General features: G+C 41.6%; 8 protein-coding genes across 13 annotated transcripts; 1 reads left to right on the plus strand and 7 right to left on the minus strand.

Moving 5' to 3' along the window:
- Positions 1 to 2,988: 2,988 nt before the first annotated feature.
- Positions 2,989 to 50,993, minus strand: LOC142097307 (linker for activation of T-cells family member 1-like). 5 transcript variants are annotated; one of them, XM_075179030.1, is made up of 14 exons: positions 50,943 to 50,993; positions 24,010 to 24,112; positions 21,331 to 21,364; positions 20,815 to 20,867; positions 18,440 to 18,503; positions 18,101 to 18,156; positions 16,409 to 16,447; positions 12,662 to 12,764; positions 10,151 to 10,227; positions 7,568 to 7,618; positions 6,410 to 6,460; positions 5,483 to 5,545; positions 4,198 to 4,227; positions 2,989 to 3,222 (listed from the first exon to the last, which is right to left on the minus strand). In XM_075179030.1, exons 2-14 carry the CDS (start codon positions 24,101 to 24,103, stop codon positions 3,218 to 3,220), a joined length of 720 nt encoding a protein of 239 aa, XP_075035131.1. In that variant the 5' UTR covers positions 24,104 to 24,112; positions 50,943 to 50,993; the 3' UTR covers positions 2,989 to 3,217. The 5 variants fall into 5 exon arrangements, with proteins under 5 accessions (XP_075035131.1, XP_075035130.1, XP_075035132.1 ...); XM_075179029.1 differs by lacking the exon at positions 50,943 to 50,993 and adding an exon at positions 42,293 to 42,387; XM_075179031.1 differs by lacking the exon at positions 50,943 to 50,993 and adding an exon at positions 28,208 to 28,303.
- A 4,765-nt stretch (positions 50,994 to 55,758) lies between these two features.
- Positions 55,759 to 58,369, minus strand: LOC142098605 (E3 ubiquitin-protein ligase TRIM39-like). The gene has a single exon (XM_075181441.1). It carries the CDS (start codon positions 58,253 to 58,255, stop codon positions 56,711 to 56,713), a length of 1,545 nt encoding a protein of 514 aa, XP_075037542.1. The 5' UTR covers positions 58,256 to 58,369; the 3' UTR covers positions 55,759 to 56,710.
- A 7,293-nt stretch (positions 58,370 to 65,662) lies between these two features.
- Positions 65,663 to 67,385, minus strand: LOC142098606 (E3 ubiquitin/ISG15 ligase TRIM25-like). The gene is given in 2 exon segments (XM_075181442.1): positions 65,663 to 65,883; positions 65,886 to 67,385. Coding segments are annotated over 2 exon segments (1,518 nt in total). The 5' UTR covers positions 67,360 to 67,385; the 3' UTR covers positions 65,663 to 65,839.
- Positions 67,386 to 73,239: 5,854 nt separating this feature from the next.
- On the minus strand, positions 73,240 to 80,803 carry LOC142098607 (E3 ubiquitin/ISG15 ligase TRIM25-like). 2 transcript variants are annotated; one of them, XM_075181443.1, is made up of 3 exons: positions 80,747 to 80,797; positions 76,600 to 76,713; positions 73,240 to 75,232 (listed from the first exon to the last, which is right to left on the minus strand). In XM_075181443.1, exon 3 carries the CDS (start codon positions 75,228 to 75,230, stop codon positions 73,656 to 73,658), a length of 1,575 nt encoding a protein of 524 aa, XP_075037544.1. In that variant the 5' UTR covers positions 75,231 to 75,232; positions 76,600 to 76,713; positions 80,747 to 80,797; the 3' UTR covers positions 73,240 to 73,655. The 2 variants fall into 2 exon arrangements, with proteins under 2 accessions (XP_075037544.1, XP_075037545.1); XM_075181444.1 differs by lacking the exon at positions 76,600 to 76,713 and having other exon boundaries at positions 80,747 to 80,803.
- Positions 80,804 to 82,359: 1,556 nt separating this feature from the next.
- LOC142098442 (E3 ubiquitin/ISG15 ligase TRIM25-like) lies at positions 82,360 to 84,040 on the minus strand. The gene has a single exon (XM_075181289.1). The coding sequence runs from the start codon at positions 84,038 to 84,040 to the stop codon at positions 82,478 to 82,480; it is 1,563 nt and encodes a 520-aa protein (XP_075037390.1). The 3' UTR covers positions 82,360 to 82,477.
- A 5,321-nt stretch (positions 84,041 to 89,361) lies between these two features.
- LOC142098444 (E3 ubiquitin/ISG15 ligase TRIM25-like) lies at positions 89,362 to 90,954 on the minus strand. Its single transcript, XM_075181290.1, has one exon. The coding sequence runs from the start codon at positions 90,952 to 90,954 to the stop codon at positions 89,362 to 89,364; it is 1,593 nt and encodes a 530-aa protein (XP_075037391.1).
- A 4,150-nt stretch (positions 90,955 to 95,104) lies between these two features.
- SPNS1 (SPNS lysolipid transporter 1, lysophospholipid) lies at positions 95,105 to 109,666 on the minus strand. The gene is made up of 13 exons (XM_075179034.1): positions 109,529 to 109,666; positions 105,327 to 105,594; positions 104,036 to 104,101; positions 102,972 to 103,108; positions 102,713 to 102,864; positions 101,759 to 101,828; positions 101,517 to 101,659; positions 101,284 to 101,436; positions 101,010 to 101,199; positions 100,664 to 100,729; positions 100,000 to 100,098; positions 98,571 to 98,742; positions 95,105 to 97,913 (listed from the first exon to the last, which is right to left on the minus strand). The coding sequence occupies exons 2-13, from the start codon at positions 105,565 to 105,567 to the stop codon at positions 97,825 to 97,827; spliced, it is 1,578 nt and encodes a 525-aa protein (XP_075035135.1). The 5' UTR covers positions 105,568 to 105,594; positions 109,529 to 109,666; the 3' UTR covers positions 95,105 to 97,824.
- Positions 109,667 to 118,827: 9,161 nt separating this feature from the next.
- Positions 118,828 to 124,852, plus strand: LOC142098608 (arylamine N-acetyltransferase, pineal gland isozyme NAT-3-like). The gene is made up of 2 exons (XM_075181445.1): positions 118,828 to 118,872; positions 123,888 to 124,852. Exon 2 carries the CDS (start codon positions 123,903 to 123,905, stop codon positions 124,746 to 124,748), a length of 846 nt encoding a protein of 281 aa, XP_075037546.1. The 5' UTR covers positions 118,828 to 118,872; positions 123,888 to 123,902; the 3' UTR covers positions 124,749 to 124,852.
- Positions 124,853 to 131,582: the final 6,730 nt, after the last annotated feature.

Genomic DNA, 131,582 nt, shown 5'->3' on the forward strand with positions numbered 1-131,582 from the left:
AAGCTCATAAGAAATCTTGAGACAGCCATTTTGTTCACTGAACCAATGTTCATGAGAAATGTTGATGCAGCCATTTTGTTCACTGAACCAATGTTCATGTGAAATGTGGATGCAGCCATTTTGTGTACTGAGCCAATGCTCATGGGAAATGTTGAGGCAGACATAATGTGGATTGAGCAGTATTCACGAGAAATTTAAAAGCAACTATTTCGAGACAATACTCTTGAAAACTATTGATGCGTTCATTTTTGTGAACTGAATCCATATTATATATACGGTATGATTGATATGGAACTCAATGGAAGTCAATTACACAAAATGTAGACAACGTACAGCCTTTAATAGCCCACAATACAGTCATATGAATAAAATAAACACAAACAAAAATAAATATGCATTGAAGACAAAACTGCAATTTCAAGTAAGCAAATATTTGGGTGATACAATTAATTACAAACTGTTTTTAAATCTCCATTTATATTTCCATTATTATCTTTTAAATAGGACAAAAATGTTTTTTTAACTTTTTTTCATGGAGAATTTAGCCATAAATTAAACCGAACAATTGGGGGCGGGGCTTATCACTATGGTGATAAGTAGACCCTCACATGACCGGGCTTAATGAGTACACCTAGAATGGATAATAAAGATTAATGAGTGCTGTGGAAATCTCAGGTTTCTGTCAGCAACATACCAAGCCAAAACAATGAAATATCTACAAAATATGAATAGCAAATATAAAAAATATATAAAAATTACAGATTTTTTTTCTCAGGAAAGATAAATTGCATTAAGGTGTCACATTATATGTGACGATGGCAGCCTTAAAAGTTTATTGACTAACAACAATAGCTGTGACAATAGGGGACGTACGGATTATGTTTATTGCATGTGTCCCACGTCTTGAAGCTCATTTATATATAACATCCTATAACCCAACATTTATGCACCAAAATTAATTTTATTAATGCATTCATGCCCAAATCTGCAGTTTTACCGCACACAGAGATCGACAATGGATGCCAGGTGTATCTGGTGAAAGTTTGTGTAACTTCTCATTGTCGCTATCTTGCCAAGCTCTGACATTGCATCTAGATCAGTGATGGACAACCTGGCATAAATTCAGGGGGCGCGTGGAGCGGCCCTGGAACCTTCAAAAGGGCCACACGTTAGCCTTTATCTCAGTAATAAGTTAAAATAATACATTTAATCACAGAATGAGATACCCATCTATAATTACATTTCAGCATTTTAAATATGTAATACACGTTATAACAAACACATCTGACAATAAAGCAGGAAAGAGATGGGGCCACAGGGGAAGGAACAGGGGGGGCCCTTAAGTCAAGGCTCGGATGGACTGCCTGTTGCTCACCACTGAGTTATATCCTAGTGAACGCAACAGACACCCGTTAAACTACCCCCGAGTACCTAGCCCAACATACCGCACTCCTAGGGTTCCCATATCAAGCCTTCAATAGGGGAAGCTTATGATTTACACAGCTTCTGGGGCTGGCAGGTTTGGCCAGATGAAATTTAGAAGCAAAGTAATCATCTCACCGGGTGCCAAGCAGCCAGCCCCAGCACCTGTGTAAATTATATACACCCCCCTATTAAAGGGGTGAGTTGGCCCAGGGTATGTACTATCATGCTACAAGGGTTTAATAAATACAAGCCGATAAGGAAACGCCTGATAGCAACCAACCAGCTACTTGGGTTCATCAATCTGGCTAGTCCAATGAAAGCAGCATCCAGATTGGTTGCTGTGGGTAACAAATAGAGTTGTGCACCCACCCTTATTCACACTCCTTACAGCTTTGCACCAGGTAAGTATATCTCCCCTGAATCTATAATGCTCACACTGGGGGACAGTTCTGAAAGCCAGAGCTAAGGAAAAGTGTGATGTGATCTATAGCAACCAATCAGGTTTGTGCTGTCAAACATCGAGTACAGTTTTGACAATGAAAGCAAGCATTTGATTGGTTGTCACGAGAAACCGTTTTCTAAAGGGGCTGCTATTTTGTGGCCATTATCAGCCGTCCATTGCGATCGCTGATGTTTTCCTTCATGTTCAGCTACACAAACATGAAGACAAATTAGGATCGTGTTACCATGGAAAATAACCAAATTACTATGAATGACATTGTATTTTGATAGTTTACCGTGGTAAGAATCAGATTGTGGCCCCTATTTACGACAGGGAGTAAAGACCTTTGGCTGTCGAAAATGTTTTTTTTTGCAAAATGTAGGACTTCGCCCCTTGTTACTAAAGCCTCCCAGGACAGTTTTAGCTATTACTTGGGGTCTTGGTCGAAGTCATCCCTTTGTAAAGCATGGGGAAGTCTATTTACCATGGACAGTGATGGTTCAAGTACCACCGATATCCTCCTATTCCTATCCATACAGATCTCCCTATCGTAGAGTTCATTAGTATCGCTGGATGCAATTACTTAATACTAATGTATTTTCTTATTTATGACTCATCCATTATCACCTTGTTTCACCACCTAAACTTCGGTGTAAGTGAAAACATCATGAATAAAAGTATGAGATTAAAAAGACGGAGGATGAACCATTTTTATCGTCCCGACTAGCAAAATACTGGCCAGGACCCTAATTATACAGTAACCTACAGAAAGAGGCCGATACGATTAAGCACAAAATGATGCTAAAAAGCCTATTAAAATAACATAATATGTACAAGTAGTTTGTTGCGTTTTACATTTTGTTCGATTTATCCATATATGAAAGAATGTTTTTTGAAGCATCTATTTCAAGTTATGAATATGTTCATATCTTCATTTAACGCAAGGATTTGGCCATCTCCATGTTTTCTTCTTCAAAGTCCTCAGGACATCAGACTTGACCATAAGTCCATGACTTGATATGTTGATGGTCCTTCTCCCACGTGTCGTCATCTCACTTCTTTCGGGCTCACAGATTAAAGCTTCGGAGATGACCAAGAGCCGTTGAACATTACTGGAAGCCAAAGTAGGACACATGGGTTTTGACAATGTGGAACCAGCCAGTTTGGAAACTCTAAAGGTTCCTGGTAAGTCCAAAAGACGAGGCAAGATTTTTCCATGGATAGACTAGATCAATTATGTGCAAGCAATAGTCTAGACCCTCAATAAGATCTTTAGTTTTTGCTGCCATGATCAGGAAATAGGGGGGAACTCTTTCAATGTTAATCGAGGGTCTGTCCTTCTGTGGCGCCCTAATCTGAAATAAATCAATATATTAAACAAAATGAGATAGTTTAACAGATTTTAACTGTTTCACAGAACTCAAATGAATTTACCAAGCAAATAGTGAGTAGTTTGCACATTGAGGATTATTTAAAAAATGGAATTTGGGGTATTGTTTTATTCAATGTCTGCACCATTCATCATACTGTGGGCCATTCATAATTTTTTTTGTGGGTGCAAATGATGCTGCAAATATGCGCACATGCAAAATGCGTCAGTTCTAGTTATACTGGTGAAGAGATTGGAGGAAGGGAGGAGTTTTCTATTTGAATTTTTGAGGGTTTTGTTTTAAAAAAAAGTTTTAAAATTATTATTTTTATATTATTAAATCTAATGTAAAAAAAAATATTTTCTAAAACAAGGCTTCAGAGAGTCAAAAGAGACTCTAAATGATCCCCGCTCAGCACTATTAGACAAATGGTAATCTGTTCCTAATTTAAAAGTAATTCTAGCGTTCTAGCTGTTATCAGGCCCTGGTTTGAGGGAAGAACTGTTTATTGGGGCAGCCAATGCCAAAACACAAATATAGAGCAAAAAGATTCATATCACATAACCAAGGTACAGGGATGATAGCAGTGGACAGAGAATAAAAATGAGACTACGAAAGTTTCCATATATGTGCTACATAGGACATCAGAAAATGAGGTAGGGGGGTCATTCAATCACATCAGTTTTGAGCTAATTAATGAATATGAAGTGGAGGGAGGAGGGAGGGGAGGTGGAATTTGAAGCGGATCCACTTGGGTGTGACGGAATACGGGACCTACGACAAACTGAGTATGATTTAGGAAAAGGGGTTACACTGGGAGAATGGGCAATTTCAGATAGTGGGGAAGGGTTGGTTATGTAGGAATTTCAAGGGAGCCCAATTTTTTGTGAAAGGAGGCACAGGTCCCCCCCTCCTTCATTATATACACCCCATCCATTCAACTGATCACTACGAACCTACCATCATCAACATTTTCATAATCCGGCATGTCTGAAAAAGACGACACAGTACAGTGTTTAAAGAGCATGTATTATTTAAAACAGTAAAGCTCCCATGAAACGTCTACAGGTGTCAGCGTGATTCGTAATGAATACGAATTCAATCATCTGTGTTTTTACTATATTATAGGAGTAACGTCAGCAGTCATCTCGCTATAGCTGATAAAGAGGAATATTAAACATCATTATGTGCTGTATTTGCCATTGTCTGTCATGTAAAGGACAGGAAATGGCAAGTCTTACAATGGGTTTGTATCCCTACTTTTTCTAAATTCTAGAACTGGACAATTGTCTAACACATGGAACTGCGGGGCCATATTACCATGTTCTGGTGCAGGAAAATAGATTTACAGTAAATATGATATAACATTTCCCACTTTCCTGACTCTTTAGACGAAAATTGGCTTCATTAGCTGAATTGTCTTGTTGCCTACACAAGTTGGGCAATGCATGCTGGGAATTGTAATTTTAGCCGCAAAACCAAAGTTGTCTATATTTACATTACTAGCTTTGATCCCCCCATTCCTCCTACCATCGCCTTATTTTTCTCCTTGGGACATTTTTTGAATATATTATTTACTCTAAATATATGTGTTGATCAATAAAATACAAAAAAAGATCTATTCTCGGCACTGTTACACTAGGTGCTAAAAAGATGTATAGATGTATGTCCAATTGACCTGTAGCTGAATAGAACCTGTGGGTTCTCTGTAGATACAAAGCACAAAACACAAATATCAGCACTGGAACATTGGATATCACCTATTGAATACTGAATCCGCAATATTGATGTAAAGAATTACATTTATTGATGTATAAAACAAATAATACATATGTATCAAGCCAATTTTACGATTGGGAGCTTCTTGACAAAATTATCCCTTTCTAAATAAGTGTCGACACAAATAGACTCTTTTGTATTCAGTATTACGGATTTCAATCCCAAATCACTCACTGTGAGAGGATCCTTACATATTATTTTTTATTATTCATTTACAATCAATTATTGTATTTTATTTTATATTTTTTGTTTATTCTTTGTGGCATATGTTGTCAGTGCACTGATACATATGTATTATTTGTTTTATACATCAATAAATGTGATTCTTTACATCAATATCGCGGATTCAGTATTCAATAGGTGATATCCAATTTTCCAGCGCTGATATTTGTGTTATATGTGTTGATCACTCTGCACAAAATGGAGGCAATGTTTTACAGTCTTTTATACATCATAGAGAACCCACCATGATTACTGGGGCTGGAAGGTCTTTCTTCATCTTCCACGTTCACATACTCTTGACTCCCACCTGGGGAAAAGGTGAGGGATGGGGGTCACATTCTGTAGTCTCCGGAGCTTGTCCATTGCACCCCAACAATTCAGTTGATCTTTTTCATTCTAATTCTACCTGACATACATCAAAACCTCCTTCCCCCCTGTCCCATCCCTCAGCAATAGTCTTTCTACTGACTTCTATGTATAAACATTAGCTTGGTTCATGCTCAGTTGTACTCTGTAAATGGACTAGATGTTTGCACTAGATCTGTTGGACACCAGGTGTCATACTTTACTATTAATGCAACGCGTTTTGCTCCTTTCGGTTGCACTTCGGTTAAAACAAACAAAAGTGTCACTAGTAATAAAGACAGCCCCTAAGTTCACTTACTCTCATGATTAATTTAAGTCCTACATAATGCTAAACCGAGCACTAGTTTAGCAGAAAAATTGCTATGTTTTATTTTGATGACAGTAATGGTACTTAGGGGGTAGATGGTTGGACTTTTGATGTAACAGTAATAATTTTGCATGGTGCAACTCTTCATACTTTTTCACTCTCTGCAAACCGAGACGCACTTTGAGTTTGCAAAGGCATCTCTCGATTGAGGAGAGTACTTGCCCATATTTGTGGTCTGGGTGGACAATCTAGACGGTTGGGGATTTATGCTGGACATCCGTCCTTGCAAATGTGGTACGAGGAGTTGTATATCACAAATGGCCTTCAGTTAGCATATTGTCACTCTTAATATACCATAATCATACACTAAAAATATATTTCCTATACTGGACCCTCCTTACATTGTATCCCCCTGTCCAAGCTCTTCTAGCGCTTTAAATCTTCACTTTGCATTTATCACTAAGTGAGGACCCCATTAACACAAGGTAAAGAGCGTACCCTTTGAATCACTGGATCCCAAAACATTTACATAATTGTCATCGATTGTAACTGCAGGAAAACAAGAAACACGTGTTATTTAGAACTGCATATTTCTGAGTCAGATCTTAGATGGATATATTAGGCGCAAGCTCAACAGCTGCTAATTAGTGACGCAATCCCGCATTTGCATATCTCATGCAGGTACTGCCTATTCATGAATGACCCCTTGCCTTCATATCGAGGTGGACGAATTTCGGCAAAGTGAAACTGATTTCAATGCTATGAAAGGAATTGCATTTTTACGTAAATTATTGCTTTTTTTTTTGAAAACACACACACAAATATACTGGCTTATTTAGATAAAAAATATTCTCTCTCATTATGTGGTATATAAAATGGTTGGAAGCAGTGCTCTTGCCGCTGGTCACCCATTGATTTACAGGGTGAAACCCTATTGCCTGTTAAACATCCGTTTTCGCGAGCATTAGGACTTTACGTCCTTTAATAAATAGACATCTAAGATAATGAACTCTTTTATAACTGTTATACTACAGCCAAATCTGGTGACATTATTGTATTTCTTAAACCTTTATATCTTGTTAGATGGTGCGCTACTGCCATCTTCTGTCTTAAGTCGTAACTTATATTGTTTTGTTCAAAATTATCTGTTAAAATAAGGTGATCATGTGTTATAAAACAATTCAACAAATAGCTAGACAATTCTTTAGAATAGCTGTTTAGCACTTGGTCATTTATTCAATATTTTTCTCTGTCAAATTTTGTATATACTTTTTTTATAATTGTATATATTTGTTCCAACCTCTTTCTGAACACACACATATATTTCTTCGATTTTAGGAGAAATTGTTCTTAAACTTTATCAGAAACAGGACCTAGAAAACGCAGATGTTTTAGTTGTACTTTGAAGTGCTCACCCATGTATTTTGCCACATATACTAGTTTTATAGAGGTGGTTATATACTTTACTAGTTGTTGTAGAGTGAGCTGAATTGTCCATTAATTATCTGCTTACTCCCCTGGCATTTTCCTTGAGGCCCTTTTATAAACATCACTTTCCCCACACACTCATAATTGGTTTAATGATTTGTTGATAAATCTGCTGTTAGAGCTGGAAGCAATATAGAAAATCAAATAAACGGCTGGAATTTCTTTTACCCTTTGAGTTGCTTAAATTTTGCACATTTTCATAATTCTCATCAGTGGCAACTGAAGAAGACAGAATATATTCGTTATTTTGAAAGTCTGGACACTCAACTATAGGCATACTGTACCATACACATAGAGGAGTCACAGACATAGTGAACAAAGATGTATGTATTGTAGGAATCACAACACACAAATCAGGGGAGGATTGGGCATAGGCCTTACCTTAACAATGGTGGTCACAGGGGCGGATCTAGAAAAGTACTCTACCCAGGGCGATTTAGGCCCCGCCCCTTTGTAAAATCTTAGGCTGCCGACGGCTGCACACTATGTGCAGGTCCGTCCAGCCGTGACAGGCAGGGACAGTGTGCTGCCCGGCTGCTCTGATTGTGTTAAACACAATCAGAGCAGCCGGGCAGCACACTGTCCCTGCCTGTCACGGCTGGACGGACCTGCACATAGTGTGCAGCCGTCGGCAGCAAGTGTCTGCTAGGGGGGGCGATTGCCCCTATCGCCCCCCCCCCCGCTGGATCCGCCACTGGGTGGTCAGTGGACAGCAATAGCCAATCGCTAGTCTGCCTGTTGCTGTATAGGGTCCCAGAGTACTATGCGGCAGACAGGAGGTCTCACATCACTTCATGTCTGCCTGATGTGAGTAGCGACGCCGGGGAGAGCAGCTAAAGGTAAGTGGACAGGGGTGGGGGGGGCTGCTTATTCTAAACTATGGGTGGCTGCCTATTCTAAGTCATACAAAACTATAAGGAGGGAGAGAGTGTTGTATGCTGCTATAATGTGTGAGGGAGTGGGGACTCTTAATATATTGTCTGATATCAGGGAAGGGAGGGGGGCTGTCTTAATAGCATTTCGGTGGTAGGTAGGCTATTAATACAATAACGGAGTTTAGGTGGGGGCTTATTATTTTATGGGTGCTGTTTTATTTGTGGGATGATGCTGGGGCAATTTAATTTATTGGCGGGGTCTATTAAATTAAGATGGGGTGCCAGGGCCTTTAATTTAATGCTGGGTGGTTATGGGTGTTTAATTGAATTTGGGGCTGAGTTTGGGAAGGACGGCAATCTAATAAATGTGAATATTAATTATTTAATGCTGGAGATGGTTGTGGGAAATGGTTATATTAAACGTAAATGCTATTATTTTATTGCTAGGACTGTTTGGAGGGAGGGAGATAGGTTTATTTATTACATAGGAATACTATTACTTTTATGTCAAGACTGGTTGAAGGGAAATAGATCTATTTATCAAATGTGAGTGCTATTATTTTAATGTTGGGGCTGTAGGGAGGTCTAATTATTAAATGTGGGTGCTATTGATTTAATGCCCAGGATGGTTGGAGTTTTCTAAATTTCATTTACCCACTTTTTTGTTCCAAATAGGGCCTCCAACATTCCAGGAGCCAGGCAAGCAGCAACTGAGCTAAAGACATCAGCAGCCACAGGGAGTGAAAGTGACAAGAGCAGGTAGGAGAGAGCAGGACAGTCTGCCAACCATTCTGAATTGGGTTGGGCAGTCCTGAATCTGGGTGACTGTCTCACTTAGTCAGGGTTTGGTCCGACTACATGGACAGTTGGGAGGTATGTCCTACTTCACACTGTACTGCTCATGAAGGGGGAGCTGCGTGCACCTAACATTAGTGCACACAGTTTTGCCTGTGTATTTGTCTAAAATGTATCTAAAATGATACCCCCCTGACTTAAGTGCCCCAGACCCCCCAAGAGCCTTATTCCAGCTCTGGTGATACTTTAGTGGTTCTTGCATTGATTCCATTGCCTCCTTCTGCCTTACACTGGTCCCATTCTCAGATCACTTTGTAGAACATATGGCCAGCACCCAATGCACTGACAATTACCATTAATCCTGCCTCCTTTGTACTTTGTGTTTTCTTGCAGATACTTGCAAAATGTCACCTTTGTGGTGATCGCACTGGATAGCCATTTATTATAAGAATTATTTTTAATGCCTTTTTTTGAAACACACAGTGCACATATTTATATATTATATAGAGAGAGATTTGACTGGTAGTTTGCATCTCAGAATGTCAGGAAAAGATGTAACAGTGCGGTGAGGTGCTCATATGCTGCTCTGGCAGACTGATCAGATACAATGGTGCCAACATGTTTCATCATAGTTAAACTTATTAAACAAAGTCAGATATGTTTCCATGAAGGGAATACTGGAAGGATGTGTTAGTAGGTAACTAAACAAGTTGGAGCACAGAGGTAAAAACCAGTCACAAATCATCCAAAAGGATTCATGTATTTTTATAGCACAGGACTGGCAGCTTTTTCCCTGCATTGCTTTAGCGATGACCCACTGTGTCTTAAGTCATCACATCCAGGTTTTCCTAAATCCCGCCTACTTTTGTGTTGGCCCCACCTCCAGTTGACTGGGTCCCACCCACATGAGACCACTTTAAGAATTATTTCCAGGGCCACTTTAAGCTCCCAATCCGCCCCTGACACAAATAGAACAGATGCAACAAAATCCAGTTGTGATCTACACCATAAAGATGACAACACGCTGCAGAGACCACACTAGGAGACATGAGACAGACACACAGAGAGAGAGCGTACGTACGGGAACTGAGGCTCACTCGGTTGTCCTCAGGGGAACAGGAGACAATCACCACTGGCCCAGGATCTGGAAGTACCTCACTGTATGGATATAAGTAGTGAACATCAGTACAAACCAAAATACTTTATCAATGAGCAAGAACTCTGCTTGTACCAAATGCTATATATTATCTGCACGGGGAAGTTGTATAGATCTCTGGAGGGAATTGGACTGCAGGTATGGTTTGGTCTGAGAGTAAGTTTTATAAGGTTAATGTATGGGTGGGAACTGGTGTCATGGGCATTGGGGTTAATGTATGGGTAGATACTGGTGTCATGGGCATTGGGGTTAATGTATTGATAGATACTGGTAGCATGGGCATGGGGGTTAATATATGGATGAGAACTGGTATCATGGGCATTGGGGATAATGTATGTGTGAGAACTGCTATCATGGGCATTGGGGTTAATGTATGAATCAGAACAGGTATCATGGGCACTGGGGTTAATGTATGGATGCGAACTGGTATCATGGGCATTGGGGTTAATGTATGGATGAGAACTTGTATCATGGGCATTGGGGTTAATGTATGGAAGCGAACTGGTATCATGGGCATTGGGGTTAATGTATGGAAGCAAACTGGTATCATGTGCATTGGGGTTAATGTATGGATGCGAACTGGTATCATGGCCATTGGGGTTAATGTATGGATGAGAACTGGTATCATGGGTATTGGGGTTAATGTATGGAAGCGAACTGGTATCATGGGCATTGGGGTTAATGTATGGAAGCGAACTGGTATCATGGGCATTGGGGTTAATGTATGGATGCGAACTGGTATCATGGGCATTGGGGTTAATGTATGTATGAGAACTGGTATCATGGGTATTGGGGTTAATGTATGGAAGCGAACTGGTATCATGGGCATTGGGGTTAATGTATGGATGCGAACTGGTATCATGGGCATTGGGGTTAATGTATGGATGCGAACTGGTAGCATGGGCATTGGGGTTAATGTATGGATGAGAACTGGTATCATGGGCATTGGGGTTAATGTATGGATGAGAACAGGTATCATAGGCATTGGGGTTAATGTATGGGTGAGAACTGATATCATGGGTATTGGGGTTAATGTATGGATGAGAACTGGTATCATGGGCATTGGGGTTAATGTATGGATGAGAACTGGTATCATGGGCATTTGGGTTAATGTATGGATGAGAACAGGTATCATAGGCATTGGGGGTTAATGTATGGGTGAGAACTGGTATCATGGGCATTGGGGTTAATGTATGGATGAGAACAGGTATCATAGGCATTGGGGTTATTGTATGGGTGAGAACTGATATCATGGGCATTGGGGTTAATGAATGGGCAGGAACTGGTCAATGGGCATTGGGGTTAATGTATGGGTGGTTACTGGTGGCGTGGGCATTGGGGTTAATGTATTGGTGGGTGCTGTAGTCATGGGCATTGGGGTTACTGTATGGATGGATGCTGATGGCATAGATATTGGGGTTAATGTATGGGTGGGAACCTTATAAAAATGTATTAGATTTATGGTATCTATAATATAAAAGCCTAGTGGCGTGTGTTAGTCTGTGTGTGGAAAAAAAACAAACAAGCTGCAGCGCCACCTGCTGGGCGGAGTTATACACTGACCTACTAAATTCTTAGCATTATCTAATATCTATAATATAAATGTCTAGTGGCGTGTGTTAGTCTGTCTGTGTGTGTGTGGAAAAAATAAAACCAAGCTGCAGCGCCACCTACTGGGCGGAGTTATACACTGACCTACTAAATTCTTAGTGGGTGTGGAAAAAAAAATTCAGAAAGGGCTGAAATTTGGTATACTAAGATGTTTTTAATTTGTTAATTTAATTTGTTAATTGTTAAAAGTGTTTATAAAGATTTAAAAAAAATATATATATATTTCTTGAAGGAGAAGTGACAGTTGGGAGTGGTTGGTGGTTGCCGGGGGTGACAGTGGGGAGTGGTTGGTGGTTGAGGCCTGGGCTATGGCCCAAATGCATGACAAGAACCTTTTTAACACCTTAAGTAGCTTGATTTGACTAGAATGCATGAGTATCATGCACGGGTTAACTTGTATAAAAGTAATAGCCTAGCGGCGTGTGTTAGTGTGTGTGTGTGTGTGTGTGTGTGTGTGTGTGTGTGTGTGTAAAAAACTATTTTCTCAGAAAGGGCTCATCCAATTGACCTGAAATTTGGTATACTGACATTATTTCACCAAAAAATTAGAATATTGAAGTCAGTTAACTTCCATCATCCCCCCTTCCCCCCGTGTGAGGGGTAGTAAAGGCTAAATTTACGAGTTGAGGGGTCAATCTAATTTTCTTGAGGTAATTTTACCTCATGAACACACATTGAAAAGGGCACTTGCGTCGGGAAGTAACGCTCTTCCCCTGAGGAGGCCTGGGCTAGGCCCAAATGCATGACAAGAACCTTTTTAAGACCTTAAGTAGCTTGATTTGACTAGAATGCATGAGTATCATGCACGGGTTAACTTGTTCTTACATATAACCACATCCCGGGTTGTCATTGGAGTAATTTGCGTCTCCGCCTTCATCATCATATGGATCATCACTGTCATTTTCCTTAGTTTTATCATGTTGATACACTGGAATATAAATTAGAAAACATCAAATAAAATATGTATATGAAAAGATATAAAAACTCAGTAAAAAGGGGTATTTGCCCCTGGGTGGGCCTCTTTTCTACAAATGAAAAGCCCTATAGGAACTTCAACCCCTAGTTGTCCTAGGGAAAGACGATTTGTGTTCCATAATAGGAAACATCGTTATGGTGACTTACTTGACAAAGGTGATCTCATTGGTCTACAAAAAATATAAATAACAAGCTTCATACAACTTATGATTCAGGTAGCGTAACACATTACCTCACTGGTTATGAAAAATGATACATGGTCCACTGTTGTGATCACTGTCCTGCGCCCACTGAGATCTGTACTCACGGACATTGATGGCATTGGCTGGTTTTCCGACTTCAACCAAAAATAAGTTTGCCATATAGTTCTATACCTGACGCCACTGGCATGTTATGGATCTAGTTTTAAACCCTCGCTGCTTATGTGCCCAAAATATGGCAATGGCAATCTGGCAGGATTATTCTGGAGTTGTTTCTCTCTCTGAAGTGTTCTAGCATAGCACACACGTTTTATGATTACTCATCCCAGGATTACCAGATGTCATGGAGCAGTCCCTGTTTCTGGCACTCAAAGGGGGCTGGGCTTAACAATTTTTGGATGTTGAATTATCAAATATACTTTTTATTTTTTGGCTTGAAAGTTGGGAGCCCAATGATTGGTTTATTGCAGTAGTGGAACCAAAACACAAGTTTTAGTCTTTCCTAATGCTCTTCCTCCTCCATCTACAAGGGGGATTTGCTGGGCATGTACCAAAAACTCAAAAAGGGGGTAACTGACCAAATAAACCAAGGACACGTATGATCATACGTACATGCATTTTCTGGTTGGATGTGTCGGCGGTGGGGGCAACCGCACACCGTCTTAACATGTATCTATGGATGCTTCCAATAAGCCAGGTGGGTAGTTTAAACTCATGACCATATACAGTGGAATCGGCTGCAGGAGCCCAAGTCCTAGGGAGCATTCTATAGCTATCATCTTTATAGTGTATGCAACTGTACTCCTCACTGTCCATCATATGTGCAACGTTCTGATTGGTTTCCTTTATACTCTTGCATTCTGGGTTCCTCCACCTCTCACTCTTAACACTCTTTGGATTGTCACCTTCCCATACTTCTGTCTGGACCAGAATGTTCTCTAGATTGCCGCCTGCTCTGACCGCTCTCTACCACTCTCTAGATTGCTGCCTGCTCTGACCACTCTCTACCACTCTCTAGATTGCTGCCTGCTCTGACCACTCTCTACCACTCTCTAGATTGCTGCCTGCTCTGACCGCTCTCTACCACTTTCTAGATTGCTGCCTGCTCTGACCACTCTCTACCACTCTCTAGATTGCTGCCTGCTCTGACCGCTCTCTACCACTCTCTAGATTGCTGCCTGCTCTGACCGCTCTCTACCACTCTCTAGATTGCTGCCTGCACTGACCACTCTCTACCACTCTCTAGATTGCTGTCTGCTCTGACCGCTTTCTACCACTCTCTAGATTGCTGCCTGCTCTGATCTCAGCCTGAATGTTTTGAGCTCTGGACCTTCATCTGAGGATATCAGAATTATATATTCCAATGTTTGCACAGATTATGTTTTATCTCCTACCTTCTGGACAGTTTTCACTAAATTTATTGCCTGTGTCTCCCACTTTCCTGTGCCTGCAGCCCCCTACTACTACACACACAGGATGTGGGAGCAATCGAATACTGGTGAGCCCATTAAGCTGTAAGGAACATGGGGCTCCTATCTGCAGGGCCGGTGTATGAGTTTTTGGCACCCCAAGATCCCCCCACCATATTACACAAAGCTGTACAGAGACTGTTTAATCATTCACGTCTGTCCATGCCCCATTGGATCTTATTCTCCCTGGAAAACACAGGGAGAACATACAAACTCCACACAGATAGGGCCATGGCCCAAATAAAACTTATTAACTCAATGCTGTGAAGGCACAATGCTAACTACTGTGCCACCTTGCTGCCTTTGTAGACATTTATAGATTTCCACTCTGTAGAAGTCCATGGACACTCAAAGGCAGTGCTTGCTTGTCTCACTAGCATCTCATTTGCATGCTTCAGCCATAGGGTAATTGAAGAGCGACAAAGACGAAGGAGAACAACAGATAGACCTCGTCATTTTTTAAAATTAAACAATTATGTTGAATAAACTGCACTTACAAAGCTAGCAAATAAGCCAACAGATACTGAGGTATTGTTACCAAGGTGCGTTTTGGAGTTACCCCCTTCAACAGACAATATGGAAGACGTGACATATTATGCAAAATTTATACCAATTTCTCCTGAGTTATGTGACGTTGCACCCTAATTATTATGTTGAAGGAGGTAACTGCGAAACGCGTAGTAGGCACAAATATTGTGGTTAACCTGATCCGAAGTGTCTTGGTAGTAATACCTCAGTATCTGCTAGCTTACTTCCTTTCCTAGCGCTCTCTAATTACCCTATTACCGACATCACCGGGGTAGCACTGCATATCTAGGGCAGCACAGTGGCTCAGTGGTTAGCACTTCTGCCTCACAGCACTGGGGTCATGATTTTGATTTCCGACCATGGCCTTATCTGTGTGGAGTATGTTCGTTCTCCCTGTGTTTGTGTGGGTTTCCTTCGGGTGCTCCGGTTTCCTCCCACACTCCAAAAACATACTGGTAGGTTAATTGGCTGCTATCTAAATTGACCCTAGTCTCTGTGTGTCTGTCTGTGTATATTAGGGGATTTAGAGTGTAAGCTCCAATGGGGCAGGGATTGATGTGAGTGAGTTCTCTGTACAGCGCTGCAGAATTAGTGGCGCTATATAAATAACTGATGATGATGATATCTGTGAAAGGCACTATACCCCAGGAAATGCAGCTGGAGACTATATTCATAAGCCCCATTACTGACTTTTATCCTCACTTTGATTGAGAACACTAATTACATACATCAGTCATAGGCAAGGAGCAATCCATGAATAGAAGAAGTTGAGGTTTTGAAAAAAAACACAATAGCAACTGGTTATCTAAAGATTTTATTGTTGTCCTGTGATGATGTTTCCTAAAGTCTGATTGGTCAAATTAGTAGCTTGTATCTCTCATGTACAAGAATCTATCAGTCTTTTAATGCCCTCTGTGTTTGTAAGAGTTTAGCATTTACCCTGATATGTTTAGATGTACGTGTAGTACTTTTATATGTGTTTAATTTTTTAGCGAGTCATCTGTTACTTTAAGTTGACAATTAATAAGTAACAGCCTCTGGTACCACTTGTCGGAGATTTCCTGAGGGGGGGGGGGGGGTACATGTGCCACAGGATGAGACAGGTTCAGATTTGGCCAAACTGCAAATAATTCCCTTGTTATGTGTCAGTTGAAAATGCATTTTAATTTCAGTCTGTTTGCTGTAAATCCAATAGTTTTGTGATTCAAGAAGAAAAAAATGTAATGTTACAGGAGCAGCAGCGCCACCCTCAGGCGGTACTTGGTGACTGCAGACTTAATGATCATACGTACAGACAGTATTCAGAGGTTTAGAAAAGTTTGAGGTGCAGAGGATGTAGAGAGCATGAGGAACAGGGAATGTGAGTGAGGTCTCAGCTGAGTGATAAATTTAACACTTACCCATTGTGATTGGTGTACATTCGCATCCATTCGAAATACCTGGAACAAGAGATATAGGGAGAAAACATAAAATAGATATTGCAGGCAGGGAACGATGGGTAGTCACAGTCAGTGGCGGATCCAGGGGGGGGGCGATCGGGGCGATCGGCGTCCCCTAGCAGGGGCTTGCTGCCGGCGGCTGCACGCTGTGCAGGTCCGTTCGGCAGTGATAATGTGCTGCCCGGCTGCTCTGATTGTGTTTTAAACACAATCAGAGCAGCGGGACAGCACATTATCACTGCCGAACGGACCTGCACATACTGTGCAGCCGCCGGCAGCCTTAGAAGTTAGAAAGGGGGCGGGGCTTAAATCCCCTCCCCCCTACATTGCCCGGGGTAGAAAAAAATTCTAGATCCGCCCCTGGTCACAGTACGTGATTCTTTAAAAATAGACCATCAGAGATAGCTATCCCTGCTATACCACTGTGCAAATCTATATATACTTATTTGCGAATATTGATTGCCTCATATCCCTAGGTGTAAATGGAGGAAGATTCCTTTTGAGATGATGATGATAACTACATCTGAATATATCAGTACCATAGGCAGGGTAGTGTCTAGGGGCCTGATTCATTAAGAATCTTAAATGAAGAGGATTCTTATTTCAGTCTCCTGGACAAAACCATGTTACAATGCAAGGGGTGCAAATGAGTGTTCTGTTTTGCACATAAGTTAAATACTGCCTGTTTTTTCATGTAGCACACAAATATCAACTTTAAATTTCAGTGTACAAATAAGCTATCAAGTATTTGTGTGCTACATGAAAAAACAGGCAGTATTTAACTTATGTGCAAAACAGAACACTCATTTGCACCCCTTGCATTGTAACATGGTTTTGTCCAGGAGACTGAAATAAGAATCCTCTTCATTTAAGATCCTTAATGAATCAGGCCCTAGATGTTTTGTGCTCCAACTAACATGCCGCTCTGCTCCTCCCCTACATAATTTGCCTTAAACGTTTGTGTGCACAGGTTCCAACATTATAGTCACACCCCTGCTGAAATCATCTGATATTTGTGTACTAACATCTAAATCATCAGATATTTACTAAATGTGGATCTAATGTCATTTTTTTGCAATTTAAATGCTCATCTCCATGAAATATTATCTTGCAATGGTCAGAGCATAAGAACGACTAATGAAATTAGCAGTAAATGTGTAGACTGAACAGAATTGTGCGGGAGTGTCCGGGAGACTTCTGATTTCCGGGTAGGTCTCCCAGGGGCCCCAGGAGAGCAGGCCATTCTCTTGCACTGCATTGTGCCTACTTCCGAACGAAGTGGGTAAAATGGGGGTCTTCATGACGCATTTCGCTGCAAATCTCGTAATTTTGGCTCTGCACCTCACGGAGGAATGAAGCAATCACGTAATTGTGGTGTGGGGCCAAAATGATGTAAAATGTGGTCATCTGATCCCCTCAGTACACTCACCTCACCTCCCCTCCAGGGGTCTCCCAATGTGAGAAAGAAAAATGGCGTCAACCATGATTTATAAACAGGGCCAAACATTTACGCTGACCAATCTTTGAGATCTGTGACAGCTCCAGGATATTAGGGTAGTTGGTAATGATGTAGTATTGCTGATACAGAGCATGATTTGGCCCCCAGACAGATGGGCCCTACAACGTTGCACCATGTGACCCTGAAATACGCACCTTGTAGATCTCTTCCTACTGAGCTCCTGCGGCTATCAGGGAGTACCGGAGATCTCCTGTACACAGAGGAGATGTGCACATGGGTTAAACACCACACATAGGAATGAGCCCTACATTACAATCTATTTTTTTAAAAAATATTTGTCTTTACATACAAAGTATCTTGTAGGTCACAACGCTCCACACAACATAGATCCTGGAGATACTTTGCTCAAGTCAACAAACACCCAACACTCGCTCCTCTCTTCATGATTAATTTAGACTATGAAGAATGACTCTGCTGCCATCTCTGGCAATAAAGGGTATTGCTCCGACTCTATAGGGTTGAGAGGTACTTACGGAAAAGGGAGCAGGAAGTCCTGTTGAAACGTGGTGGCCTGAGAGGTCAGCGTTCGTGGAAGATCTGTTAGAAAATTATGTGGAAAGGGTTTATCAGAGGTCAGTTGTAAGCTATCCATACCCGGCTTAGACATCGTACATCAGTAGCCCCATTATCACCAGGTCTGGGGGAATTTCTAGGACTATGTTACCTAGCCTCCCATTTTCTCAGTTTATATTTGTGACTATTGCTGTATATGTTTGGTGGAAGTGTTATCATTGCCATCCAATTGGTACAGAAAATGCCCCTGCGGACATGTTCTTTTCAGCATGACTACAGCTAGTGCAGACGCACTCTGGGGGTAGTGCAGACGCACTCTGCGACTAGTTCAGACGCACTCTGCAGCTAGTTCAGACGCACTCTGGGGGTAGTGCAGACGCACTCTGCGACTAGTTCAGACGCACTCTGCAGCTAGTTCAGACGCACTGGGTGGCTAGTACAGAGGCACTCTACAGCTAGTTCAGACACACTCTACAGCTAGTTCAGACACACTCTGCAGCTAGTACAGACGCACTGGGCGGCTAGTTCAGACGCACTCTGCAGCTAGTTCAGACGCACTCTGCAGCTAGTTCAGACGCACTGGGTGGCTAGTACAGAGGCACTCTACAGCTAGTTCAGACACACTCTACAGCTAGTTCAGACACACTCTGCAGCTAGTACAGACGCACTGGGCGGCTAGTTCAGACGCACTCTGCAGCTAGTTCAGACGCACTCTGCAGCTAGTTCAGACGCACTGGGTGGCTAGTACAGACGCACTCTACAGCTAGTTCAGACACACTCTGCAGCTAGTACATACACACTGCAGCTAGTACAGACGCACTGGGTGGCTAGTTCAGACGCACTCTGCAGCTAGTACAGACACACTCTGCAGCTAGTACATACGCCCTGGGTGACTAGTACAGACGCACTCTGCAGCTAGTACAGACACACTCTGCAGCTCAAAAGTATCCTGTGGTGATTTGCACACAGACCATGTTACACAGTGTCCTATTACTGAGGGTGCAGTGTACAGTGACTGGGAGTGCAGTGTCCTATCACTGAGGGTGCAGTGTACTATCACCGAGGGTGCAGTGTCCAGTGACTGAGGGTGCATTGTTCAGTGACTGGGAGAGCAGTCTTCTTTCACTGAGCGTACAGTGTCCAGTGACTGAGAGTGCAGTGTCCAATGACTGAGGGTGCATTGCCAATGACTGGAGAAGCAGTATCCAGTGTCCAGTGACTGAGGGTGCAGTGTCCAATGACAGAGGGTGCAGTGTCCAGTGACTGAGGGTGTAGTGTACAAGGACAGAGGGGGCAGTGTCCAATGTCCAATGGTGCAGTGTCCAGTGACTGAGGGGGCAGTGTCCAATGTCCAATGGTGCAGTGACCAGTGACAGAGGGTGCAGTGTCCAATGACAGAGGGTGCAGTGTCCAATGATTGAAGGTACAGTGTCCAGTGACTGAAGGTGCAGTGTCCAATAACAGAGTGTGCAGTGTCCAGTGACTGAGGGTGCAGTGTCCAGTGACTGACGGTGTAGTGTCCAGTGGCTGACGGTGTAGTGTCCAGTGGCTGAGGGTGCAGTGTCCAATGACTGAGGGTGCAGTGTCCAGTGACTAGGAGTGCAGTATCCAATGACAGAGGGTGCAGTGTCCAGTGACTGAGAGTGCAGTGTCCAGTGACTGATGGTGTAGTGTCCAGTGGCTGAGGGTGCCGTGTCCAATGACTGAGGGTGCAGTGTCCAGTGACTAGGAGTACAGTGTCCAATGACAGAGGGTGCAGTGTCCAATGACTGAGGGTGCAGTGTCCAATGACTGGGGGTGCAGTGTCCAATGACAGAGGGTCCAGTGTCCATTGACAGAGGGTCCAGTGTCCAATAACTGAGGGTGCAATGTCCAATGGCTGGGGGTGCAGTGCCCAGTGACTGAGGGTGCAGTGTCCAGTGGCTGACAGTGCAGTGTCCAATTACTGAGGGTGCAATGTCCCATAACAGAGGGTGCAGTGTCCAATGACAGAGGATGCAGTGTCCAATGACTGAAGGTGCAGTGTCCAATGACCGAGGGTGCAGTGTCCAATGACCGAGGGTGCAGTGTCCCATAACAGAGGGTGCAGTGTCCAGTGACAGAGAGTGCAGTGTCCAGTGACAGAGGGTGCATTGTTCAATGACTGGAAGAGCAGTATCCAGTGTCCAGTGTCTGGGGGAGCAGTATCCAGTGTCTAGTGACTGGGGGAGCAGTATCCAGTGTCCAGTGACTGGGGGAGCAGTGACATGTTCCTAGAAACTGATGCAGATTGATACTTAAACTGTGTATAACCCCGATAAAATTCCCAGCGCTACCTGATCATTTCCTTTCTTACCTGACGGCCTTTTGATGATCATAAAACTTGGTGGAGAAGAAATATATTGGACCCTACAACATACAAATGAAAGAAATAAGGTTTTAATAGAATAGTAAAAATTGAGATCAAAAGAATGCTGTAAACCAGTGCATGCTGGGAACTGTAGTTTAAAAGCCAGGTTGACTACTTCTGATCTAAACTGGAAATACAAAACACATTTAGCTCTACAGGATAGGAAAGGCGGCTGATATATTATAACTAACAGAACAGCGGGGGCTGGTGTGAGGGACACCCCCTGGGGACTCTGTAATATCACAGTCTCCAGCTACGGATATACAGTTCCTGCTGATCCAGGATATTAATTCCCCTGTAACACAAATCCTCCAGCAGATTCCAGCCCGTGAGAACATCTATGTGAACCTCACATTAGTGTCACACGTTTATCCATCCTATGAGTGATGCCTGAATGTATCAGAGCACAAGACTGTACTATAAACAACACAGCACTATGCAGGACAACACAGAGGAACTTACTTGTCGTCGTAGTAATCGGTCTCTATTATATGAACTGCGAGAAAGATAAGTTTATTAGGACCACAGTGTTGGAAACATCTTATACACATTTACACTCAGCGCACCACTTCTATTACACCCCTGTCATGTCAGCATTGGGGGTCCCCTCCAGACTTCTGTCTTTGAAGGACTATTACCTTTTACCTCCTACTTCCACCTGACCCATAGCTCCCACTTTGAGCCTCAACAATTGGTCCATTTCATGATCCACCAACCAAAAAGAATCGTTTTTAAAGTTTGGAAATTCCCCATTCTCAATCTTTAGACAAACCAAACAAATTGAGCTAATTTCGAGCAAGGAGAACGGGCTCGAACATGTTTCAGTCTATTTGAGCTTAAACAGCTACATTGTATCATAATATCTTCATGCAAATGGCGAATTTCAGTCTTCGAACTATTATACTGTAATGTTCTAGTAAAAATATAGAACGAACCATTAAAAATCCTATAACATCCTGTAGACATCCAAGCTTGGGCAGTGAGGAAATGCAACTTTTTTATCGCCTATTATAACTGAGAAGCAAACGTTGAACTTGACTTGATTCGATCAAAAGTTCGAGGCTGAAGGGTCTTATAATACACAAGCGATGCTAACATTTATATAAACTCCTATAAATAATCTTCTCTATATATGTAAAAGAAGAAGTTTGTTTGTTTATCTTTTTGTTTGTTTGTAGGCAAAAATCTTCCACACCCCTGCACCGATTCGGATGTAACAAAAAATGCGAGGTGGTCCAGTTGGATCCCAGGCAGATATTAAAGGGTTTAGGGACCCGGTCGGACACTGGCCAGAAATTTGACCCATGGAGCCTGTTCTGAGCCTTCCAGTGGATGGATTTGGACAAAAATTTCAAAAGACTTTTAACATTGGATCCCAGAAGATATACTAGGGGGTGTAGGTCTCAATTGGACCTCCCAGATACACTGGCCAGAACTTTGACCTGGAGAGCCTGTTCTGGGCCCTCAGCTGGATTGATTTGGTTTGCTTGCATTCGGAGACCCCTGCACCGATTGGGATGAAACCAATGCAAGGTGGTCCAGTTGGATCCTGGGCAGGTTTTAAGGGGGGTAGAGTTCATGTCGGACCTCCCGGGTACGCTGGCCAGAACTTTGACCTGGTGAGCCTGTTCTGGGCCCTCAGCTGGATTGATTTGGTTTGTTTGCATTCGGACACCCCTGCACCGATTGGGATGAAACCAATGCAAGGTGGTCCAGTTGGATCCTGGGCAGGTTTTAAGGTGGGGGGGTAGAGTCCATGTCGGACCTCCCATTGGTGTACGCTGGGCAGAACTTTGAATCTGGGAGCCTGTTCTGAGCTTTCCACTGGATTGATTTGGACAAAACTTTCACAGACTGGTAACATTGGATCTCAGAAGACATACAAGGGTGTTGAGGTTCTGGTCGGACCTCCCATTAGTGTACGCTGACCAGAATTTTGACATGGGGAGCCTGTTCTGGGCCTTCCAATGGATGGATTGGGTTTGTCTGTCTGGTTATGCATTCGGAAACCCCTACACTGATTGGGGTGAAACCAATGCGAAGTGGTCCAGTTGGATCCTGTCCAGGTTTTAGGGCAGTTAGGGTCCCGGGAGGACCTCCCGCTGGTGTACGCTGGGCAGAACTTTGACCCGGGGAGCCTGTTCTGAGCCTTCCACTGGATGGATTTGATCAAAACTACACAGACTGGTAACACTGGATCCCAGACGACATACTAGGATGTTGAGGTTCCAGTAGGATCTCCTGTTGGTGTATGTTGGCCAGAACTTTGATCTGGTGAGCCTGTTCTGGACCTTCCACTGGATGGATTTGGATAACATTTAATATAAAAACAAAAACGAATCTGGGCAGCCACCTAATGGGTGTGTTGGAAGACCTGCTAAGCTGCTAATTATTTTTAAAATGTTGACACTTACATCCAACTCATTGTTAACTTAATAACTTGAAGATTCAAACGTGGCAACGACCGGGTACTTCACCTAGTATCTGTATCAACGGAGGTCTATGATGTCATCACTTATAATCTGTTAATTCTGTTTGTTAGGTATTAGGAACAATGCACCCTGATGGTATCTTTCTTTGGATATTAGAAGTCACATTTGGCTTTATAGGGCAACCAAACTAATCGGCATCTTATAATAGCTTTATAATTTACAGTAGGGAGGTACACTATTTAGTTATATAAAATGATATAGATAAAAATGAAAAGAAGCATTCATGTAAATCCTTGATCACTAAGTAAGACTGAAGATAGATAAATCTGTAACACAGGTATTTCAGTTATAATGAGCAAACAATGAGCACTATATGCTGCTGAGACAAGACACATGGCATTACACATGGCAAACCCATCATTCTTATCGTATAAAAAAAAATAAAAATAGGGTCATTTTTTTTTCTGCAGTTTGCTCAGTTCATAACATCCCCTATACTTTATTTTAGGTCTATAATAAGAAAAACAGTTACAGAAACATAGTCCCACTTTTAAATAGTAATTATTGATTTAAACTCCTGATGAAACAAAATTACTATAAAACGAGTGATGTGAGTTCCAAATTTTGGGTGGAAAAAAAGGGGGACTGTGCTTGTGGACCATGAGAACCTCAATTCCACATCACCCGCTGTCAGGCGGAAGGAACGTACCAGGTATCTTCCTCCTGCAGCTGATGCACTGCGCTATGATGACAATAGCTGAGAGAACAAAGACGACAGCCCACAGGACAGCCACAGAGTCCATCGCGCCAGCCTGAAAAAAGGAGAAACGCACTGTAATCACATATAGTCACATGCATATAATCGTATGATCAATGTGTATATAATCATATCATCAATGTACATATAGTCATATAATCAATGTGTATATAATCATCTCATTAACGTACATATAGTCATATAATCAATGTGTATATAATCATGTCATCAACATGCGTATAATCATCTTATCAATGTGCATACAATCATATCCCCAATGTATATATAAATGCGAACAAGATACAGCAATAAATGATATTGCATGATCTAAGCCCTATCTGAGTATTGTGGCCCCTCACATTTTTGAGGACCCCATATACTGCCCTCTTGTGGTGATAACAAATACAGACAGCAGACACTCTACATCCTTCTTATCTTTTCACAACGACTGCTCCACTGTTCAGTCCTGAATAATGATATCATTATAAGATTACATGACTTAGATTCATGTCTGTGTTATCTCTTCTCTACACATGATGTGAGCTGCATTTATTGGACTTGACTCATTAAGGAGAGCAAAAAAAAAGAGTAAGTTTGCTCCTGGACAAACCATGTTACAATTCAAGGAGGGCAAATTCGTTTTTTATAGAGTGGTGCTTGGAGGACAGTTCTGGGCACCACTTTACAAAAAAGACATTTTGGAACCAGAAAGGGTACAGAGAAGGGTGACAAAATTGATAAAGGGTATGGAGTCATTAAGTTATGAGGAAAGGTTAGCCAGTTTAGGCATGTTTACTTTAGAAAAGAGGTGATATGATTACTATGTACAAATACATTAAGGGTCAATACAGAGAACTTTCATGGGAACTTTTTACCCCAAGGACCATACACAGGACACACGGTCACCTCCTAAGGTTAGAGGAGAAGAAGTTTCACAAGCAGCAAAGGAAGGGGATCTTTACAGTAAGGGCAGTCAAGATATGGAATTCACTGCCAGGGCAGGTTGTGATGTCAGATTCAATAGATATGTTTAAGAAAGGGTTAGACAAATTTTTAAGCAGAAAAGGGTATCCAAGGTTATGATCGTCAATTAAAATGAAGGATAGTAGTGGATTCAGGGAGACAAAGGACTGTAATATTGGGTCTGGGGGGGATTTTTTACCAATGGAATCAGATTGGCAGGAGATCCACCATAGGTTGAACTTGATGGACTGGTGTCTTCTTTCAACCTCATCATCTATGTTACTGTGTTACTATGTTATTTTGCACATAAGATAAATATTGGCTGTTTTGTCATTTAGCACACAAATACTTGATAGCTTTATTTTTACACTGAAATGTAAAGTTGATCTAGGACATGCCCTACCCCAACTATAAAGCGGTCTCCACATTTTAAATTTACCTCCCCTCCAACGCAGCATGGTTTTGCCCAGGTGCAAAGTTACTCCTTTTTTTATGCTTTGCACTCTTTAATGACTCAAGCCTATTATGCTTATCTTTCCTGTCCTAACATCTTATTATATAGGATTAGCTGATGGTATTGTCTATAGCCCTGTGGCCTGCGTGGAAAAGGATGGGAAGACATTTTTTCTGCTGTTGTCAGTGCTAATGACAAACTCACACTAACAAATACATTTACTTGTAGTTACATATGATGGTAATGTCAGACATTTCTTTAATTCCCAGTCCACAGATCCCAAAAGCTTGAAATTCCTGTAGCTAGAAAGGACTATAATTGAGATTACTTCAAGTTCAGTGTATATTCCTTATAGGAAACGTAATAGATCAAAAGCAATACTTCTCATAATATATGTTTGTGAAAATTTCTGTCTAAATTTGTAACTGCCATAAGTAACAATTTAAAATGTGGCAAAGACATATACAGGCCCCCATAAGGTACCTAAAGGAATAATATGGCATCCAATGAATTAATATAACATAATCATGTTTCATATCTTACCATATAAGTGGACTTCGAGGTCTATTTATCAAAATATGGCGATGAAGATCATTATTTAATGGCAGCTTATTGTGGCAAAAAAAGATTCTATTATCACTGCAGTTAAGCTTGCAACAGTAACAGTTAACTTATAATTTCCTGGGCTAGTCTTTGCAGATATGTATATGCATGAGGCATGCTTGCCAGCTTACACAAGCACAGTGGAACTGAAGGCCCAGATTTGGGCTTTCAGTTACACTAATATAAAAAAAAAAGTACAAAATAAATAAAAATTATTGAAAAAAAAATGTAAAAACTATGTCTCATACAAACTGTTTCATTCAAAGTATAATGCATTTTTAAATGATTTTCATCTGTTATGGCGCACTTCTTTTTTCTTGGGAGGCTTCCCCATGCAGTGTTATCATTGGCGGTAACTCTTTAATTTTTTGGGGGAAAAAACCCCAAGGTTTAAAAAGTGTTGACATGATTTTAGAAAATGTCAGAAGGCTACTGAGAAATTGTACATACCTTCTAGAATTCTAGGTCGCAGATTATATATTAAACTACATTAGTGCAGTTTTTCTGTTTTTGTGTTTTATTTTAAAAAAACTGTTTTGCAATTATATTTCTGTAAGTAAATTTATCACTATTTTTAATCAATAAGCATGGTGATTTTTTTGTCATATTAAATCCTGTTTAATAAAGTTCTGTCTTTGTGTTCTGAAAGAATTCATATGCCAGATAGGCTTGGTTTTTATAACGCAACATTATCTGGTTTCTGATAACACTAACTAATTTAGGGTATAATTGTATTATGGGATGTGTCAGGGTGTAACTTAATACTTTCTAAGAGTGTCAGCATATTTAACATGCAAATGCAAAATACATTAGCATGAAGCTCAGTAAACATGAAATAATGGGGATTTTAGTGGTCCAAGGTCCCCCTACAATAGCGTGTTACATCCTTCAGCTGATTGACTAAACAACAAAGTTTTTAAACTAATACTAGTAGTAGAAGTATAAAAGTTTATCCAGATTTTGTTATTTTACTTATAGTATTCATTGGTGATAATTTGTTTAACATTGAAAAACTTATTTGAGTTGCTTCACATATGATATCTTGACATTTATTCGATTTTAATACACCAAGCATCTTTTTGATCTATTGTATTAGTCGTTTAGTTGTGCGAGTCTCACAAGCAACATAATATTTGTAAACTGAAGGGTTTACAAGAATCAGTCGCACAAGTTGGAATGAACAATGGTTAAGAAACTGTGAGATTTTTACATAACTGATGCAGCTAACCAGTCAGAGAAGCCAAGAGTGTCAGCTTTTGTGTCTAGACTATTTCACTGTTTGCTAACATTGTTAACTAAGCCTCCTTGTTTGTTAGTTTGTTGTAAATCAACAAATAATTGTACCCACCCAAATTAGTTTTGCACATAAGTTAAATAAGTTACATACTGACTGTTTTTTCATGTAGCACACAAATATCAATTTTAAATTTCAGTGTTAAAATAAGCTATCAAGTATTTGTGAGCTACATGAAAAAACAGTCAGTATTTAATTTAAAACAGAATACAAATTTTCACCCCTTGCATGGTAACATGGTTTTGTCCAGGAGACTGAAATAAGAAACTTCTTAATTTAAGTTCCTTAATGAATCAGGCCCTGTATCTTGTAATATTGACTACAAGACATATTTAATAACAGTATGTACAAAAATATTTTGTATTTAACGACAATATGCAGTTAGAGGTTACATAGCTTAAAGTGGGCCAGATATTTAAAACAGCACCACTTACAGTAACAAGGAATCGCGGTGTTAGCCCTGTGTTGTACCATTTGTACTTAGACATTAAAGGCCACATTTAGAGTTAAGAACAAATCCAGATAAATGGTGTAAATTACGTCTGGACAAACCATGCTGTAGTATAAGAGGGGGGTGAAAATCCAATGTTATTTTGCATGCAGGTAAATACTGTCTGCTTTTTGCATGTTGCAGCCTTAGTTTTGCACTTTAGAATTAAGCTACAATCCCCCCCCCCCCCTCCCAACTCAAAATCTGTTGCAACATTTTAAATTTGACCCCTCTTGCAGGGCAACATATTTTTGCCAAGGTGCAAAATTGCACCTGGTACCACTATTTACTCCTAATTCTGAATAGGGCCTTAATTGCACACAGAAGTAAACTCCTTAATACATACCCGATACCTGGCAAGGCCAGACGTCTCTCTCCCCCTACAGCCTCGGCAATCTGCATAGTGTAAGGTGCCTGCTCCCTATGAGATCTGATTCAGCAGAAGTTGTAATCATTTCAGTTTCGGTTACTTGGTACTTTCACTGTGTAAGACCCCTTCCTGCTCTTTCCCCCAGCTTGAGAGCAGCTTTCTGAGGTTTAGTGATACTGTTGTCCCTTCTTCGAAAAAACCACTAAACATAAAATACCATTTGGCTTCTAGAAAAGAGCTACGAACAGCACTTAGCAAATATATATCCAAAAGTTCCAACAGCCAATCAGAACGGAAGATATTGGAGGTAAAGTTTTGAGGGTGAGGGGATTTTTTTCCCCTATTCAGAGCAGACTTCCTGTCATGCATCCCATGGAAGGAATCTGCAGACAGACTCTGTTTAGTCAAAACATTATTCTTTGTAAAACTAATGTGAGTTTTGTTTTATTCTGTTGGGCTTTGCCTACTGACTACAAGCCAAGGAGTGACTGATAATAGAGAACAATAGCTTGTACTTTCATACACATCAAATATAAATTATATAAACTATCTGTTCCTTCAAGGCTATCCTCTTCCTCATCTTTCCATTATTTGGACCTTCTTACAAAAAGACAACACTGAGATATGGTTACACAAGCTTCAGGGAAGCAAGAAAACAAATATCTAAAATTAATTAAATTATAAAATAAATATAATAAAAAAATAATTTATTAAACACGCGTCTCTAAGCGATTTTTGGCAGAAACAGCTGCCAGATAAACAGGATCTGTCCTAACAACCACCGTAGACTTTGAAACTATTTTTTCAAAAGCTTAAAGATATGGTCATCGGGGACAAAAGTGAAGTTATATAAAAAAAAATGATACAATTTTATAGTTGTGATTAAGTAATATTGTATTACTTATTGTAGCCCTAAAAACAATCAATATTTATTGAATTGTTGCACAGTTTCAATTCAGCATCATCATCATCACCATCTTCATCATCATCATCATCATCATCATCATCATCATCATCACCACTGTTATCATCATTTCTTTGTAAGGTGTCACAGAGCTCAGAAGTGCAGGACAATCAGCATAAGAACCCAGCCTTATGTTTAAATTAGAGATACTCGGCTTTCTGAAAACCGAACCCACCCAAACTTAGGGGATCCGTGTAGGCTCGCGAGCCGGCTTGGTACTTTCGTGCATCCTCGCATCTGAATCGAGGCAAAACTTTATTGTTGCATTGTTGGAACTTGCGGGTTTTGCATTCCATAAGTACCTCCCTCCCCAGGAGATCCAGCACCATTGCTCATACAGAAACAGGGCTAGCAGTGTTCTTGTTACTCTTCATTCTCCAGTGACATTGCTCAGTGCCACTGCTCACACAGAAACAGGAGGGGTAGCAGTGTTCTTGTCACTCTCCAGTCTCTAGTGCCATTGCTCACACAGAAACAGGAGGGGTAGCAGTGTTCTTGTCACTCTTCATTCTCCAGTGACATTGCTCAGTGCTATTGCTCACACAGAGACAGGGGTAGCAGTGTTCTTGTCACTTGACAAAAATTGACTGGAAATGACTGGAAATTAATGCTATTGAGGTTAATAATAATGTAGGAACAAAAAAATTTTTGGAAAAAAATAGGGATCCAAAACCAAAACACGCGAGGGCGATTTTGCCAAAACCAAAACCAAATCCAAAACACGAAGTTAATCCAGATCCAAAACCAAAACACGGGGGTCAGTGAACATCTCTACTTTAAATATAATAAAAAAAACTATACCAAAAACAGCAGGCCATGGTAGAAGTAATATTCATAGTTGAAAATAATTTTGTCCACATTTTTTAGTACTTTAGTAAGGCAAACAAACTACAATATGTATACTGTATTGTTTTCTTCTATTTACTAACAATCTCTGCCTGATTTTACCACAATTTTTTTTCCGTATCCTAAAGTTATTTTTGTAGAACTTTGCAGAAAACGTTTATCCCTTGTGAAAGCAGAGTCCCTCTTACCCGAGTTTTATGTTACACTAAAAAGTATTTACACCCTTCTTCAGCCATTTCTCTACAAGACACCTGTATAGAACAACACCAATGATCTTAATGTTTGGTATACAAATGTACAGTTCTTAATTCCATTTCTGGCAACAACAGATTCTTAAAAGGATTTTTTAAAGACAATTACCTCAGAAATTACAATATTTAACATGCCCAGGACTGAGAATTTGGCGATTGTAGTCTTGATTTTTTGTGCTGAATATATTTCGTGACTTCAGCTACCTTGCAGTGAGTAGCTGACAGTGTTGCAGATGATCTGTGTGTGGGGAAGAATCCACAATGCAGACTGCAAGCGAGATACCTCAAAACCAATCCTTGCGGTGAGAACATTTCTAACCAGAAACTGTACTAACCGTACTGAGCAGTTTAGGATTCTAAACACCTCAGGCCTCATTTAAAGTAGAACACCTTTGCGCTGTGAGTGTAGGTGTAAACCTTTTGTAACAGCAGCGTGCATATGTTCAGTCTCATATATCTCAATATGTATCCAACACAAAGATCATCATCATCATCACCATTTATTTATATAGCGCCACTAATTCCGCAGAGCTGTACAGAGAACTTACTCACATCAGTCCCTGGCTCACTGGGGCTTACAGTCTAAATTGCCTAAGACACACACAGACAGAGACACACACAGACTAGGGCCAATATGTCAGCAGCCAATTAACCTACCAGTATGTTTTTGGAGTGTGGGAGGAAACCGGAGCACCCGGATGGGGAGAACATACAAACTCCACACAGATAAGGCCATGGTCAGGAATTGAACTCATGACCCCAGTGCTGTGAGGCAGAAGTGCTAGCCACCGTGCTGCCCATAGAATTTTGGTTCTTTATGAAACAATAGTTATACCTCTGTTTTACAGAACAATTTGTCATTAGTTAGAGGTAAACAGGATGCGTTTCCCAAGTCAGTGTTAAAGGCTAAGACTAGTCACATACAGGAGTAATTTGTATTTTCAATTCAATTATTAACAATCTCCAAATAAAGTTTTACTGCTACAAAACTCAATAACGTATTCTGAACAATTTGGCGGTAGATGGGCACTAGTTATGGTCAGTTTGCGCCTGTACGAATAAGTCTTTATCCTGTTATAGTGACCGGTGGTGATATGTACAAAGTATTGTTCATTACCAGAACATTCATATTCATTTTCTATTGTGTCAATGTCATTTTCTGAAGAGAAGCAAAAGTACTTGATTAATTCTGTTATTTGCTATGTAGGTTGAATGTATTTACACAGAAGAAATTTGGATTTATTGAGTCTAAAATTTGATGGAATCAGACTAACGAAGATTTCTTGATATTTTCTGAATGACAGAAAACACAGAAAAACCTGGTATCTATGTGTCATTATTATTATTTTTTTAAGGTGAACATTTCATCATCATTATCATCATCATCAGCGTGTACTCTAAGGACAGCGATCATGTGACTTACAAAAAGGTTTTTTAAATTAAATGTATCAACGCTACAATCAACTCACCCTACAGCAGGTGCTAGACCAATATTCAAAGTATTAGCAACTACAAAGTTGAGGTTGTGAGACCAAAGTATTTTAATTAGAAACTATCTGACTTGATCTTAAGTTGCTGTGGTTGACATCAATGTATAATTGTATATTTTTATCCATTTCTATAAAAATAATTTTGAACCCCTGAATGATTTGACACAGATAATTAGGAACATTATCCTCGCATTAAATGATTTAATGCTACATTTTTGTAATAGTAATTTGGACGGTTTATATCGTTTCTAGCAAAAACGGAGCCAACAGGCCAGAAAGTTAATTTTGGTGTAAATAGCTTACTGTGTGTATAGATAAAATGCAACATGCAGCTGTTGTATAAAATAAACCCAGCATGCCATGCCATGCTGGTACTTGTAGTTCCACCACACCTGGAAAGCCATGCTAAAGGTGGACACAATGCTTTTAAAGGAATCCTCTTATCAAAAATAACATTTTTATCAAGTTTCCTCTCAAAATCAGTAAAATTGTTAGTTTTGAAATAAACATTGACATTAATACACCCTTGGACACATATCGTACAGTTGTTACGTTGTCTACACAAGCTTCAGTCCTGCCTCTCAGCCCAAACTCTGAGAGACAGAATCATTGTGCAATATGGCAACACCAGTAAGCAACCAAGTTAGATAAAAACCGGACCAAGCAGCCGCACGATTCCTAGTTTCACATGGTCCTGTTAGTGCAGTCAGAATATCACTTCTGGTCATTATATGGTCAGTTTCAAACATGCAAATGTGTCTTTGTGCTTCTGGTTTTATTTATTACATTATTTTAATGTATTACGAGCGAATGAAACGTATGCCAGCGCTAAACGCAGATTGGCAACGGTTGCCCTATCAGTGATGGGCAACTGGCGGCCCTCCGAGCCCTCCACTGCGGCCCCCAGCTCCAGAACTGATTTGTTATAGTGTGTAACACTTATATAACATGCCTGCTGATATGTTATTATAGTTAGGGGTCTCTTTCTATGAGTAAATATCTTGTTTTAACGTATTACTGAGATTAAGGTAGTGTGCGGCCCTTTTAAAGGTTAATGGGCCACCCGTCAGGGGCTGGCAGGTAAATTTTAGCCCAGGGTGGGGGGCAAAACTCACCTTAGCAGCCTCTTAGGAGCATTTTAAAGGGAAAAAAAGCAGGTAGTCCAGTGACCCAGCCCAAAGTAGCCCACTTGGGAACCGGCCCAATGGCAGATGCCCCTATTCCCAAGCCCTGCCCCTTAAACTTATCAGGTTTCCAATCACTCAGTACATTGTGGGGTATTTTCATGAGTTTAAGTGAAGAACCTTCATTACTAATCGTCTTATGAAATAGAATTCTGAGTGAAACATTCGAGTTTCTCAGCTGGTTCCGTAACGTTCCGTTCGCACTTGTTGTGGTTCTTCTGCATGTACAGCCCCCCGCAGCCAGCTTCCTCCCGGGTACAGATAGTCTGATAGATCACCTTACTCTCTGCACACAGATGGGATCAGACAGGAAAATGAAGAGATGTAATCTGCAAGCCGAGAGCCAGATGCAAACTGCTCGACACAGTCACTTCCGACCTACCTGTGCATGTGATATTCAAGACTGTATACTGGACAATGTACAGCACAATGAGGAAACCTGAGGGTTCCATGGTAGAATGTCTAAGGAGATACTGTCCTGTACAGGACTTTATTTTATTTATCTTGTATACAACTTTCTATAACTTTTTCTCGACACGTTGCTTTGTCTTGCTAGACATCGCGTACGCAGAGCTGTTTGATTATGTTGCCTGTGATGTGACACGTCTGAAAACACAGAGTGAAGAAAGATAATGTACTGTGGCATTTATTAGAAATAGCAGAACTTCACACACAATACATTAAATTAAAGTAATATGAAGATGGACAACCTACTCTGTGGTTTTTTAATCCACTTTCACACATATCTCTGAATATCATGTAGTGGATGCGTAAATAACCATCGCCTACACACAGTGCGGGCATCTTTATTGTGGGATGGGACGATAATTATGAGAACACAGACTATCATGTATCATGTATCATGTAATAAAGAACCAGGGACATCAGAGTATTTTGCTGCCTATCCTGAGAGCAAAGTATACAGAATATTAAAAAAAAAAAAATGCAATGATGGCGGGATAGACTGTGACAGAAATATGGCTGCGTCTACTGAGCAACGATTTCTGAATTTTACACAAAAGAAAAGGAAAGAGGACAGAGTAGCAGTTTCTCTTTAATACATGAAAGCAGGTACTATACTATTATATGGGATATGTTTTTACTATACTCTGAGTAGTTCTAGCTGTTTACTCTATGTGAATCATTATTACATGTCTTATCACATATTACACATATCTGTAATCTGCCATATCTACCACAGTATAAGAAATAACTGGTCATTTATAAGCACTGAGCACCAGAGAGAGGACTGATATGATAGTCCTGTGTTCGAACTCTGAGATGACTGATACGTTTATCTCAGTATATCTCAACTCTCAATATATATAGCGTATGATTTGCCACTGGGAGAATAAATTAAGTGACTAGTTTAGGTATTCAAAAGCTCATTGAACAGCATTTACACAAGCAATTAGAGCACAGTTTCAAGTTCTCCCAACATCTTCCAACATCACCCAATAGCACCCAACTTCCCCCTACAGCTCCCAATATCTGCCAACTTCTCCTAACAGCTTCTAACATTCCCCAATATCTGCAACTTATCCCAACAGCACCCAATAGCTCCAAATAGCTCCTAACATCTGCCAACCTTCTCAACAGCTTAAAACATCTCCCAATAGCTCCCAACTTCTCCCAATAGCCCCCAACATCTGCCAACTACATCCAACATCTGTCAACTTCTCCCAATAGCTCATAACATCTGCCAACTTCTCCCAACAGCTTCCAACTTCTCCCAGCAGCTCCCAACAGTTTACAAGTTCTCTCAAAAGCTCCCAACATGTCAGAATACCTCCCAACTTCTCCCAACAGCTCCCAACTTCTCCAAATAGTCCCCAACCTCTGCCAACTACATCCAACATCTATAAACTTCTCCCAATAGCTCCCAACCTCTGCCAACTACATCCAATATCTATAAACTTCTCCCAATAGCTCACAACGTCTCCCAACAGCTCCCAACAGCTTACAAGTTCTCTCAATAGCTCCCAACATCTCAGAAAACCTCCCACTTCTCCTAACAGCTCCCAACTTCCCCCAATAGCCCCCAACCTCTGCCAACTACATCCAACATCTATAAACTTCTCCCAATAGCTCCCAACTTCTCCCAATAGCTCCCAACTTCTTCCAGCAGCTCCCAACAGCTTATAAGTTCTCTCAATAAATCCCAACATCTCAGAATACCTCCCAACTTCTCCCAACAGCTCCCAACTTCTCCCAAATAGGCCTCAACATCTCCCAACTTCTCTGAACAGCTTCCATCCTTTGCCAACTTCTCCCAACAGCTCCCATCATATCCCAACTTAACCCAATAACTCCCAACATCTCCCAACAGCTCTCAAATGCTCTCTCTAGCTCCCAACATCTCCCAATAGTTCCCGACTTCTCCCAAAAGCTCCCAACTTCTCACAACACTGTGAAAAGAACATTAAGTAAATTAGCCAACTTATAAAATAATTATGTTTTGTTTCTTACATTTAAAGTTTACTGCACTTAAAACTACATAACCCCTTTTGCCTATCAAAGAAGCATCCATCTTTTCAAGTAGATCAGTTCAAATTATTAACATTCTAGACAGAGTTCTGAGACTTTTAGAGTCAATTTCCAATGCTGCAAATCAATAGAAAATCTGTGAAAATAGAGACTAGTTGCATACTAAATATAAATAAGTAATAAAGATCTTTCTGAATTCTTTACCAGCACTTCTCTGACATAGTCTACTAGTCACACTGTGATGCACAAACACTCCATACAGTATATATAACATTGTATATCAGTCCTTCTCTGACATAGTCTACTAGTCACACTGCCTGGCACAAATACTCCATACAGTATATATAACATTGTATATCAGTCCTACTCTGACATAGTCTACTAGTCACACTGCCCGGCACAAATACTCCATACAGTATATATAACATTGTATATCAGTCCTACTCTGACATAGTCTACTAGTCACACTGCCCGGCACAAATACTCCATACAGTATATATAACATTGAATATCAGTCCTTCTCTGACATAGTTTACTAGTCACACTGGCTGCACATATATTCCATACAGTACATATAACATTGTATATCAGTACTTCTCTGTTATAGTATACTAGTTACATTGTCCTCTAGTATTAAATAATACATAGAGAACATCAAGGACCTTTAGGGGGGATCCTCTCGTTTCCCCCTCTTTTCAATATATTTCACAAAGTTTTCCTACAATCTTTGATCACTTATACATTTTATCCTTATATTTTGCCCTTTGCTCTTCTCCCTCTACACCTACTTCCTGGGTGTCCTCATTCGCTCCTTTGGCCTCCAGTTCCACCTCTATGCTGATAATACCCAAATCTATCTTTCATCCCCTGAACTCTCCCCTTCCCTTGTGTTTCTTGTCTTCTGCTGTCTCTCGGCCATCTCATCTTGGATGTCCCAGCTCTTTCTTAAACCCTAACCTACTTTCTGTCCCTTAAGTCCGATGCCTTGAGGTCAGGCTGAGCTCCTCCCTCTCTTTCAAACCTCACAGTCTGTCCCTTTCAAAATCCTGCTACTTCCACCTCAGGAATACATCCAAGATACGGCACTTTCTCACCACAGAAGCCATCAGAACTCTTATTAACTCTCTTGTAATCTCTCGCCTTGACTCTGCAACCTCCTTCTCTCTGGCCTACCTGACTCTCACCTTGCCCTTCTTAGGTCTACCATCAATTCTGCTGCCCGCATCATTTTCCTCTCCTGATGCTCTATCTCTGCTGTCCCCCCTCCACCAGTCCCTACATTGACTCCCCATGGCCTACAAAATTAAATTTCAACTCCTCACCTTCAAAGGTCTCAATCAATTGTCCCTTCCTACATCTTCAATCTCATCTCTACCTACACTCCTCGCCACTGCCTCCACCCTGCCAGTGACTTCCTCACTACTTCACTGATCACCTCTTTCCACTCCTGTCTTCGGGACTTTGCCCGGGCTGCTCCCCAGCTCAGGAACGATCTTCCACGTTCCATCAGGTTAGCATCTACTCTCAAAGGCTTCAAGCGTGCCCTTAAGACTTATTTCTTTATACAAGTATTTCAGCACTCCTCCTAACTCCTTTGTCCCGGCTTTCACCCCCAGTAGGTACCACCCTATTTGTGTCTCCCCCTCTTTTAGGATGTAAGATCTTATGAGCAGGGCTGTCTTGTGTTCTCCTTCTACTCTCCCATCACCCTCTGTACCTCTTGGCCAGATACCTAGCCCTACTTTCTTAAGCTCAGGCCTACTTCCCGCTGATTACTACAATCACTCTCACTCACTATACCGTAAATAATTTGATCTGCATTACCGTCTTATCTGTATATTTGTTTATTTAGAATGTCTGGTTTTTATATTTTGTTCTTCATGTTCTGTAATGTGTTATGTGTTATGGACCACTGCTTTCTGTACATGTCATGTACGGCGCTGCAGACCTCTTGTGGCGGCATAAAAATATAACATAATAATAATAATAAATATTTTAATTAAATAAATACATTTTATATGCATAGATAAATACATTATCTACTACCAGAAGAATTTTTGCGCTGGTACTGGTAATAAATTTAAAGTGCGTCCTGTATCTTTCTTGCTTCTTATTCTGGTTAATTTAGTGTAAATTGCTCTGGGAGAGCACCCCATTAAAAGTATAGATTTGGACATATTATTAGTAGTAAGTGTCACGATTGCCCAGCCTGTCCCAGATACAACAATCTCAACAGCTGGTCGTGACTGGTGTTACCTTAGTTAATTAACAATGAATAAACCTTTTCTGCCAACACAAAGGATGTATTATGGTGTCCACCAGAACCGCTTATTAATGTTTCACACATAAATCACATACACATGTACCATGAGCCTCCCTGGGCTTCGTAAGTTCACAAAGAATCACGGAGAGTACGCTAGATAGAATAGGTTTAATCTGAAAAATATTTCCAAGGCTTATTTACAAAAAGGTAATAAACAGACATACGATAGGTTGCATATAAGTTTCAAAAAATAAAATAGGAAATAAAGTCACTACTTACAAGGTAGTCTTGCTGTGTGTGAGGGAACACAATAGAAAAAGGATGGGACATTTCAGTCTTGATAGACCCCTCATGAAATGCACAAAATTATTGTCTAAGGCAGAAGATTTTAAACCCTTCTTACAGGCTCTTCACCCCCACGTTAGGAATTTTCACCTAAGTTAGATCGAACCCCAAAATGACACAGGGCTTCGAAGTAAATCATGGATGTCCTGAGACCTAGCATTTTCACAGGACCTTGAATTCTCACTTCTGCTCTTCTACTTTAGTAGTTTACAACTTTTGGCTTCAAACTCCCCCAGGATCCTATTTCTCCCTGGTCTGGCTATTTTCACAAGACCATTGACACTTGCCTAGGTCAGACTCAGGTCAGTTAACAAAATACACTTGGAAAGATTACATAAAATATTCAGAGTGTTATACATAACTTCAACAGAAAATACAATCAGTCATTAGATATACTACAGTAAGTGATTAGAGAAAATACATTTCTGGCATGGATAGTTTGCACCCCCATTTAGAACCCCATCGCCAATCAGTTCATTTTTATGATATTTTGATGTAAGATTACAGGAACCTGCGAGGAAAAAAGGGGATTCCCATCATGGAAAGGTTTTGTATGTGCCCTCCTACAACTTTTACATACTGGCATCTTTCTAAGTATTTCAGCAAAGCATTTTTATCATACAGCGGGACTTTTTCTTCCATTGCTCCGTGCATTGGATGCAATTATATCAATATTGAGGTTTTGCATCATATGACAAAGAAAAGAAGGAAGATGGGAATATAATGCGATGTATTTAGCAGACAGGGATGGAGAGCTTGTAAAAAAAAACAAGTTAAAGTTGTCCAAAGTTGTAAAATCCATTAAAAAAATGATTTATTGGGACAAAGTTGTCTTGTGAGCTGCAAATGTTCAGGATGTCAGGGGTCCAAGTTACCCGGTTTTTGTCTTTCACTGGGTGAGATGCTTGGCACTCTACATATATCTTAGGTTACAGTACAAGGATATATAGTAGCTGACAAATGTCAGCTTTGCCCATGGACTGACTCTGGCTTTTATAACCAAAAATAAAAATTATAGTGTTTGATGATGATACTAGTAGGTTAATTGGCTGCTATCAAAATTGACCCCAGTTTCTCTCTGTCTGTGTGTGTGTATGTAAGGGAATTTAGACTGTAAGCTCCAATGGGGCAGGGACTGATGTTAATGAGTTCTCTGTACAGCGCTGCGGTATTAGTGGCGCTATATAAATAAATGGTGATGATGATGATCATTTTTAACTTCCAGAACTTCAGATTTCTCCCCAGTGTTCTATGGAAGACAACAAGACATTCTGATCTGAGTAACTAATCAGGACCTTGTGACAGGATTCTGTATACTATGACTTAATTAACATCTGCAACAAAAAAAATAGTATTTATTATTAATTCTCTTGCTTATTCTACCCCCAGCCCCCTAAAAGCGCACGGCCTAAGGTTACCTCATTACAGGCTCGCCCCTGATCTGTACGTTACAGCTCACGCACAGATATAAGATTGTAGAATCTGCTGGTACAATGCAGAATGTCTCATTTCCTATATGATTGTCAGCTCTTGTGTCGAGAGGCTGAGAGTAGATTGTGAGCCGCTGCCTCCTGAGACTTAGAGTACATTGCAAGCTCTTGTGTCCGAGGTTTAGAGTAGATTGTGAGCTCTTGCGCCCCAAGGCTTTTCAGAGAGCAAAGATTTGTATACTCCCATGTACTTAGTTTTTACCCTAGCACAGGTAGGCTTGGGGGTGGTACGGTGGTGATTACTGGATTACAGGTCCCCTGAAGTCTCCCTCTAGATGTGACACACTGATTAAATTTCGAAAATGTTGTTGTACAGACATTTATAGCAGATATTTACACTGACTCCTCTCTTATACTTCTCATAGATAGTTGAATATTTTGGTGAAATACAAAGTAGTTACCCCCCTGTGCTTGCCTCTGGATTGGTAAATTTGTGTCCTCTCTGAGTACCGTACTCTTGAAGCGATGCTTGCTTTACGATTACTCCTGGAAAGAGTAATAATACTATATAATTGTATTAATACTATGTAATCCAAGAGTAATAATACTATATAATCCATTTGTTCACTATCTACCTATATATTAATTAATCAAGGTCAAAGTGTTAAGCAATGGTTCCGTAACCAACCTCGTGAGCATCGAAAACTTTCAGAAATTTGCTTTAGATCACAAATCTCTTCCACAAATCTGGTTCCTGAATGTCAGATTCTGAAAATTGATTTGTTTAAAAATGTATTGGAACACACTAAGAGGAATGTCATTTCATGGACTAGAATATCTAACTGAAATTAACCCCTTTAAAGAAAGGGCTATCCTAGAAGTTACTTTACTTTTTTTTTTTAAAAAAAAGAAAATAGACTTTTGGATTAATATATATTATAATATATCCGTAAAGACAGGAAAAGTATTATTTTTAGGTTAGCTGATTAATCAGATTATATTATTAATGAGCAGATCACATTTTGGGTCAAGTGAATACGGAGTAACATAGAATTCTAGAATTCACAATGTCGTGCCACTATAATAGGCCAATGGAGGCTTCTGCCTAGGGCCACTCTCACCAGGAGGGCAACAGAAAATATGGAGTCATTTGTTGCTCAGTAACCCTTAATAATAATATATGAAAATATTTAATTTGCAATGGCCTCGGACTGTAGAACTGCCCGGTAATATGCATATTCTCCCAGTGCATAGCGTACAATTATATATTTTTTTTAACTGTATTTTAAGATTATAATCTGTACTATACTTTCTCAACGTCAGCGGACTTTGCCCAGTTGCTCTTTCTGATTTCTCATGTCTTATACCTCCATATGTCCCTTCACGGATTCCGCCATCCTCTCAAAACTGCCCCGTTTCTACACCAATCACTACATTGGCCAAATAATGCCATGGTGTTTTCACCATGTCTGCTCCTCACCTCAGGAACTCTATCCCTCTGCTCTAAATCTTCACCTACTTCGAATCTTCACCTACTTCAAATCTTCACCTACTTCAAATCTTGAAAACCAACTTTAAGTCTTACCACGTAAATTGATAGTACTTCTGCAATCTCAACCTACAACTGTTTTACTTATAACTATGTCCACAACTTATAAAGGTTGTCCACTTTTGGAAAATTAATGCTGAATATAAGATGCTCCCCCCCCATATAGCAAATAGGACCCATGGACGAGCTTCTCCGCTACCTGAATCATTGAGCCGGACTACACTATGGCCTGCTCGTCTTTAAACGTCAGCACTGCGAGCCGTCTATAACTATTAATATTAACTAATAAAGATCTCTTGAAGAGGTGAGGATAGGCTGAGTCCCTGTGAAGAATTTGCTATACGGGGAGCATGTTATATTGAAGACGGGTATAATAGAACTTCTATTTGAAACCAAACTAGACTGAAAACAAATAACATCATTCGAAATTCGATTTTCGTCCAACCAAGCTCTATTTGGACACGACCGGCCTCACTTGTAGACATTATGCCTTGTCAATGTGTGTAAACTCTTACAAGCAGAGTCAATCACTTGTTTTGTTGCTAGCAGTAAGCATTTATATAATATATTATGTTTTGAGATTCCTGTCAACTATTTTTCAATAAATATACAACCATGGACTATAAATTGCTACATGTCGGAGAACTAATTAACTTTTTATGTATCCTGGAACCAACTCTTAAGTTAAATCTTGTTTCTATTGTCAAGAAATAAAATTACATTGGGCAAATTCGGTAAGAAATGAAAAATAGGCAATTGATCTACAGTAAACATGCTTAAACATTTCATTTCTTGAACTGTGCTGGGAGCGGCGCGTAAACGTACCCAAAAAAAATAATTGTCCCTGTCATGATTTTGTTTAAAATACAATAAGCCAGCAACTTTTTATAAGGAAAAAACACTTTACGTAGCAAAAGCTTAACGCTTACGTTACTCACCAGAGAATAATTTAAGAACAAAATTACCAAACAAATATAACAGTTTAATATCATTTTAAGAAAACGGCACGTGAAGGGCCCCATTAGGTGTCCACTGTGGTGCCTCTTTTTAAGGCAGGTAAAAGTTTGAAAGCCAAAGAGTAAATTACTTTAGGGAACAAAAAGGCAAATATGCCATTAGCACCTGAAGCGAAAACATGATGATATTAACAGATTAAAAAAAAACAAGATTAATAGTACAACTACAGAACCTTTTAGAAACTTAATGAGAAAATTAGCACCCACGTAATAATTATGAGGGGCTTATTTCTTACCTAGTCAGCAGCGCTGCTCTCGGCCCTGTATCACAGGTGCTGTGTGGGAGATGAGCAGGAAGAAATGTGTGTGTGTATGTGTGTGTGTGTGTGTGTGTGTGATTATGTGTGTGTGATGATGTGTGTGCAGTTATGACAGGAAGTTGCAGCTCTACATCTTATTACACAGCCGCAATTGCTTTGAGCTCTACCACCTCTTACTCTCAGTTCTGTGCACCTCATTACACCCACATTTCGGTTCCCACCTGTACCCTGCTAATGAAATTTGTGCTGTATTGTTGCAGTGTGCTGAGGCATCGTTCTGCAAATGTATAGGTTGTTTTATTGTGTCTTACATAGCGCCAGCAATTTATGGACAACACAGGATTTCTTCAGGCACTGTCTTCCTGACCAGCAGAGCTTACAATCATTTGTGCTTTCTGGGAAGCAGAGAGGTATTTGACCTGTCCAATATCAGATTGGGTTAACACTGGGGTTGAACCAGGCTCCCTAACAAAGTCTTCTCCTACCTTTGATGCAAACGGCAATAAAAGATCCAAATTTGATCCTTCTGTGTGTTCTGTTAGTTTGAATGAAGCTAGGAGACTATGTAAAGTTTTCCCACTGAAGAAAGATAGATTGAAATTAATGTTTTGAACCCGGGGGCTAGCTGTGCACGGGGGCAGGGGGCACCTACCCCCCAGGTCGTTCTCACAGTGGGTTATCTTGGGCTGGGTCACTGGCCTACCTGCATTTTTTTCCCCAGGCTAAAATTTGTCAGAAGCCCCTGTTCGTCCCCAAAAGCTTTCTGCGCCCAAGTGAATGGCCTGTACTGCCTGCCGCTTGTCCCGGCCTGGATTCTTAATAGGTTTTACTGCTTAGTATAATTTATTATTATTATTACCATTTATTTATATAGCACCACTAATTCCACAGCGTTGTACAGAGAACTCACTCACATCAGTCAATTAGCCTACTAGTATGTTTTTGGAGTGTGTGAGGAAACCGGAGCACCCGGAGGAAACCCACGCAAAGACAGGGAGAACATACAAACTCCTCACAGATAAGGTCATGGTGGGGAATTGAACTCATGACCCCAGTGCTGTGAGGCAGAAGCGCTAACCACTGAGCCACCGTGCTGCTGTTTATGAAAGACGTGACAAAACACACAACGGTGAGTGAGAACGGCCATTAACTCCATCGCTGGTTGAGAACCTCGTCTTACATGGTGCGATCTTTGCTGCTTTTAATTTGCAATTTTCATTGAATTGTGTACATTTTTATTGTTAGATATTGTGACATATTTGTGAAATTGAGTAATCTATGGAGAAAAGTTTTTGGCTTATTTATCATTTGTTTTTCCGTGGTTCAGTTTTCTTTTATATCTATATCAACATGTAATTAATAGCAAGTCTCTGGACTTAGAGAAATTAAAATTCAACCTGTAGATTGAAGTAGAACTCTAGAAACAGACTTTGCCCAAAGACAGAACAATAGAACTCAGAGAATTCTACTGTCCAGACCGATGTGTCCATCGTTATTGTGTAGAGAGGGGGCGCTGCAAACATTCATCTACATCCACCCTCCTGCCACACTACCACCACTTCTTTCATTAAATAAACCTTTTCCATATTTTCCCTAACATACGGCCCTTTTTAGCATCATTTATGGAGAATATAAATCATTAAATTGAGTTGACACCTAGAAATGCAGTTCTCCGTCGAAGGCCAATAATTTAATGTGACCCATTCATTGGAGAAACACATTTATGAGAAATGTAACACACCTCACCCACAACATTGGCTCCTGTAATAATGACAGTCCCTGTGCACAGTACGCTGTTTAAAATACAATATAAATAATTGCAAGAATAAGGAGTGTCCCCCCCAACCCTCTCCCAAAATCCTTAATCAGTCCCGCTGCTAAACATGTCAAGTGGGTTGGAGGTAGTGTGCGCTGGCGGAGTATTTTTATGGTTTCTGTTTTGTTTGTTTTTTTTCTTTTGCAGCATATATGGATCAAAAAAGAAGAAACTATATTTTTTTAAAACATGATGAACTCGAAGAGTTTTTCCATTTGACTAAAGTCTATTTTAGAAATTGCTCTAAAAATGTACACAAAAATGTACACAATTCTGAGCTGGTGAGGGGCAAGGAACACCCCTAAAAATATGTCTTTTCCATCCCTTTATGTCATCACAATAATCACTCCACAAAATGAAATCCCGTTTCGGCACCGCTCGGTAAAACAAATTGCACCAGTGTAGCTTGCTAGGAAGGCCCTCGCTCCACCTGACTCCACCCTCCCACTCCACAAATCTTCCTCTGCAAACCCATGCATCCTATCAGAAGTCTATATTATTATTTTTTTAGTATTTATTTCATGGCCTTTTACAACTGGAAAACACACGGTAATCAGGGGCAAACACAGAATTTGTAAAGAGGAATTTCCATGCCACACCGCCAGTGGGTGTGGCCAGCGTGCTTCGGGGCGTGGCTATAATTTTAGACAGTGCTTGGCTGCTCTCCAACTCTTCCCCATCATATACACGGGCAATTCTGCGTGCACTACTGTTAGGTGCACACAGCTCTCCATTTGCGAGCAGAGCCGTGTGAAGCGGGACATACCTCCCAACTGTCCCTACAATCAGGACAAAGTCCTGACTGAGTTTGTCAGAACAGATGACAGACTGTCCTGCTCTCTCCTACCTGTTCTTACTGCGTTCAATACTTGTTGGGGAGAGATGGCTGTGAACAGTGCAGACAGAAACGATCTGCACACAATCTGTAAAGTGGCTGGTCCTGGGGCAGGGTCCAGCCACCTCAAGCATACAGTACCCCAGGCTGGGAGGGGGGTTTCCAGGCACTAGGAACCCTCCCTCCCCCCCTTGGTTTGCCTATGGTAATAAAACGAGACTGGGTTTTAATAGACAGACAAAGTAATAAGAGAGCACTGCTCGCAAGCTTACGCTCTATAGGGAAATAGGAGTATGACACCTGAGGTAAGTGCTACAAATTGCATATTGGAACAGCCAGATTGCAATGGGAAAAGTGATTAGTTGGGTTATAGCATCCAGTCACACAGTAATGTTGGTTAGGGGGTCAGAGGGCTGTTATAGTATAGAAAAAACCCATGTTAGTTTTTTGTGAACTGTGTAGTTGAGTGGTCATTGGGTAGAATAGATTGGTAATATTCATGTAGAATAACCTTGGGGGGTTAAGAGGGCAGATTTGTGAATTTGATAAGCTTGTCTGAAGAGGTGGATTTTCAGGTTTGGAGGCCAGAGGAAAGTCTTGGGTGGGAAGTCCACACAGTGCGTGTAGTCTAAAAAGGGTTAAAACATGGATGAGAGACGCCGATCTTGTTCAGAACGAAGGTGTTGAGTTGGGAGATATTTAATGACAAGTAAAGAGATGTTGGAGCAGTGTTGTCTATGGTTCTGTCTGTCAGTAGAAGTATCTCATATTGGATTCAGTAAAATACCGGCACCCAATATAGGGACTGACAGAGCAGAGAAGATCTTTCGTGGGAAAATGTTTTTGTGAGGGTTTGGGTAACTGAAAAGGGAAACCACTGTGGAGCTCCTGGTGTAAATCTGCAAAAACTTCTTGCTAAAATGATTTTGCTAAAATTATCTTAAAGGAACAGCCACATTTGAACACCGTTCCGTGGTGCAAGAAAATAAAAATCTAAAAATATCAAAAGCGGTTGAACGCGCTGTAAGCCAATATATAGGTATCCCATCTAGATCCGGCCTCGCCATCCTGTGGCTCTCCAAGTGTTGTGCCCTGCCAGCTATCTGCTGGCTATCTACTGGCAAAGCATGCTGGGGCTTGTAGTTTCACAACATCTGGAGAGCCACAGGTTGGCTAGGCCTGCTCTAGATTGCAAGCTCTCAGGAGCAGGGCTCTCTTCCCTCATATCCTCCTCCTTCATCACCTATACCACCAGCCCATCTATGTCTTCTGTCCTTTCCACATGTGTGGAATAGTTTCCAAAAGATTTTATCATCACAACGGTTAAAAACACTTACAATAATAAAAAAAATAGAGCTTATCTGTATTGTCAAAAAAAGCGCTGTCACAAGTCCGAACCAACCAGCAAGACAAGATAATAAAACTTGCAGCAAGACCACCCTATATGTTTTGTGGACAGCGCTTCATCAGAGGAGAATCTTTTGGAAGCTATTCCACACATGTGGCCACTTGTTGTGGCTTTTTTCTCTGCTCTTCATTGGAATTTAGACTCATATCCTGATGTGGGACGACTAAAGGAGGATTATAAAGATGGCTTTTTGGATTTTATTAACTGTATATAGTTTATATAAGAACTATAAACATTTCATTTGTGTTGAAAATTTGCTACACTACGAGCGCTCTCAGGTTCTATTTGTGTTTCCATCTCTAGATCGCTCCCCTGCTGGTTGGGGTGTGTTGAGCTGGAGTAATTGCTACCAAAAGAGACTCTTCACGTTAGAGCGCTGATATCAGAAGTTTTTGTATTAATATTACATATATATATATATATATATATATATATATATATATATATATATATACACACACACACACACAGTATGTATAGGATTATGATTTATATAAAACATACTTGTGCAGCATAAGGAAAAGAATAAATACTACTAATATTGGTGCTATTTTGGGGGGGAGGTCTTCAAGATAACAGGACGCGTCTGCATATTACAGACTGCATATTACAGACTAGCTGGATGCATTACTCTCATAGTGTAACCATTTATATGCATATTGTAAGGATGAGACCGAGGTCTTAGGGTAAACCACAGCCACTTCCTACTGTTACTGTATGTGAGTGATGAGGAGGAAAATGTACAATGCTGCACACCTACACTGCTGCTAGTAATATCATATATTATATAGCATCATATCATATCCTATATATCATCATATCACATAGCATCATATATCATATAGCATCATATCACATAGCATTATATATCAATTAGCATCATATCATATAGCATCATATATCATCATGTCATATCCTATATAGCATCATATATCATATAACATCACATATCATAATATCATATCCTATATAACATCATATCATATAGCATCATATATCATATGGCATCATATCACATAGCATTATATATCATCATGTCATATCCTATATAGCATCATATATCATATAACATCACATATCATAATATCATATCCTATATATCATCATATCATATAGCATCATATATCATATAGCGTCATATCATATAACATTACGGTATATATCATTATATCATATAACATAATATATCATCATATCATCATTTATCATCATATCATATAACATTATAAATCATCATATCATCATATAGCATCATATCATATAACATTATATATCATCATATCATATAGCATCATATATCATCATGTCATATCCTATATAGCATCATATATCATATAACATCACATATCATCATAGCATATAACAATATATATCAACACTTCATATTATATGATATATCATATCAGTATATGCAGGGCCGCCATCAGAGGGGTACAGAGAGTATGGCTGTACGAGGCCCGGACAGACATGGGAGCCCGACTGGCTCGGTGGCCCATCCTGACTGGGCCCCTTGAATTTAACTTTTTTTTAATTACTATTTTAAATATGCATTGCTGCGGTGGCTCCCAGTCACTGTTGGGCTAGGAGCGCGCTGTGCGATGACCTCATCACTGTGCAATGCTCTCCCAGTCTATCAGAGCTTGGGAGATGCCACATCTGATCAACAATGTCTAGGTAGATTAACTGGGGAGGGAGGATTGCGGTGGAGAGGGACAGGGAGGGGTGATTGTAGTGGAAAGGGTCAGGGAGGGGGTATTGTAGTGGAGAGGGTAATGGGAGGGGGATTGTAGTTGAGAGAGACAGGAAGGGAGGATTGTGGTGGAAAAGTTCAGGGAGTGGGGACTGTAGATTGTAGTTTAGAGGGACAGGAAGGGAGGATTGTGGTGGAGGGGGTCAGGGAGGGGGGATTATAGTGGAGAGGGTCATGGAGAGGGGATTGTAGTGGAGAGGGGCAGGAAGGGGGGATTGTAGTGGAGAGGGACAGGAAGGGAGGATTGTGGTGGAGAGGGTCCGGGAGAGGGAATTGTAGTGGAGAGGGTCAGGGAGGGGGATTATAGTGGAGAGGGTCATGGAGAGGGGATTGTAGTGGAGAAGGACAGGAAGGGGGGATTGTAGTGGAGAGGGACAGGAAGGGAGGATTGTGGTGGAGAGGGTCCGGGAGAGGGAATTGTAGTGGAGAGGGTCAGGGAGGGGGGATTATAGTGGAGAGGGACAGGAAGGGAGGATTGTGGTGGAGAGGGTCAAGGATTCGGGATTATAGTGGAGAGGGTCAGGGAGAAGGGATTGTAGTGGAGAGGGACAGAAAGGGGGGATTGTAGTGGAGAGGGACAGGAAGGGAGGGTTGTGGTGGATAGTGTCAGGGAGAGGGAATTGTAGTGGAGAGGGTCAGGGAGAGGGAATTGTAGTGGAGAGGTTCAGGGAGGGGGGATTGTAGTGTAGAGGGACAAGAAGGGAGGATTGTGTTGGAGAGGGTCAGGGATGGTGGATTGTAGTGGAGAGGGTCAGAGAGGGGGGAATGTAGTGGAGAGGGACAGGAAGGGAGGATTATGATGAAGAGGGTCAGGGAGAGGGAATTGTGGTGGAGAGAGACAGGAGGGGCAATTGTAGTGGAGAGGGTCAGGGAGGGGGATTGTAGTGGAGAGGGACAGGAAGGAAGGATTGTGGTGAAGAGGGTCAGGGAGAGGGCATTGTGGTGGAGAGAGACAGGAAGGAAGGATTGTAGTGGAGAGGGTCAGGGAGGGGGATTGTATTGGAGAGGGACAGGGAGGGAGGTTTGTGATGAAGAGGGACAGAGAGGGGATGAGTGAATTCACAAAAAGCTGTACAAACATTGGTCATTATTTAATTCAGAGGATGAAATGTGAGTAAATTACAAGCAAAAATATATTTGTGAGTGAGGAAAAGAATGATCAGGTGGTGAGTTCTGGTGAGCATGTAAGGGTCCTGTAGGGATTTGTGGGGGGCAAATAAGGTGCACGTGGGGAGGTCTGAGTGCCATGGGGCAATTTTATAGTACATATGAGATTCTGAGTGCATGTGGAACAGGAGAGAGGTCTAGGTGGCATGTGTGGGGATTTTCGGATGAGTGATATGAGCATTTTTAAGTTATTTTTTCAGTCTCAAAATTAAGAGTAATGTTCAGCCCTTCTGAAGGCTGGATGTATGTATGATATACTGTGTTATGTACTCTGTTTACCTACTGCTCGGATTTCCATATTTCATGTATCTATACATTTTCCAAACAGGCCCCAGCATGCCAAGAACAGACAAGAAACCAGCATCAGGTTGTGAAATCTGCAATTACAGGTAGGCGAGTACAACACAGTCATCCAGGAGCCTCGTCCTTTAATCCTTCTAATTTTCTTTTCTAACCTCTCTTGCTCTCTCTTTTCTCTCTTCTTTTATTCCCCTCTTCCTTGCTGTCCTCTACTTCTCAATGTCCTGTCCATCCACCTGCTGTAATTCTACCTTCCACCTCCCTCCTCTCTGCCACCTTCACTCCTCCTCACCCTTTCCACTCCTACCCTCTCTCCACAGACTCCCAGTACCGTGATAATCAGCTCGAGGCACAAAGACCGGAGATCCAGCCATTAATCTTCCTGTAAGGGAACATTTTATTGTCTTTCATCGGATGTTCATTGTTCTTTGCCGGGCACTAGGGGCCTCCGAGCTACACCTCTGCACCCAGTGGGCCGAGGTGGGGGGCCCTGCCTGTTTCTGTATAGTGGGCCCCGCAGTTTCTGATGGCAGCTGAGTATATGAGACACTGTAACCCCTTCATGTCAGACACCTTGATTGTAGATGGTCAGGGAGAGGGAATTGTAGTGGAGAGGGTCAGGGAGAGGGGATTGTAGTGGAGAGGGACAGGAAGGGAGGATTGTGTTGGAGAGGGTCAGGGATGGTGGATTGTAGTGGAGAGGGTCAGAGAGGGGGGATTGTGTTGGAGAGGTTCAGGGAGGGGGATTGTAGTGTAGAGGGACAGGAAGGGAGGATTGTGTTGGAGAGGGTCATGGAGGGGGGATTGTAGTGGAGAGGGTCAGAGAGGGGGGATTGTAGTGGAGAGGGTTAGGAAGGGGGATTGTAGTGGAGAGGGACAGGAAGAGAGGATTGTGATGAAGAGGGGCAGGGAGAGGGCATTGTGGTGGAGAGAGACAGGAAGGGGGGATTGTAGTGGAGAGGGTCAGGGAGAGGGAATTGTAGTGGAGAGGGTCAGAGAGGGGGGATTGTAGTGGAGAGGGTTAGGAAGGGGGATTGTAGTGGAGAGGGACAGAGAGGGGGGATTGTAGTGGAGAGGTTCAGGGAGGGGGATTGTAGTGGAGAGGGTCAGGGAGAGGGGGGATTGTGTTGGAGAGGGTCATGGAGGGGGGATTGTAGTGGAGAGGGTCAGAGAGGGGGGATTGTAGTGGAGAGGGTCAGAGAGGGGGGATTGTAGTGGAGAGGTTCAGGGAGGGGGATTGTAGTGGAGAGGGACAGGAAGAGAGGATTGTGGTGAAGAGGGGCAGGGAGAGGGCATTGGGTACAACAGAAGCAACACTGGAACGTTTTCATAGTAATTCCGTAGTTTTACCTGTCGGACACACCTGGATCACAGCCGCTCTCTTCCAGCAGAAGAGCTGAGTCACACTGTGGATCAGTAAGAGTTTAAATAGGAGGGTGATAATGTGTGTCCTTATGGTGTACAATAAATAGACATTAGTGAACCTTCAGCATCACGGGATGATATTGATCCTTATCTTCGGAGCTCCGTTCACAAGACTTTTTTTTACTGGTTCAAACTAAACAAATTATTTACACAGATATTTTAATAGGGACATAACAATCATCACAAGTGGCGGTTAGACCCGGCAGCAACGGGAGTGTACCGGAGTGAGGAGAGCATCTCACATTCAGTCCTGGGGACCCCTCACCTGCCTCGTACTCCCTGCTGCTGCTGAGCCTCCTGGCCAATCACAATAAATATTGTGATTGGTAAAGGGGTAATCTAACCCTTATGAGGGTACTGGGAGTTGTGTATTATGACTATTTGCCCAGCTTGCTGTTATATTTTATGTTTGTTACGGAATTTGATGTTCAAAAACAATTCTCTCCGCAAATCACAAAAAGTCATGAGACTCCAATCAAATCATGATGGGTCATATTGCAGTGACTACGTTCTTGGTTGTGGTCTTCCTAGGACCATTCATACCGTCGTACATCAAACTGAGCCGTCTCACAGAACGCCTACTGTTGGGGGTATAATTTGGAAACTATCAGGATGTTCTTGGTTACCTGTATGTAGATTTCAGTAACTCACCGACCCATGGTTGATGGTTGGTGAATCATGGATATGGCTTATTTTGTCATGATTGTTTCTCTTCAAGTGAAGGGAAGTACTTAATATATTGGGCTCACTCATTAGACTATAACTTTCTGTCTGTAAGTGATTGCTATTGGTATGTTCGTTTTCTCACTTGTCAATAAACATTGTCCAATGCGATTATTGGGGTTCCAACGCACAAAGAGATTTAATAGCAAAAGATAGCAGGATTTACAGCTAGCCATCATAACGCATAAAAGGTATATTAATAAACAGGAAAGTATAAAACTGAATACATTACATTTTCGCTAGCGCGCCCTGGGCCCAGGTCCATGTAGTTTGTAGTCAGGAAGATAGAGATTTAACACTGGCCTAGGGAGCTTTTATGCAGTTTGATTTAACATAAACATTGATGATGTTACGAAAATACACAGATAACACTTAGAGAGGTCTTCATTGGTCCAGGGTTAACAATGTTTCAGTTGTCTGGGTGGTGGGCAACTTACTCCAACTGTTGCCTACATGTCTCCCCACCGAATGACCAGTTTAAACTGACCCATAAACAAAGTACTTTTGGGTATTAATTTCATATTGCTCATAACTTGCGACTGCTAGATGCGATCTCTACTCTTTTGAAACCGGGTTAATGCTGGTGAAATAAGCTTTAATATGAGACCAAACTCTTTACCTTTTAGAGGACCTGAATCAAAAATACCTATACTATATATATATATATATATATATATATATATATACACCTTAATAAATGTGTTCTATTTACAAGTGTAAGTGCGAATGTAAATGTGTGTGTTGTTAATCTCTGCGATTGCGTCATTACACGTGGTGCACTAATAGCAATTGCACGGTAAAACAATATTGATCAATTTAGCTTTCAATCCAGCATACCCTTAAGGGTGGCTACCTATTAAAATGTCCCCGATGAAGGATACATTTGTGTTTATATTTCATGAAGTACTGTTCAGCATAATATTTCATTACAGAGTGTTTGACCTTGACTTGAGTTCACACGTTACATCAGTGGTCACAGCTTCCAGGAACGGGACACTTGGCTGATTAGCTGCATTTTGCTAAAATAAAGCCAGAAGTTTCCAAACTCTTGCGGGGACTGTGCAACCTTTCTCTATTTTGCAGCACAATTTCATGCCCCCTGAGTCCCCGCTCACAAATTGCTCGCAGGTGCAGAGACCCCCGTGAGCACCTCTCCAGCCACTAGAGGGAAGAGTGTCAGGGAAATTGTAACCTGTCTGAGCCTAAAACTAGTTATACATTTCTGAGCTCGGCAGTGGGAACGGAAACCAGCTCGTTGGGAGCCGAGCAGAGAGATTGAGCCCAGGAAATGAGTCATCTGTGGTATTACCACGGTAATGCAGTTTAGGAGTATTGTAATATAGGGTATAATTGCAAAATGTGACACATATAAATGGCACGAGCAGAGTGTGTAAGAAATGATGTGCAGGGTACTCAAATCTCTCTGGTTGTATTTAAGGAGAGTCTAGCAGGTTCTTAATACCTTTAAGATCCCCTTAACAACAAGAGGTGTTTTAGTGTATCAGCGTCACTTAAAGTCTAAGAAACCTTAAGAATAAGAGTATGCAAATGATGTGCAAATAAAATGCTAATACATTAGTCTATTAGATATTCTATAAACTCTCTTATGCTTAATGCAAGGTCAAAAATGTAACCTGACTATACATCCAGACTATAAACATTTCATGCATATAAAAGTTCATCTTTTGTTACTTCTCTTTAAATAGCAAGTTAAGTACCTTTTAAGCATGCATCTGTCCTTTTTCTTAGCTATCCTCCTACAAATCATTATCGCCTTTTCAAAAGCTCTCTGGTGGGCAAAGAAAAATGGCTGCCAGACGCAGTCAGTCTGTGACACAGACATAGACTCACAGCGCTCAGCATGTCATTTGATGACAGACGGGGGGAGGACATAGGATGTTACAGTGCAGACAGAGCTCAGAGGGGTGTTTCAAAGCCTCTCTGCTCATTACACCAAGTGCCAGGTGACTGTGGTTGCCATGGTAGTCCAGAATCATAAATCATTACTTGCAAATTGAAGAAAAAAAAAGCTTGCTATTTTTAACAGACAAATTAATCTACAAGAAATGATCTTCTGAGAAACGACTTCATACCACACATTGCTCTTTCTATACTATAGTTTTAATATTTAGCAAAGTTTATTAATAAAAGAAATGTAATCAATTACATGTTATATGTTTTCAGTTTTTAAATGACATTAATAAATAATAATTTTAATTGCTCTTAAATATCTCCTTGAATAAAGCTAATAAGTGGTATATAACCATTAGAGTGCACATGTGAGAAACTACATTTATCCTTTGTATCTTTGAGCACATGTTCTCCTCATTGGCGTTCCCAGCACACAGGACTAATTATAGCAGACATTCCTCAGCACAAGTGAGAATACAGAGCCAGATTTAGAGATAGGAGCAAAAAAAAAAAAAAAAAAAGTGCACTAGATGATGATGATGATTTAGTGCATTCTACAAAGGACAGCTAGAATCTGATTGGTTGATATAGGCAACATCTCCACTTTTTCAAACCCGCAGTTTAGTAAATCTAGCCCTTAGTGTTAACACTATTTGAATTAGCCTTATTATGATTATTATCATTATGATGATTATGGTTATTGATTGCTTAGTGGTTAGCACTTCTCCCTCACAGCACTGGGGTCATGAGTTCGAGACCATGGCCTTATCTGTGTAGAGTTTGTATGTTCTCCTCGTGTTTGCGTGGGTTTCTTCCAGGTGCTCTGGTTTCCTCCCACACTCCAAAAACATACTGGTAGGTTAATTGGCTGCTATCAAATTGTCCGTAGTCTGTGTTTCTGTCTGTCTGTGTGTGTGTCTGTATGTTATGGAATTTAGACTGTAAGCTCCAATGGGGCAGGGACTGATGTGAGTGAGTTCTCTGTACAGCGCTGCGGAATTAGTTACGCTATATAAAAAAATTATGATGATGATGGATTTCCATGGACCGCACAAACACTGGGCAGCATTATTGTTACATTGCAAAGTAGATTTGAGCTGAGACATGCCCTCTCCAAACTCTAAATCTATCCGCACATTTTAAATTTGCCCCCCATAGTGCACCATGGTTTGCTCTGCCTATAGTGTATATCCTTTTGTTTGACAATTATAATATTATTAAGAGGTAAAGTAGTGAACTATTTTCCTATTTGCACAGAGGGACTTCTGCTATGTTTTATTCTGAAAGGAAGGGTTCTAGGACCCTGCAGCAGACCCTAGCTAGAAGCCATTATTTCTATATCATACCTCCCAACATGCAAGTCCCGGCAGCAGGACAGGGAGCGTGGTCATGTCTTGTGGAGGGCATGGCATGTCATGAAGGGGGCGTCTACAATGCTAGGCTGCCCATTAGATATCTTCCTTCCTCCAACATTTCTTCCCCGCAGGACGAACATGTCCAAGGGCGGGATAACGGGACAAAGGCCTAACATCAGGACTGTCCTGCTGAAATTGAGACAGTTGGGAGGTATGCTGTAGTATGAGGTAAACTCCTGTATGGTGGCGCAAATCTAATTTCTTTTTATATAGGAATCATTTCAAACTTTCTAGGCTCTGACACTTCTTCTACTGGCAGCTTCATGTATTACTTTATTTATTTGAATCTTCCAGGAGGGGCCGTAGTGCCTTGAATCCTTGCATTTTATTCCTATCTATCAGCTAAAATGACGTTCCAAAAAAAGCGGTAAACAGTGTAATGTAAACAATAGGATTTGGGGTGCTGCTATTGATGATACTGTATCGTGTTTAGTAAGATTCTATTTACACTCCCCAGTGTCTCTCAGCAATTTATAGACTATCGGCTGTGTGCGCTCACATCTCAACTGTCAGCAATGTACTAACCTTATGTATTCATGTCAAAATGCATTACTGGACTTAGAGCGCCACCTAGTGCAATTAGAATGCAAATGCAATTCTAGAAAAGGGTTCATTTATGAAAGGGTGCTAAAGTTCTTGCTAACGTAAAGACAACCTGTCATTTTTTTAAAAAAAATTTTTTTTATAGATAAATGCTCTTTAACATACCACACAAAGTTATTTCATGCTCTCTCCTTACTTCTGTTCAGGCAACGCAGAGTGTACAAGACACAAACACCAATTTGATTGCAACTCTTTATTATATATTGCTATCTAGACTGCAGTGGATAATATTGCTTCACTGGATGAGCACCGCAAGGAGAAACACTGGGGGTGGGAAAAACTAAAATAACTTTAAAAACAAAGTATAAAATTCAGAAAGGCTTGACGGTCGAGTGCTGTGCCAATGTGCCAAATCACTTTATGATCCCAGTTATTGGTTATGTATCCACCCCAGATACTTAGCACCCTGTAAACATCCCAAAAGTCAATAGTCTTTTAACACCACACCTCTCACTGAGCTACAGACTTTGTTGAAAGGATCTTTGAAAACAATACCCCAACCAGTGTATGCCACATTGTAATGCATAATATATAAGAAAATCAGCAAAGTCCTTGTGAGAAGTGCTATTTCCAAACAAGGGTTACATTCCACCTTTTAAAAACAACTATGTTTTCTAAAAAAAATAAAAATAAAATAAAGCAAGCAAACATTATTGAATCACTTGTTAAAAACATTTGGCTATCACACTACATTGCCCAATGCAAAGTCAGCAATCCTGAAAAATAGCAGCTCTCTGACGCAATATTCCACAGAGGGTAGTGTTTGCAAATAACTGAATTTGTGTTAGTTGCACCAGCCCACCTGACCTCAATGCATTCAGACGTTTTGTGGACTGAACGATAATCATGAAGATGCAGCTTATTCATTCACCGGGAACCGGTAACATCCCCAATTTACAACCTTGTGACTCCGCGACTTCATCGCTGCATTTTCATGAATACTGGTTTAGTCCAAAAAATGCCAACCTCCGTTGTGCGGAAATGGCAGGTACACTATAAATATCCCTTTATATATTCTGTATCTGGGTGCGGTCAGTCGTCCTAACTTCTGATTCTCAGCCAGCCATCCTTCCATACCAGAAATACAGCATGCAGGGGCTCACAGAAGGTGGCAGTGAAGGTGTGTAAGTGTCTTATGGGGTCACACAGCTGATAGAAGGACAGACGCCCGGCCTCATAGTCCAGATATACTCCTACTCTCTGCAAGGGGGATTCTGGCTCCAACTTAATTTCTTTTGCCCGGTGAGACACTAAATAATCTTTCTGACATAAGCGCAGACACCAAGACTTGTTGTTCTGCCCGATGCCCGACAAGTCCCCTTTCCGTTCAATGCTGGGATAGGCCACCCCAACTCTCCAGTTGCCAAGTTCGCTGGTCTCCACTTCCCAGTAATTTTGTCCCGAGCTAAAGCTCTGGAAACTCAAAACCTGACAATAATTTTTAAATCTCTGCGGTTTCTTCGCCCATATTGGGGTCTTAGACCAGGTGGCGCTTTTCAAGTCCCCCGAAATGGCCACGTCGACAGCAGAGGTGTTGATGTCCAATAATATGTCCTTGACGTGAAACCCTCGTCTTACACTAGTCACAATATCAGATAAGGCTGTGTGCAATGTCAGAGAGATGGAAACTTCATCCAAAGTCCCTACAACCTGGACTCTTTTGTTAGGACCCTCCTCAATATCGGCTCTGCCCGCCTCCCGTTCTTGTAGGACAATTAGCGGATCCGTCACTTTGCACAGCTCCTTTATGTAACACGTATTCCTGGACAGCTCGTCCTTCTTTATTTCCAGATGCTGGATCAGATCGGAGACCGAGAGGAAAACTTTATCCCTCTGCCTGGAAATGTCACTCAAGACACGTTCCTCTAGAGCCTTGAGCTGTTCCCTGAGGTCTATAAACAGGGTGGTCACCTTGGCTGTGAGGCCAGCTGCTTTTTCTTGTATTTCTCTCCGGTGGTCCTGCAGGCTCTGGACGCTCTTCTCCGTCTCTTCTCGTTTCGAGGTCAGTTTCTCCAGAACTTTACTCAGTTTCTCTTTCTTCTTCTCGGAGGCCTCCTTCAGAAGTTCCACCTGATGTCCCCTGTGCTCCCCAAACACACAACACGACACGCAGATACAGGAAGCGTCCTTACAGCAGTAGTATTTCAGGATCTCGTTGTGGGTGGCACATTTTCTGCTGTCCATGGAGCCGGTGGGTTCCGTTAGGACGTGGTCCGTGGACTTGCTGTGTACGCTCAAATGAACCTCACACAGAGAAGCTTCACACATCAGACACGTTTTGACCGCAGGGACGGAGCAGTGGACACAGTATGTACAGTAGATACCTGCTGTCTTCTGCTCCGGTTGAGTAGTTCGGAAATGCTCCACAATGTTACACAACTTCATGTTCCTGCGTAACGCCGGGCGCCTTAGATACTCCGCTCTGCACTCAGGACAGGTATAAACTTTGGACCCCTCCTGCCTATCCAGCACTGATTTAATACAGATCTGGCAGAAGCTGTGGCCACATCTCAGGGTGACAGGCTCTGTGTAGATATTGAGGCAGATGGAGCAGTTCAGTTCGTCCTTGAGTTCGGCTGATGCCATTCTGTCGGGCAGGAGCAGGACTGAACCCCCAGAGCAGCGGGCAGAGGGAATAGCTTAGGTTTCAGCCCTGTAACCTGTTAAAGGCTTGCAAGCTTCAAGTTACAGCGTCCAGTGTTTCCCAGCTGTCCTGTCCGGTCACTGAGCTGTGATTACACTCTCGCAGAGAATCTGATCTGTACCTCTGACCTATCTGGTGTACTGTACATAGCCTGGTATGTGGGGTTCTCTAAGGTAACTTAATAACAAAACATATCCTAAAACATTTTCTGGACATGTGTGTACCAGAGCCTTGTTTTGCTAAAATACTTATACTTTTATTTATTTATTTTTTTTTTAAAAAGTATTGTGAATTGTAAAGGGGTGTAAAGCAAAAAACAAACAAAGTAGATGCCCACTGATAAGTTTCTTCATTTTTTTGCAGTCTGACGATTAAAACGTGACATTTAAATAGCTTCATTGCATCCGTAAGGGTTAATGATCTTGTAGAATGCACAGGGCCATCTTAACAACATTATGGGCCCCCGGGCAAAGCAGTGCACCGGGGCCCCTAAATATATATATATATATATATATATATATATATATATATATATATATATATATATATATATGTATATACACATATATATATATATATATATATATATATATATATGTATATACACATATATATATATATATATATATATATATATATATTGACAGAGAGAGAGATAGACAGAGAGAGAGAGAGAGAGAGATGTATAGAAATACAGATATAGATATATAGAGATAGATAGATGTACTCGCTCAGTGACCCTTGAAGGTTTTTTTTGCAGGTTTTTTCTTTTGCAGGAATATTTATTCTAATTAAGAGCCCTGCCTATGGGGCCCCCTTGCCCGTGGGGCCCCCGGGCACATCGTGCCCAATGGAAAAGATGGCCCTGAGAATGCAGCAACATTCTTACAGCCTAGTAAAAAAGTAACAGTCTGCCAAGCGCCACTGTACTGAATAGACAAGGCAGGGGGATGCTAGAGCTCAGGAACTTGACACTTGTCAGTGGAAATCTCCCATGCACAAGTAGATAGGTTAGAAACAACTTAGACTACTTTAAAATATGTTCCTGACGATGATATATTTTTTTAAATCTTATAAACTGGTGACATTTTTTTTAAAAAATATTAAAATACTAAAGTAATTACAATACGATTACTAACATCATAATAATGTAACTTCTTCAGACCCCCCCCCCCCTCCATTGAACTCTTTCATGTAACAAGTTTAGGTGAGACAAGAGGAAAAACAGAACAATGGGGATTGCAACGATTTCAGTGATAAAATTGGGATAATCTTTCTGCACATTTTTGAAGTGTTTTCAAAATTTTCAGTTTCACGATTTTCCATGCACCAGAATCTTCATATGAAACAGTTCTCGGGTAAGTGATATCTGTGTAAACGTTGTCATCACTTCAGTGTTCATTAGGAAAACTTGTGTATTATAAGCCGCTACTGTGTAATAAAACAGGTGTTAGAAGTCTCCTCAGAGATCCCTGACAGGTGACCTTGTGTCTTTATATGGACACAGAACTCCTGAGTGTCTGATAATATCCTTATCATTTACAGAAGAGAGCACTTTATCCCATATATATATATATATATATATATATATATATATATATATATATATATATACACACACACACCCCCCTGTTGCTGTGTGTTAGAGGGGGATGCACAGCTAGGTAACCCACCTGCTCACTTGCACGTTCCTTCACCCTGGCTAGCTCTTGGATGTGGGCACAAGTGACCAGAGGGTTCCTGCACATGCGGACACAGGGGTTGTTGCATGCCGGTGCAGTGCAATAGATATCACAGTAAGTTGGGCACCAGACCATCCCTATTGTGCAAAATAGAAACTCGTTATATACACTCCTCCAGCGCCATACGTGGGCTGCAGATAATGAGGGAACTATACACATCTCCTGACTCCTCCTGCACCAATCTGAGGTGATTGACAGCTGTCACTTACAGCATACACTTCTCCTTGCTCCTCCTGCTCGCACAGGACTTACAGTGGTGTCATGGTTATAATAACAGGACTCTTTCCGATTTGATTGGGTAAACATTGGTACAGCCCACAAAATGGCCACCACCAATGTGTTTAGGTGATGGGTCCACTTGAGCTCAGGGAAGTAGGTTGTTAGCGGTACCATGTCAGAATATCAGGGATTTTCTAACATGTGTTTATTTTTCCCCCATCAAGACCTGGGGGAATATTTACTAAACTGCAGCTTTGAAAAAGTGGAGATGTTACCTATAGCAACCAATCAGATTCTAGTTATCATTTATTTAGTACATTCTACAAAATGACAGCTAGATTCTGATTGGTTGCTATAGGCAACATCTCCACTTTTTCAAACCCACAGTTTAGTAAATAAACCCCCTGACGTGAGGGATTAAAGCTTCTCCGTAAAATGCTAGTATGTTGGCAATTTATAAATAAATGTTTATATTAATAGAGACTTTGCAGCATTTGTATGGTAACAATGAACATGTCACATGTGTAAAAAAACAGAGAGGTGTCAGTCTTATTGAATAATGGCGCAGAACTAAGCTGTAACCATAGCAACCAGATCCCGCCATTTTTTTTCTAGTGCAGCTTAGAAAGTAAGAGTTAGACTCTGATTGGTCGCTGTGGGTTACAGCACGTGTGCACCATAGTGTTTAATAAGGCCAATGGAGTCACTTCAAGTGCTTGCTGCCAATGGTTGTGGCTCCAAGTAAGTTGTCAGCAGCCAGGAGACAGCGCTGAGCGACTGACAAGATGATCCGGAGATATTTTTAGTCTGTGCTCACTCTTTTCAAGTTAGGTACAAAAATAGCAGGATGTGTATATACAGTAGAGCCAAAATAGCCCCCTGCCTTCATCAGGGTGCTTAAGAAAAAATGGATTACATTATATATGCATCATTTAATTGTTGTATTTGCACAGTGAGCTAATTAGGCTGCAGTCAGAAATTGTATTTCTCTATGGGGCCCATTCATCATTAGAGCCCTGATCGTGGCAACACAAAATAAAAAAAATTCTCAAGGCACTTTAACCAAAAAATATTATCACTGGGGCGGGCGAGCGACACTTAGCTGCCCGGCGACACTTGTGGTAAGGGTTAGCTCTCCGCCGGGTGGGATTTTGCAGATAAGCTCGGCTTGCGCATGTCCAGTGAAAGTGAAAGCCCAGATTTAAAGAAAAAAAAATCAAAATGAAGCAAAAATAAAGTATAAACATAGATGGAATATATTTTCAAATAATTTTTTGTTAAGTATTATTGATTTTTTTAAAAAAATATCTAGAATAAAGCTTTTTTTTTAATGATTGTGAACTGTTATCATATTCTGGCAGAACAGATACTGTGATGGTAGTAGTATCTTCATGATACTTGTTAAACAGGCCTCCCCTTTGCAAAGGTTGAATGAAAGTTATAGCCGACCGTAACTCTTTGACATATAGGGTGAAACTACAAAACCCACTTTCTCAATGAAAACTCCTTTTTCTCTGACAACAATGCTATTTTTGATAAATCTGCACCCACGTCTAGGGGCGTAAGAACGAAAATTTTTATGGAGGGCAAAAGTAGAGATGCTCACTGACCCCCGTGTTTTGGTTTTGGTTTTGATTTTGGATCTGGATTACTGTCGTGTTTGGGTTTTGCCAAACCGCCCTTGAGTGTTTTGGTTTTGGTTTTGTTTTTGTTTGGTTTTGTTTTGCAATTTTGTTTAAAAATGTTTTTGGGCATAAAATAACCTAATTTAGTGCTCCACCTGTTTCTTGGATAAGTAATGTAATTGTAAAGCTATATAATTATAAAAAAAAAAAACAGTTTAATTCCTGGTAGGCCGTCATTAATTCTACACACAAACCAGATTGTCTTCCTTTCCATCTATGCATATTGGCAATGCAGCCATCATCTTTGGGTGTATATTACACCCTACACTTATAGTTAAATATCTAAAGAAATGGACAAAGGCAGTTTGGTTTCTGTCTGTATAGGCCCCCTACACTTGTAGAAAATAGTAAAAAATTCAGCCGTTATAGGCTGTATAATATAAATTGAAATGGACAAAGCCAGTTTGGGGTCAGTCTGTGTATGACACCCTACGCTTATTGAGAAATTGCCAAAACAGCAGCCTTTCAAGACTGTATGTGATATAGAAATGCCCCAAGTCCCTTTCCTATTTGGGGGTAGATTGTATAAGTATACTTATTTTTTTTTGGGTGTGTTTTTTCCTTGATTTAAAAAGACTATGTACTTTTACATAGGCTTTACGAGATGACGTACTGGGAACACTACCATCAGGACTAGTGCCAGCACCTGCTTGCTGATTCTGCTCATATGTGGACTGCTTTGAATCCATTTTATTGAGCCCAAACCACTTGTAGTGCAAAATATTGTATAGATAGATAATGCTGCTAAATATGACTTTTGGCGGCCAGAAAAATTTGTGTTTCACACTGGGGAATATGGGACACCCCAAAGCACTTGTAGTGCAAAATATTGAAAACAAAAGCCTCCTCTATCCTCCTCTCTTCCTGCTCTAACAATTGCTAATAGAATTGGTAATAATAATAGAATTGAATAGATTAGAATTGAAATAATAATACAAAGAATAAGGTGTACAATTATTGCTCTGTCCCTGCTCTAATACAGCCTGTGACCTAACCCTGCTCTCTCCCTCTGTCAAATGGCAATGGATTGCTGTGTAGGTGGGTATTTATGCTTTTCAAATATCGCGAGAACCGAACTCTGAGATACGACTACGTCATGATGACGTTTTGCCTCGATTTCAATTCCGAACGGGCGGGAGAGTACCGAGCCACTCGGTACTCGGATAGGCGAGGTTCGGGTGGGTTCGGATCTCAGGGAACCGAGCCCGCCCATCTCTAGGCAAAAGGCCAAATGCTACTATAGGGCTTGGAGCCCCTTTTCCTCGCGTTTGGTATCTCGTTTTACAACAGTTGTAACAGTGACTGTAGATATACAAAGACTCCCAATCCTATGTTAATTTTTGTCAGTGTTTCAGGGGTTGGCCAAAAATGTATTTATACAGTATTACATAAATATTATTATTAATATTAATTACCAATTAGTACAATAGCTGTTAGAAAGATAGATAAATTCAATTGTTTATCTTAAAAATGTACATTTTTCATAGTCCTTAAACTAGTTTTTATTCAGATTCCGTTGACAGCCTAATTTCCTTTGCTTGGGAGTATTTGTAAATCTATAGTCACTGCCTCAATGGTTATGGTCTGTGATATAAAGTTAAATTACTGTATCTCATGTTTGTTACTGGACGCACCGCACCAAATTCAGGGTAAACGTAAAGTGAATAGTTGGTTCACCATCAATACAGATTATTTATTAAATGTTCATGAACGGAACACTAAGAGTTTTTTAAGTAAACAAAACCAATCTGTATTAAATCTATACTAAGACAATCTACATTAAAGAACATTTTGTAGTTATACTAATACAATCTGTCATTTAAAAATGTTTCACAAGTTTAGAACAGTTACCGTGACTTCAGAAAGTAGCATGAAGGCTTTTGTGTAGAAGTCCATGGAGGGCGCAGGCAAAACACAGTCTTTGCCCACCCAACAGAAACATGGGGGGCGGCCAGAGGGGGCAGTGGCATAGAACGTAATTTGTCAATATATACATACTGTAAGCTCTGTTAACTCTTATGCATTCTAAAACTATATTATAACCAATTTATTCAGCTTCCATTTTGCATGCATTGATTATCCATATCATTTACTATTGTTTTTGTTTTATTGTAATGTATAAGCCATGCATATTTGTAATGTAAGATAGATGTAGTGTTAGTAGCAGATACTGTTCATATTTTATGCTTGAGCACTACTGCCATCTACTGTCAAAAGTTAGTAATACATTCAATTACATATAATCCTGAAGAGACTATGGGGTATATTTACTAAACGGTGGGTTTGAAAAAGTGGAGATGTTGCCTATAGCAACCAATCAGATTCTAGCTATTATTTATTTAGTGCATTCTACAAAATGAAAGCTAGAATTTGATTGGTTGTTATAGGCAACATCTCCACTTTTTCAAACCTGCAGTTTAGTAAATCTAGCCCTATGCGTTAGATTTCTCAAACCAATCAGTTTATTGCTATCGTTTATCTAGTGCATTCAAGAAAATGATAGCTAGAATCTGATTGGTTGCTGTGGGCATCACCTGCACCTTTACTTTTCAGTAGGTTTAATAAATCTACCGCATAGGGGCAGATATAAAGATCTCTGCATTTTTCTCAGCTAGTTATAATTTTATTTTGCCCCATATCACATTGATAAGAAATTATTTTTCATAATAATTTAGCAAATATGTTCAGTCGGGCAAGCGCCTCCGATAAATGGCTGTCCTGGAGAACACATCCCTGTGTAGAGTTGTCTGTCACAGCTCTCTAAAGACGTCATTATCTTTGTATTTCTTCTGTGCATGTGCCGAGCAACATTTCAGCATGTGCAATTATGTGGTGATGTCGGGACACCAGTGAGCCAATTAAAAATGCAAGTAAATCACTATAAAATAAATATTAAAAACTTTTATTTGTCTTGGTTGGAGCTGGACCTCAGTATCCCCCTGTGAATGAAACAAGGGAGTGGAGGAAGGAGAGGCAGAGCTGAAGCCAAAGTGGGGCGGATCTGAAAAGACACCTTGAAGAAGACTGCTTTGTCAGGTGAAACGCGTTGGTGGGAGATTGCAGAGTGAAGAGATAAAGGACTCCTCTCCAGTACTACCAACATCTGGAGAAAAATTATGCGGTACTTGTTGAGTGAGATCCTGGGACAATGGGCTGGGTACGTTTCAGTGATGCTGACATCGCCGACATAGTAAATTCCTACAAAATAAGCCTGAATTTAATAAACCCAATAAATAAAAAATTCAGACTTAACTTAAAAAAGACAGAGTACATCCCCGACATGTCCGCTTCATGACTGGTATAGTTATCGATTGAAGGAAATGCCGGGACTTGGAATTGACGTCAGTAATGTGCGGACAGTGAAATTACCGGAATTAAAGCGTCAATACCATCACTCGGCGCATTTACGATTTAATTAGAATGTAAAATTAGTATTTTTAATGCAATAACCCTATTCTTATTCCTGTCCCTATACCTACTCCTAACCTAACCTTTAAATTAGATCGTAAATGCACATTGTTTTGTCTTTTTTATATATACATGATCTACAATCATAAATTCAGAATATTATCTACACAGTAGATCGTCATCATATCGAAGGGAAACAAAAAAAAATACATGTGACTGGAAGACCATTTTGTCTAAAGTTGGAATTTCCCTGAAGGGATCATATTGTATAAAGAAAAAACATAGCAATAAAGTGTTAAAAGAGAATTTGAATTTATTCCTGATACATTATACACTTTCCTTATAGGCACTGAAATAATTCAATCACAAGTATATTGATCACAGAATACAGGATATACACTTTATGTAGCACAGCTAGATCCTGAGCTTTATCCAACCCTCCTTCCATACCAAAAAACCAGCATGTAGGGGCTCAGTGAATGAGGCAGTGAAGGTGTATAAGTGTCTGATGGGGTCACACAGCTGATAGAAGGACAGACGTCCGACCTCATAGTCCAGGTATACTCCTAATATCTGCACAGGAGACTCCGGCTGCAGTTTATTGACCCTTGAATTGTGTATCGCTGAGTAACCATCATCTGACCAACGCAAACACCAGGACTTGTTATTCTCTCCTATTTTTGACTGATCTCCTTTCCTGTCAATACTAGAATAAGCCACTCCAACCCACCAATGATTTGTTGTGCTGACTTCCACTTCCCAGTAATGTTGTCCTGAGTTAAAACGTGTGCTGCTTAAGACCTGACAAAAATCTGTAAACCTCATTGTATTCTCTGGGTAGTTTAGGTATATTGTGGACCAAGATGCAGATTTTAAATCCCCTGATACACAGACATTAGTACAAGCTGTGTTTATGTCAAGTAATATGTCTGCAGCCTCAAATATATAGAACCCTCTCTTTACATTACTCAGAAGATCAGATAAACCTGAGTGCAAAGTCACTGAGATCAGACACTGGTCCAGATCATCTACAGAATAGATCTTTTTAGGATCACTTTCTGTATCATTCTCATTCTCACAATAACCATCATAAGTGTCTGATTCTCGGTGTTGTAAGACAGTTAATGGATCAGTCATTTTACACAGCTCCTCAATATGACGCATCTTGCTGGACAGTTCATCATTCTGTGCTTCTAGCTGCTGGATCAGATCAGAGACTTCCAGGGAAATCTCCTCTGTCTGTCTGGAGATCTCACTCAGCACTCTCCTCTCTAGGGCGTCCAACTTATTCCTGATGTCCATAAACAAGTCAGTGACTTTTCCTGTGGCGACAGCAGCTTCTTCCTGTACTTCTCTCCTGCGATCTTGCAGACTCTGGACTTGTTCCTCAGCCTCTGCTCTGCTGGAGGTCAGTTTCTCTAGAATGTATCTCAATTTTTCCTGTTTTGTCTTCATGGCGTCATCCAACGACTCAACCTGGCGTCCTTTGTGTGATCCTATTACAAAGCAGGAGACACAAATACAGGCAGCATCCTCACAGCAGTAATACTCAAGAAGTTTTCTGTGAATTCTGCATTTTCTGTGGTCCAGTGATGATGTTGGTTCAATCAGAACATGATCCACAGACTTGTTGTGTGCACTCAGGTGGTCCTCACACATGGAGGTCTCACAATGCAGACAGGTTTTCACAGCAGATACAGGAGATTCCACGCAGTAAGTACAGAAGACCTTGGTCTCCTCCTGCTCTGGCTGATTAGATAGGAAACTTTCCACAATGTTACACAGCTTCCTGTTCTTCTCCAGCAGAGGGCGCTCCTGATACTCTGCTCTGCATTCAGGACAAGAATAAACTTCATCCCTCTCCTGTGTATCCAGCGCAGTCACAATACAGACCCGGCAGAAGTTGTGTCCACATCTCAGGGATACGGGATCTGTATAAAGGCTCAGGCAGATGGAGCAGCTCAGCTCCTTTCTCAGACAAGCAGACGCCATGCTGGAACTAGGGAAGGAAAGTGAAAGTTGTGTGATTTAGGGAAGAGGGTGGAGCATTAGTCACATGTCTCCTAACGTCCTGACTTATTAACTCTTTACTGTAAAAAAAAATTCTACACTGTCATTTCTTTAGAAACATTACTGTATATACTATAAGGTTGTGGCTGGTTAAAAAGTCTAATTGTGTATCACAATGCTGAAACTAAAGATAGATTTGTCATACATCTAAATCTTCCAATCTCAATCTCTCTCTGTCCCTCTCTCTCTGTCTGCCTTACATCTGCCCTCTCTCTATATCTCTCCTGCTCTCCCTGTCTGTCTCACTCGCTGTCTCTGCCTTGCCTGCTCTCTGTCTGACTTTTTCTCGCAGGTCTCTGAACCGCTTCTTATTTAGCAATATAAAGTGGAAAATGAGGGATTTGGGATTGTAAACATACAAGCACCAGTGTACTGTGACAGCCCTGGATATGCTGGCACTCTTAGTTCAACAAGCACCAGCATACCAAGCACATTATGGCTGTCAGGGCTTGCTGGGATCCAGTAGTACCACATATTAAAATAATTAAAGTAATTATATATATATATATATATATATATATATATATATATATATATATATATATATATATATATCATAGTATTACTCCAACACCCACTGGCTAGTGTTGTTGGGAGAAGCCGCAAGTACTATCTGTTTTCTTCATTGTCTCTACCCCCCCCCCCTTTCTTTAATCTATGTCCATCTGTTCCTCTCACTCTCCCTGTCTTCTTTTCTGACTCTCACCCTTTGTCTCCCCTTCTCTCTATATCCCTCTATCTGCCTCTCTCTCTGTGCTCCAGCTTATGTGCCCCCTCTCTCTCTGTGCTCCAGCTTATGTGCCCCCTCTCTCCATCCTGCTCACTCTGTCTCTCTCCCTCTACCTCAAACAATTATTACCCCAACACCCACCAGCCAGGGTTGTTGGCAGGACCCCCTGTACTCTCAAAACTGGGCTGTTTTTACTTGTGAGTGGGAGCTATTATTTTTGTGGACATGATTCCCCTAACGAATTCTGTCCTGTGCTGAACAGATGAGGGGACGCCACCCTGTGGGTTTCCCTGTTATAGTGTGTCCAGCTCAGCCTGTCAAAGTCCGATACTAGTTATAGATTTTGAGGGTGAAGCCTATGCTCATTTTCTCCCTCGCATTAGCAGCAAGCGGCACATCTATGACTGCTGGTGTGTAGTTTAGGGAAAAAAATAAATGATTGCTTGAAAAAGTCTGTCTGTCAGACGAAATGCGTTGTCTCTGCTTCATGTTGCCCGCCTTACCCCGAGTGTAATTGCCGGGTTGGAAATTCCTTTACGAAGTGGGATTTTTATTTTCATGTCTACTGTATGTCCAGATTTGGTTTTGTGGTGCGCAACGAAGAATCTGTTTTTCTGCTTTGTACCTGGAACCGATTGCATGGTAAGAAGTTTCCTTACGTTCTTTACATCTGGGATGACATTCGTCAATTGCTGGCTACAATCACGGAACCATCTCTAACTTTGGAGGTATGTGGACTCTTATTTAAGATAGCCGCTGTAGCAGTAAGAAAACGTACCTCCGTTGGAAATTAACTTACGGACTGTGGCTCTACACGCGGGGTTTCTGTTACACCTAGGCCGCGGTAAGAAATTTCATCTATTAGGAAAAAAAACCTGCTCATTTAAGCTGGCGATTGCATGCCTACATATCAGTAATTATGATTGCTTGATCCCAATAAGGACGGTTCTCAGGATATCTCTATGAAGTAACAAGTTTATTGCATGTACATGGATATATATATTTTTTTCTATTCATCTTAAGTAGAAGCCTCCTCCCTTTTTTCCCTCCAATCTGGAAAGAATGAGGACTCAATGATTTTACAAACAACCATTACCAGCTGGTGTTATACAGGTTTATAAGGTTGTATCCATCTGTGTGTATACATATGTTTGCAATTGACGTTATGTGGTCTGGTTTCGATTGAGCCGATATTGGAGCTCTTTATTCCTGTTTTTTAAGGATAAGTGTATATATAGGCTTATATTCCATGCCATATTTATTGTGGTTCACGGTTTTTGAGATTCTTATTCTGTACATTTTAATCTTCATTAAACGCCTAATTAGGTACTTCTGTGCAACTCTGTTTTCTTTTTGTCTACCTTGTTTGGAGGTTTAACACTACCTCCTATTGTGAGCTGCTGCATTTGATACCTGGAAGTTACTATGTTTCTCTTATAGATATTTTAGTTCCACATTAGCGCCAGAGATTAAGTTTGTTTTGCTGTTATTGTCCGTACCCATACTAGTCTTGGTGAAGGACTGCAAATGGTTATCAGCACAGGCCACTAAGGGGACCTTCCCATGATAAATTGCACAAGAACGCGGATCCTATAGAGGTCTATGGGGACGGTGGTGTTCAGCTGTTTTTGGATTATCTCCTGCGTTAGGCAGTTGATAAATTAGCCAGAAACTTAAAATTCACATAATTTTCAGGAAATATACGCTTCACAAAAGGGTCCATAGTCTCTTCAGTGTTGTAAGATATAATTATGAAAAATTACTACATTTTGACAGTAGATGGTAGTAGTACTCTAAGAATAAAATACGGTAAGTATTTGTTATTAACCGTACATATATCTTGCATTCTAAGTATGTATTGCTTATACATTCCAATAAATCAATGTACTGTATTTTGTGTGTCAGTTTGTTGATAGCTAGAAGCTGATGGGGTGTTTTTGTAATGCCCACGGCTATGGACAGCACCTCCACTTTTCCTATTTAGAAGGTTTGATAAATCACCCCTATATAAAGAATGACATTTGAAGAGATTAATTGGAATCTCTATGGTGGACGAAGAGGTATTATGCCTTAGTCTCCTTAAGATGAAGATTGCTTGGAAGCGTCTTGTGTTCTCAATTGTGGCTTTCGGAACTTATACTTGTACCAAAGCTAAGTGAATCCTTTTCCCCATTACATATTTTGTGTCAGTTTTTCATTCTTTCTGTGCTACAATTTCAGGCAAAGTTATTATCAGCCACCACCAATTGGTGATCGTGCAGCCTCCAGAACTGTGGGATGGTTAAAATGGGGGAGCGACAGTGGAAGTAGAGACATGAAATAAGAACTAGTCAATGTATAAATCCTGTGTACTAGATTTAGGTACTGGGTTGATAGCATCAAAGCCAAGAGCACTCCTGCAACCATAGCGTTCTTGAACTTGACCGTCTTGGGCTTGTGGATACATCCTTCTGCCGTCACCTTGGCATTATCCCCCAGCTCAGAGTAGATATATGACCAGTGCTTTTCTTCTCCCTCGTGGTTACTGCTGGACGTAGAGTCAGGACTCTTGTTTCCATGTTCACAGATCAGTTATCCTCATGTGATGTCATTCAAATATAAGAGCAGCTACAGATGTCCTCAGAGGCATCTTTCTATGTCACTTTCCTTAACTTTCAATTTGTAACCTACCAACTACAGACAGGGAGCAGCCACTGTTACACTAACGTGTCCCATTGAGAAGTCCTTCAGAGCTTCTCATGCCGGTTGTTTTGTTTTGACCGGTCCAAAACTACCATTTACAAGCACACCATAGCAGATATACTAGACAGGGTAGTTACAATCACAAACAGTACATTTAATTTCCTCCCAGTCACTTTCACACTTACTCTGTTATACATTTATACAATAAGAAAAAAAAAAAAAAAATAGATAATCAGATAAATTTAGATTCACATAACACAGTATGACAACAATGATACTTATATCAGGAAAGATTGCACACAGAGCTTCAGCTCAGATATTATATTTGTATAACAATTTCCTACGCATAATATAAAACAGTACAGCATGTATGGTACAATGCATTATCAAGTTTCAATTACTCTGAATTCTTTGCCTGTTTTATAAATGTACTTTCCTCATGTATATGTGCTTGTGTATCCTAGGTTCCATTACACTCCCATGGTCCTCAGAAATCATACATTAATACTTTATATTACATTATATAGCAGCATTCCTATATAGTGCAGCAATATATTATCAACACAAAGTAGCAAAATAACAATGTGACAGTCATATGCCTATCCATATAGCAATCCCGTCTCTTACAATGCCTGTACTACACTCCCAGTGTATCCATTATAATCCTTCCTATAGATCAGAGTGTAATATATATATATATATATATATATATATATATATATTTATATTTATATATTATTAGGCCTTTTCCTGGTCCAGTAATATTCTTTCCCATATAGTGGGAAAGAAGGGGGAGAGGGGAGAAGGGAAAGGGGAAGAGAGATGATTTAGATACTTGCTTGTTTCCAGGGGACAGGTTCAAGAGAGTGTGGAGTGCACTCTCAGCGCTCCCTTTGCACCTACATGTTCGTGATGACATCATCTCCCACATGTGGAAACTTTACACGTCACCAGGTGCGATGACTAATCAAATCTATCCGTGCAGTTCCATTCTGAGAGTGCAGATACATAATGTTGCATCAGTCCAATACAGTGGTGGGATTCAGCCGGTTCTCACCGGTTCACCAGAACAGATACCTAATTTGAGGCTCGGTTCAGCAAACCGGTGACTACAGGCTGAGTCCACCCATTGTGTTGGTGGGGGGGGAGCAGGCAGACTACTTAAAAAAACCCTCACCTCTATGCAGCGTCGGCACCTCCTAATTCCTGCTCCGTCCACACTGAATGTCGGGCGTGACGTCATAATGTCACGTCCGATATTCCATGAGGAGCGGCGCAGAGAGGAGTCGGCAGCAGCAAGTGAGAAGACATAAGACAAGACATGAAGAAAAAAAAAAAAAAAAAAAAAAAAAGAGAAGAAACCAATAGAAAAGGTAAGTGAAGGAACGGAGCAAGGGGGGGAGTAAAGGAAGGCAGCATGGTAGAGTGAAAGGAGCGCAAAGGAACTAGTGTTCTTGAGAATGGAGCCATTCAATCCTAATATAAACTGGGGGCATTTTACTGTGGCCTAATATGAATAGAATATTAAATAACAGATTTTTGTCAGGCAAGGTATTCTGTAATATTTTTTCTTTAACATATTAAAACTTTCTTATAACAATCTTGTTTTGTGTATCTTTTATTGTACTTGTTCGAGTATTAAATGCATGAAATATTAGAATACCTTTCGGTATACATTTTTGTTTACTTTAAATGGTCCTTAGGGCAGAGAATCGGTTGCTAATTTATTTGAATCCCACCACTGGTCCAATAGGCACCTGCTCAGGCACTACATGAGGTGTGGTAAGTTAGTATTACATTCTGTACTTTACTATGTAGAATTCAGATGACTGTTCTTAATAAGAAAGTATGCTGGGGGGGGGGGGGGGGGGTATAGGGCAGGGTGTTCTGTTGTAACTCATGACCTCCCCAGGCCCACAATGAATCCACTATACTGAATGGGCTGCATAACAGGAGGCCTGATTGTAGAGTGCTAGTAAGTTAGTGGCTGTTAGAAGTCCTTAGGGATCTAGTGTCACCATCCAGATAGTCACTGTATGCAGATATCCCATAATGACTAAATTTGAAGCCTTGTACAGAGTACACCATTATAATAACATTTACGGTCTGCTATTGTACAGCTGAGGATTTCTTTTAGAACATCCTGTGTGGTCACAATGTGCGCAGCCTCTGTTGGTAGAGACAGGAGGGAGCCGGGCATTCACTCATCCTGGTATCTAGACACAGATTCGGGAGGTGTGGGTGGTAAAACAGTTTCCCCAGCAGGACGAACAAGGGCAGGGGTAATAGTCTTAGCACAGGGAGTTTAAGTAAAAATTATCTGGGTCATCATTTAGACATAGAAGCAAAAGCAAAAAAAAAAAAAAAAAAAAAAAAAAGGACTGACCATGTTGCAATGAAAGGGGTGCAAATGCATTTATTTATTTATCTACTTTACATACAGGGAAAATAATGGCTGGTTTAACATGTAGAACACAAATACTGGGCAGATTTATTTTGACACTGCAATTTACAGTTGAGCTAGGACACGCCCCCTCCCAAACTTAAATCTGTCCTCACATTTCCCACCGCTGCAGTGCAATATGGTTTTGCCAAGGTGCAAATTTGCCTCTTTTTGTCTGATGGTGCCTATTCTCTTAAAGGCTCCTATCATGTGAAGAAGAAAATACATAGCAGTTAAAGGTTAATATAGACTTTCAATGTATTGCTGATGAAACAACTGCGATTTCCTTACAAGCACTGAAACAATTAAATCACAAATATATTTAGCAGAGAATAAAAGATATACAAACTTTCAGTAGCAGAGCTAGATCCTGAGTCTTATCCAACCCTCCTTCCACACCAAAAAACCAGCATGTAGGGGTTCAGTGAATGAGGCAGTGAAGGTGTGCAAGTGTCTGATGGGGTCACACAGCTGATAGAAGGACAGACGTCCGGCTTCATAGTCCAGATATACTCCCAATACCTGCACAGGAGACTCCGGACGCAGTCTATTGACCATTGAGTTGTGTATCGCTGAGTAACCAACATCTGACCAACGCAAACACCAGGATTTGTTATTCTCTCCTATTTTTGACTGATCTCCTTTCCTGTCAATACTAGAATAAACCACTCCAACCCTCCAAAAATTTGTTCTGGTGACTTCCACTTCCCAATAGTGTTGTCCCGAGTTAAAACTTCTGCAGCTTAAGACCTGACAGTAACTTGTAAACCTCATTCTATTCTCTGGGTAGTTTAGGTGTATTGTGGACCAAGATGCAGATTTTAAATCCCCTGATACACAGACACTTTTAGAAGCGGTGTTTATATCAAGTAATATGTATGCAGACTCAAATATATAGAACCCTCTCTTTACACCAGTCATAAGATCAGATAAACCTGAGTGCAAAGTCACTGAGATCAGACACTGGTCCAGATCATCTACAGAATAGATCTTTTTAGGGTCACTCTCTGTATCATTCTCCTCACAATAACCATCATAAGGGTCTGAGTCTCTGTGTTGTAAGACAGTTAATGGATCAGTCATTTTACACAGCTGCTCAATATGACGCATCTTGCTGGACAGTTCATCCTTCTGTGCTTCTAGCTGCTGGATCAGATCAGAGACTTTCAGGGAAATCTCCTCTGTCTGTCTGGAGATCTCACTCAGCACTCTCCTCTCTAGTGTTTCCAACTTGTTCCTGATGTCCATAAACAAGTCAGTGACTTTTCCTGTGGCGACACCTGCTTCTTCCTGTACTTCTCTCCTGCGATTTTGCAGACTCTGGACTTGTTCCTCAACCTCTGCTCTGCTGGAGGTCAGTTTCTCTAGAATGTTTCTCAGTTTCTCCTGCTTTTTCTTCATGGCCTCATCCAACGACTCAATTTGGTGTCCTTTGTGTGATCCTATTACAAAGCAGTAGACACAGATATAAGCATCGTCCTCACAGCAATGGTACTCAAGACATTGTTTGTGAACTCGACATATTCTGTGATCTAGTGATGAAGTTGGTTCAATGAGAACATGATCCACGGACTTGTTGTGTGCACTCAGGTGGTCCTCACACAGGGACATCTCACAATGCAGACAGGTTTTCACAGCAGGTACAGGAGATTCCACGCAGTAAGTACAGAAGACCTTGGTCTCCTCCTGCTCTGGCTGACTAGATAGGAAACTTTCCACAATGTTACACAGCTTCCTGTTCTTCTCCGGCAGAGGGCGCTCCTCATACTCTGCTCTGCATTCAGGACAGGAATAAGCTTCATCCCTCTCCTGTGTATCCAGGGCAGTCACAATACAGACCCGGCAGAAGTTGTGTCCACATCTCAGTGATACGGGATCTGTATAAGTGTCCAGGCAGATGGAGCAGCTCAGCTCCTCTCTCAGACAAGCAGACGCCATTGCTAGAACAAGAAAAGGAAAGGAAAACTTGTGTGATTTAGGAGAAACTTGTGTGATCCCTCAGTCTTGCGATCTATCTCTCTCTCTGAACCGCTTTGAATTTAACAGTATAATAAAGTGGAAAATGAGAGGTTTGGGATTGTAAATCTACGGTAGTGTACTCTGACATGGATGGGTATGCTGGTTCTACAACCGCCCACATCCCGTGCAGTTTATGGGCATCGGGTCTTATTGGGACCAGTAGTGCCACATACTAAAATAACTATTTAAAGTAAAAAAAAATAAAAAAAATTAGTATTACTCTTACACCCATCGGCCATAGATGCGTGTGGGTCTGAGTGTTGGGAGAAGCTGCATGTTGTTCCTCTCTCCTGCGCCCCCCCGTCTACTCTAGCTCAGTTTCAGAAAGTGTGTATATCTTTTTGTCTAAACTCTATCTCTCACTCTCCCTCTCTCACCCATTGTCTTCCCTTCTCTCTCTGCTCCCCCTTTTATGCTCCCTTTCTCTGTCTCTCTCACGCCAGTGCCGTAACTAGACATTGTAGTGCCCCGGGCGAGACAGGGCATCGGCGCCCCCAATTTTAATGGGAGTGACGTTTGTTGAGTGGGTGCTGGGTAGCGTTATACACTGACCTACTAAATTCTTAGTGCGTGTGGGAAAAAAATTTCAAAAAAGGGCTGAAATTTGGTAGGGCTTAAACTCATTTTCGTGAGGTAATTTTACCTCATGAAAACACATGTGTAGAGGCGTGCGTTAGTGTGTGTGTGTGTGTGTGTGTGTGTGTGGAAAACACTATTTTCTCAGAAAGGGCTCATCCAATTGACCTGAAATTTGGTATACTGACATTATTTGACAAAAAAATTAGAATAGTCAAGTCAGTTAACTTCCATCATCCCCCCTTCCCCCCTTGGGAGGGGTAGTAAAGGCTAAATTTACGAGTTGAGGGGTCAAACTCATTTTCGTGAGGTAATTTTACCTCATGAACACACATTAAAAAGGCTGCTTGGTCGGGAACTAACGCTCTTCCCCTGAGGAGGCCTGGGCTAGGCCCAAATGCATGACAAGAACCTTTTTAAGACCTTAAGTAGCTTGATTTGACTAGAATGCATGAGTATCATGCACGGGTTAATATAATATATATATATATATATATATATTAAAGGGAATAGGGTGCCACATAGTGTATTACCACAGTATATATTATACCACAATGTGAGAGAAAATTGAGTGTGGTAAATTAGATTCACTCTGAGAATATATTCTGTGACTCCCACAGTAAAAACCAAGATGGTGGTCAGAGAAAACACTCGTGTAGACACGCTGCAACCAATCCCAGGTGAGATCACCACTAGTAATGTGTCTGCGTACCAGATATGGAGCCTTTTAGGTTTATCTGTGTAATTGATGGTGTCTCCAACACTGCTAGGTGTCTCCAATGTCACCACACCTCATAAAAAGGGAATCACTGGATACAACTGGAACCTCAGAACCATAAGCGCAAAAAAACTAAAATAGTGTAATACTGTATGATACAGATTTTAATATTTAAGTATCAAACATGTAGTACATATAAAGGTATCTTTTATGGTACTCATCTAGCATGCATTCTTCCTCGCAGGACCTGTGACAGCCAGTTAACAATCAGTCTCCACGGCGGCCTTGCTACGATCATACCACGATAACCAAGTGTAAAAAATGATAATCCTCAACGCGTTTCGTCCGTATGATTAAAGGACTTCATCAGGAGGAGAAAAGTTCAATAGAATGGATGTAATAACGGAGCCACACTTTATACTAGTTGGCGACATGTTGGGACCCTCACCGTGAAGCACGCTGCGTCTATCCACGCTAGCGTGATGAGGTGTAAGGATGCGCTCCGTGAACCAGCGCCTGCGCGATAGCAGGCTATGAGCTCATAGCGGAATAACAAATCAGAATCGAGAAAAATCTTAAAGCACCAAACGATCAGTATACATAAAACAGATGTATGATGCATACCCTAAAATGTTCAACCAAGCCCTAGAGTATGGAAACACACAGTGCAACATAATACATTGTAAGAGTGCCTGAATTGTTCAGTTAAATATAACTAACACAGACCAATAATTGCAATACATAGTGACACAATTATGAGAATTACTCCCATCATGATGAGGAGATATGAAAAAAATACCACCACAAAAGTGTCATACATAATTAACAAAACACATAATTCTAAATATATATAAGTACAGTAACGAGCACACTACAAAGACAACAACAAGACCTCATAGGTGATAAGGTCTACGGTAATACCAACGGAAATTGTTACTACGTGGACCCTGTGATAGATGCCACATAGTAAGTGATCATATAGTGATACTCCGCATCTATCTATATTATATCATTACAACACAGAATAGATAATGAATAAAAAAACATCTTATAGGTGTGAAATCATACATATGCAATAATATACATATCCTAAGCTGATGGCTAATTAAAAAGGAGAGGACAATCACCATAGGACCATACAAAACCGATATCTATAATAAAAAACGTCATACCAGTAAAAGACCACCATACCATTAGAAAACCCTATGAACCTCTATAAAAACGGGGTCACCTCATAATTATCATTAAGACCAAATGGAGTGAGGGTTTTCAGTGTAAATATCCAGTACATCTCTCGTTGCGATAATTTCTTAAGCAGATCACCTCCTCTATATTTTTGTTTTAAGCCAATTTTTTGGGAACACCTCTCTAGAGCGTCTTACCCCCGTGCCCCAGACCAGGACCAACAACTAGAGAAGGAGAAACACTCCACCTGACCTGTCTCAGGGCACAGTGGATGGACCAGTCTTTTTATATGCAACACATCAATGAGAGAGGGACTGTAAGTCAAATTCTCATATATATCACATAATTACACCGGGAGAGGGTTTACTAAAATATAATATATATATATATATATATATATATAACTGATATCAACAAAACCTCGCCAACTCTCCACATTACAGCAACTGGCTATACCAACCTCATCTTGCACCAGTACAAACCATATCCCCACCATGCCCCAATGCCAGCCATGTCCCCACACTACACCAATGCCACCCCTCTATACCAATGCCAGCCCTGTCCCCGCACTGCACCAATGCCAGCCATACTGCGACATGCAGGGGGGAGAGGAGGGGAGACAATGGCTTTCACTTGCATAGGGGTGAAGGGAGGGAGGACAGAAACGTTCACACACAAATGGGAGGGACAGAGGCTGACTGACACTAGAGAGAAAGAGGAAAGAGGCTCTCACAAGCAGAGAAGGAAATGGGAGGATACAGAAGCTGTCACACTCAGGGATTTGTTGAGAATACAGAAAATGTATGTTTGAGCGTAGCTCCGCCCACTGTCGGAAAGCTCTGCCCCTCCGAACGCCGTGAATGACTGCTGTCACAGAGCCAGGCACAGAGGCAAGTAGCGGGCGGCTACTGCGCCCCCTTTGGGCGTGCGCCCTGGGCGACGGCACCACCTGCACCTGCCTAGTTACGGCTCAGTCTCACGCTGTCTATCCCCCTTCTTTGACTCTTTAGCGCTATAATAAAGTAGATAATGAAGGATTGGGGAGAGTTTATTTAAATTAAAGGATTTTTCCTACAATGTGAGTGGATTTATTTTTTTTTACAGTATTTTCCTATGTGGCACTTAAAGTCCCAGTGTGCCCGAAATACCAGGGCTTTGCCAGCCATGGGCATGCTGGTAGTTGTAGTACTACACTCATCAGCATACCAAAGGAGTTTACGGCTGCCAGCGCTTGCTGGTACTAGTAGTGCCATATAATAATCATTGTTGTTGGGTTTTTTTTTTTTTATCTTTAATCAATTCTCACCACAACACCCAGCGGCTAGCAGTGCTGGCAGAACCCCCCCGTACTCTCGGCATTAGGCTGTTTTTTTTCTTCGGAGGGGGAGTTTTTTTTGTGGACAAGATTCACACAATTAGTTCTCTCCTGTGCTGAATAGATTGAGGGACACCACCCTGCAGGCTCCCCTGTTACAGTGTCTCCAGCTCAGCCTGGTGCTAGGTCCAGCATGTGAGTGTGAACGCTATGATGTTTTCCCCCTCACATTAGCAGTAATCAGCCCACCTATGACTTTTGGTATTTAGTTTAGAGTTTTTATAATATATATATATATATATATATATATATTATATATATATATATATATATATATATATATATACACACACATACACATATACATATATATACATATACATATACATATACATATACATACACACACATTTTATTTTTTTCTTAGTGTGCAGCCGCTTCATGCTTAAAGAGTATCTGGATGCAATTTAAACAGCTCTATACGCACACTTTGTAACACATTGTTTTGAGTTCAATTTATCTTAATATACATGGTTATTTTGAGTTGAGCATAAGTGTGACATTTTTGAGGTGTGCATTTTATCTGTATGTTTTGGATGCAACTCTACAGGAAGCCCACAACATTCACATTTATACTTAGAGTACTACTGCCATCTACTGTCTAAAGTTAGTTATACCACCTAATTATATCTTCTGATACTGAATAGCCTACAGTGAAAGTGAAAATGTAAGAGTTTTTTGGAATCTGTCTAATGGAAGAAGTATTGTACCCATGCTCCCCAAGATGAAGACTGCTTGAAATGGATGTGGTTCCAAAGCGTGGCTGGGATTTTAAAACTGGGATTCTTGCAGTAGTGCAGAAAAACATTTTTATATTCTAACTTTTATTGAAGCTACATAAATCATTTTTTTCTATTACATATGTTGTGTCTACCTACAGAATGCAGCAGGGCGGCGATACTGGGAACAGATGTACTGGCCAGTGTGCCTCGGAAACAGTATAGGCCCTAACACACTTGCAACAGCTGATGTTTTGAAGATTTCTGTCTGTGAACCAAGTCACTTGTGTGTGATTATAGAAATCCTAAAACCATGAGTTGTGGTGGCACATTGGTAGTACTACTACCTCACAGCGGAGTTTGTATGTTCTCCATGTGTTTGTGTAAGTATTCCTCCCACACATCAAGAAAAAAAAACAAAAAACATTCTGCTAGGTTACTAGGCTTCTGATAACATTAACCCTTGTGTGTATTAGTTAGGGCATTTAGACTAAGCTCCAATGGAGCAGGGTCTAATGATTGACAAATATTCTCTCTGTACAATTGAGTAATTGGTGGCGCTATATACTGTGAGTGTATAATGTATATTATCCTGGTGTTAATAAAGCAGCAACATGAGACACAGAGATAGACACTGCGAGGATCGTGATGTGAATACATAGGATACATGGACATGAAATACACAGAGCAGAGACATCTTCCCACCGCTGACATCAGAACACAACACACCTGAGGCTGAAGCTGATTTGTAAACCTTGAAAACCGTTTAACAAGTTTAGAAAACATTCTGTCAAACACCAGTTCTTACTAACATAACATTGAAACACCTTTAAAAAAAAGTATATGAAACAGTGTAAGATACCTGTGACAGATTCCCCAGAACCAGAGACTCACAAACCAGCTCCCAGTAAATGATCTGCCATAGTCTGGTGATTACCTTCTGCTCTCTGTATTTATCTATCACAAAAGCTGATTGTTAGCTCACTTGCACCTGCAGCCTCTCCTGACCAATCAGTGGCCGGACCAGCATCTATAACCCCTGCGCTTCCCTTAGGTCTGGATGGATTGATTGTCTGTGATCCCAACTTTCAGTCTTGGTTTTTCTGATTTGCATCCCTGTGTTTTGACCCCGTGCAAATATGAGGATTTGTATAAAAGATGTATTATGTATTCCCTGGAAGTGAAACTTATTTTTGGGAACAGATTCATTACAACTGGCCGGAAATGCCCAAATAGTGAGGCTGCTAAACGCAGCTGATAACAATGGTCGCTGATCCCGCTGTTTATCGTATCAAGACGCTGCGACTTGTCATTCATGAGCGTTCCAATCGCCTTATCAATGCTACTGTGAAGATTTGTGGGTTTTCCTTAACGATGTGTAATAGTCACATTTACCTTTGTACTGATGCACTTTTGGTTCAGACTTAATACAGAACACTGGCTGTACCTCCATATACTGTACAGCGCAGGTCCTTACAACTGTGTGAACAGCGCGGCTGCGATTTCATTAGGATATTTGTGATTTGGAAAAGCCAGAAGGACATTTCATAATGAAAGTGACAATATATATATAAAGTGGCGATACTGCTTAATACACAATCTGGATACTGAACTTCTAGAGATCCTTAAATGTATCTTTCTAACGATTATTTGCTACTTCTATGAATTCAATCAATGGGATTTTATTGTTGTTTTCATAACCAGGGTTCCTGGTGGTAGAATAGATGAATTAATGGATTTTTCTATTTTATTTTATAAGGATTATGCTGGGAAAAACAGCCAAAATTGGGAAAACTTCTGATTGCTGATATTAACCTCAAAATGTATTTAGGAAACTCTCATGACTGTAGACACATACTGTATGTATATGTTATACAGGGTCTGACATCAGCATTTTAGTTAAAATAAATTAATGATTTTACCCACATGCCGAGCAGTCTGCGATATGGAAGGAAAAAAGGGACAGTGTGATAGGGGGGGGGGGGGGGGGCAAAGGTGGGGGGTGGAGGTGGAGGGGGGGGGGCAAAGGTGGGGGGTGGAGGTGGAGAGGGGGGTCAAAGGTGGGGGGGGTGGAGGTGGAGAGGGGGAGTGCCCCATTGGGGATATATTGGGGTGACCATCATTCAGAGTGACGTTCTTGCATATCACACACAATGCCAGAATTTAATTTATTGCATGATACATACAGCGAGAGACATAAAACCACAACACCCATGTAACATACAATGTTCTCCATCTAAGTGTCCTCTTGAGCACCAGCTGTATTATTATCACTTATAACAGTCTATTCCCAGCAAACCTGTTATGCACACAAGTAAAATACACATTAACATTTACAGTAGGAAATACAGAGACTGTGCTGAGATATCTGAGACATATGGAAGTCTTCTGTGCTCCCTGCTCTGGCTATAATCCAGGGAGCAGCTCTGTACTGTACTCAAGGGCAAGAACAACAAAGAGCTCTACCCGATGATATAAATACATGGCTGAGATTCATAGAAAGGAGCTACAAAGAAGAAGCAATGTATTTCAGAAAAGTCACAAGAAGGCATGGAAGCCAATAAATGAAAAGTACATGACCCCAAGGAAATATCTAGCTCTTTATCTTGATCCAGCCATCCTTCCATACCACAAAGGCAGCATGCAGGGGCTCGGTGAAGGTGGAGGTGAAGGTGTGTAAGTGTCTGATGGGGTCACACAGCTGATAGAAGGACAGACGTCCGGCCTCATAGTCCAGGTATACTCCTATTCTGCACACGGGAGACTGCGGACACAGGAGGGTTGACAATGAGTCGTGTATCGATACCAGGCATCTGTCAACCTTGTTCAAGCACCAGGACTTCTTATTTCTTCCCACTTTAGATTCCATCCCTTTTCGGGGCATACTGGCATAAGCCATCCCTACCATCCAGAATGAGCACCTGCTCACCTCCACCTCCCAGTAGTGTTGTCCTTTGCAGAAGACCGTTGTACTTAGAACCTGACAGTAAGACGTAAATCTCTCTGGCACCTCCTGGCGACTCAGATGTACCTGTTCCCAGGAGGCGGATTTCAGGTCTCCCGAGACAGTGACGTTATTAGAAGCCGTGTTTATATCTAGTGATAGATCAGCTGCTTCCACCGTATTGAATCCTTTTCTTGCACCAGTGAATATCTCAGATAAAGCCGTGTGTAACTTTACAGTCATCAAACCTTCATCATAGTTCTTTCCATCACCACCCTTTGTGGTCGCAACATCGACCTTCCCAAGGTCATCAAAGTCGGACTCTTGACACTGTAAGACTGTTAATGGGTCAGTCATGTCACACAACTCCTCGATGTGACGCATCTTCCTGGTCAGATCATCCCGCTGTGTGTCCAGCTCCTGGATCAGATCAGAGATGTCTAATGAGATATCTTCTTCCTGCCTGGAGATCTCACCTAGGACTCGGGTCTCCAGGTCTTCCAGCTGCTTCCTGAGGTCCTTAAACAGGACGGTAACTCTCTCTGTGACATCAGCCGCTGTCTCCTGCACTTTCCTCTTGTGATCCTGCAGACACCGGACACTTGTCTCCGTTTCTCCAGCCTTTGAGGACAGTTTCTCCAGCTGTTCTCTCAGTCCCTTCTTTTTCGTATTCATGGCCTCATCCAGTGACTCAACCTGGTGTCCTTTGTGTGATCCTATTGCAAAGCAGTAGACACAGATATAAGCATCGTCCTCACAGCAATGGTACTCAAGACGTTGTTTGTGAACTTGACATATTCTGTGATCTAGTGATGATGTTGGGTCAATCAGAACATGATCCACGGACTTGTTGTGTGCACTGAGGTGGTCCTGACACATTGAGGTCTCACACTGTAGACAGGTTTTCACAGCCGGTACAGGAGATTCCAAGCAGTAAGTACAGAAGACCTTTGTCTCCTTCTGCTCTGGCTGACTAGATAGGAAACTTTCCACAATGTTACACAGCTTCCTGTTCTTCTCCAGCAGAGGGCGCTCCTGATACTCTGCTCTGCATTCAGGACAGGAATAAACTTCATCCCTCTCCTGTGTATCCAGCGCACTCACAATACAGACCCGGCAGAAGTTGTGTCCACATCTCAGGGATACGGGATCTGTATAAGTGTCCAGGCAGACGGCACAGTACAACTCGGCTCCCAGGTCTGAAGACGCCATACTGGAAGAAAGGATAGAATGTGAATATTTAAGGAAAGGAAAAACTCTCCATGTCTCCGAACTCCCTGCCTTGTTAACTGCAATGTTTCTTTATAAAGGGAAATTATTCTAGAAAAACATTGGGCCTGATTCATTAAGGAAAGGAAAGCAAAAAAATGAGTAACTTTGAACCTTGGCAAACCCATGTTGTATTGGAGGGGGAGGTAAATTTAAAAAGTGAGGACAGATTTATAATTGGGGTAGGGCATGTACTAGATCAACTTTTAATGTCAGTGTAAAAATAAAGCTGTTAAGTATTTGTGTGTTGCCTGAAAAAACAGTCAGTATTTTCCTTATGTGCAAAATAATAAACTAATTTGCACCCCTTGCATTGTAACATGGTTTTGCCAAGGCTCAAAGTTACTAATTTTTTTGCTTTACTTCCCTTAATGAATCATGTCCATTATGTACTAAACCCCTGTGGCTGATTAAACCGTGTAATTCTGTATCACACTGCTGGAAATAAAGAGTTTTGTCAAACATCTAAATCTTCAACACTAAGGGGGAGTTTATACTGAAATCTCCGCACATTTTCCTTCATCACATTCCATACAGAAAATGAATGGAGCTTCTATTACATATTATACAGCAATGTGCGCTGGGGGACATCGCAGTGATGTCGGCACCACATCGCGGCTAATTCAATTCCCCCCAAAGAATCCAAAGCAGATCACTAACTGCTGGTATAAAAAAGTCACTAGTGAATATCTCAGCCACTGAACCTATCACACAGGAAAGCTTCATTTAGTACATAGTGCAATGTGCTAAGTGTAACACAAACTCACAGGGGTATAATTACTAAACCGAGGGTCTGAAAAAGTGGAGATGTTGCCTATAGCAACCAATCAGATTTTAGTTGTCACTTTGTAGAATGTATTAAATAAATGATAACTAGAATCTGAGCGGTTGCTATAGGCAACGTCTCCACTTTTTATGAAGAGATGAAAATAATAGCAAGATTCTAGCACACTTGCTTTGCAAATGAGAATCAGAGTAACATATTTATAATTAAACAATGGCAACATCTATCTATCTATATATATATATATATATATATATAACCATATCATTGCCACACTGTATTTATGTATGTATAGGTACCCTTTATATACTTCATACACTTATTATTATGCATGTAATGGTTGATTCATGGAACAGTTTGGACCTAAGTTCTAAGTGATGTGTCCAACTAAAAGGTGTTTTATATGAATATGAGACAACTAAATACTGATGTCCATACAGATGGCTCAGGCTATTAAAGTGACCATCTTTAAATGTCCATTAATATGTTTACAGATAGATATATATATATATATATGTTCATGCACACTGTATAACCAGGAGACATAAATATTTATGACAATACTGTGTGTTATCTGGATAAATATATATGAATTTGAAACATTAAGAACCAGCTTTTGCAACACAATATTTTAACTTACAAAGTATTCAATATACAGAATGTGAAAATCACAACAGTGTAACCCCTAGAGGTGTAATCTGATATATGGGAATTCTGACTGTATAATATTAAGAAAAACAATGAGTCATAACTCACCCACATTCCTAACAAGACAATATCTACAAACATTTGTATATAGCAATATGTTGTTCTGTGTAATAATTTAACATTAATAATAATAGTATAATAATATAATAATGATATAATAATAATAATAATATAATCACCTGATAGAGGAGATCTCTCCTGCACGGTCCTTAGTAGTTACATCCATCTCACACTCTCTGTAACTGATCACTCAGCTCTCAGCCACCTACAGTGATACCTATAGTTATACCCCATCTTCTCTGAGCCCCCTGACATGTAAATGAGGTATAAACATACCTGTGGTCACCTATTATACAGGAGGCCTCTCTCCATCATCTATCAGCTGGTCGCTCCTTGTTGTATCAACAAATGTGATGTCTGGTTACCGCCCGATGTCTCTATTGTTTAATATGATCTCTGGGTTTGGGGCTCTAAGAAAAGACCAGTTCTAATTACCATTAGTATTGTCTGATCTCTCTACATATCCCTGTATACTAGTCTAACAAGTTACTATATAGTCTAGGCAGAAATACTGCTTATTCCATATATTAGATAGATAGATAGATAGATAGATATGAGATAGATAGATATGAGAGATAGATAGATAGATAGATAGATAGATAGATAGATAGATAGATAGATAGATAGATAGATAGATAGATATGAGAGATAGATAGATATGAGAGATAGATATGAGAGATAGATAGATATGAGAGATAGATATGAGAGATAGATAGATAGATATGAGAGATAGATAGATATGAGAGATAGATAGATATGAGAGATAGATAGATAGATAGATATGAGAGAAAGATATGAGAGATAGATAGATAGATAGATATGAGAGATAGATATGAGAGATAGATAGATATGAGAGATAGATATGAGAGATAGATAGATAGATATGAGAGATAGATAGATATGAGAGATAGATAGATATGAGAGATAGATAGATATGAGATAGATAGATAGATACATAGATAGATAGATAGATAGATAGATAGATAGATAGATAGATAGATAGATAGATACATACAGACAAATGACTGAAAAATAAGGACTAACTTCAAAATAATGCTAGATATGAAATAGATAGATACATAGATAGATAGATACATAGACAGACAGACAGATGGCCGCAAAAAAAAGGACCAACTTCAAAATAACGCTGATGGTTTGGAATGAGATGTACAACAAGCAGATTGTATATCACAGTGATACATTCTTACACCTTTACCCAGACACTTTATTTGTATTAGTATAATAACGTTTATTTTTCATTTTAGCACAGACAGCTGAAGCGACTGGTTCGAATCACAGACTCAGCGACCTCCTCCCTTCTCCTTTTCCCAGTTTTTAGTATTTTCATTTTTTGTTTGATTTATATCTTTGCAATACAGATGGTTTGTTGCTGTTATATTAAGAATGATGTGTCCCATGAGTAAATGAATTAAAGTCTCATCCAGTGGCAATACCAGGACTTAATGCAATTTTTGGGTGGAATAAAAGTCTTCAGTGTTTTTGTTCTTACCTGTGAAAATTGTGCTTTTATTATCATGAAAATGAATTGACTACAAAGCCTGATGCCCCCACCGTGCAGATTGTCATGTAAATGAATGGACTACAGTGGCTGAAAGAGACACATTTCTGATTGTGCCAAGTGGTAGTTGTTGTGAATATGTAAAGTAAATTAAGTATTGATTGAGAAAACTAATCCACTCCTGATCCAGCAGTGATACTGTGCCTGGAAATATGGGACATCTAGCAAGAATGCACGGTGGCGGTTTTAAACCACCTCACATATAATGCAGTTTAGTCCTCCAAACCACCCACATTTTCTAATGGGTGATTTGAGTCTGGGGTGTTAAGTGCCTGGCGATATGTAGCGGATTGAAAACAGTTAATCCAACAGTTAAACCGACAGTTTAGGCAAAACCACCATCAAAACTGGCAGAAAAAAAACACAGGTCTACTTCTGATTGGCCAGATAAGTCAAACAGCGTGTTTCAGCTATCTAGCCAATCAGAACATAAGAGGAGACATTATTGACTTATAAATTATGGGGCAGTCATTATGTATTTATTAAGGGGCAAAATTAATTTATAATTAACTTATGGAGGCAAATTTTATTTTTTCATCATATTAAGGGGGGAATATTATTGTATTATTATATTATGAGGGTATTGTATAGTGCCACATGTGTGCATCATAAATAATTATAGCCCCCATTAACAATTAAATAGTATGCTCATAGTAATATAATTGTATATTCATATTCTCCTTAATATAATGAAAAAAATAAATTTGCCCTCATAAGTTAATTATAAATTTATTTTGCTCCTTATACAATAAATAATGATGGCCCACATAATTTATATGTCTATGGTGCCTCCTCTTATGTCCTGATTGACCAAATACCCCAAAAAGCATGCTGCTATCTCTCCTCTCACAGCCACCTTTGTTTTGTGGCGGTTTATCAAACAGCAGCGTAGTAAATCTGGCCGTTTGTATTTTGATCATGATGAAAATCGGGATGGCGATCTGTTCAGCCTTTTAACTGGCATTTTGGTCTTACGTAAATCCTATGCTTTAAAAACCACCGAAAGAAATTCTGAAAACTGGTGGTTTCATGAAACCGCCCCTTAGTAAGTTCAGCCCTATGACTCCAGACGTTAGATTAGGGCCAATATTCAGAGATTTGTTCCATGACCCTTTATACACACACTACGCACCTGACCATTGTCTTGCTATCCATGTCACTCTATTTTAAGGGGGGGGCGATTCTCTTTTCGGCAGAGACAGGCAAGGAGAGTGTGCTGCCCAGCCTCTATGATTGTGTTTTAAACACAATCAGAGCAGTCGGGCAGCACACTCTTCCTGCATGTCTCTGCCGAACAGACATGCACATAGTGTGCAGCCGCCGGCAGCAAACCCCTGCTGGGAAGGGGGCGATCGCCCCAATCACCCCCCCACCCCCCCTGGATCCGCCACTGTTGTATTGTACCACTACCATCTCATGATCCTTGTCGTACAACCGCTGTGAATAAACATTGGCACCTTACTTGTCACATGTAGGGGTTTTTTCAACTCTGCAAGGACCTGACATATTGTCCTTAAATGTGTGACTAAATGATTAAGATTCAGAATGTTCATTATCATCTGAACTACCAATGTGGGTTAGCCAGGCCATCACTTTATGGGGGAGATTCAATTGCCGGTGATGTGGCGCGTGGACATCACTGCAATGTCCACTGTGCACATTGCTGTCCTTTATGGTAGGAATATCCACTTATTTTTCTGTACACCTCTATGGGGAGCGAGAAAAAAAATAGCGGAGATTCCTGTAAAATCTCCGAAGGGAGATGTCTCTGTGGACGTTTGGTAAGATTTATTTTCTCAGTGACTTCAATGTAAGCCCAGGCTAGAAATTGTTCACAATACCTATATTGATAACTGTTAGCATCAGCCAAATGTAATATTTTACCAGCACGCAGCTAATCGGTAGTAACTATTAAAACATTCATGTTACAATGTGCACATTTTTTCGTTACGGTCCTCTAGGGTCTGTTTTTTTGGGCAAATGTAACCAAGAAAAATTAGGCTAAGGAGAAGCATTTTATTTCCATGCAAATTTTATTCCTGAAGGACCAGTGACACCGAGACATGAGCCAGTGACTTGAGAATAATGTTGTAAAGGCTTCTTTAGTATATAAGTGAACAGAGACTGGTAGTTCTAGTGCATGACCCTGACCCAGGCTCCGTCATCAACATAGAAAGCAACATGGAGGGGCTCCACGAAAGTGGTCGTAAAGGTGTGCAGGTGCCTGTATATGTGTCTGTCCAGATCGCACAGCTCATAGAAGGTCAGGCGTCCGGCCTCATAATCCAGATATATCCCGATCAACTGGGAACATTGATCAAAAAGTAGCGATTGAGCTTTCGAGTTATGAGCCCACATATATTTTTTGGTATATTTGCGCAAACACCAAGACTTGCTGTTATCTCCGATCCCAGAATATTTTCCATCTCTCTCTAGGCTGGCATAGGCCAAACCGATGTCCCATATTCCTTTAATGCTGGTCTTTACTTCCCAGTAAAGCTGTCCTAGTGTAAAACTATTAATGCTTAATATCTGATTGTAAGTTGTAAATCTCAATGTGGAGTCGGGACGACTATGGTTTATATCCGAGTCTGATATGGTTTTCAAGTCGTCCGATACCTTCAACTTATTATGAGCTGTATTTAAATTCATTGTTATTGGTAAAACTTCCCTCAAACAGATGTTCTTCTTTATGCTGGTCACAAGATCTGACATACCTGTGTGTAATGTCTCTGTGATCAGACCTTTATTCAGATCCCCAACAACATGAATTGTCTTTTCATCATCGTCGCCTCTTTCATCTTCATCTACAGTGTTACAAACGCCGCTGCCATCCGATTCTTGTCCTTGCAGGACAGATATTGGATCGTTTCGGTTACACAAGTTTTCAAGGCGGCCAATTTTCTGGGACTGCCCTTCCTTCCTTATCTTCAGCTGGTGCATGAGGTCAGAGATTTTTAATGAAATCTGCTTAGTCTGTCTGGTGATTTCAGCAAGAGCTCTCACCTCTAGGCCTACCAGCTCTTCCCGGATATCCCTAAACAGGTCAGTGACTCTCGTTACTACACTCGCCGCTTCCTCTTGCACGCCTTTCATATGCTCCTGCAGGCTCAGGACTCTCTTTTCAGTTTCTCCTCTCTTTGAAATAAGGGTTTCCAGAAGGATTCTCAATTTAGTTTTCTTCTTTTCAGAGGCCTCACTGATTGCCTCCACCATGTGTCCCCTGTGCTCTCCAAAAGCAAAGCAGGACACACAGACATTAGCACCATCCTCTGTGCAGTGATATTTCAGTATCTTCTCATGAATGGGACAGGTCATGTTTTCCAGGGAAGTAGTGGGGTCAATCAATACGTGGTCCACTGACTTGTTGTGGTTCCTTAAGTGTTTATTGCAAAGGGAGGTCTCGCACTGCAGACATGTTTTAGCAGCCAGTACAAGAGAGTCACAGTAAGTGCAGAAGGTCTTGTCCTGCTCCTGTCCTAGATTACTAGGTACAAAATGCTTTGTTATGTTGCACAGCTTCCTGTTCTTCTCCAGCAGAGGCCGCTCCCGATACTCTGCTCTGCATTCCGGACAGGAATAGACTCCAGATCCCTCCTGTGCATTCAGCACGCTCTCTATACAGACTTTACAGAAATTGTGACCGCACCTCAGAGACACAGGATCTGAATACAGGCTCAGGCAGATGGAGCAATTCAGCTCATGCATGAGGTCAGCAGACTCCATCCTGGAAAAAAAACAAACAAAACAAAGCTTCAATAAGGGGTGATTCAAGAACCCAAAATGAGTCATGTGACACATGAGACTATTTCAAGAGTATAGACTTATATAGGACAGAAATAGAAACAATAGAATAGGAGTGTTAGAGAAGCACCAAGTAACTCATTTGTTTATTTTAATGAAAGTAATGGCTTACCCCAGGATAGACCTGGGTTTATCCCAAACAGGTATAAATTCACGTACTACTGTTTATCCAATTACATCTGCTGAAAGTCTGTTCTCGGCTCTACTAATTTTAAGTAAAATTATATTTTCCAACATCGCTCTTAAATGTTTTCGAACACCTATATTAGACAGTGTCTTGTTCCGGGGTTTGATCCTGGAAAATATTCCAATACCTTTTACTGCATATACTTTAATCTTTCAGCCATCAAACGCACCACTCATATCTCTCTGCTTCTAATCTGTACATGTTATGTATGTATTATAAACATTTTTGTAGCCCTTTGTGAGATCTTCTCTTCTCCAAACAAGAGGTGTGTACCGCTATCCCCTCTCTGCCTATGCAGCCATGTATTTTGCTACCCTTACTACTTGCCTAGATGCACGCTGTCAGGTTTGGCCGTCACTGTATTACACACACACACCGCATTGCTGACTATGAAGTCTCCTCCCAAATGGCTACTAGATTTTTCTTTATGCTCTTTTTTTTAGACCAGGTGCTACACTATCCCGTTCACCAATCTCCAAGTATAACTCCTGTCAGGAAAGATTAGTTACAGCTGCAACAATCATTTAAAGGGACATCAATTATTTTGAGAGGATTATCACAAGTGGTTAGCACTTCTGCCTCACAGCACTGGGGTCATGAATTCAATTCCCGACCATGGCCTTATCTGTGAGGAGTTTGTATGTTCTCCCCGTGTTTGCGTGGGTTTCCTCTGGGTGCTCTTGTTTCCTCCCACACTCCAAAAACATACTAGTAGGTTAATTGGCTGCTATTAAATTGACCCTAGTCTTTATCTCTGTGTGTGTGTGTGTTAGGGAATTTAGACTGTAAACTCCAATAGGGCAGGGACTGACGCGAGCGAGTTCTCTGTACAGCGCTGCGGAATTAGCGGCGCTATATAAATAAATGGTGATGATGATCACACCTCAACTAAGATGGGTGGTGATAAAGGGAATGCAATGAACTTCATTAACCAAGACTTTAATAGAAGCCCACTTCCTTCGTATCCTTCCTAAACAACCTATTCTCTTTTAACATTGTCAGTGGTAAGAAGTTCCAGTACCAAGCTTTAGTGGGAAATTATGGCTCTCCAGCGGTGGTGGAACTACAAGTCCCAGCATGCATCTGCTGGAACTGATAAACTCGCCAACTACTGAAGATCACAGGTTACCTAAGCCCCCCCTCTATGACACAGGTGATGGTGGCATCCACTACCACCTCTGGGGGGTCATAGTCTGTACCCACCGTACACAAGAGAAAGGGGAGTTGGGTACAAGATCTAGACAGATTAAAATTCACAAAAAAAATGAAAGTGCTGATGTGTCTGATTAACGTGTACTGGAACAGATAATTTCTGATTGCATTTACCTGCAGCCCGAGTAAGTTATATTATATATACACTGCCCACTTTCAGTACATCATTCATTTCTTTGTGAAGAAACTTTTTAAGGATTTTAACACTGATTTTCAGGCCTCAGCAACAGGACAGGATTTCTAGATATACTCACAGTAGCACAGCATATATAATCACTAGTTGATACAATCAGATTAAACCCACATGTGCTGCTGAGAGGAGATTCAGAGTACATGGCCTACTGCTGGGGAACGATGGCTGCTCTCAGTACTACGGCTTTATACAGAGGATAAAATAATGATGGGATTGTAACGCCATATCCCAAAGCAGTCCCTCTTTTCAGGGACATCCTTTTCTCCCGGTCTCTTTGTGGCTTCTTACATTGCTGTATAAACCAGCATCCACTCTCTGCATGTTGCAGTGTTATGTGGCAGGATGTGGTTTATGAATTATCTTTTATATATGAGTCTGTCAAAATTCACACAAAAATAAATGAGGTTTAGTACAAATCTTAAACTCCTCACTATGCATTCCAGATATTGGGTTCATTTAATATTCCACAATCTTATGTCCTGATTTTCTATACATTCACTTTGCACAGAGTCACGTTTCCTCCCATGTTATTATATCTATATAAAGACAAATGCACCGTTACCTTGTATTAATAAGAGACAGCTGGTAACTCAGTTACTGAGATCAGGTACTGCAAGTTTATATGGTCTCATATCACCAAGGGATCGTGGGAAATGTAGTCCTATCCCATAATAACCTGATCTACAGGGACATGTCTTGTTTAACCCTTTCTTGACTGGAAGCATTTTCTACCTTCAGAACAAGAGACAATGTTACATGTATGTAATGACTGGCTTAGAGGTGCGATACATTTTGAAAAAAGTTCTGCAAAATATTGTCCTCATTCCGCATTGTTAATCTGTTGTAGGTAGGGGCAAATAGAGGGGGGTTTCCACACCATGCTGCCAGTGGGCGTGACCAGCATGCATGGGGGCGTGGCTATAATATTAGACAGTGCTTGGCTGCTCTCCAACTCTTCCTATCCCTATAATATACATGGGCAATGCTGCGTGCACTACTGTTAGGTGCACGCAGTTCCCCTTTTTAAGCAGAGGGCAGGGTCCAGCCACCTCAATTATATAGTGCCCCAGTATTGGAGGGGGGAGGTTTCCAGGCACTAGGAAATCCCCCCTCGGTTTGCCTATGGTAGGGTTTCACAACGCTGATGGTCAACTACTCTCAAGGGGTTTTGAGGATTCCTCAATCACCGGACAGGTGAGTTCATCTATTTGACTGGGTCAGTAATTATCACACCCATTCCCCCAAAATCACGACCTGGGGTTATCGTAAGGAGAGAGTGTGTCAGCGTAATACGGCCAACATCTGAGACCAGCAGCTTCCTGATCACAATTCAGACAACATGTTGTTAATATATATATATATATATAAGTCTGCTTTAGTTTTATTTTTCTCATTTATGTTTTTAAATAATGACAAACTTCAAATGTTTGGGTTTTGTTCCCACTATAAATCTATTAGATTTTGGACTACGTTTCATATTAATTATTCTATTTACAGTTATTTTACTATATAAATTATTTTTTTTTACAGGATAATTCAGGCTTATTGGGTAGGTGACAAGAAACTCCAGATTCCTATGTTCAAGACCTCCACAATTTTGGAGATACAAGACAACCTCCCAACTCCCCAGCTTTCGGCGTGCCAGCCCCGACTGGCAGAAGGTGGGAAAGTGGGAGGTAGGTGCCCACTTACGGTAGTGAGCGGCAGGTACTCAAATACATCAATCCAAGGGGGTTTGCGAGGGGTTGGGGGCGGCCCCACCATTATGACACGCCCCAGGGGTGTGGCCACATCCACTGTGATATACTTAAGTCCCTAACAAGATGCAGTCCTGCCACCTTTTAGGTGGTATATCCTTGTCCTGGTTTAGGATGCTTAATTGTTGGGAAGTGTCGTAGGTTCAGTTCCCCTGGAGGAGGTAGACGTTCAAACTCCAGCATTACAGCCCTTTCTAGTGTTGAGAGTCCGATAAGATAGCAGGACTGCTCTTACATATGTGGTGTTGAAGCACTTCTATTTCCATCTTCTACAGCTTCCCGCAGCTTGGAATTGATAATTGATCAGGCTCCAACGGTATCCCACCAATTGCAGATGTTCTGTACACCAGACCAGCCCGGTGGCTGGAGAGCGATCTTACGGCGATTTTATTCTTTATATGGATTCACATCATAAAGACCTGGGACAGTGGACCTAACCAAAGCACAGTCTTGTGGCTGGGGGGCTATGGGGGGGGTCACTTGTTCTGGAAGCTGTGAGTACATTAAACGGGAGTGTGGATATGTGCAGATATGGAAGTGTGTATGTGTATTCCTAAATGAAGGGCTAGAGGGGTGGTTTTAATCTGCAATCACAGTGCCTCATACCGCAGTCACGTTATTGGAGAATTATCGCTCATTACTAAATCAAATTTTTTTTTTTTTAAACTACTATAAATCGGTTTGAAGTCCATTATGCAACACAATAAGTACAAAGTTGTCACAAAAAAAAAGATTTATTAGAGGTATCAGAACAATAATTTCAGTCAAAACCCATTTGAACACAAACTGGGATCAGTATAACACAGAGCGGGAACATAAAATCCCTTTAAAGGACAAACAGATGTTTAAAATAAAAAACAACATTTTTTTCAAAATAAATCCATATAAATAACTGTCTATGAGAACAGTCTAAACAAAAATAAATAGAAGGTCCTCCAACGTTGCGGTATAGAACGCAGCGGCCGCCATGTTGCCCCCTCTAACGAGAGCAGAATCTCCCGCTCCGTTATCCCTATCAGGGTAGGCGGACTAACACTTGAACAGATCGATGGCAGTCCAGTTGATAGAACAACTCCTGGATGCCAGAGGCCTGCGAGAGGGGGGTTGGGAGAAGAGAAGGCTGCAGTGGCCAAGGGGTGGGGAGGGGGTTCATCTGAATAGTATTTTACAAATTTGTTGGCAACTTAGACTGGAATATTATTGTTCTAAGACAGGAAAGGGTCTATAACTCTAGTATTTTGCAAAAAACAATAACCCCCCCTCCCCTTCAATCCAAGGTAGTGGTCCTGTTTGAATCCCATGGGAGATCTACAGCTCTGGTCCCTGACAGGTCATGTACTCAGTGTGTCCCTTTATGGAAACAGGTGGGATAAGTATTAACCAAGTCAAACAGATGTATTCACTTGTCCCTATTGATGTAAATACTGGAAATACAACCTGTTGGGGAAAGTTGAGCGGCGGATGCAGAACATGTGTATTCTGTCTTATGGTCTTGGATAAATGATGAAAGCGCAACGACAAAACACAGTAATAAATATGTTTGTAAAACAACCAAAGTTCCAGAGAAAGTGCAATATCGATGTCCCTTAAACAGATCAGGGTGTGATATTCTCCAGTCTTATAGGTGTCTGTACCTAACACCTATAATACCAACGCCCTACGCCAGGCCTGGCTATCTACTGGCAAAGCATGCTGGGACATGGACAGCCACAGAATGGCCTGCCTTACGCTTATCACTATTTCCATATACATTGTACTACTGAATAAAATGTAGGTTACCTGCCTTTTCCATAAAAATGTTTTTCACTTTCCTGGCTGACTAAAGTAGTGTACGTACCAAAGGTCATTTAGGCAGATACAAACGTGCAATTGCAACTGCTCGTGTGTGTGTGTGTGTGTGTTTGTGTGCAAATACACAAGGTTTTATGGAAGAGTGCACAGATTTATGGGCTAAGATGGTGGCATTATAGGAGTACAAAGTTTCCACCCTCCGATAGGAGGAGCTTGGAAAGTCAAGGGGGGGGGGGGGGGGCTTTCCTTGCTGAATATGGATTGGGCACATGAGCGCACCAACATGCACAAACCAGATTTCCTTTTGGAGGGGTGAGCGAAGCAAGATAAAATTGCTCACTGCTCGGAGGAAGAACGGCCTTACACCCAGCATCATTTTTCTGTCTTATGTCAATGAACGGAAAAAGTTTATACCTTGCAGGAGACATTCTCAGGAAAAACACAAACAAGCAAACTTCAAATCATGTAATGAAAACTTTTAAAACACACTAAAGTGACTCCTGTAATCAACAGTCCTGATATCCCCTCAGATTTAGGATTAAACTGGGACATAACTTAAGATAATCCCTGCAGTACTTGCTGCAGTTTGTAAATGATCCTTGTAGCCTGTGCAGCATCCATACGAATGACAGATGGAAGATACCCAGCGATCTGCCACAGCTGGGGCATCAAGTAATACTGAGAGCACGATGTTGGCTTACACAGCGGGCACCAGCCACCCACCCGATGGACAATCAAGTATCTGTTAGTAACCAAAAGTGCATTAAACATTAATAGAAATCTACCAGTATGTTACATAAAAACAGGGAGAATAATATTACACGTTACAATCACGTCTAACTCTGTATTACGCTGTCGTCAGGTCTTCAGACCCATTGGTTCTGGATTAAAATATGAAGCTTGTGCTTGGTAAACAGTGAGCAAAGTGAAAATGTAAAAACTTCTGTGAATACGTATAAACCCCGACAAGAATACTGGCAAAATCAGTGGGTCTTTTTTTGGGAGTTGATGGGGATGATTGACAAGTCCCAAATCCAGTGTTCCTAACAGAAGGCGGAAGTGAGACAAAAATGAGGCGCTGGAGATTGTTACGTGCGACTCTGAAATAAGTTGCCTTACGTTACATACAAATCTATTATAGTTGTTATAACGCACATAACTTTATATTGTATTGTGTTATACCCAAACAGCTGGATTGACTGCTCACATTTAAATCATTACATGGAATTACACAAACAGCCAGAGAGTGACCAGGTCAAGCATCATTAGACATAACCGATTATAGAATCAGGAGAACGTGTGTCCGGCAATAATGGGTCATTATTCAGATTGAAAGAGAACCGAAACCTGAATTATTGGCACATGCCAGCGCGGATCGAGCAAAAAGCAACTTTAAACCTAATAAATTTGATCCCGGAGAAGGTAGGACTCCTGCCCGGCCAGATCCAGGCTTCATGGTCTCCCGCTGTCCTGCAGTGATCAATCCGTACAGCCAGAGTCGTTATTATGAGAGTTTCACAGCCAGCATCGGTGGATGTGGGGGGGAGAGCAGAGGAATGATCGCATCAGTGTCTCTGACACCAGCATGTCCGTCCTGTCTGCATTGTACGTGCTCTGCCCTCAGTAACTCCTGGAGCACTGCCAGGATCAGTTTATATAAGAACGCTGGACACTGGAACCCTCGTGGACCCTCCTCGTTTTGGGACCACGATTCTATCTTCATCCGGCTCCGTCACTAGCCCTGGAGGTACAGAAAGCAGAAAAGTAAAAATACAGCCTGGGAAAAAAATGTGTCGTGTCAGTGTTGTCAAGATATCCTCTGTGTTCCCCAACATGCCAGGGTTTCAGGATTTTCCCCATGGAATGCTCAGTACCACTGCCCCATTCAGCTCATGCTGGCTTTTCAAGCAGCAGAAGGGTTAGATGGACCTCATTTATGGTAAGTATCATTGTATGCTGTAAAATATATTGTCTATGGAGACACCCTGTATTATCTATCACATCCCCCTGTTCTTCTGACGGCCTATTGCTTTTAAATCATTATCCTCCGGGAGAAGAGCATCCCCAGTCTCTACTGTACATGACTCCACTACACCCTGAAGGTCTTCTCTACAGAAACCCAACATGAAGACAAAGTAAGAAGCTCAAGGCTTGGCCCAACTTGATGCAATACAGTGACCTTCAGGAATGAGGACCGAAGGTCAGTCAATGCATACTTTCTAGAAAACCTACGTAGTTCAAACTATGTAGATAGTTTCAGCAACATCATAACCTGAAAGGTCCTCTCGGATGTGTCGGATGTGGTCAGACTACGACACAGGTAAGAGGAGGTCTAAATGCGGTAAGAGGAGACTCTGCTGTAGATAGGCGGAAACGTAGATATAAGTAGACAATGCACCTTGGGAGAACATTTCTGCCTTTTTACGATCCTTCTCGATAAAGAGGGCGGTCACCAGGAAGAAAGCTCCTCCTATCACCCCCACGAATGCGCAGAGCATGAGGGCGTACTCTAGGCTGCGGAACTTCAGGAGAGTGGTGTCCGGTGTCCCGCTGCGGATTCGATCAGATATCTAAGGAGTAAACAAACAATGGACGCCAAGCTCAGCTTAACCATCATAATGTATATTTAAGGGCAAGTTTAATTATACCCTGCGCACAAGAGGTCACATGGACAACTTAATAGCCAATTACAGACACGTCTAGCTAGTGACAACCGTCGCCTCTCTTCTCCCCTGATCACCTCCTCCCATGCGCGTATCCAAGACTTCGCCCGCGCTGCCCCCCTCCACTGGAACAAGCGCCCTCCCTCCATCAGAACTTCCCCTAATCTGTCCAGTTTCAAACGGGCTTTAAAAACCCACCTTTTTCGTAAAGCCTTCCAGTCTCCCACCTAATTACCTTCCTTTTCTTCTGCCTCTTCCCCTTCATTCCCCTATCCTCCCTCTCTCCCCCGTGTCTTTCTGTCTGTCTACCTCACCCCTTAGATTGTACGCTCCTTTGAGCAGGGTCACCTCTCCTCCTGTCTCACCACTGTTAACTCTGCTCTCCAGCAACCTTGTCGTCCTCCTCGAGGACCCTCTTCCCCCTGTCCCCTCCCTCCTCTCCCCCCCCTGGGGGTCTCCCTATAATCCGTGCCCTCCCTCTTGGGCTCCGTCGTATGCAGACCTTCCCTTCTCCCCTCCCCCGCCCTTGCTGTGCTTTGAGCTCACAGAGTTACTGTGCTTATTGTTTACTGTACTGTGCTGTCTCTCCTTGTATTGTAATTTCGTTTGTCCCTGTACGGCGCTACGGACACCTAGTGGCGCCCTATAAATAAAAATTAATAATAATAAATAATAATAATAATAACCTAGCCTTTGTGATACACAACACTATGCTCAGTACTACGTCATTGGAACGTATCGGTGTATAGTGAGAGCGAAGCCGTTTCCATGACAACAGAACACTTGCAGTCAACAAATGCTTAAATCACATCATCTGTTACTTTCCTGTAAATGTTGTGTGATAGAAGATTTTAAACAGCAACACTTTCCATAAGAAACTTTCCTGTATGATGTTTTATAAATGGTGACTAATCAGAAGCCTTAACTTTGGATGAACAATACAGGAGTCCAGGGACAAACGTAGAGGGAGCCAAGGTTTATCCATTAGATCAGTTGAAGATTAAACATTATATATGTGGGAGTCACGCAGATAAACAGGACACACTTCAGGGTACAGATTAAAGGTCTCCGACTTAAATTCTTTCGCACTAAAACAGCAGAACACGAGAACTTGGGCATGCTAGTGGATAACAGACTAATTCTTACTAGAGGGTGACTACTTACCACCCCAATAAGATAGGGGCTTCCAGCGTCCCCCAGCAAATGCGACACCATTATCTGCATGGCCTCTGCTGTGGAACGTCTCGTAGGGATGACAACGTACTGTAGATAGACGAGAGATCCAGGAAGGAGAAGAATTGGTTACGGAACCTTATAAACACCATCTGAAGTCTCCCCCATAAGATACAGACCAGGTTCTGTGGTCTTTATGGCCCCATACATGAAGCTATGTCCGACTAACTAGGTCTGAAACTGCGGTACTGGTAATGGATACGACCACCGTTATAGTAGCGCTGTAACAAACCAGGGATCTATTCTAATAAAATGAATAATTATATTTTCTTTTAGGGACTGCTCACAAAGGTTTCCATGTTACTTTTTTGTTTTTTTAATAAGATTGGGTCATTAAACTATTTTAGTACTTCGTTGTTGGTAGGAATCTTTTTTTATTTTATTTATTTTTTAGCAGGTCTGCAAAGGTGACCACCCCGGCCCCTTCCCGTCTGTATATCTGGTGGAACTGTAGGTCTAAGATTATACTATATAACCTGCACCAGGGACGGCTCGGCTGCCAACTCTCCCCAACAGAACATGTTGCAAAAAATGACTTAAACCCAACAAACTTAGGATCATTTCAGACAAACTTGATTCCTCCCGGATTACTCACCAGCAAAATGTCAGCCACAATGGCCCAGTTCAAGGACAGCAGCGTCTCACCAATAAAAATGAAAATCTGCAGGGGGAGGAAGATAAAACACTTAAAATATCTACACATAGAAACTACAGAGAATTGTTCATTCTGTAGACGGTGCTGATAACCATTCTGAGCATCCTAAACTTAGACTCCATGTTGTGTTCTTCAATAGAATCAACAATTACGTCAAACATTGGACAAGCTCCTGAATCTATAGAACGGTAAATGCCGCTGGATATTATACATCCAATTCCCCATTGAAAATGAGGCCTCTGACCAGATAAGTCAATGAAAGGAACGAATCCCACCGGCTACTCACGTAGGTGGCCACGAGGCTGGTGTCCGCAAAGACCAGGGAGAGGTACAGGAACGGGGCCGAGCTGAGCAGCCCACACGCACATACCAAGGGGTCAGCACGGGCATTGACCTTTCGGTATCGTTTACTGATCTCCACTCCAGATCCAACCCCCAACAGACCACTCACGACCGTGATGAGCCCAAAAATCAGGCTGTAATATAAGATGTTGTTATGGCAAGGGAGAGGATATGTTGTGTACATGGCCTATACTTCTCGTACGGTGAGCATTCCTTACCTGTCATCATAATTACATATAGGGCTGTCACACTTCTCGTCCTTGTATATGACTGCCCGGGCCCGCATCAGGTAAGTGGGGGCCCAGAGAGCCAGTGCGCCGGTAACGAACGCCACGGTGGTGAATCCAAGCGTTGACAGCACAAAACTAGGACTGTAGGGAGAGTCGTACGTTATTGATGCCAGAGTCGAGGGGCGGAGGGCGAGAAATAAGACAACACAGAAAACACCTACTTTTTCAGCAGAGCCTTCACATCCGATCCCCAAGAAGTGTAGGTCAGAGGACTCTCTGTTTTTCTCTCCGCTGCGCCCCTCGGTGGCTCTTTCACAAAGAAGATGAGCAGCAGGACAGCGATAAGTCCCAGGCCTGGGGTCACCTATCTCCCAAAAAACAATTTATATCATATATAGAGCACGAAGAGGAAAAGGTAAGTAAAACAGACATTGCTACATCAATTTCTGCGCCTGTCACTCACCCGCAACGCCCAGTGCCAGTCTCCGCCCGCCGCGCTTGTTACTTTTGATCCTAGAATGTATCCAAGACCACTGAAAACAGGTGGAAATTACAAGACGCATACATTTAAAAAATGAACCATGCAATTATCAACTTTCTTCTCTTTATTATTACATTTATTATTTATTATTACCTTTTTAGAATGTTTAGGGAATCTACCCAAAAGACGTAGCCACTGACTATGATCAATACATTATTAACAACATTTATTAGCTTGAGTTTGGTCTATTACTATGAAACTAATAAAAATAGGGCACGGTCTGCAAAAAACAAATAAAAAAAACCTCTGCATAATTTGCTTACCAATAAAGGATTTGAGAAAATCACTTTATTAAATTAAAATTACAGAAGCACATTTACCAGGCATCATAACAACTTACAAATATCATAATATCATTGACTATATCTCCTATAAAAGGGATTATTATACTAAGTAGACAATTTAGTCCCTCCCCTTGAGATCCCCACTGAATTTGGATCAGACCGTGCCACCCAGAAGGGGAGATACAGGCCATCTGCATCCCCTTGGTTAAAAAAAAAAAGTGAATGTGGCATCTGATTGGACAGGATGCGGAGCCATCCAACCAGAAGCTGCATTCACGGACACGCCTCCCGTTCTATCAGATTTGAACCTCCGGCCTAGTACAAGTTCTATAGCGTTCCAATTTCTGCAGCCTTGCAAAGAGTGAGGTCCTCTCAAAGAACTGTGAAGTCCAAGAATGAGGGTACCTCACTATTTTTTGGGAAAAGAAAAAGGATCCCAAATAGGACAACCTCTTGAACATTATCCCAGCTGCAGTGATGCTGCCAGGTCTGAGAAATCAGTGTTGATTCACAGCACAGTCCATCACCCAACGAGGGCCTCTCAGTGAGCCGGCCGGTAGCAGACACCCAAACGTTTACACAGGAGACTTACCAGCCCACAGGGATGGCGAAGTAGAAGACGGAGAGCATGCGACTACGCTGGTCTGCCAAGAAGAGATCGGCGATGATCGTGGGGGCGATGGTGGAGTAGCTGGCCTCTCCCACCCCAACCAGCCCTCGGGTGAGCAGAAACAGGGGGAAATGCTGGGGACAAGTGGAAAGTAACAGTTGGTAAATCAGATCCTGAGATAAAGGTCTCCGAGTCGGGCTTAGGCAACCCGGTGGCTCGCCATCTTTGGTGGGTGCGTTACCTGCTCGGGAATGAAAGAGCTGCACAGGGTTACGATGGACCAGAAGGAGATCCCACAGCACATGATGTACTTCCTGTTGTATCTGTCCCCCAAGTAACCGAAAACCGGTGCCAGCACCATATAACTACAGATAAATACTGGAGACGGAGAGGTGAGATCATTAAAGGGATCATTGCTATCCACCAACGCCTGAGAAGCGCATTTCACAATAAGAAGAATCATTTAAGAATTCAGAACTTGGCACAGCCTATTTTTCATGCATTAACGCGCACTCAAGGTCACTCATTCAAATCAGAAATGTATATACAAAAACCAACAGAAATGTGATAATTAACCTGATAGATTATTGTTCTCATGGCCACCTCGGAGCACAAGATGCTCCAGGGCCGATTCAAGTCTAAGCCAAGTGTCGCTGGACATCACTGCAACTACACGCATTTTCAGGTACACAAACAAAACCACCCCCCAAAATGTACATTTTCATATATGAAGTGTGAAAGACAGAAAATGTTTAGGTCTACCCTAACTTTAACTGTAAAGAAACGTATAATATAGCATTTCTCCAGTCTTGCAGTTAACGGCTAATGATATGAGTCACAATATGTCAGATATTCTCTTTACAAACGTGCTGTGATATGGACAATGTCTCTGTGTGTGCATTCACCAACTTTTACAGACCAGGGGATAGATTTACTAAACTGCGGGTTTGAAAAAGTGGAGATGTTGCCTATAGCAACCAATCAGACTCTAGCTGTCATTTATTTAGTGCATCCTACAAAATGACAACTAGATTCTGATTGGTTGCTATAGGCAACATCTTCACTTTTCAAACCCGCAGTTTAGTAAATATACCCCCAGGTGTTACCTAGGAGACCGTTAGATAACCCTTCCCACATCTTTCTTAACATCCTGAAATTTTGCTCATTATTCCAGAGTGATGAAAAAGCTACAACCTTCTGAGTAGCTATTTAAACATATCCGCTTTCAGAAAAGCGACGGGTCAGACAGCCCAAAGCCCACCAACAGCTGACATACAAGACTGCTGTGTTTAATATTCATATTACCTGTTTGTACTAATCCTGAATCACTGTCCTTGATCTGAAAGGCATTTTCAATATCAGGGAGCACACCTGTAAGAGGACAGACAACGTGAATTACACCCTTTAATAATAGAAAGACGCAAGTGTATTACTGACCAACGATTTAAACATCGATAACAACCAAGACAGATTTAAAGGGTGCAGTACCTCATACAGACAGCGGGCGGCTTGCTGGAATTTCAGAGACAATGGTAATATAAGAAAAGCAGAAAGGGGCATATCTGTCCCATATGTCACCTGAGGTAAAGAGATATGACCCCTTCAAACACCAATATTTAATCAAGTGACCAGCGGAAGCCATGCATAGCACCACGCTATCAGAAAAACTCTCCGTATCTGTTAACGTTTAAACCTCTTGATGTCCCAGGAATGTAAATAACTGTTTAACTGGAAACACTCAAAGGAAATGTCTGGCACTAGTTCAGGTTATGCCTAAAAGCACTGTTCATTTTCTTAGCACTTAAAAAAAAAAAATTATTAGATATGTTATGCATCTCTCATTACAGACAGGATCTGGTCGGATATAATCCACAGACCACATGTTCGACATTCCTAAATTTCAGCTTTTTGCTCCCTTCAAGAGCAGACACAGTACACCCCTTTACATGCCTATTTATATTTCCTAGCATGGTGCAATGTGCTTAAATAAGCCCACACCAACCTATCAGATTCCAGCTTACTAGTTCCCCTAGGCGAATGAAAGCAGAAATCCGATTGGCCGGTGTGGGTTACAGAACATGTATATAGCGCAATGGGGTGCTTTACGGCTCCTGCGCCGGTAGGATTTAGCCAATTTGGAATCGGAAAGCAATTTCAAATCACAAATATTTTTAAGATACTGATGTTGTTTACTAACACATGAAATCAAGTCTGTCAATTAAATGTTTAATAAATAAATTAAAAACGAGGAAAGATATTGAAAATATTTTGCACGGACACTCTAAAAGATATAACCATGATTCTTAGCGGCTGGTATAAATGTGTGGCGGGTGGTTTGTGATGTAAGTTCAGGAGAGGAAGTTCAGCCGTGTGATACTGTAAATGATAATTATCTGATAATGAGATACAGAAGATAGACTGGTTAACAAATCCATGCTGATGTCTTGGCCTTGTACAAAAAAAGACTTCAGGTTCTTAAGTTGAGAGGACTAACACTTCATTTTGAACCTTATATTAAGTTGGTCACTGCCCTAGGTGTGAAGTTTAAGCCAAATGTTTTGCTGAACGCCCGTTGCTAACCCAGGAGGACCCTCACCTGCCACAGTGAAACGATCCATGTAGTTCAAGAGATTAATGTAGAAGAGAATCATCACGATAATGAAAGACCGTCGGTACGAAATACCAGTCAGGAAGTGTACGTCACCCTCTCCATGGCACTCGCTCTCCTCCTCGTCATCCGACGTGTGAGGCTCTGACACTCTGGCCCTCAAATCTTCAGTATTATCCGCCCGTGTTAGGAAAGGGGCCATGTCGTCATATCCATGCTGTAAAGCCATCTTGTCTCACCCCCGAAAATGTGAAAACTAAAGAGAGAAATTTAAGTGTCACAAGAGTTACAGAATAGACTTTCTTTATATAATACCAACACTTTATTAAAATGGGTCAGATTGAACGAACTGTCGTGAACACAGAGAACTTAGTTATTTATAAGGGTTAAACCATCACATAAGTGTGGGGAATAAGGCCTAAATCATAACTGCAGTGTAAATATGGTATATCAAATGAATCCATTGATAAATTGAGCTACTAAAGTGTAAAATGTGAAGCCAGAGAGTCTGTTGTGTGTGTGTATTCGGTGACTCTGCGCATCCCAGTGTTAGTAGATGGCAGTGTCACCTGCGGCAGCTTCAAAAGGTCCCTGCGGTGAGATATATTCTGGCCTAGGATGGAGTTTTGACACCTGAATAGACTTTTAGGAGCCACTCAGCATGGTGTCTGGCTCACAGAGACCATGTGCTGACTTGGTTATATGTGATATAGACAAAAATAATTCAGTTTTCAAATATGCCATTTAAAATCAATAAAAGTAGTGACCAACCACAGATTCCTCAATAGCATGTTGAAGGGCAGCTCATATGTCAAATTAAGAATTCTGCCACACAGAGAAGTTGAGGAAATTAGTATAAGCTCAACAGATACCCTGTACCTAGGCCTGTTTGGTATCAATAGATGGGTAAATTCATAGGGGATCTATTAATAATAAAATTGGGTCTGTATGACAGTCCACAGAAAAGTTAGGGCACAGAGTAGAATTGGGTAGTAAATTAGGCAACATGCAAATGGTGATTGTAAAAAGTGTCACAGACCACAACCCCCCTGGAGGTGGGGTAAGGTGTAAAGGTGTCTTTAAAAAGCTGAGACCAGTTACAAGCAATTGTCAGCTTCTTGGGGATCAATCTAATTGAAGGACTGTCCATCTTTCCTGCCTACCCCCAGGCATACAGATTATTATAAGTAAATTATGCTCTGTACTTTCATTTCATTTGTTTTTATAACGGTTTGTAATTTTTTATTTTTATATCAAATCTTTATGTAATCGTTTTTTTATTATCTGTAAGCATTGTACCTTTTGTATGTTAAATCTAACAATTTAATAGTTCTCTCCTTATTGCTCTAAACGAATCCATTGCCTGATTAGAAGAGAGAGATTGCATGAACCAGAGTGTAAAGGGTTAACTTTCTAGCTACCAGAGCACCGAATGTGCGCAATTGGATAATTAAGTCATAGGTTTGCTACGGCCTCATACGTAGTTGGTAGCAGTTGCGGAGAGGTGTGGAAACGGATCAGTAAATCTGTAGCCTTAGAGAGTGGCGAGTGTGAGACTTGGGCTGGAATCCTGTGCTCCCTTACAGTAAGCTTCCAAATCACAAGTGCGCAGAGGGCGGTTTGTGACAGATAAAGGGGTTCAGGAGCGGTTTACTGACAGAATAAAGGCGATATATTGTATGACTGTTGGAATATATGATATATTAAATCAAGGAGTAGCCAGGGGAGCCTATCCCTGACACCAACCATCACAAGAATTCATGGACATAAACTACAATGACATAGAAGGTGATACAACCCTGGTTGCAAGAGCTTACAATCTAAAGAAATCATGCAAGAAAAAAAAACCAAAAAAACGATAAAGTATTAATTTTCATCAAGTGTCTTCCAGACACTGGAATTGTATAAGCGAGAGGAAATTCTAAAAGTATAAAGAGACCTATAGAAAAGAGTAAGCCTATAGGAGATTATTATAGTATATATTTTCCTAATGAATATTAATGCAAAGACATCACTAAGTAATCATAATGGTAAAAGTGTTTAGGAGAGATAATAAAAGGCATTATCAGTAGTATATTATAAACCAATCTGACTGGAAACGGAAACCTTAGACAAACCATCCACAGGATACACAAAAATTACATAATAACTATTCAGACAGACAGCTGCACTGTGACCGGTCAATATACTGATGCAGCAAGAGGAAGCGGTGACTGGTGTCACATGTGTCTGAGGGGAGGTGGGAGAGACCGGCTTACTTGAAGAACAAAGTCCTTGTGTCTGCTTTTTTCTTTGCTGCTGCACTTTTTACACATTAATAAACCCCTGAAAAGCACATTACAAATATGTTGAGTAAGGGTCAATGGTACCGTCCCCCTTTAACAGTTGTAGACCACTGCACAATTCATTTCTGATGTATGAGCGCACGCCACCAGTACAGTATATTGCATTTGTAAAACGCATGGAAAGTGCATGGAGGGTGCGTTAAATTGTAGGCTTTTGGGGAAACACAATTCCAACTGTTTAATTGGCAGATCAGATGATGCTGTTTTGCAAGCCAAACAATTTATATGTGGCTGTTCTGTCGGGTCTCAGTTTGTGGTATGTCATAACGATACTTCTCCTACTGCTGTCATTATACTACTATCACATTCCAGACACTTATATGTTCCATATCGCCACTACTAAATTTCCATTTCGACCACTAGACTGAACCAATCCTGGAAGAGTGTGCCTCATGCCTCGTGAGGTCACCAACTCACAATGACCTCATAGGCATCCTCCTCCTTTATACAGGGCTTCAGTTTGAATAGCTCTACAGATAGCAGGTTTCTGGGTGATCTCCTACTTTGTGAGGACAATAATAAGGCACAGGACCCCATGACCCCCCTCCTGTGTGTGTGAGCTCTGCAGGGTCACATACATCCTTATACACACAGGATGTGGCTACATTACTACCGCTGACTAGGCACAAACCAGCAGCTCATGTACATCACTTACTGTGGTATATACCATATTGTAGAAACCAGCTGCTTTCTCCCACACATGTCTCTGTGGAGCACATTTATCAAAACTTGCAAAATATGAAAAATAGTTTTCAATCCTTATCGCATTGATAAGGATTGAACTATTTCTCATATTTATTAAAAAAGCAACACAGGAACAGCAGTTCCGAAAAACTGCTGTTCCTGTGAAGTGGAAAACATACTTACCACTGCTGCTTCGTTCCCGAAGCAGCATGCGATCCACGGGGCTCCTCTTCTGACTCCAGTGCGCATGCGCTAAGTGAAACCCTCGGGCATGCGCACAGACATCTCTGCTCTCGCTCTGCAACTATAGTTGCAGAGAGCGAGTGGCGAGTGACAGGGAGGGATCATGTGATCCCTCCACACATGCGCTGTCCAGCTCTGCTCTTCGGAGCAGAGCTGACAGCACTGAAACTTTTCATTAATGATAATGTACGCCAGCTTGAGCTGACGTACATTATCATGTTTGAAAAGTTAATTACATTCATTGTTAAATAGCGTTACTGAGCACTCCCCATACATTGTTATGAGGAGTGCTCAGTAAAACAATAGAAGATGCAAAGCAGCAGATATCCATGATATCTTCAGCGATGCTGCTATCATAAATAGCAAGTTAGTGTTTAATCCCCGAAAACTGTTGTTTTCGGGGATTTTACAGGGGGGAAACCTTTGATAAATCAGCCCCTGTATGAGAAAACTTTTCTGTAAACTTACATTTAATAGCTTTATCAACACTGAATCTACTCATCCAGGTGAAATATATAAGTAACGTATAAGACCAGTGACAGATGGGTATTGTACACACAGAGGAACGCTGTACAGTGTGATGTATGAGCTACTAGGAGGTACACAGACCTCTTCCAGCAATAATAATAATAATAATAATAATACAGCTGCAGTGCAGACATACTACTACTACTACTACTACTAATAATAATAATAATAATAATAATATCAGTAGTATGGCTGCACTGCAGCCGCATTATTATTATTATCATCATTATTATTATTATTATTATCAGTAGTATGCCTGCATTGCAGCTGTATTATCATTATTATTACTAATACAGCTGCAGACCAGACATACTACTGATAATAATAATACATGATGGTGACACCCTCCCCTCCCCCTATATGTAATGTTCGGGTATGATGGTCACTCACCCGCCCCGGGCGCTCAGCGTCTCATCCCCGTCTCTCTCTCCCTCTATCACCGACTCATCTCTCTGTCACTTCCGCCCTCACAGCCGCCATGTTGGTGCTCCCGGATCACGTGACGGCCCTCTCACACCATGTGACCAGCTGCAGCGCTGTGTGACGTCACCCCCGATGTACCCGGTCATGTGACATCTCTGTACCTATATATAGTACCTCAGCCTCTTCCTCCCCCAGCCCAGCACAGTGCAGCACTAGGTCTGCTCGGTGTACCCCGTGTACGCCTCAGTCCCTCTTCTTTGTACGGGGGTCTTCTTGGTATCACTTCTGCTCCTATACGAGGTGCAATGCTCAGTATGTCTTTATCCTGTATATATATATATATATATATATATATATATATATATATATATATATGTATGTATGTACAGTTGCACAGTATGACTTCTCACTGTGTGCTAGAGGTACCTTCACAGTACCACTTCTCTTCCTGGCATTGTGCTGACAGTAGTATTCCTGTGATGAGTCATTTGTACCCATGTGACTCTGCCTCAGTCTCTCACATTTAACTCTTGGGAGCGTTTTCAATTAAGAGCGAAAGTGCCTCCGGAACTGCCTCTCCCATAGGGACGCGGTGGGAAATCTGCGATGTCGCGGTACCATATTAACATAAGAAAAGCGCAGCCGCAATGCTCGTCCGCTAACTGGCTATGCCTCTTTATACACTCACTTCCCCGCGGTTGCAGCTACATAACGAGGGGGATATATCAGATGGAAGCCGTACGTTCTGTGGGATCCAGGATCTGGAGCGATCTGATTGTATACACCTTCATCTCACAATAAGGGGCATATTCAATTAGGTTTGCGGTAACGCTGCGCAGTATTGACGGTAATACGGTACCGCAATAACATGGATTTTCTGACGCAACCCTGTGGGGTGCGCACGAAAAATCCATGTTATTGCGGTACCGTAGATTGACTTTGCGGCGCGTTCCCGCGGAACGGAAACCTAATTGAATATGCCCCCAAGTGTGTTGTGGGTCAGTTAGTGCAGTGATAGCTAATCTCCGATGTGGCTGTGTGGTAAGGTGGCATTTGGGCATAGTTCTGTAGGTGGGCAGAGCTGGGCTATAGACCTCTCCTGCTCAGTGTGGGTTTCGTGCATAGTGCAGAGCACATTAGCCCCACAGACTGGAAGGGGACAATCCTGGCTGAACCTCAACACGTGCACAGTCCTAAGTGTGCCAACGCGCCTGTTACACCTGATTTAATTCTAGAACATGACGGTTAGAATCTGATTGGTTGCTATGGGTAGCACCTCCACCTTTTCTTTTTAGAAGGTTTAGTACAGTGTTGGGTAACATGATACACTTCTGGGCCGCGTGGGGGGCCCTCTAACCTTCAAAGGGCCGCACGTTACCCTCAATCTCAGTAACAGGGTAAAACAATACATTTCATCAAATAAAGAGATATGTGTAACAACATATCAGCAGCCGTGTGATACAAGTGTTACTCGCTATAACAAATCTGACAGTAAAGCAGGAAGAAGCTAAGGGACGCAGGTGGAGGCTCGAAGGGCCGTCTGTTGCCTATCACTGGTTAAATTTACCCCCAAGTTTAATTAGAGGTGGGCAGGGAGCATCATGTCACGGCTTGAAATTAAATACGCAATGAGCATTGTTGTACAAGTAATTTATTATAATTGTTGGACAAATGAATGGTCATTGTTACTTGCAGACGTTGTGTTTGTGCTGGGTGCATTGTACGAAGGTGCTGTTGCAAATCTTGGTTTATGTTTGATGCCGATGGCCTTGTGATGTGATATCTGTGGTATAATTAATGCATTGAGTCCTATGTGATTCCATATTAATACTGCATGGAAGGATGTGTGGCCTCCGCAGATAGCAGTAATCAGAGAGACACAGATTCTCTTATCTCCCATTGACCAGTGACAATGCTGGAGGTGACTGCCCAGTGATAGATGACTGGGATAGCTGACCCGCTACAATAGAATCCCAGGGTGATATATATATAATACAGATATTCAGTGTCGGAGAGATCAGACAGGATGAGGAGACGGAGAGGACAGTCTGAGACCTGGGCAGAGGCAGCTCGGAGCGGGCAGAAGAAGTGGTCTCATTGGGAGGTGAGTCACGGATTATGGTAACAATACATTTTCTAAATCATTAGTATAATCTACCTCCCTAGTGCCAATTCATATAAATAGGCTGCGGCATCCTCACAATTTAAAGAGACAAATTATTTTGCTGTTTCATAGATGAGATGAACTGTGTGGTCCAGTCTCCACTTAAGTTACTTAGTGCACGTTGTCTTATTTCTGTGGAAGTTCAGCTCACATCTGAAGTCACTGACTAGGATCAAGAAAGAGCATGCTCTTCAGACTCTTTTAATACATCATTTGTTCTGGGAAAAAGAAATTGACAACTACAGCATGTTAGAGCGCTGTGCAATGCTGCCTTCTGTCCTTATAGTGCAGATTTTTTAAAAGGGTGTTTCCACACTTATGAACCACCCTGTATATCCATGCCTATAGGCCTCCTATATAATGAAGCACAGACACAGCTGATGCGCAGTAATAGCGCCTCTAGTGGCGCAGCGCTGCCATCTGCGCAGAGGCGCCTAGAATCCCGACACAGTGCACACATCGGTGATGACTGCGGAGGAGCTTGAGTTGTCCACACCTGTAGGAGGAGTGGAGCAGATTGAGGCCGTCCCTAGTTGGACTTTGGATGTGACCTTTCTATTTCCCATTGAGCGTTTGGAGATTTTTCATCCTCTTTGCACGTTGAATGCACTTCTACTTGGTGGAGGTGTCCTAGAGAAAGCAGAGTGGGTGCTGGGTGGATCATCTCCCACATCTGTACTGAACCAAGAGGCATTGCTGTGAGCACCCAGAATCCTCTGTGGTTGGCGTCACTGATTTGTGTGCGTTACGTGAACAATGCTACACTCATAGATTGTAAGCTCTAAGGAACAAGCCCTCTTTTCCTCCTGTTTCGGTGAATACCTGATGTAATGTTGTGGGACTAGATACCAGGGGTGGCACATCTTAAATATTCAACATTAACCCTATTGGTTATGATATTGTTGCAGTGACTTTGTTGTTTCTCTTCTTGTTTGTGTGTGTATCTGTTACATGACGCACAGAGCCTCGTTACAGCCTCACAACACAGAATTATTGTTTGTTTAAATAGGTTTTATTTTTGGGGGAGAACCAAATAGTAAATCATAAAGTAATTTAAACTGAAATATCATCATTTTATAAGTATTCATCAGTATAATACTTGGTTGAGTCACCTCTGGAAGCTGCTTCATCCAGCTGTCTATGTGGATAACTTCGAACACCAAGTTGGGGAAAGATGTGCCCGTTCCTTCTTGCCCAATGTTAGTTGTGGAGCAGCGATGGGCAGCACGATTGAGGTCTTGCTATTTAAATGGCAGTAAGGTCACTCTAGTGCTGCCCGTGCAGTGTGATTTGGATCATTGTCCTGTTAATAGATTCTCGCCAGAGACGCTGTAACTGACATGGATGTATGAACACTGATGGTCATCCCATGCACACTGCAACAATTTCTGTTTTTTATTTTTAGTAATTTGTAGATTTTTTTCTTCTTCTTAATATCTATTCTGATTTCACACGGTGCTCAATACTTTGTGAATCAATGCCAACAAATCCTATTCAATTGTATTTCAAATTCAATATCTGTGGCCACAAAATGTAAAAGATGTTTTGGGTGTGAATACTTTTTCAAGGCACTGCTTATATGTAACTGCAGTGTCCCTGCAGTAATTCGTTACTTAGTATCTATATGTAAAAACTTTATGGTGTATTTTATGTCTATCACATACTTGCCAACTCTCCCGGAACGTCCGGGAGACTCCCGCATTTTGCGAGAGTCTCCTGGGCTCCCGGGCGAGTGTGGCAATCTCCCGCATCTGGATAATTCTGCCCACTTCCTAGTGAAGTGGGCAGAATTAAGTCCCAAACACCGCGATTCCCAGTGAATCGCGGCGTTTGGCCCCGCCCCCGCTGTCAAATGACGCGTTTTGCGTCATCACGTCATGGGCGGCGGGTCCAAAATGACGCCATTTTGGAGCCCCGCCCCCCGTTACGCCCACCTCCTCCGCAGGCTCCCGGATTTGACCAACAGAAAGTTGGTAAGTATGGTCTATCATCTATGCAAATGCAGTCACTTATTACAGTTTCCTATTTATTTCTATTTAACTTCATTCTACATATGGTCCTTTCGAGGTGATTTACTTTATTTTGAATGTTGGTGCTGTATCTGTAATACTGTATAATACTCCTCTACCCCTCCCCCAGATCCTGGCTGTATTCAGCTCTCTGCTCCTCTTACTCTATATGTGGACCTGTTATGAGAATTTCCACTTCCACGTCACCCACTTCTACGCCCACCTGGGTTACCCGAGCGCCCAGCACCTGGTGGGGCAAAGATACCTTAGAGGTAAGACGGAGGTTTCTGTATTCTCGTGTCGTATAGTTCAAACAGGTTTTAACGTTAAAGAAGAACTCCGCCCAAAATGAAAATTATTGTGGGTGGAGTTGATATAGATATGTCGGGTTCCCCGAGGGCTCTAATGGTTCCATGCCCCATTACTGGTCCGACAGGGCGAGCGAGTTAATGCATGTAACATTATCAGTGTTTAGGAAATATTCCATGCCTTATCACAAAGACCTATTTTTATGTCTGTGTGTATCTTACCTGAAACCTCGCACCTCGTACCCCGCCCAGCTACCTCCTTTGTACATTTTACAGGTCACTCCTCGCTTCCACCTTCTTGGCCATTCTACCCCCAAACAGATTACCACCACCCACATAAGCTCCACAGGTGACCATATCCCGTCCCGTGATAAATACACCTGCAGTATTACGATGTAAGCAGCACTAAAAGATAAGACGGTGGGGATGAAGCTCCACAAAATATAGTCACTGACCGCTGTATATGTTTTAAGAATACTAAGAAAATCCCAAAAATATTCATATAATGACAGTTTATGCCCCTGCGCTACAATTAGGACCACAGGGCCCATTATCAGGGTGTTAGCGCCCCACAATTGATCGTTGGCACGGTGGCTCAGTGATTAGCACTTCTGCCTCACAGCACTGGGGTCATGAGTTCAATTCCTGACCATGGCCTTATCTGTGAGGAGTTTGTATGTTCTCCCTGTGTTTGCGTGGGTTTCCTCCGGGTGCTCCGGTTTCCTCCCACACGCCAAAAACATACTGGTAGGTTAATTGACTGCTATCAAATTGACGTTAGTCTGTGTGTCTGTCTCTGTCTGTGTGTTGGGGAATTTAGACTGTAAGCCCCAATGGGGCAGGGACTGATGTGAATGAGTTCTCTGTACAGCGCTGCGGAATTAGTGGAGCTATATAAATAAATGGCGATGATGATGTTGGCATTCAGGACATGGTTTGCTAGCCCACCATCACACCCCTCCACTCTCCTACAAGCATCCTCACATTGCTGTGTACACCAGTGGCTGTGATTATACAGAACTCCTACAGTCCACAGACATATGTCAGTGCGTGTTCCTGCCTGTCTACAGGCAATGACCTCGCGTGTGTGTGTTTTCTGTACAGGAGTCGGTGTCCTCAGAGACCCAGTGATGGCCTCTCGCTGGTTCAGGTAAGCCCAGTGTTTAATATTGCAGTTCGTTATTAAATAGCAATTACTGCTGTGAGTAGCATTCTCTGGGTGTGCATGGGGCGCTGTAATATATAATGATACGGTATATTGTATCGCTGCACAGTACAAGTGGTACAGAAAACGGCAATGTTGTATATTACAATGATACCAATAGTGATTTATTCATTTGTTTGCTAACACTAATTTCTCTTTTCTTACAGTCGTGCAGCGTACAGCACATGGTCTGCGGCTGGAGGGGAGAACCGGACTCGAACTAATATCATTAATGGGCCAATATACTAATTATTGGTTACTGCAGGAAAATTGCAAAAGCCAGTTGGCTGTATGTAGCAGCACTGCCATCTAGTGTCTATGGGACTCAGTGCAGCCTTGAAAGAATAATTTGTTTTTCAAATAAAGTTATTTAGGTATTTTTCTAATTTTTTGGGGGGGAACATGGACTTCGCTTCATCGTGCATTGGGGGGGGCATGATGACTCAGGTTGCAGCTCCCCGAAATTGGGCGTTTTTTCCTGATGCGGTGGGAAGGCAGGAACGTAGTTTAAAGGATTTTACAAACACATAAATGTGAGCTGCTCACCTCTGCCATTGCCTCAAATACTAGTGCCCCCTGGAATTCCTGGCACTTACAGTGCAGATGCCTGGCTCCATTAAGGTTTATTTATTTAAAAAGCACCACAAAAGCCCGCAGGGCCGTACAATGGAAAGAGTAGAACTAAATCACCATGAATAACATATTATCTGGAGATCTTCCATGGAGCACAACAAGACAAGCTGGAAGCAGACCAGCGTGAGACAAGCCTGAGCAGGACCTATGGATAACTCTAGGTGTTAGCTGCTTGGATATAGTATATATGTAGAGAAAATTTAATCTTGAAAATATAAATGCAATTAGCCCATGTGTGTCCCGATTTACATTGCTTAAAGTTTGTAATGTGGAAATATTGAACAGTTGTTTATATATTACTATAATTAGTTTACTGTAGAAACTAGGCATACCTAACAACAAAATAATTACTGTAGGTATACCAGATGTAACATTACAGTATATTGTACATACATCAGTAGTTGGCATGATGTCACTGGGTGGAGGTCTTGGGACTGCTGCTAATGGTATCTGCAAGTCTTGGATGGAGTAACTCCAGAAAGGGGGTGGTGATCTGACACATTTATAATAGCTATGTTTGTATTAGCGGATTACTGCATGCTACCATATTTTTTAGTGTTGGCGCCCATTGTACTTGTTCTCAGATCAGGGATGTTCGTGTTTACCCCACGTTGCATGTGATGTATTCCATATGCTGAGCAAGTCTACATTCAATGAGTTTAGCTTTGGTCTTGGGATGAACAAACCCTCCTACTTCTACCCCATACAAAATGCTCCAGAACTTCCCACCTAATGTGCCATTGTCTGTGGCCTGTGCTGAATTCATTTCTAAGGAGGGAGTTTGTGTGCAGAACATTTTTTTGCTGGGTGGAAAGGTGCACAAAGGGTCTGAATGAATTTTACACTTTAACCAAGCATAGGGCAGATATAGGTGAGACTCGTGTAGTGTGTATGTTGCACAGTCAGCATGCATAGACCAACAGGGCATGTTGGACGTGTAGGTCCATAGTACAGCTGGAGAGTTAAATGTTGCCTATTTGTTATACGTGGGAGAGAACACTTGAACAGGATGATAGATTGACATCTCCTTCATTTTAGCGCTGAAAGTTCACTGTCTACTTGTTAAATAGGGGGAGAGATAATTATAAGGGAACTGTCATTGCTGTTCTGATTTCGGTTCTTCCATTGGTGATTTCTGCTGCCACCAAACATGGGCAACAACTGTCCTGGCTGTTTTCAGCAGCGAGGATAACACTAAAGGAAAACACTGGACTAAGCACTGTTACTGCAAACTGACAGAGAACCTCAAGAGTCTGTGCAGCTCGAAATCAAAAGCCTCCTCTAGAACCAGCAGAGGAACGACACAGTTACGATAAATGGTGAAGGCCAGCACTGGCCGCTCAGCCGGTGAAGGACCGTTCTGGTCACTCAGTAGGTGAAGGACCGCTCTGCTCGCTCAGTCGGTGAAGGACCGTTCTGGTCACTCAGTAGGTGAAGGACCGCTCTGCTCGCTCAGTCGGAGAAGGACCGCTCTGCTCGCTCAGTCGGTGAAGGACCGCTCTGCTCGCTCAGTCGGTGAAGGACCGCTCTGCTCGCTCAGTCGGTGAAGGACCGTTCTGGTCACTCAGTAGGTGAAGGACCGCTCTGCTCGCTCAGTCGGAGAAGGACCGCTCTGCTCGCTCAGTCGGTGAAGGACCGCTCTGCTCGCTCAGTCGGTGAAGGACCGCTCTGCTCGCTCAGCCGGTGAAGGACCGTTCTGGTCACTCAGTAGGTGAAGGACCGCTCTGCTCGCTCAGCCGGTGAAGGACCGTTCTGGTCACTCAGTAGGTGAAGGCCAGCTCTGCTCGCTCAGTCGGTGAAGGACCGTTCTGGCCGCTCAGTCGGTGAAGGACCGCTCTGCTCGCTCAGTCGGAGAAGGACCGCTCTGCTCGCTCAGTCGGTGAAGGACCGCTCTGCTCGCTCAGTCGTAGAAGGACCGCTCTGCTCGCTCAGTCGGTGAAGGACCGCTCTGCTCGCTCAGTCGGAGAAGGACTGCTCTGCTCGCTCAGTCGGTGAAGGACAGCTCTGGCCGCTCAGTCGGTGAAGGACCGTTCTGGCCGCTCAGTCGGTGAAGGACCGTTTTGGCCGCTCAGCCCGGTGAAGGACCGTTCTGGCCGCTCAGTTGGTGAAGGACCGTTCTGGCCGCTCAGTCGGTGAAGGACCGCTCTGGCCGCTCAGTTGGTGAAGGACCGTTCTGGCCGCTCAGTCGGTGAAGGACCGCTCTGGCCGCTCAGTCGGTGAAGGACCGCTCTGGCCGCTCAGTCGGTGAAGGACCGTTCTGGCCGCTCAGCCGGTGAAGGACTGTTCTGGCCGCTCAGTCGGTGAAGGACAGTTCTGCTCGCTCAGTCCTTGAAGGACCGTTCTGCTCGCTCAGCTGGTGAAGGACAGTTATGGTTGCCAGTAGCTAGATTTCTACAGTGACTGGTTCATGTTTACTATCTTTGCCTTCTGCTGTCTCCTCATTCCAACCGTACCGCACCGCTGGTAGCTGCACAGAGGTACCAGTCACCAATCTCTGCTTTATTATTGCTGGCTGATAATACTGCTGTCGTACAATAGCCGTACCCACTTTTCCCACCTCAAGCTACAATTGTTTTTCTTATGTATCATGTGTTCCCCGCACCTCTCACAATGTAACTTCATTTAGGCAGAGATAACTTTAACTTCTGTATTATGTGATCCCCTCAATGTACAACGCTGCGCAATATGTTAGCACTTTCCAAGTAAATAATAATAATAATACAGATGGCTGCTATGGGGTGACGTCTCTATAATGCTGGCCAGAGACACTGTGATGGGTTCATCAGCATCTCCCCCGTGAGTGCGATCATCTTCCTACCACAGTAACAGGGCAGAAGTTATTCAGAACAAGTGGCAGGATGAGTCTGTGTGTGACCTGGGAGTGCAAGCGTTAAACACAGTGATGTTTACATAACGCAGGACCTGAGTACTCGTTTCCAGCACATAGTACCTGCAGCATACACAGCCGATCGAACATCACGCTCGTCAGGAAGGTGAGTTGTGATCGTTGTCTGCAGTTATAGAGAAAATATCCCAACTTTATGAAGCTTATTTATAGAAATGTTCAGTAAGGTGTAAGTCATTGTACAGAGAGAAATATAACAGTAAAGTAACCAGTGCCGAAGGACAAGATGTATAGAGTGAGGGACAAGCTGTATAGAGTGAGGGACAAGATGTATAGAGTGAGGGACAAGATGTATAGAGTGAAGGACAAGATGTATAGAGTGAAGGACAAGATGTATAAAGTGAGGGACAAGATGTATAGAGTGAAGGACAAGATGTATAGAGTGAGGGACAAGATGTATAAAGTGAGGGACAAGATGTATAGAGTGAAGGACAAGATGTATAAAGTGAGGGACAAGATGTATAGAGTGAGGGACAAGCTGTATAGAGTAAGGGACAAGATGTATAGAGTGAGGGACAAGCTGTATAGAGTGAGGGACAAGATGTATAGAGTGAAGGACAAGATGTATAGAGTGAGGGACAAGATGTATAAAGTGAGGGACAAGATGTATAGAGTGAAGGACAAGCTGTATAGAGTGAAGGACAAGATGTATAGAGTGAGGGACAAGAGGTATTGAGTGAGGGACAAGCTGTATAGAGTGAAGGACAAGATGTATAGAGTGAGGGACAAGATGTATAGAGTGAGGGACAAGATGTATAGAGTGAAGGACAAGATGTATAGAGTGAGGGACAAGATGTATAGAGTGAGGGACAAGATGTATAGAGTGAAGGACAAGATGTATAGAGTGAAGGACAAGCTGTATAGCGTGAGGGACAAGCTGTACAGAGTGAGGGACAAGATGTATAAAGTGAGGGACAAGATGTACAGAGTGAGGGACAAGAGGTATAGAGTGAAGGACAAGATGTACAGAGTGAAGGACAAGATGTATAGAGTGAGGGACAAGCTGTATAGAGTGAGGGACAAGCTGTATAGAGTAAGGGACAAGATGTATAGAGTGAGGGACAAGCTGTATAGAGTGAGGGACAAGATGTATAGAGTGAGGGACAAGAGGTATAGAGTGAAGTACAGCAGCCAGGAACAGAGGAGCCTACAGCTTCGCTTCTGTGGTTCATCTAAGTTCAGGAAAATTTTTATGCCAGCACTTAATCCTTGCAGATGTAGTGTAGAATGAGAAGGTATAATTGTGTACGCCGTGTGGTAAGTAGATTACGTTTTAGTACTGAGGTGTTTGTTAGATATAACAAAGCTGAATTCAGTGTGAGGTTCGTCAAGTACCAGGATCACAGTGTCTCTTTTCCTTTAAATAAATTGGATTATAGACAATAAAATCAATTTTTGTATCAAATTAAATTTGATCTGTGTTCTTCTCTGAGAATATATTTCCTGTACACGTGTGGAATCACACATCCTGACGGACATCGGTGTAATAAATATCCAAAGCCCTTTTTTTCTTCTTTGGCACAGGTCAGTGTAATAACACTTAGCCTTCATATGGCCCTTAATGATCACACAGTGAACACTATGGGTACGGTTTCTTTTTCTTTTGAAACATAAATAGCGTAACTAAAAGAGACTCTGTGATCCTGGAACTTGTAGAACTTTGCACGGAATTCAGCTTAGTTGTGTCTAACAACCCCCGGTGTAAGATTGTCCAAAGCATTGATATTATCAGCACCAGGTGAGAGCTTCTCACGACTACAACGTACTCCACTTACCCCATGTGTACACGATTATACTCTATCTGATGCTACTCTACAGCTTCAAGGATTAAGCGCCGAAATAAACTCTTTTTCAGACCTATATTGTACAGAGAGAAGCTTATTATTCCATATAACTGCCCTTACTACAAACAAAAGCTGCAATATTGATTATTCAGCCAGAGGTTTATGCAGTATTTGCCATGCACTGTAATATATAATTAACAGTATAATATGAAGTAATGGGCCTCTTTTTATAGAGGATTAGACATTTTACAGATTATAAAACCAGAGCAAAAATAAGCCTGCGCTCGGTATATCCCATATTGTATATGGTACCAACTGCGTGGAAATATAAATGTCCATATATGTATACAAAACAAAAAGACAGTTGTCAGTGGTTATCCTTAACACTGTATATCTGTGTATCTAGCTAAATGAAAACATGAGTTATTGGCTCATATTTTGATCAAAACATTTAAGCCTGCATCCCAGCGTCAAGGGCACCTCATTATATGCAGGTCCTACACTGACCTATGTAACATAGTTGATGAGGTTGAAAAAAGACATCAAGTTCAACCTATTTTGGATCTCCTGTGATCCTGCACTTTTATATTTGAAATTGATCCAGAGTAAGCAACCACCAATCTGTTTCAATTGTGAAAATCCCCCCAGACCCAATATTACAGTCCTATTTTTACCCTATATCCAGTACCATCTTTCATTTTAATTAACGGTCGTATCCCTGGATACACCTTTCCGCTAAAAATTTGACAGTGAATTCCATATCTTGACTGCCCTTACTGTAAGAACCCCTTCCTTTGCTGGTTGTGACATTTCCTCTCCTCTAACCTTAGGGGTGACCGCGTGTCCTGTGTATAGTCCGTGGGATAAAAAGTTCCCATGAGAGTTCTCTGTATTGATCATTAATGTATTTGTACATAGTAATCATATCTCCTCTTAGACGCCTCTTTTCTAAAGTAAACATGCCTAAACTGGCTAATCTTTCCTCATAACTTAATGACTCCATACCCTTTATCAATTTTGTTGCCCTTCTCTGAACCCTTTCTAGTTCCAAATTACCTGTTTTATTAGAGTGGTGCCCAGAACTGTACTGCATATTCAAGATGAGGTCTTACCAACGATTTATACAGTGGCAAAATTACACTGTCTTCTCTTGCATCTATGCCCCTTTTTATGCATGCCAATACTTTATTTGCCCTTGCGGCTGCTGCTTGACATTGAGTACTATTACTAAGTCTACTGTCTACGAGCACTCCCAAATCCTTTTCCATGATAGATTCTCCTTAATTAATTCCATTTAAATTATAGATTGCGTTCTTGTTTTTGATCCCTAAATGCATAACCTTACATTTAACTATGTTAAACCTCTTATTCCATTTGACCACCCAATCCTTCAGTTTATTATTTATTTAAGTTCCTCTGTAGAGTAACTACATCTTTCCCTGATTTTATTTCCTTACAGAAGTTAGTGTCATCTGCAAAAATAGAAACTTTGCTCTCTAAACCATCACCAAGGTCATTAATAAATATATTAAAAAGGAGTGGTCCCAGCACGGAACCTTGAGGTACTCCACTTAAAACTTTTGACCAATTAGAAAATGTTCCATTTATCACAACTCTATGTTCCCTATTCTCTAACCAGTTTTTGATCCAAGTACAAATGTGCTTCAAACAACATTAAAATGCAGTTAAAATCTGATGCCCTCACCTCCCAGGTATAGGGGTATACATCTAGCAAGGGCTGGCTTGTGAGCCACACCCAAATGTGCCTAAAATAGGCTTGATGGACAGCTGCTATGACAATAAGGCAATATTTTGAAACAAACCCTGATAAAAAAACAAGCCAGCGCTCAGTATATCCCATATTATATATTGCCACGCAGCAGGTACCATATACAATATGGGATATACCGAGCTCGGGCTTACTACCATGCAGCTGGTACCATATATAATGTGGGATATACCGAGCGCGGGCTAATTTATTTCTAGTTTTGTTTCAAAATATTGTCTTATTGTCATAGCAGCTGTCCATCAAGCCTATTTAAGGCACATTTGGGTGTGGTTCACAAGCCAGCCCTTGCTAGATATATACCCCCATACCTGGGAGGTGAGTGCATCTGATTGTAACTGCATTTTAATGTTGTTTGAAGCACATAGGTCAGTGTAGGACCTGCATATAATGAGGTGCCCTTGACACTGGGATGCAGGCTTAAATGTTTTGATCAAAATAGGAACCAATACTTCATGTTTTCATTTTGCTAGATATACACAGATATGCAGTGTTAAGGATAATTGCTGACATTAGTTCTGAGAGCCTATAGAAAGCTACCTTTAGCAAACTCCACTGTGGTGGCAGATATATGTATGGAACAGTCTTTACATACAGATCACAGTGCCTAAGCAAACTAATGCTATAACAGGCAAAGAGGGTGTGCAGCTGACAGCCTTATAAATCCACATGGAGCCCATCCCTATCAGTCAATCAGAGGAGTCCCCGCGGTGCTGACTAGTGGTGCTATGTACCTGAGTGTCAGGGAAGTAAGTGATGTCAGTGGAAATAGGCTGAGATATAGCGGAATGCCTCAATCTGCCACTGTTTACATCCCAACCTCTTCATAAAAAGGACATATAGCATATAATAATTTGTGTAGCCCAGACACTGCATTGGAGCGTGATATTAAAGGCTCCAAATCATCTCTCACCTGCTCATTAAGAGGCAGGAGGTTTTGAATAAACTCCTGAACTAGAGAGATCAGGGCCAAATGTGATTTAAAAACCTTGACTCCACACCCCCTGGTGCTGGTGCTGCTCCAAAATCCTCTAGCCAAAAACTCCATCAAATAAATTGCCAGACAACGCCATATTGCCACACCTACAGTAGCAGACGGGTTTGCAGTCCATTGTTAAAGGCCCCCAGTGGACGTGGCATGCCCAAATGCGATGTGGACAGGCCCCTGAGTAGCCTGACCACACCCTGCACACAATGTAAATTTGAATAATTGAATCACGCTTTCTAAGGGGGAGGAGAGTGTTATAAAGAAATAAACCTGATTAGTGAAAGGACTGCAATATTAATGAAAAGCTGTCAGCAATACAATAATATATGTACAGTGAACATGAAGTCACTATGGTTTATTAAGAAACTGGGCACAAATACAAAAGGTATAATTCTTTCTATAGTAAACTGTAACATATAATAACATATCACTGTGATATACATGAGAGTGATCCCCATAATTGTGATTAATGCCTCTGTAGTATGAAGTATTTATGTTATAGACTAGTGCTGTCATATATAGGATATTTCTATATTGTTTTTCAGGACATTTATTGCCAGATGGATTTGAACCTCTATCTCCAGCGTGTTGGAATCACAGAACTTACACCAGATTCCTCCACACCGTCCCTTTCAGCGCTACGGGAGTTACACCGTCATCATGTGCTCTCTGTACCCTTTGAGAGCCTCAGTATACACAGTGGGGAGAAAATTATCCTGGACACTAACTGGATTTACGAAAAGATTGTTCTGAGAAAACGTGGAGGCTTCTGTTGTGAGAACAATGGACTCTTCTTGTGGGTGCTACAAGAACTTGGGTACCAACCGTTGGTTCTATCAGCCAGAGTGAGGGATACTACCAGTGGGGTGTACGGACCTTCATTTGACCACATGATACTGACTGTGGAGCTGGAGGGCAGGCGGTGGCTTTGTGACGTTGGCTTTGGAGAAGGAATCGTGGATCCATTTCGACTGGAAACGGGATGGGAAGAGGAGCAGGACAGTGGCGTGTTTCGGTTACGGGTGGAAGGAAAGCAGTGGTACTTGGAGAGGATGGACGATGATGTATGGAGGAGTCTGTACAAGTTCACCCTTGAAGAGAGGAGATTTGAGGACTTCAGAGAGATGTGTGAATATCACCAGACCTCACCATGTTCTCTCTTGGTCTGTAAATCTCTCTGTTCCTTACTAGTACCAGGCGGCAGACTGACGTACTTGGGGCACAGGCTGATCAGCACGGAGTATACCAAGGGTGGTGGGAGTGTGAAGACCACTCAAGAACTCACCGAGGACGAGATACCTGGTCAGCTCAGAGAGAAGTTTGGGATTGTGCTAAATAGAAAACTGGTACCAAAGGATGAGATGTTGGCTCCCTGGTCTGATGAAGACAGTATTATCAGTGGATAAACATATGTCATGTAGACAGCCATGTATAGAATACCAGTAACAATATCAAGGAAATAAACAGACATATGTAACCTAGACATTTTATGTACTCAATAGACCATAGTCATGCAATATGGCAAGATAGGAGGCTTTGACCAGAATAATAAGTGTACAGATTGTAAGTTTCATCAGGAACTATTTAATCTAGCAAAGGTAGGGGGCAGGGAACTAAATATGAATAAAGCAATCTGCTCCCCCAACCAAGAGGTATTATCTCTGCAGGCTAATAGTACAGAAAACACACCCACAGCAACAGAAGACAAAGCAGATCAAAACAAAATAAACCAAGGCAGAGAGATGTACATCGCTAGGAATAGGAGATGCACAAACAAGCCCTTAGAGCTATGTGAGGTAATGCTAGGAGCTTTGGAAATAAAATCCCAGAACTAATTGCAAAAATGACAAGGGATGATCTGGATATTGTGGCTATTACGGAGTCATGGTGCAGTGAAAATCATGACTGGGACATAGCTGTACCGGGATACACATTATTTAAGAAGGAAGGGGTGGGAAAAATCGGAGAAAGGGTAGCAATGTATGTGAAAGGAAGCATAAATACTACTTTAATACAAAGTATTGGCGAAAAATTTGAGGCCCTTTGGGTGACCACAGACACAGGGGAGAAGGCTGTTCTTCATATTGGGGTGATCTATAGACCAGCAGGTCATGAAGAGGAACTGGACAGGAACCAATTGCAGGACATCACTAAAATGACATTAAAAGGAGGGGTAATAATCATGGGAGACTTCATCTATCTGATGTGAACAGAGAGTGGTCTTTTGAAAGTTCCACTAAAAGTAGGGACATTGTGATATCCTTGCAGGGATCATCCCTCAAGCAAATGGTGAGGGAGCCCACTCACACAGATGCAATATTAGACTTAATACATAGGGAGAGGATTCAGTCGCAGAAATAAAGAAGTAATAATACCACTGTATAGGTCATTGGTACGTCCTCATCTAGAATACTGTGTTCAGTTCTGGAGGCCATATCTCCAGAAGGATATAAATACATTACAGACTGTACAAAGAAGAGCAATTAAAATGGTGCATGGTCTACAGCACAAAACACCCGGAAAATCTAAAAGATCTTAATATGTATAGTTTGGAGCAGAGAAGGGAAAGGGGGGACATCATCATCATCATCATCAACATTTATTTATATAGCGCCAGCAAATTCCGTAGCGCTTGACAATTGGGAACAGACATTGATAAAACAATACTGGGTAATACATACAGACAGAGAGGTAAGAGAACCCTGCTCGCAAGCTTACAATCTATAGGACAATGGAAGTTAGAAACACAAGGGCATGTGCTACATCATATTGCACAATGGACCAGCTAGAATGCAAAGGTAAAAGTATTGAGTGGGGGTGTGTGTTGCAGTGTTGGTCAGAGGGTTGTTGTCTTGCGTTAGCAGTGTAGAGGATGGTAATAGGGTAATCTAGGGAAATTAAGATGTTGGCTGAGGAATATCATAACCTTGTCTGAAGAGGTGGGTTTTCAGTGAACGCTTGAAGGTTTGAAGACTAGAGGAAAGTCTTACTGTGCGAGGGAGGGAATTCCACAACGTGGGTGCAGCCCGGAAAAAATCCTGTAACCGAGAATGGGAGGATGTGATGAGAGTGGAGGAGAGACGTAGATCTTGTGCAGAATGGAGGTGTCAAGTGGGGAGATATTTCGAGACCAGTGAGGAAATGTATGTCGGTGCAATTTTGTTGATGGCCTTGTATGTTAGTAGAAGATACATGATAGAAACTTTCATATTTATCAAGGGTTATAACAAGGTACAGGAGGGAAACATTCTACAAAGGAAGAGAAGTATTAGAACACGAGGACATGCACTGATACCGGGGGAAGTAGGTTCAGCGGAAAAACTACTTCACAGAAAGGGTAGTGGATAAGTGGAATAGTTTCCCATCAGAGATGGTAGAGGCTAATACAGTAGAACAATTTAAACCTGCTTGGGATAGACATAAGGATATGCTTACAGAGAACCAAGAATCAAATATGATTTAAGGTTACCAAAGGTTAAAAAATGGGCAGACTAGATGGGCCATGCGGTTCTTATGTGCTGTCAAAATCTTTGTTTAGACATAAGATTTGGTAATATTTACTACACATAAAATATGATATATAATTTGTTCTGATTATGTGGAGGTCTGGGGGTCTTAGATCCACTAAATAATGTCCAGATTGTAAATCTGTCTAAATAAAAAAATGGGTGTACTGCTGACCTGATGGGTTATACAGTGCCTGATGCCATATAATAGCATGACTGGACTGGTGAAATATTGGCTCTAGAAGGTGGTCTTATATAAATGTTACAGGGTTGGTCATTTAACATGCGGAAAATATAATTTGGGGAAATTAAGATTTTATAGTTCTTGGATTCGGTGTCCAGACCATACTTTCTTTTTTTAAAAAAAATCTTTAATGTTTTGACAATATACAGTACATAAAATACTGAATTATTATCTCTTCATGAAATAAAGTGCAAGTGGTCATGGGGGAGGGTGAGAGAGGCGTCCCAGTAGCGGTAGGGTGAGAGAGACGACCTGGGGTGGGGGGAGGATTAGAGAGACGACCCAGAGAGAAGAGGGCAAGAGAGATGACACAGGGGTGGAGGGGGATTAGAGACAACCCAGGGGGGAGAGAGTGAGAGAGGCGACCGAGGGTGGAGAGAGAAGACCCAGGGGGAGTGGGTGAGAGACGACATGGGGGGAGAGTGTGAGAGAGAAGACTAAGGGGGGAGAGACTGAAAGAGATGTCTGAGGGGTGAGAGTGTGGGAGAGATGACCCTCTCTACTGGCATCTTTCCATCACTATACAAGCATGCAGTGATTACTCCTATTCTAAAAAAACAAAACTCCGACCCAAACTCTCTCTCAAATTACCGTCCCATCTCTCAGCTCCCGTGCTCCTCCAAGCTTCTAGAGAGACTTGCCTACCCTCGCCTCACACGCTTTCTTTCCGCAAACAACCTGTTGGATCCTCTTCAGTCAGGCTTTCGTTCTCAACACTCCACAGAGACTGCGCTGACCAAGGTTGTTAATGATCTGATCACTGCTAAGACTGAACGCCATTACTCTCTCCTAATTCTCCTTGATCTCTCGGCTGCATTTGACACAGTTGACCACTCTCTTCTCATACAAACGCTGCAATCCCTAGGTCTTCAAGACACAGTTCTATCCTGGTTCTCATCTTACCTCTCTAATCGCTCTTTCACTGTTAATTTCTCTGGAGCCACATCTGCTCCGCTTCCCCTATCAGTTGGAGTACCACAAGGCTCGGTGCTAGGTCCTCTGCTGTTCTCTATCTATACCGCTTCTCTTGGAAATCTAATAAGTTCCTTTGGCTTTCAGTATCATCTCTATGCGGATGATACCCAAATCTATCTATCCTCTCCTGATATCTCGACATCTGTGTTGTCCCGTGTAACTGACTGTCTTTCTGCCATTTCATCTTGGATGTCCTCTCGTCAACTCAAACTTAATCTTTCTAAAACAGAGTTAATAATATTCCCACCCGCCAACAAGAGCATACCTGACATTTCTATCTCTGTTGATAACATGACCATAAATCCCACCCCACAAGCTCGCTGCCTAGGTGTAATCCTTGATTCACGCCTATCCTTTGTTCCCCACATTGACTCTATATCTAAATCATGTTACATACATCTAAAGAACATTTCCAGAATCCGCACATATCTCACACAAGACACTGCTAAAACCTTAATTCATGCACTAATCATCTCCCGCATTGACTATTGCAATTCCCTCCTTACTGGTCTTCCCAAAAACAGACTCAAACCCCTAAAATCTATTTTGCATGCTTCGGCAAGACTGATTTTCCTTGCAAATAGCTATTCCTCTGTTGAATCACTCTGTATGTCTCTACACTGGCTGCCTGTCTTCTACCGAATCCAATATAAAATACTTTTACTAACCTACAAGGCCATCAACAAAGCTGCACCAACATACATCTCCTCTCTTGTCTCAAAATATCTCCCAACTCGGCAACTCCGTTCTGCAAAAGATCTGCGTCTCTCATCCACCCTCATTACATCCTCCCATTCCCGGTTACAGGACTTTTTTCGGGCTGCACCCACTCTATGGAACTCTCTCCCTCGCACAATAAGACTCTCCTCTGTTCTACAAACTTTCAAGCGTTCTCTGAAAACCTACCTATTCAGACAAGCGTATAATATTCCTCAACCACCATCTTAACCTCACTACCTTTAGCCTGTTACACAATTTCACACAAGACAACTACCCCCGGACCAACATTATTGTGTGACAGGATCATTTAGCTTATGAGTCACCCTACCTTTGCAGTCTGGCTGGGCCAAGATGCAAAATGTATACTTAACCTCATGTGTCAATCTCCCATTGTCCCATAGATTGTAAGCTTGCGAGCAGGGCCTTCTCACCTCTTTGTCTGTTTTACCCAGTTTGTTTATTAGTTTATTACATTTGTCCCCAATTGTAAAGCGCTACGGAATATGTTGGCGCTATATAAATAACTGATGATGATGAACTGATGATGATTGGGGAGAGAATTAGAGAGACGACCAAGGGTGGAGAGGATTAGAGAGACTACCCCGGGGAAATAGGGTTAGAGGGCCAACCTAGGGGGGGGAGAGGGTGAGAGAGACGACCCAGGGTGGAGATTATTAGAGAGACGACCCAGGGCGGAAGAGGGTTAGAGGGCTGACCTAGGGGGAGAGGTTTAGAGAGACCACCTAGGGGGGAGAGGATTAGAGAGATGACCTAGGAGGGTGAGGTTTAGAGAGACAACCCAGGGTTGAGGGGGTTAGAGAGACGACCCAGGGGGGGGGGGGTGTAAACACTAGCCTGTAAGATATTACATTTTGCTTATTAATAACCCAATTTGGGTTTCTGTGACAATTGTACCATGAAACCCAAACCTTGTGGAATGGTTTTATTGTATTGTATTGTTCTGCAAGCTGGTGATGTACCTCATACTTGATATGAACCAAATATGGTTAATCACTTCCCATTGAGATGGGCTCTGTCTTTCTTCCAGCTACGTGCTATTTGAAGTTTAGCCACACAGCAAATTTGCATTATAGCAATTAGTGTAAAGATGTCATTCCAGAAAGATGCTATGAGAGGGCAAGACCACCAGACACGTAGGGAGCTGGACCTCTGTCCATATTCCCTTCAGCACAAATGCGATGTTTTGGGATAGATGCAATGAAGTTGTTATAATACCAGATACCATCTAGTGTATATCTTGTAAGAGTTCTCTCATACTGCTACACCGAGCATTTTACTATCCTGGTATGAATAACCCTCCACACCTTCAATTCTAGAGGAACTCCGATATCAGCCTCACAAGCAGCTTCGTGATTGTAGAGTGCCGGTATTTCCTGGGCAAGAACCACATGGTATGAGAGGGAGATCACACCCATGATGTGGGGAGAGTAGACACTGGTACGCTCAGAATGGGACAGTTGTCTAGATGCAGCTGCTTTGTGATTAGAGTGAACAAAATGGCGTATCTGCAGATATTGATAAAATTGTGTGTTGGGGACAGAGTGTCTCTCCTGGAACCCTGTGAATGAATTTGGGGCAGATTCCTCAATTATGTAGTGAAAACGAGTTATACCAACAGCGTTCTAATCGTCTGCCATATCATAGTTTTGTCCCAAGGTGAAGAGAGGATGGTCCCAGGCAAGAGATAGTGGAGAGGGGTGGACTGACTGGCAGAGATCTCTAGTGATTCTGTCCCAGGTTTGTAGCTTTAAATTCAGAATAGAGAGCACTGTTTTCGGGTGTAAGTTGTGGTGAGAGTCAAAGGGATGAACCCCAAGTAATTTTCACCTACCAGGTCATTTACTACCCACCCTTTTTGTATTGTGGGGTGTGGCGTGTAGTAAGTTGGCTGATACATGTAGCGTAATAAAATCTTTGGAATAGGGGGGAGACCCAGGCCCCCTGTGATAGGTGCCCAGGTCAGGATCGATTTCCATAGTCGTGGTTTACTGCTGTTCAATATAAATTTGTTACACGCGTTTTGTAGTTTGTTGATAATCTGACCTGGGGCTCTGACTGGCAAGATACAAAATTCTAAGATACACAATTCTAAGAATGATATTCATCTTTATTACGTTAGTTCTACCGATCCAGGACGTTAAATTCTTAGTCCAATGTACCAGATCCTGACTTGTTTCGTTGAGCAGAGTTGGGTAGTTGGCTTTATATAGTTGATCGTATGATCTGCTGATGTTGACTCCTAAGTACTTTTTTTAAAGCCGGATAGACATCCAAAGTCAGACAATCTTTTAAATTGAATTGGTAATGAGATGAAGGGTTTGGTTAGGACATGGTCCGCAAATAAAGCCATTTTATACCACGTTTTGTTTATTACTGCTCCTGAGATGTCGCGCTTGTGTCCGATTCTTTTGGCCAGGGGTTCAATGACCAGGGCAAATAGGGTGGAGAGGGGACATCCCCGACTAGTTCCATTGGCTATGGTGAAAATTTCAGAGACAGTACCATTGGTGAGAGCAGTAGTGGATGGATTATATTACAGTGCTTTAATTCCCTGCAGAAAATGATATTTGAACCCATGCAGTGTTAGTGTTTGTTTCACGAATGGCCGAGCACATATACAAATTAGTCTGTTGGTGGCTGATCAAGTGGGAACATTCTGCAGTTGGTTTAGAAAAAAAATAGTTGCACTGTTGGACTTCATGAGAAACGGAAAATACATAAGAACAATTGCAGTCAGCACAATATATAATAGGATGATAGACAAACCACTTTAT

Source organism: Mixophyes fleayi, chromosome 7, assembly GCF_038048845.1.
Source record: "Mixophyes fleayi isolate aMixFle1 chromosome 7, aMixFle1.hap1, whole genome shotgun sequence".
Classification (NCBI taxonomy): Eukaryota; Metazoa; Chordata; class Amphibia; order Anura; family Limnodynastidae; genus Mixophyes; species Mixophyes fleayi.

What these genes read in the sequence shown, in the direction of transcription:
- SPNS1 (XM_075179034.1), bottom strand. Translation starts at nt 105,567, where the DNA reads ATGGCTTTACAGCATGGATATGACGACATGGCCCCTTTCCTAACACGG. An exon ending in TTCGCCATCCCTGTGGGCTG is followed by an intron (nt 101,829 to 102,712) that starts GTAAGTCTCCTG and finishes ACCTGTTTTCAG; the next exon opens with TGGTCTTGGATACATTCTAG. An exon ending in ATATGTAATTATGATGACAG is followed by an intron (nt 101,200 to 101,283) that starts GTAAGGAATGCT and finishes CTTATATTACAG; the next exon opens with CCTGATTTTTGGGCTCATCA.
- LOC142097307 (XM_075179030.1), bottom strand. Translation starts at nt 24,103, where the DNA reads ATGGACTCTGTGGCTGTCCTGTGGGCTGTCGTCTTTGTTCTCTCAGCT. An exon ending in GGGATCCAGTGATTCAAAGG is followed by an intron (nt 5,546 to 6,409) that starts GTACGCTCTTTA and finishes CCTTTTCCCCAG; the next exon opens with GTGGGAGTCAAGAGTATGTG. An exon ending in TTCCAGCCCCAGTAATCATG is followed by an intron (nt 4,228 to 5,482) that starts GTGGGTTCTCTA and finishes CGTCTTTTTCAG; the next exon opens with ACATGCCGGATTATGAAAAT.
- LOC142098608 (XM_075181445.1), top strand. Translation starts at nt 123,903, where the DNA reads ATGGATTTGAACCTCTATCTCCAGCGTGTTGGAATCACAGAACTTACA.
- LOC142098607 (XM_075181444.1), bottom strand. Translation starts at nt 75,230, where the DNA reads ATGGCGTCTGCTTGTCTGAGAGAGGAGCTGAGCTGCTCCATCTGCCTG.
- LOC142098444 (XM_075181290.1), bottom strand. Translation starts at nt 90,954, where the DNA reads ATGGAGTCTGCTGACCTCATGCATGAGCTGAATTGCTCCATCTGCCTG.
- LOC142098605 (XM_075181441.1), bottom strand. Translation starts at nt 58,255, where the DNA reads ATGGCATCAGCCGAACTCAAGGACGAACTGAACTGCTCCATCTGCCTC.
- LOC142098442 (XM_075181289.1), bottom strand. Translation starts at nt 84,040, where the DNA reads ATGGCGTCTTCAGACCTGGGAGCCGAGTTGTACTGTGCCGTCTGCCTG.